This window comes from Elephas maximus, chromosome 7 (assembly GCF_024166365.1).
Source record: "Elephas maximus indicus isolate mEleMax1 chromosome 7, mEleMax1 primary haplotype, whole genome shotgun sequence".
NCBI lineage: Eukaryota > Metazoa > Chordata > Mammalia > Proboscidea > Elephantidae > Elephas > Elephas maximus.
The window spans coordinates 8,945,263-9,089,441 of record NC_064825.1 but is presented as its reverse complement, the minus strand read 5'-3'; the positions used below and the strand labels follow the sequence as shown (position 1 = coordinate 9,089,441).

The following is a 144,179-nucleotide window of genomic DNA, read 5'->3' as shown; positions in this document are numbered from 1 at the left end:
CACTTGGTCGTGGTAAATTATTTTTTTGATATGTTGTTGAATTCTATTGGCTAGAATTTTGTTGAGGATTTTTGCCTCTAAGTTCATGAGGGTATAGGTCTCTAATTTTCTTTTTTTGTGGTGTCTTTACCTGGTTTTGTTATCAGGGATATGGTGGCTTCATAGAATGAGTTTGGGAGTGTTCCGTCCTTTTCTTCCAGAGAGTTTTTAATGGCTGATCTTGCAGAAGTAGATTGCCAGACCTTTCTTCTGAGTTGCCTCTGGGTGGACCTCCACCCTTTCACTTAGCAGCCAAGCATCGTTTGCACTACCCATGGACTGATACGTGACAAATTGACAAGTCACTAAACAGGTCATAATTGCCCCATCTCTCAGGGCTGTTAAGATTAAGCAGTTCAAACACATAAAACCCTTTGAAAATGCTGATCCCTACTGTGTGTTCAATAAGTGGTAACCATCATTATTTAAATGATCCAAAAACCAAACCCATTGCCATCAAGTCGAGAGTGACTCATAGTGACCCTATAGCACAGAGTAGAACTGCCGCATAGTTTCCAAGGAGTGCCTGATGGAGTCAAACTGGGGACCTTTTGGTTAGCAGCCATAGCTCTTAACCACTGTGCCACAAGGGTTTCCATTTAAATGATAGGAGTATTTAAATATATAGGCATCATTTCTGGGCGTTCTCATCAGCACTTTCTATTAGCTATGCCATGGAAGAGCCTGAATTCTAACAATACCATTTGATACATTCAACTGCTGAGGTCTACTTTGGGATTTCAGGAGTTGCATTTTAACCTCAAAAGGCCACAAAGTCTTCAGCATTGTACAGTAGAGCAGAAGTTTAGAAGTCAGAGACCTTCCCAGCTCTGAGCACTTCTGGGAGGAACTCAGATCTGTTCCATTCTCAAGGCTGCATTCCTGGTGGCCCTGCCAAACCAAAACCAAACCCACTGCCGCTGAGCCGATAGCAACTCATAGTGACCCTGTAGGGTTGGTTTCTAAGACTGTAAATCTCTACAGAAGCAGAGTCACATCTTTCTCCTGCAGAGCCTCTGGTGGTTTTGAACTGCAGTCAGGTGCTTTAACCACTGCACCACAACGGCTCCTTCTGGTGGCCCTGAGTGGAGGGCAAATCATGAGCTCTTCCAGTTTGAATGTTGAAATACTTGCTAGAGAATCTCTGAGACTCTCTCCTGCACTCAGTAGCTTCAAACTGGAACAATGCTAACTAAGGAATTTGCTGTGCCCAGCCTTCTTTTTTCCACAGGCGGCGCTGCAGAGTAAGAGCAAGACAGAAGCCAAGCAGAAGGGGGAAAACAGTCTTGATAAGAAACCCATGGTTACTTGGCAATAAACTCACCCATGTAAAGAAGTGTTTGAGCACTTCACAAAAAAAAAAACAGCTGTGTAATATAATATGTAACCACACAAATTCCTGTTCATGGATGGCTATCATCAGCACTCCGCCCAGACCAGGATCATGTCTTAGACTTTCCCTTTCATGTTGAAGCAACAAGTTTAATGAGCATCTACTATGTCTCTAGTGTATACTAAAGACCAACTTAATATATAAATAACTACCAGATCTGGGGTCTTTAACGTTTGTTAGCTGAAACTGGAAAATTCTCACATTATCCCAAGTTTTCTCAATGGGGAGTCTTCATGTAAACCATGGAACACAAATGGTTTGAGTGACCCATTTCTCACATGTCCAAAGGAAGATACACAACTACTTCTTAGGAGAAAGTTAATGTATTACATACAGTGGGTGCCTTAGGCCATCAGTTGAGAAAGGCTGGCTGGTGAATTTACAAGTTGGAGCCTAGGTATCAAAGTGGCTGAGTTGTTACAAGCCCTTCTTTCTCCATAAACGTGGTCAAATTCTTGAACTACAGGAACATGTCAGTGCCTTGTCTTTTATCTCACTGCCGGGGGGAATGGTGTACACTCTATTGCCTGGTCAGTTAGGTCCCTTACTCAGGATTTCCTCCCTCCCTCCCTCCCTTCCTTCCTTCCTTCCCCAGAAGACTCCATTCCTGGGTCTCTGTCCACCCAGGCCTGACTAAGAAGTATAAAAGAACTTAGCACCTCATCTCCTTGCTGCCTTCAAAGTTTAGGTCCTTCTTAGCTTAAAGGTTTTTCTTTTTTATTGAACTTTAGATGAAGGTTTACAGAACAAACTAGCTTCTCATCAAACAGCACACACATTGTTGTATGACATTGGTTAACAACCCCACAACATGTCAACAGCCTCCCTTCTCAATCCTGGGTTCCCTATTACCAAGCTTTCCTGTTCCCGTCCCATGGCTGGCGTGCCCCTTTAGTCTTGTTTTGTTCCATGGGACTGTTCAATCCCTGGCTGAAGCACGAACCTCAGGAGTGGCCTCATTACTGAGCTGAGAGGGTGTCGTGGGGCCATACTCTTAGGGTTTCTCCAGTCTCTGTCAGGCCAGCAAGTCTGGTCTGTCTTTTTGAGTTAGAATATTGTTCTGCATTTTTTCCAGCTCTGTTTGTGACCCTCTGTTGTGATCCTTGTCAGAGCAGTCAGTAGTGGTAGCTGGGCACCATCTAGTTGTACTGGCTCAGCCTGGTGGAGGCTGTAGTATATGCAGTCCATTAGTCCTTTGGACTAATCTTTCCCTTATGTCGTTAGTTTTCTTCATTATTCCTTGCTCCTGAAAGGGTGAGACCAGTGGGGTATCCTAGTTGGCTGCTCACAGGCCTTTAAGACCTCATATGCTTCTCACCAAAGTAGAATGTAGAACATATTCTTTATAAACTCTGTCATTTGAGCTAGATGTTCCCTAAGACCACCGTCCTCATAGCCCTCAGCCCAGCAATTTGGTCCCTCAGGGAGTTTGGATGTGTCCATGGAGCTGCCATGGCCTTGTCTTGTACAGGCTGTGCTGGCTTCCCCAGTATTGTGTGCTGTCTTACCCTTCACCAAAGTTACCACTTATCTATTGTCTATTAAGTGTTTTTCCATCCCCACCGTTCCCCTCCCTCATAACCATCAAATATTGTTTATTTTTGTATGTAAACCTGGCTTAAAGGTTTTTCTATTATAATAGGGCAATAAATGGTATAACAAAAATAATGATTATAAATGATGATTACAGAGAAGGTAAAACATTCCAGAATCTCACAGTTAAATAGTTCACGGACTGCGTTGCTGATGCTCTTCTGAGCTCCATTTTTATTCCTGACGGTGACCCTTAGCAAATGTGTCAGCACCTCTTGTCCCCTCACCCACACAACCCTGAGGTGAGTGACGGGGGTGTCGGATCTTCCCTGTAAGAACTTGCGGAGCCCATGTGGATAGTGCAATAGATGCTCTGGGCTTGTCTCAGGTGGATGGTATACATTTCCAGGGAGATGGCAGATGAAATTGGGTGGTGGCTTTCCTCCTTGAATATTTCTTCCTTGTTTATAGCTGCTGCCCCCAAAGTGGAAGAGCTAGGTGGGCCACCTCTCCCATTTGAGGGCCCAATACCATATATTTACATAAACTAAAACTCCTATGAAATAAGCATTGTCTCTATTTTAGAAATGAGAATACCAAGACTCAAAAAGATGAAAGCATTTGCTCAAAGGGAAACCCATGCTCGGACCCCCTCTCTCCAGACTTCCAACTTTCTTGTCCAACTTCTGCTGCTGCAAGACAGCACCAGGGATGGGCCTCTGCCAATCCTTGGTGTGAGTTATTCTACACAAATATGGGTCTGAGGAATGAAAACCAGTCATACTGTAACTGGGCACCCACATGCTGGGACTTTCACTGGAGCAGGGGATAATCAGGAAGAATATGAATTAGAGCTTGTGTTTGGTCTCAGGCAGACCCACACATTCAACCCTGCTTTCGTGAATAAACAGTCATTATAAAGATGTGTTTTTTTTATAAAGATGTTACTTGCCTTGGAGGCAAAATTCTCAGGTCAGAGATCTACCTGGCCTGAGGCCCCCGATGATGGTTCTGGCCCAGGACTCAAGCCGGTTGACCAGGCTCAGTGCTCAAGACCCTGCTGCCTCTCAGATGAGAAAATCTAGAAGGTTCTGTGCAGGAAGGAGGCTATTTTGGAGTCTGGACTCCCGCCTCCCCTCCCAAGCATTCTTCATAGTCCTAGGGAGAAAAAGGCAGTACATTTATGTTATGTCTAACATTTCCAGTCATGCACGGAGTCCTTCTCAGGTGTCTTTTGAAAAGCCCCATTTAGCTTTCAGACGCTTGACAATGCCCACTGCAAACACAACACCTTTTTTGTCGAACCAGCTGCCATTTGCATTTCCCATGCTTTTCTATTTGCACAAATTGGGCATGAAATTAGAAATAGAAAAGTTTAATTAGATGGTCAAATAGATTCCCTCCCCTGTTCCCTGGGAGAATGCAATGAGGAACAGTATACTGAAGAATAGGAAATAACAATGGCTCAGTAGACTCTCATTCACCAAATCCCTAGCCTTCCATCCCCTGCTCTTGTCCAGAAGCCTGTGCAGGCGGCTGGCTGTGCACACCAGGTCATCCTCAGCACCTCAGGCTCCTGCCAGCACACAGACGCTCAAGTCTGGGCCGAGGCTTCTTCACCATCTCAGTCTTCAAAGCTCTTCTCTCCCCTCCCCACGCTGTCCAAGAATGTAATTATCATTCATTTAAATAATTGTTTCAAATATGCATGTGAAAAGATTGAGGGTGACAGCAAACACAATTTGGTAACTACATAAAAAGCTATTCAATAAACTCCGGAGATTTATGGGTTTGCCGTGCACGTTACCAAATTAAAAAGACTAGGACAAAGCGCATTGTGCTGACGTGAATGCAATGCACATTAAAACACTGCAAATTATATAGCAAGGAGCAGAGTAGAAGGCATGTTCTAGTCCAAGCTCAACTTCATTAACTCTGTGGAGCGGAAGGAGGACGGCAGCTGGGAGGGGGCTCGAGCAGGGAATGGAGGAAGGAGTCCACTGGTCCAAGGGGTGGCGGAGGAAGGTTTGGGTGCAGGAATTCCAAGAGCTCCGAAGCCTCTGCAGCCGCCATCCAGGCTGGAGCTCCCCCAGCTCATGCCTTCACATGTTCCATCCTGTCTTTCTGGTTCAGTATCATCTCAAAATGTAAGGATTCCCAGCTTTGCCCCCTCGCCCTCCTCAGCTAGAGCTCGCCTGGGGACATTGAGATCACCCAGCTGGCAGTGGTTGGGGGATGGGGGGAACGGGGAAGATGGTAACAGGCTTTGAAAGATTCTCCTCTAATGAGAATTTGATATACAGACTTCTGATACCACTTTCCAGATTGGTAACAGGAAATTCCAAATGGTACTTAAGATCTTCATTTTAGCTGGTTAAAGGGGTGGTGCAGGGACTACTTTAGCCACAAATTCTAGTTATGCTGTAGAAAAAATACAAGGATTGAGCAATACCAGGCTCTAGAACAGTCGGGCCAAAGCTTGCTCTCCCCAGACTCCTAAGAGAATCAAGAGTGAGGAGTGCTGCCCTGGCTTGTTGCCTATCTTGCGGCTCTGTTTGTTCACCTGAACAGGTAGCAATATCACCAGACTGTTTCTCTGAGTCCTCTTTCCTTACCTGAAGGAAACAGCCCAACCTCCCCACAGGAGCTGGCTCTACTCTAGCCCACCTAAGGTCAAAAAGACCTTTTGCCTCTCCTTCAACCATCCAATAAACTCTGCGGGAACAGCCCCTCTGAGAAACCCAGTTTCTGAGGCTAACTCTAACCTCCCAGAGGAAACAAAATACATTTTGAGAGACACTGGCTCTTTTAGGTTGTAAAGCAAAAAGTTGTACTCCACAGACAGAGCCTTGGGCCCAAAGCAGAAATCACTGATCAGGAGGAGTGATAAACCAAAAACCAAACCCATTGCCAACGAGTCGATCCTGACTCATAGCGACCTTAGAGGACAGAGTAGAACTGCCCCATAGGGTTTCTAAGGAGCAGCTGGTGGCTTTGAACTGTCGACCTTTTATGGTTAGCAGCCAAACTCTTAACCACTGCACCACCAGACCCCAGGAGGAGTGATGGGTAGAGGGAAATGTGAGCTCAGAGAGAAGAACTTTTTTTCCCCACCTCCGACCACTGACGGGGGCTGGTGAGGTGCCAGCGGCTCCCTGGCCTGGACAAGAGCAGTACTGGCACCTGTTGGTAGAAGGAGAGGCAGTGAGGCAGAGGGAAAAGCGTGTGAACTTTGGGGGCAGACAGACATGGTTGCTGAACCAGTGCTGCACTGAACACTGTACAACATTGAATAGGTCCTTTTGTCTTGAAGCTCAGCCACTTCTTCTATTAAAAAGGAGAATATTTTTACGCATCCTCAGGGTTGTCAATATAAGAACCGAAAACAAAAGCTAACCCATTGCCATTGAGTCAATTATGACTCATAGTGACCCAATAGGACAGAGTAGAACTACCCCATAGAGTTTCCAAAGAGTTCCTGGTGGATTTGAACTGCTGACCTTTTGGTTAGCAGCTGTAGCACTTAACCACTATGCCACCAGGGTTTCTAGTCAATATACAATATATTAAATATAATACCTGCGAAGAACATTCAGCACCAGAGCCTGGGACATTATAGGTGCTGAAAAACATAAATTACTTTTCCAACTAGCGATGTGAGCCTTGCCCCAAGTCCACTCCTCCCCTCCTGCCTCCAACCCCCCATGCACATTCAACAATTCAGCTCCAAGGGGCAGAGCCAAGATGGCAGAATAGCCAGATGCTTCTGGCAATTCCTCTTACAACAAAGACTTGAAAAAACAAGTGAAATGATTATATTTATGACAAGCTACAGGCCTGAACATCAAAGGCAAAGTTAGAAAACAGACTGAGCGGCAGGGGGAGACAGAGATGGTTCAGAAGTGGAGGCGAGTTACCGGACCTGAATCACCGGGAGCCCTCAGGCACCACTCCCAGGAGCGGCTGGTTGCAGCAGGCTGGTACTAGCATCCAGCTACACTTTCCTCAGGGAGAAGCAGAGAGCCACACAATCTGCTCACACCTCTGGAACCAGAGAAGAACAGCTAAGTACTTGCTTATATTTTACTGCACCGCCCACCCCCAAGCCGGCTTCAGCGGCTGTTGATTTCCCTGGGCCTGAGGTGGGCCCTGCTGAACAACTAGAGCCATCCTCTCAGCTTTGGAGAAGGAATAAATTGACAATTGGGGGAAAAGATAATTTGCCAGCTCCATTAACCAGGGGAGCTCAGGACAGAACTGGCTCCTGTCCAGGCATAAATGGTCCATGGACTTTGTGTACTTTGCCCCCCTGCAGGGACATGTTTGGGCCTATTTCAGGAGAATAGGCCCTTGTTGGTAGACTACAACTGTTTCAGCTGTGTGGTGCAGAGGTGGGTGTTTGTTGTTTCACACCACTTTGCCTATTAAACAGGGTCCTCACCTACCCACATCGGGGCCTAAGGGCTGGTGGCTCCACTCAGGTCACCCACCAACTGCAACAGGGGTCCAAGGATAACTGGTACCTCCCAGTCCTTACAACCAAAAGCATTGGGTGCCCATGGTCCATCTGCAGAACCCACCCCCCTGTACGCTCTAGGGAAGAGGGATGCGCTTTCCTCACAGACACTCGGGGGGTGCTTGTCAGCCCTCGGCCTTATTCAGAGCGTGACGCCGTGTGGCAACCAGATACCAGCACCTACACCAATCAATCCTGCCCCTCTAAGACTGTAGGACAGAGCCTGTGCCACACACTTGATGATCAGCTACCTGGACACCTAAGCTCAATCCATACAAGAAAAGTGAATGTACTCCTAGGCTCATATACATGATAACAGCTCTAGCCATCTGGCGACAGGACATTAGAGCTGCAAAGGTGGGAATAATCAAGCTAGCTCACTTGAGCAATCCATTTGGGCATATCAAAACAAAACAAAGCAAGAAGCTACGATACAGTAAGCAAACATAAAATAAACTAATACGATAACTTATAGATTGCTCGGAGACAATAGTCAATATCAAATCACATAAAGAAGCAGACTGTGATTGCTTCAACAAGCTCTCAGAACAAAGAATCAAGGGATCTTCTGGATGAAGGTGCCTTCTTGGAATTACCACACGCAGAATACAAAAGATTAATATACAGAACTCTTCAAGACATCAGGAATGAGATTAAGAAGGAGATCAGGCAATACACAGTACAAGCTAAATAACACACAGATAAAGCAGTCAAAGAAATTAAAAAGGTTATTCAAGAACATAATGAAAAACTTAATAAGCTGCAAGAATCCATAGAGAGACAGCAATCAAAAATTCAGAAGATTAACAATAAAATTACAGAATTAGAAACTCAATAGAAAGTCAGAGGAGCAGAATCAAGCAAGTGGAAGGCAGAATTGGTGACCTTGAAGATAAAGCACTTGGCACTAATATATCTGAAGAAAAATCAGATAAGAGAATTAAAAAAAAATGAAGAAACCTTAACAATCACGTGGGACTCTATCAACAGAAATAGCCTATGAGTGATTTCAGTACCAGAACAGGGAGGTATAACAGAAAATACAGAGAATTCTTGAAGATTTGTTGGCAGAAAACTTCCCTGATATCGTGAAAGATGAGAAGATATCTATCCAAGATGCTCATCGAACTCCACATGAGGTAGATCTCAAAAGAAAGTCACCAAAACATATTGTAATCATACTTGCCAAAACCAAAGATAAAGAGAGAATTTTAAGAGAATTAGGGATAAATGAAAACTCACTTACAAAGGAGAGTCAATAAGAATAAGCTCAGACTACTTGACAGAAACCATGGGCAAGAAGGCAACGAGATGACTTATATAAAGCATTAAAGGAAAAAAATTGCCAGCCAAGAATCATATAGCCAGCAAAACTGTCTCTCAAATATGAAGGTGAAATTAGGACATTTCCAGATAAACAGAAGTTTAGGGAATTTGTGAAAACTAAACCAAAACTACAAGAAATACTAAAGGGAGTTCTTTGGTTAGAAAGTCCACAATATCAGGTATCAACCCAAGACTAGAACACTGGACAGAGCAATCAGACGTCAACCCAGACAAGGACATAACAAAAATAAATCAAGACTTTAAAAAAAGGTTCCAAACAAGGAAACAGTGAAGTTATTATGTAAAAGAAGGCAACATTACAACAAGAAAGAGGGACTAATAAATGTAGTCATAGATCTTTCATATGGAGAGGAAGACAAGGCAATATAAAGAAATAAAAGTTAAGTTTAAACTTAGAAAAATAGGGGTAAATATTAAGGTAACCACAAAAGAGGTGAATGATCCTACTCATCAAAATAAAATAGAAGAAAAAAATAGAGACTCAGCAGGAATAAAATCAACAACAATGAATATAAGGAAAAAATATATATAAAGATAATCTACTCAGCACAAAAAATTAAGTGGGAAAAAGAAACTGTTGACAATACACAAAAAAAGACATCAAAATGATAGCACTAAATGCATAAACCTATCCATAATTACCCCGAATGTAAATGGACTAAATGTGCTGATAAAGAGACAGAGTGACAGAATGGATTAAAAACATGATCCATCTATATGCTGCCTACAACAGACATACCTTAGACTTAGAGATGCAAACTAAAACTCAAAGGATGGAAAAAAATATATCAAGCAAACAACAATTAAAAAAGAGCAGGAGTGCCAATATTAATTTCTGACAAAATAGACTTTGAAGTTAAATCCACCACAAAGGATAAGGAAGGACACTTTATAATAATTAAAGGGACAATATACCAGAAGGATATAACCATATTAAATATTTATGCACCCAATGACAGGGCTGCAAGAGGCATAAACTCTAACAGCACTGAAAAGTGAGATAGACAGCTCCACAATTATAGTAGGAGATTTCAAAACACCACTTTCGGTGAAGGACAGAACACCCAGAAAGAAGCTCAATAAAGACACAGAAGATCTAAATGCCACAATCAACCAACATGACCTTATAGACATATACACAACACTCCACCCAACAGCAACCAAGTATACTTTCTTTTCTGGTGCACATGGAACATTCTCTAGAATAGACCACATATTAGGGGATAAAGCAAGCCTTAGCAGAATCCAAAACATTGAAATATTACAAAGCATCTTCTCTGACCATAAGGCCATAAAAGCAGAAATCAGTAACAGAAAAAGGATGGAAAAGAAATCAAACACTTGGAAGCTAAACAATAGCCTGCTCAAAAACTAATGGGTTATCCAAGACATTAAGGATGGAATAAAGAAATTCATAGAATCCAATGAAAACACTTCCTATCAGAACCTTTGGGACACAGTGAAAGCAGTGCTCAGAGGTCAATTTATATCAATAAGTGCACACATACAAAAGGAAGAAAGGGCCAAAATCAAAGAATTATCCCTACAACTTGAACAAATAGAGAGCAACAAAAGAAACCCTCAGGCACCAAAAGAAAACAAATAATAAAAATTAGAGTAGAATTAAAAGAAATAGAAAACAGAAAAACAATTGAAAGAGTTAACAAGACCAAAGCTGGTTCTTTGAAAAAATTAGCAAAATTGGTAAACCACTGGCCAAACTGACAAAAGAAAAACAAGAGAGGAAGCAAATAACCTGAATAAGAAATGAGATGGGAGATCTCACAACAGACCCAACTGAAATTAAAAAATTATATTAGATTACTACAAAAAGTTGTACTCTAACAAATTTGAAAACCTAGAAGAAGTGGATGAATTCCTAGAAACACACTACCTGCCTAAACTAACACAAACAGAGGTAAAACAACTAAATAGACCCATAACAAAAGAAGAGATTGAAAAGGTAATGAAAAAACTCCCAACAAAAAAAAAGACCTGGTCCTGACGGCTTCACTTCAGAGTTCTACCAAATTTTCAGAGAAGAGTTAACACCACTACTACTAACGGTATTTCAGAGCATAGAAAAGGACAGAATACTCACAAACTCATTCTATGAAGCCACCATATCCCTGATACCAAAACCAGGTAAAGACACCACAAGAAAAGAAAATTACAGACCTGTATCCCTCATGAACTTAGATGGAAAAATCCTAAACAAAAATCTAGCCAGTAGAATTCAACAACATATCAAAAAAATAATTCACAATGACCACGTGGGATTCATACCAGGTATGCAGGGATGGTTCAACATTAGAAAAACAATTAATGGAATACATCATATAAATAAAACAAAAGACAAGAATCACATGATTTTATCAACTGATGCAGAAAAGGCATTTGACAAAGGTCAACACCCATTCATGATAAAAACTCTCAGCAAAATAGGAATGGAAAGAAAATTCCTCAACATAATAAAGGGCATTTATACCAAGCCAACAGCCAACATCATCCTAAATGGAAAGAGTCTGAAACCATTCCCCCTGAGATCGGGAACCAGACAAGGATGCCCTTTATCACCACTCTTACTTCAACATTGTGCTGGAGGTCCTATCCAGAGCAATTAGGCTAGATGAAGAAATAAAGGGCATCCAGAATGGCAAAGAAGTATCTCTATTTGCAGGTGCCATGATCTTATATACAGAAAACCCTAAAGAATCTTCAAGAAAACAATTGAAACTAACAGTTCAGCGGATTATCGCGATACAAGATAAACATACAAAAATCAGTTGGATTCCTCTACACCAACAAAAAGAACGTCGAAGAGGAAATCACAAAATCAATACCATTTACAGCAGCCCCCGTGAGGATAAAATACTTAGGGATAAATCTTGCCAGAGATGTAAAGGACCTATACAAAGAAAACTACAAAACACTACTGCAAGAAACCAAAAGAGACCTACGTAAGTGGAAAAACATACCCTGCTCAAGGATAGGAAGACTTAACATTGTAAAAATGTCTGTTCTACCAAAAGCGATCTACAGATACAAAGCAATTCCAACCCAAATTCCAATGACATTTTTTAATGAGATGGAGAAACAAATCACCAACTTCATGTGGAAGGGAAAGAGGCCCCGGATAAGTAAAGCAGTACTGAAAAAGAAGAACAAAGTGGGAGGCCTCACTCTACCTGATTTCAGAACCTATTATACCGCCACAGTAGTCAAAACAGCCTGATACTGGACAACAACAGATACATAGACCAATGGCACAGAATTGAGAATCCAGACATAAATCCATCCGCATAGGAGCAGCTGATATTTCACAAAGTCCCGAAGTCAGTTAAATGGGGAAAAGATTGCCTGTTTAACAAATAGCGCTGGCATAACTGGATATCCATCAGCAAAAAAATGAAACAAGACCCATACCTCACACCGTGCACAAAAGTAACTCAAAATGGATCAAAGACCTTAATATAAAATCTAAAATGGTAAAGATTATGGAAGAAAAAATAGGGACAATGCTAGGAGCCCTGATACTTGGCATAAACAGTATACAAAACTAGATAACTGGGAGTTCCTAAAAATCAAACACCTGTGCTCATCCAAAGACTTCACCAAAAGAGTAAAAAGATTACCTACAGACTGGGAAAAATTTTTTCGCTATGACATTTCCAATCAGCACCTGATCTCTAAAATCTACATGATACTTCAAAAACTCAACTACAAAAAGACAAATAACCCAATTAAAAAATGGACACTTCACTAAAGAAGACATTCAGGTAGCTTACAGATACATGAGGAAATGCTCACGATCATTAGCCATTAGAGAAATGCAAATCAAAACTACAATGAGATTTCATCTCACTCCAACAAGGCTGGCATTAATTCAAAAAACACAAAATAATAAATGTTGGAGAGGCTGTGGAGAGATCGGAACACTTATACACTGCTGGTGGGAATGTCAAATGGTACAACCACTTTGGAAATCGATTTGGCACTTTCTTAAAAAGCTGGAAATAGAACTACCATATGATCCAGCAATCCCACTCCTTGGGATATATCGTAGAGAAATAAGAGCCTTTATATGAACAAATTTATGCACACCCGTGCAAAAGACCGAGCAAATCTGTCTTAGAAAAAGTACAACCAGAATGCTCCTTAGAAGTGAGGATGGTGAGGCTGCATCTTACATACTTTGGACATGTTGTCAGGAGGGATCAGTTCCTGGAGAAGGACATCATGCTCGGCAGAGTACAGGGTAAGCGGAAGAGAGGAAGACCCTCAACGAGGTGGATTGACACAGTGGCTGCAACAATGAGCTCAAGCATAACAACGATTGTAAGGGTGGCTCAGGACCGGGCAGTGTTTCGTTCTGTTGCGCACAGGGTCGCTATGAGTCGGAACCGACTGGACGACACCTAACAAGAACAACAACGTTTATTGCAGCACTGTTTACAATAGCAAAAAGATGGAAGCAACCAAGGTGCCCATCAACAGATGAATGGGTAAATAAATTATCATATATTCACACACTGGAATACTATGCATCGATAAAGGAAGTGACGAATCTGTGAAACATTTCGTAACGTGGAGGAACCTGGAAGGCATTATGCTGAGTGAAATTAGTCAGTTGCAAAATGACAAATATTGTATAAGACCACTGTTATAAGAACTGGAGAAATAGTTTAAACAGAGAAGAAAATATTCTTTGATGGTTCTGAGAGAGGGGAGGGAGGGAGGGACGGGTTTTCTCACTAATTAGATAGTAGATAAGAACTATTTTAGGTGAAGGGAAAGACAACACACAGTACAGGAGAGGTCAGCACAAATGGACTAAACCAGAAGCAAAGAAGCTTCCTGAATAAACTGAATGCTTCAAAGGCCAGTGTAGCAGGGGCAGAGGTTTGGGGACCATGGTTTTGGGGACCATTTAAGACCACTGGCATAATAAAATCTATTAAGGTAACATTCTGCATCCCACTATGAAAAGTGGCTTCTGGGGTCTTAAACGCTAGCAAGTGGCCATCTAAGATGCATGAATTGGTCTCAACCCTTCTGGAGCTAAGGAGAATGAGGAACACCAAATGCACAAGGTAATTATGAGCCCAAGAGACAGAAAGGGCCACCTGAACTAGAGACTTACATCATCCTGAGACCAGAAGAACTTGATGGTGCCTGGCTACAACCGATGACTGCCCTGACAGGGAACACAACAGAGAACCCCTGAGGGAGCAGGAGAGCAGTGGGATGCAGACCCCAAATTCTCATAAAAAGACCAGACTTAATGGTCTGACTGAGGCTAGAAGGACCCCGGAGGTCATGGTCCCCAGACCTTCTGTTAGCCCAAGACAGGAACCATTCCTAAAGCCAACTCTTCAGACAGGGATTGGACTGGACTATGGGATAGAAAATGATACTGGTGAAGAGTGAGCTTCTTGGATCAAATAGACATATGAGACTATGTGGGCAGCTCCTGCCTGGAGGGGAGATGAGAGGGCAGAGGGGGCAGAAGTTGGCTGAATGGACAGGTAAAGAGAGAGTGGAGGGAGTGAGTGTGCTGTCTCATTAGGGGGAGATCAATAGCAAGGTGTATATACCTTTTTGTATGAGAGACTAACTTGATTTGTAAACTTTCACTTAAAGGAAAAAAAAGTTTTTTAAAAAAAGTATCAAGAAGAAAAAAAAAAAAAAAAAGAATTCAGCTCCATCCAGCCCTCTTAACCTTCTTAACAGATTTCACATTCACCACCAGCTTTCCACCACCATTGTTCTGGTTCAGGCCTTTGGGAGCTCGTATTACCACAACCACTTCCTTCCAGGTTTCCCTCCTGTTTCTCTGTCCTTCAAGTTCCTCCCATTTTCCAGTGACTAGAGTTAACCTCGTCATGATGCACTTCTTAGAAGCCTTTGAAGCCCCCCTCCCCCTCCCCCCCCGCCCCCCGCCACACGCACACACTGCCTGTATGTCACGGCAGACTTCATAATGTTCAAAGCACGCCCATCACGGTCAGGAGCATCACCTGCCCTCCCCGCTCACCATAGACTGGATCAAACCACTGACCCTTCCCAAGGGGTGTGCGGCATACACACATTGCTCCAGGGTTTGTCCGCCTGAGGTAACCTCTGCAGCGAAAAGTCCAAGGGAGCAGTCCCCACAAGACTGTCCTGGGCACTTCAGACCAGCTGGCCTCAAATTCACTGGTCCCCAAAAAATGACCCTCAGGTTTGATAATCTGCTAGGACAACTCACACGACTCAGGAAAGTGCTATATTTATCTATTACATTTTATTAGACTGAAAGAATACAAATTAGAACTGGCCAAAGCAAGAGATTATGGGGCAAAATGTTGGTGTCGTTAGGTGTCCTCAACAGAACGAAACGCAAGACTTAGGGTTGTTCTCTCCCACAGAGTCCCAGACGGTGTTTCCGTCTCATGGTGACAGTGTGATAATACTCAAGGAATACTGTCAGCATGGTAAGCTCTCCTGAGCCTTCGGTATCCAGAGTTTTTATTGGGGCTTGATCACATACTGTCCACGTGGCTTGTAGCCTCCTGCCCCTCCCAGAGGTTGGTCTAATACTTTTAGCCTCCAGTTACTCTAGAGATCAGACCAGATGTGACATGATCCAAAGCCCCCAGCATAAATCATATTGTTTGACTGCCCAGTGGCCAAAGCCCCCAGGCCAACAAAGACATTCATATCAGCCAGGACATTCTAGGTCTGTCCGTAGCTGAGGGCAAAGGCCGGACCTCTCTTTAACCAGTTGTCGTCAAGTCGCTCTGACTCACGGCGGCCCCACTGTGTGTCAGGGTAGAACTGTGCTCCATATTTTAATGGCTGATTTTTATTTCAGTGGTTTTCAGGGGCTTATTTTTCAGAAGTAGCTAGCCAGGCCTTTCTTCTGAGGCTCCTCTGGTTAGCTGCCAAGCTTGTTAACCATTTGCACCACCCAGGGACTCCCAGGGAGGGTCTAGACTAAAAAAAAAAGCTTAAGGTGGTGGGGGAGTCCCTGGGGGTACCGATTGCACACCGGTCCTTTCAGGCTGAAGATTCATCAAGCTGATCACTAATATGTGCACGTTTCTGTATATTATGTTCCAATGAAAAGTTTTTAAGATCCCTTAATTAGCTTCAATATTGTTGAAAAGTCCAGTTAGATGTTTATTTGTGCACAGTTGCTGTACAAGTTTCTGTCAAAAAAGAGCTGCGGGCGTTTTCCTGGAGCCTGCTTTAAGCCCGCGTTTCAGGGCTGACCGAGGCTGGCTCGTCTGTGCTCTGCTGAGAACAGCCGTGAGTGTGATCCACAGGCGCTCGTTTCTCCCCAGGGCCGTGGGCTAGAAGAGCGTATCGATTTGTAAGAGTTACTCACGCTGACCGAAGACTGTTCGCTGGCCCGGTTTGGCAAAGGGCACCCAGCTGACTCAGACAGCCTTGAGAACATTCAGTTCTTCTGGAGTTCGAGAGGGACCAGTAAACAGCACTCCTCCTCTCAGCCAAGAGCTCTGTTTATCTGCAGATGTAGTCCCCAGACTGGCAGCATCCGCCTCACCCGGGAACGTGTTAGAAATGCAAATTCTTGGGCCCCACCTCTGACCCGCTGAACTTGATACCTCGGAGGCGGAGCACAGCCATCTGCAGTGTAACAAGCCCTCCAGGTGACTCTGATGCGCATTAAAGTTTGAGAGCCACCAGGCTAAATCAGGGACCCTGGCGGCACAGTGGTTAAAAGCTTGGCTGCTAACCAAAAGGTCGGTGGTTGGAATCCACCAGCTGCTCCTTGGCAACTCTATGGGGCAGTTCTGCTCTGTCCTTGTAGGGCCACTATGAGACGGCAATGGGTTTTTTGTTGTTGGTGGTGGTGGTGGGCTAAATTACTTGAGAAATAAGGCAAAAGAATAAGCTGTTGAGGCCAAAATATCACCTTCATCACTGATAAAGCTAATGCTGGAGAATGTGCCTTATACCTGTGGCAAGTGAGCTGCCTAATAGTAAACCAAAATTAGACAGACTTACTCTTCTCGTAAGGATCCCTGTAGCACAACCATTAAGCACTCACTTGCTAACCAAAAGGTTGGTGATTTGAACTTTTTTTTAGTGGCTGAGGGAGAAAGACCAGGTGATCTGCTCCTGTAAGGATTATAGCCTTGAAAACCCTATGGAACAGTCCTACTCTGTCACATGGAGTCACTATGAGTCAAATGTCTACTCTATAGTATCCGTTGCCTTCGAACTGATTCCGATTCATAGTGACCCAATAGGACACAGTAGAACTGCCCCATAGGGTTTCCAAGGAGTGCCTGGTGGATTTGAACTACCAACCTTTTTGTTAGCAGCCATTGTTCTTAACCACCACGCCACCAGGTTTTCCATCTATTCTACGGCACCCGCCAATCCCTCCCAGGTGGGAGTCTGGGCCTGCCTCTGTAAAACTATGGAGCAGACCACAGCGCATGCTGACCACAGGCTGCCAGCTCCCATGAGGAAAACAGGAGGAAGGAACTGGGCTACACAGGCTTCTTTCGAAACTCACCAAGCAAGTAACTCATTCCATCTCCCTGGAAAAGAATAGAGTCAGATGGGAGGGCTAGAGTGTGGTGCTAATGAAGGTCTGTCCACTTGGAGGGAGCGACACCTTCCCCCACACACAGACACACAAAAAAATTGCTGTCAAGTCGATTCCAACTCATAGTGACTCTACAGGACAGAGCAGAACTGCCCCATAGGGTTTCCAAGGAGCGGCTGGTGGATTCAAACTGCCGACCTTTTGGTTAGCAGCCAAACACTTAAACTACTTCGCCACCAGGGCTCCAAGGCGTTCCTTAAATGTGGATGTAGAGTTTTAGTGATTAGACACGATTAGCATTTCTCCACTTTGGGTTGCTCCACCTGTCAGCTTTGCTCTTACACAGTTGAGGATAAAGCCTGACCAAGCCTGAAGGCAGGGGTAGATTAACCAGTAAGCAAAGTGTTTACTTACTAATCTGTAGTGCACAATTTCATAAGGCCTGTTCGAAGATGTGGTGAAAACCAGGTGAAACTGTGTACTACAGATTAGTAAGTAAGCACAAGTAAGCCCGTGCGTACCTTGCTTATTGAGTAATCCATCCCTGCCTGCAGGCTATCGGTGTACAAGGGCCAGGGGGCACTCATCAAGGCACTGCCCAGTTGGTGGGTGTTGACAGTTCACACATGAAGAAAAGTGGCTTCTTGTCCAGAGGCTTCAACTTCCCCCACTTGTAGCAATGAAAAGCATAGACTACAGTCTTTCTGCCCAGCACACGAAAGCCCAAGAAGAAATCCAGCCAACTAGATAGAAGTGAGAGCAGAATATGTTCTGTTTTCTTAGAAGGTAGGGCTTTGACGTGTCGTTATTTTGACAATGCATTTCTTAGCATCTGAAAAGAAGCAATCTTCATAACTGCCTTCTGCCTGTCAAGTAGCCATTCTTCCCACTCCTTGCCCTTCCTCTTTAGCGTTAATAGCAAACTACTCCCCAGTTTAACTTAACTAGTAAAAAAGGCCTGCCTTGGGCATTATGCTCATTTAAGAACTATCTATACAGAATCAGGAAACCCTGGTGGCATAGTAGTTAAGAGCCACGGCTGCTAACCAAAAGGTTGGCAGTTCAAATCCACCAGGTGCTCCTTGGAAACTCTATGGGGCAGTTCTACTCTGTCCTGAGGGTCACTATGAGTCAGAATTGACTTGACGGCAATGGGTTTGGTTTGGTTTGGATATGGAATCAAATTGCCAACAGCAGTTTGAAAATTAGTCAAGAATCTTAGGGGGACAGTGAGTTTATGTTAACGATGGAGGGAAAACTCATAAAAGGCAGGTGAGAATGGTTGCACAACTTAAAGCATGTAATCAATGGCATTGAATTGTGCACATGTAGAAACCGTTGAATTGGTGTATGTTTTGCTGTGTGTATTCTTAGTAATAACAACAAAATAAATAAAACTTAGGGGAAAAAAAAGGATGCCACTCCCTTCCCTTCCTCAAAAGACTTTAAGAAAGGATCTTGGAAATCATTTAGTCCAACCATGTCATTTTACAGCAGAGAAATCAGAGACTCAGGGAGCTGGAGTGACTTGCCCAAGGTCAAACCGCTAACGCATGGCACAGCCAATACCCAGGCTTAACAGCCAAACCTGAAAATCCTCAGTTCTTCACAGCCTAAGTGTGTGGCATTTTGGTTATACATCATTATCCGTAATAAAGGTTACCTCTTTTTTCTTTTTTTTCTTTCCTCACTGGAGTCCTGGTGGTGCAGTGGTTAAGGCACTTGACTGCTAACTGAAAGGTCGGCAGTTCAAACCCACCAGGTGCTCCGTGGGAGAAAGATGTGGCAGTCTGCTTCCGTAAAGATTTCCAGCCTTGGAAACCCTGTGGGACAGTTGTAGGGTCTCTAAGAGTCGGAATCAACTCGACGGTAGTGGGTTTTTTTGTTTGGTTGTTTGGTTGGTTGGTCGATTACCCAACTGTAACCGGAAGTAAAAGATAATTTGTCTTGTACCTTTTCTAATAATTGTCCCTTCTGTTCCCAGTCCTGGCCAGGAAAAGCTCTGTGGAGAAAATGTTGGCCTAGTGGTAGGGATCACACGGGGACTTGCCCTGTTCGGCGGCGGCTCACACTGTGCCTTCTTTATCTTTTGAACTTGAGCTTCAGGTTCTCTGATGGTTCTATTAAAAGGTGAAAGTAAGAATAGAGCTGGCACAAGAGTTTAGATCACTGTCTATCTGCCCAGTGGTCGAAGGGCTCAACCAGATGATTTCCTGAAGTCCTGCCAGTCTATATTTTCTTAATATTCGAAAAGTAGTCTTTCAAGTGCTGCAAACCCTGCGATAGGCTGTTCCACCTTCTGACTTCATTGCGTTCCCAGATCCTGGGGCAAAATGGTTCTAGATCACCTTCTTTTTTTTTTTTTTTTTCTGCTTTTAATCAACAAGAGGCCTGAGAAAAACAAGTGGATAAGAAACTATGACACAGCATGTAGTTAATTTTTAGTTATAAAAATGCCTGATAACCAAAGATTTCAAATAAATTATGAGACTAGTTTGGGAATACATACATATTCCTTGATTCTAGGCAAACAGCATTACATCTGTCAGGTAAAAAAGCTTATCTGCTTATGCGTCCCCTGTGAGAGGAGACTAAAACTAGATTTCCTCAGTACCCTTGAAAAGCATCAGTGGCAGATGGAGAATTCAGTATCATGTTGATATATTTTGTGTGGTTTTTCTTTAAGGGGTACCTTTATGCCTGGCAAGTACCTGTCACTTAATTGCACACAGAACATTACATTCTTGAAGGATGTGTGACTGTTTAAATAGCTGACTCACGTTGCAAACCGTCACTAAATCCGCTAAGCTACAGCTTTGGGACATTCAAGCCACCTCAGAGTGCCAGCAATGGTGCCACCTACTGAATTAATAATGCTGCCAGTTCTGCCGTCATACTCCGTAGCTTTCTCTCTTCAAACCGTGGCCAGCTCCACCCTAACATTTTGCGAAATCAGAAGATCAGAACCACAGAAGGGGCAGGCAAGCCCCTTGTTGGTAGGGTAATGGCTGAGAGCTTGATATCTGCTGCCTACTACCAGGGATGGGGAATCAGATGGAAAGTAATTGCTCAAGATGGATGTTAGAATATATTTATTGCTCATTATATACAATTATACAAACAGGCCAGACATGAAAGGGGACGTTGCAGCAATTTCTCCAGATTTGGCAGACGTGTACAAGTAAGTAGAGCTGTGGTTTTGCTCTCAATTCAAAGTCAAAAATAAGTCACATACGCTTTTTGAAACAGTGGGGAATTACTGGATGTTCTCTCCATGAGTCTCTCCTTACAAGCTAGTCATGCAGAAGGAAAGTGGGTTCTCAGAAGCTGATGTCTCCAGGCACCTGTTTGGGGCTGGTGCCTTGAAGATGAGATGCAGTAGATGCTGGCTTGGGACCGCAAGACGTAATGCAGAGTTCCGAGGCCCGGTTCATCTTTCTGAGGTCTGTCTCTAGGAAAGGCAATCCAGGGGGGTTTGGAGAGAGACAGGATAGCAAGAATGGGAAAACCAATGGTCAACGGGAACCATCAGCAAGAACCCTGGTTGAAGGAATGCACGTCCATCCAGTTACAGCTGAGATTGTGACTTTGGGGGAAGGACACATTCGGAACTCCAAGTGTGTGATGGTCTGTCCTTATCCTAAAGCTCGCCATATGTCAGATGCCAGGGACCTGCATGAAGACATGGAAAGTGAACAGGAAAGTTAGGCAAGAAGGAAGAAAAAACAAAAAATTACCATAATGGGGTTGAAAAAGACATGACTGTGAATACCTTTCCCCATTTCATAGATTAATATTTTAGTTGTGGTTGAGTTTATTTCTGAATTAAGAAGGGGAACGGAATGTTACTGAGGAAAAGCAATGATAGATTGTACAAAAAAAAAAAAAGTGGGTCTACAAACTCAACACTCCGACCTCAGCCCACCTATAATTACTTTTGGCCTCAAAAAGAATCTAACATGGTAAACCTTACAATATTCAGATCCAGAAATATGATGTAGACATAAGGTCATGGTATCATGACATAGTCATATATACCTTTGTGACATGAATCACAAAAGAAATAACGAGTTGAGCAGCCCGTGGGGCTTATGTGCCCAAGGAATGAGTTTGCCTCATTTATAGTAGCTCCATAATCTGCTCAGGCCACTTCCCACCCCAAAGATCAGGGGGTACAGCGTGGGGGGTGGAAAAGAGGTCTTCAGATCAGGGCTAACACAGCCTCCTAAACTAAAATCACTGAGAGCCTCAGGGAAGGGGCCAAGCCTGCAAGGTTAAGGGCAAGAAGCCTGTGGGTATGCACACACCATCTTGTGCCAGAGGCCTTTGTGGCCGACAAGTATTTTGGATACAGACAGGCACCTGAGGCCTAAATTCTATCCCTGACAAAACTAATCAGCTTCATCTCATCCTTGGCAATCTCTAATTCCTCACCACCATAATCCCATAGAAGTCCCTGCATGGTACAAGCTGCTAGTGTGCCTAGCTGCTAACTGAAAGGTTGGAGGATTCGAATCTACCCAGAGGCTCCTCGGAAGAAATCCTGGTGATCTGTTTTCAAAAAATCAGCCATTGAAACCCCTATGGAGCACAGTTCTACTCTGACACACATGGGCTCACCGTGAGTTAGGCACTGATGAAGAATCCCTAAGGACAGTGGGAGAAGGACTGGGGACCCACTCAGAAGTCCCTGCCCTTTCTGTTAGGTCAACAACCTTATAATCAGTTATGGAGGCCCCAGCAGTTCTTCCAAGGCTGCCAAACAAGTGGCATTTCAAGATGAAGGATGTGGCAATTGCCAGTGCCCTCGATCCCTTTAACAAATTCATCTCTGGATAGTTCAATCTTTTCTGTCACTTGATCTTGACTTTTCTGGTGAGTCATGCAGAAACTTTCTTCTTCCTTCTTATGACAACAATAGCACAAAGTCAAATTGGTTCCAAGGATTCATCTTAAAAAGCAAATGAAAATCGATGAAAAATTGTAAAACATCAGGCAAATTCTGATTTGGGAAATCTTACCAATTAGCAAACAAAATGGAAAGAATTACATAAGCGGATTCCTTTGCTGGAAAAGACAATTTAAAGATGAAGACCTCAGAAAAATACTGTTTGTGACAATATATGGGATATTAAGAACATGCTTTAACCAAGGATTTTTGCTCAAATGCCGGGAATCAGACCAGCTGGAGTCTATGAATTCGCAATCAGCTCACGGGTGTCACAGGCGCTTCAACTAGATTTGGAAACAACGAACCTGTCTTGGTGGTGGCATGGAATGTCACCATCTTGCCTGAAATTGAACTCACTTCAGAACAACCCAAAACTCAAGGCCAACCAAGGAAATCGTCTCTAAATATTCTTTACCTGAAATGAACACATATGACCACTTTTTGATGTCACAGGAAAAAATCTAAAAACAAATATTTGCTAGAATGAACATTTATTACACATGTTAAAGTATTGTCTCAGATGTATTCACATATAGCTAGAGTTATGTTTACAGAACTTTGGGAGGCTTAGTCAACAAGTCGGGGGAACTCAAACGTACATTTAAGATCTACAAGATAAACTGCATTGCTGTGGTTCTATTTAGAAATGCTGTTAGTTGCCATCAAGTCGATTCTGACTCATGGCGACCCTACGTGTGCAAAGTAGAACTGCTCCACAGGGTTTGCAGGGCTGTGACCTTTTGGAAGCCGATCATCAGGCCTGTCTTCCCAGGTGCCTCTGAGTGGGTTCGAACCGACAAACTTTCGGCTAGTAGTCCAATGTTAAATGTTTACACCACCCAGAACATCTTTTATTTAGAAATAGGATGGATCAAGCTGTGTCTGCCAAAGAAGTTAAAAACAACACATTATCATGGTGAGTCATGTTGCTCAGGGATTTTTAAATCTTACCAAATTGATGCCAATGCATACAACTATGTTAACCTGACTTATGAACCGATTCTGGAATTATTCCTCTCAATATATATGCATGGCATTTCACTGTTAAGTACATCTGAATTTGGAAACAAGAAAAGGACTTGTACTGAAATACTTTGATTCTCACTCCACATCAGCAGAGTTCTTTCACTAAGGACAGCACATTCTAAAGTGGCGGGTCCAATCAGCTCATTGAGATGAACGATAGGACCTTATTTTCATAAACTCTAACTGACCTCTAAATTATTAAATTGGAGGAAGATGCTCTTGGTTGGCAAAGAGCCCAAGAAATGCCAACTACTGAGACAGAAGCTGGGGGCAGGGGGTAGAATTAGAGGGTGTCATGGTTGGGGCTGCTCTCAGTCGGCTCCTTTGCCTCAGAATCCACTACTAGATTAAGGTTCCTGGGCTGTGGGTGGACAAATCCAGGCGTGATGTGGTCTGAGCAGCATCCTGGCAGTGGAAAGCGTGGGCAGGTCTAACACGAAGGTGAGCTGGCCCTGGCCGTGGCTGCCAGTTGTACTTACCTAGCAGTGAGGGAGGGAGCCTTCGTCCTAGCTGTCACATTTGCTTTATGCTGCTTTGGCAAGAGCGTATCTGGAACAATGCATACAGTTTTGGTCCCCACCTTTCAAAAGAGACATTCAAGAGGTTAGAACGCATTCAGCAACAGAACACAGGAAGGAGCCAAAAGGGAGAGAGGTAGGCTGCCTTCCTAGCCATTCAGCATGCCAGGAACACCTTTGTCACCCTGGATAGTGTAGGGCCTGTTGGGTGACCAAATTCCCAAACCAGTCTCCTTTAAAACTCCATTATTAGAATGTAGAAATAAGAATAACTTTAAATCTCCCTTTTAAATAAACGCTAGAATTCTAATATTTGCAGCAGCTCTGCACAAATTAATCCATTTCACAAGTCACGAAGCCAAAAGCATCAGAGCTTTGCGTCTGAATAAGCTGAAGACTAAGTTTGTACTTTATTTGAAGTACTCTCTTGATTAATCTACAAAAACAAACCAAACCTATTGCTGTCGAGTAGATTCTAACTCATAGCGACCCTGTAGGACCCAGTAGAACTGCCCCATAGGGTCTCCAGGGAGCAGCTGGTGGATTCCAACTGCCGACCCTTTGGTTAGCAGCCAAGCTCTTAACCACAGTGCCACCAGGGCTCCTTGATTAATCCAGGCTCTTTTAAATTTCTTTCAGGCACCAGCCAGATTTATGGACTCAAAATACTTTGTAATGCCTACTTGAAATCAATAGTTTCTAACTTTGAACGAGCAACTTATCAATATATTGTACCTGCCTATGAATGACTGGGGTGGGTTAAGACAAACAAACAATGAAAACTACCTCTCCTGTAACCATGTTGTCATTGTCATGGCTAAAGAGACCAATGTTAGCCCTACTTTCTCTGACCTGTTTTCTTCAGCTGACTCACCTGTCATTCTCTGAGGTAGCCCTTAGCCCCATTGCCTTCGAGTCAATTCATACTCATGGTGATCCTACAGAACAGAGTAGAACTTCCCTATAGGGTATCCAATGCTGTAGTCTTTACAGAAGCAAACTGCCACATCTTTCTCCCAAGAGTGGCTGGTGGATTAGAACCACTGACCTTTTGGTTAGAAGCCAAGCCCCTTAACCACTGTGCCACCAAAGCTCCTCGAGGTAGCCCATAAAAAAAGAGATATCAAAAACAAAGTCAGGATTAACTCAACAAAGCAATGGCTGAGGTGGCCAAGCTTATTTATGTGTCAGTTCCCTGACTGAGGGGAATACTGCCTACAGTATTTTCTATACTAGTTGGTTAAGCAATTAAGATGCAGTCACAGGCAGTCCCTAGTGTACAGACAGGTTATGCACCAAAAGAGCACCTGCAGTGGGCTGTTTCCCATAGAAACCATGTTACGGAAGGTGGTTCAGTTTCCGGGCCGTTTAGCCCATAATGAAAAATGGAGCTTTTCCAGTAAAATATAGTAGAAACCCAAAATTTGGCAAATCTAGCAATAAATGAACTCTGGAACAATGAGATTTATTAACCATTTTTTAATTTTTTGTTAGTACTTGAGCTTCACGTTAAACTGGGCAGAACGAACTAGAAGATGATTAAGTGGTACTTGAAATTTAAGAACATTTTAAAGGGAATTTCAAGTATTCTTGTCCAAGGACAAGAAAAAAATGGCACTTTATTGTATCAAATTTCATGGCCAAACCCATAGCTTTTGCTTTCCTTAGTCACCAGCACTGCTCTCACCATGCTTAATCATGATTGCAGTAGACTTACACTTGTAAAGGGACGAAGGGACAAAGAGAAAAGGAGGGAAAAGACAATGATTTTCATTAGCATACCGGGAACATTTAGAAGAGCAAGAAAAAAGATAATGGGGGAATAAAAAGGACAAATGTAAAGTACAAGGAAGAAAACATTGAAACGAGGGGTTGACGGTGATAACAGAGGAAACCACATGGATACACGTTTCTCTAAGAGGGAGGAAGATAGCAAGTCAGATTTGTCACCAGGTGGCGCTATGAGATCAGAACACTTTGAAGCCCAAAACGACAATTGAAGGGGACGGAGGGGAGAGACACTGTACATACCAGTGGGATATTCCCAGTACAGGTGGCTCAGGATTTGTGGAATGCCACGCCCTAGGTTAGGACATATATCAATTATCCCAGGAATGAAAACTTTGTTTAACATTAGAAAATTGCTTTATCTAATTCAATGTATTTACAAATTTTTTCAAAAGCACACACACGATTATTTCAATATATACAGAAAATGCATTTGATAAATTTTAAACTTTATGCATATATATTTATTAAATATATTTAACATGAAAAAGAACACATACCAAACATATTTAGTGAACCCACAGCAAACATATTTAGCGACAAAATATTAGAAGCATTCTTCTGAAATCAGAAATGTCCTTTATCACCACTTAGGTTAAACATTGCATTGAAAGTTCCAGCCAAGTCAACTAAAGAAGATAGGAAAAGGAAGAGAAACTTCGATAGATTCGGAAGAAAAACAAACTGTCATAATTTGCAGAAGATGATTATCTATGCAGAAAGCCCAAAAGATTTCACAAATTATTAGAAACAAGGGAGGAACGAATTTCTTAAGCAAGATACAAAACAAATCCACAAATAATAATGGAATAGATTTATAAATTAATCTATAATAAAATTTAACACTTCATCAAAAATCATAAAATGGGAACTGAAAGAAAATACCTGTAAAACATTTCAATGTCAAAGGAAACGGGCAAAAAATAAAACCATCATTTCAAGGAAGAGTAGGCATGAAAGGCCAATAAAACCCAGTCAAAACCGCACTAGTAGTCAAGAAAACGCAAATTGGATGCGCGATAAGATGTCATTTGAAACCTATGGAATTGGCAGGCGCTTAGAAGCCTGGTGGCATCAAGAGTGGTGAAGATGCGGGACGACAGAATCTTCGGCCTGCTGATGGGAAACGAGGACTTTGGAAAACACTCCGGTGGTTACACAGCCAAGTGGAAGATGTGTGTGCCCTGTGACTCAGCGATGCCCCCTCCCGGCAGCACCAGGTCCCTGCACTGGAGATACCACTGATCATATTCCCTGCGGGACACATAACAAGAATATTTATGGCTGTGTTGTTTGCAAATTTAAAAATACTGAAAACAATCCATCAAGACAGGATGGGTAAACAAATTACAGTGCGTTCATAAGATGGACACATTCAGAGCAGTGAAAATAAATGAACCACAGCTATATTCATCAAAACGGATGTGTGTGTGCAGGTGTGCAGGTGTGCAGGTGTGATGAAACCATTCATATAAAGTTCATATCGACACAAAGCTAAACATTCTATTGCCTAATGTATTGCCAAGGATAACACGATAGAGGAGGAATCTGGCATGTCAAAATTACCGGCAATGCAGTATTTTTTAAACCGATACGTGGGTATCTATTCTATACATACAACGAAAACAACAAACCCTTTGCCATCGAGTTGATTCCATCTCATAGCGACCCTCCAGGACGAATTTCCCCCGGGCGTATTTCCTCCCCAAACATCGCTGCAAAACAATCTCTAGTTTTCACCTGTTTAAACCAGCCAGAGTGTGAGGGGGCATAAATGCTACAGCGGATGGGGAAGGTGTAAACTTGGCTTCAATTATCTTTGCTCTTTGAACCATTATAATTTCAAAGGCGTCAAGAGAACCATCGCTGTAGAAAAGTCAACAGTTACTCTAAGGCCACTGAGTAAAAGAAGACACTGTTACTCTCACAGTGCTGGGCAGCACACCTCCCGTAATCCGTGTTACTTATTAAAATACTTGAAGAGAGAGAAGCATAATTAATAACATTTCCCAGATGTTCTGCTTGCGTTATTTACTTTGTAGAAAAAAAAAAAAAAAAAAGAATCCGATTTAACTTTCCTTAGGATTCTTTAAACTATTAGATTTTTGACTGGGGGATTAAAATGAAAATTGCCTTCTTAAGAGTAGAAAATCATAATGATTGTCTATGCTTTTGGGTTGGTAGACTCTAATTATCAAATTAAACTAGGGGTTAGCCAACCTTTTCTTTAAAGGTCCAGGTATTAAATATTTAAGGTTTCATGGGCCAAGCTGTCTGTCACAACTGCTCTGCTTTTGTAACCCAACCCAGCCACAGTCAATATATAAACTCGAGAGCGTGGCCGTGTTCTGATAATACTGTATTTATAGACACTGAATTCTGAATTTCATTTAATTTGCATGTGTCACAATTTATTATCCTTCTTCTGATTTTGTTTCAACCATTAAAAATGTAAAAACCATTCTTAGATCACAACCTGTATAAAAAAACGTGGCAAGTTGTTTTTGGTCCCAGGCTTTAGTTTGCTGACTCCTGAATTAAAGGATTTAGAGGAAAGAAAAAAAAGTCACATTCTTCCAAGGGCCGGTAGTATGATGCTGTCAGATGTCTAGAATTTTGATGTGACCATAAAAGAGTTTTTCATTTGTTGTAGTGAAGAGGTCTCCTTAAACATTTGAAAAACTTCGAGCAGTGGTTCTCCAGCTAGCGTGGATCGGGATCACATGGAGGCGCGTCCCTGAAAACACAGATTGCTGGGCTCCTCCCTGCGTTTGGTAGGTCACTGTGGGCCGAGAATTATAATGAAACATTCTAGTACATTCAATTCTGAAAACTAATTTATCCTTCTCCTCCAGAGACATTTACTCCGTGGTTAACAAATGACAAGACTGTCTTGAAGGCTGCTGTGCAACTCATTCCCAGCCCTCTCGCTGTGGCCACCCTCCTCGACCCTCCTTCCTGTTCAGGCTGAAATTCACCAAGCAAGAACCTTCTCGGATCCTCAGCGTCTCGATTTTTTGGCCAGACTGAGTTCAGTTAAGATCACTGAAGTCCTGCTCACTGAGTTCCTGAAGTGCTTTAACACCTACTCTGCGGCCCAAAGAGGCTGTTTTCTATCCACATTCACCTTCACATCTCCAATTTCATTTCCTCCCCAGATTTCTAAGATCTCGTGAGCCCAGACCCTTCTTTTGACTTCAAGGGGTTCCAATCAGTGAAAAGAAAAGGACGTGCTCTTATTCTCGCTACAGTCAGTCATGTATTTCACACTTCAGTCTTTAAGCCGTATTCGCCTCACCCTGGAAACAGGAGCGCCGCACTCTGACGGGCTGCAGCTACTGCTGTTCGCTGCTGCAGAGTTGGCTCTGACTCGTGGTGTGACCTTGTATGTAGAAACCAAACCAAACTCATTGATTCCAACTCATAGCTACTCTGTAGGAGAGTCGAACTGCCCCACAGCATTTCCATGACCTTTTGGTTAGTATCTGAGCTGTTAACCACTGTGCCACCAGGGCTCCTACTTTATGTATAAAAGTACAAAATGCTGTCCGGTCCTGCGCCAACTTCATGATCAATGGTATGTCTGAGTCCATTGTTGCAGCTATTATGCAGTGTTCAACCGACGGGGCTCATCGCCCAGCTCTACATCATAATATTCTGTTGTCATCTATAAAGCTTTCATTGGCTAAGTTTTCAAAGTAGGTTGCCAGGCCTTTCTTCCCAGTTTGTCTTCGTCTACAAACGCTGCTGAGACCTGTCCACCATCGGTGATCCTGCTGTTATTTGATGGGGGCTGGTGGAGTTACCAACTCACACAAACAAGTTGCATGAGCCTGGTCTTCAATTTGATCTCTAGTTCGCTGCCACTGCCTATTCACAACTTACATTTAATATTTAAACCATTCTTCTTTGGCCTCTAAATTCATGGATACTTTCATTTGGAGTTATGCAGACAAGAAAATCTTCCAAAGAACACAGTCACATAAAAATGTCTCACTGGCTTTAAACTGGAAAGGCAGTGGTGGTTGAAAGGCCATGTGGTGAGTGGTTGAAAGGATATGGGCTTCCAGTTCAAAGAAAGCCAAAATTCAAATGCAGATTCACCAACATGGTTGCTTTTGAGCAGGTTACTAAGCATGTTTTCTCAACTGTGAAATAGAGAATTCACCTACCTACAAGGCCACCTGCAGCCATAGACACCTTTGTGTGGGTTAGGAAAATGTGCCCCTTGCTCAGGGTAGGTGCACCCTATGTAGCACCAGGGTACACGGTTCTTTGGAATGCAAACTAAATTTCAACCGCTGCAGTGGTTAAGTGTCCAGCCACTAAACAAAAGGTTGGCAGTTCAAGCCCACCCAGCAGCTCTGCAGAAGAAAAGAACTGGCAGCCTACTTTCGTAAATATTACAACCAAGAAAACCCTAAGGGACAGTTCTGCTCTGTCATATGGGGTCACTATGAGTCGCAATCAAGAGCACCCGACGCTACCGCCACATACTCTCACGTCAACCTTCTATCCCTCAATCTTCTACTGTGTTTATCTTTTTCTAACTTAATTCTAGTGTCAATGCTTCTGTCCTCCAGGGTCAAACTTCTCCGTGGACATTTGAACTAGACCCTCCAGGCTTCTTACCACGCCTTAGGCCACCCCTTGTGATCTGGCTCCTGCAACCCTTTCCAACTTCATCTCACACATCACTCTCCTCTGAGTTCATGCAGCTCTGGACACATGGCCCTTTTTCTATTTCTTGAACAGGTTAAACCCGTTGCCACAAGGCCTTTGCATATGCTGTTCCATCTACCTGGAATACTTTAAAGCAAAGACTGTAAATTGGTAGTCAGTGGGCCATTTCTAGCCAATAGACATAATATGTTTGGCTGCATTTTCTAAAAATTATTAAATAACCAGTACGTAAAATTTGGGAGATTTCACATAAAAAATTTATTTCAACTTATCTACAGCATTATTGTGTGACTACTTTAAAAAAAAAAAAAAAAACAACCATTTGCTGGCTTATCAGATAAGATGGCAACACTAGGCCGATTGCAGCGGAGCTGGCGTCCTCTTTAGTCAAGTATGAGCTTCCCAGTCAGTTACAGACAGTGCCCGCCAGGCCCAGTGCACTCATAGGATCCCTTTGCTGTTTGCATTTACCTTCTCAATTCAAATAAAAGGGAGAGGACATAAAGGAAGCTAGCCTTCTTTTCCTTTAGGTGACAACTTATATGTTACCTTCTCAGAGGGACTTTTTCTGACCTTTATCCCCAATTATCATCCCAGTATTTTTTCCCAACTTTGTCCTTTGTTTCTTTCATATTATTAAGTTGATATGAAATGGCTAATTTTACAGGTCAAAGGTGGTTGAATTTCAACTTCACACAATTCAACCTAATACTATATAACTTTTTATCGAGTCTGTTAACTTGTATTTTGTATCTTTCCTACGGAAACTAAGTCCAGAAGGCAAGAGCCTAAATCTTGTTCACTGCTTTATTCTCAATGCCTAATACAGTGCCTGGCAGGTACTAACCAAAAAACCCCAAACTCATTGCCATCAGGTCGACTCTGACTCACAGCAACCCTATAGGACAGAGTAGAACTGCCCCGTAGGTTTTCCAAGGAGCACTTGGTGGATTCAAACTGCTGACCTCTTGGTTAGCAGCCGGCCTTCTGGTTAGAAGCCACAGCTCTTAACCACTACTCGACCAAGGATCTTGGCAGGTACTAAGCACTAAAATATTTGGATGAATAAAGGGAAGGGCTTGTCCCATCAAAAGCTCCCTTGCAGCTCCAGAACACAAACAAAATCCATCTTAACCTCTCCTGAGGCCTCTGCAAGCAGCCCAGGTTATAAGTGGACGTTCCTAGCTCACAGCCCAGGGCAGTATTGCCAGTGTGTAGCACTATCTTGTATTCAGCTCTGGAGCTGGCTTTAGTCCCAGGCTCACAGAGCTGATGCCCCAGTTTTAACATGGGAAATCACTCCCACAGTGTGAATTTTTCTGGAACCCCTGTGCAAACCAGCATTGAGACAAATAATGAGGTATTCCTTGGGCCCTAAAGATGAAAAAAAAGTTTAAGCCAGAAGGAAATCCTTTTTGTTCCTCAAGAAACTGCTGACAATTACAAAAACTTCCATAGCCTTAGAGGTTGGTTACAGCTTGGTTGCTCCCAGCTCTTTGTATGCATCTTGTTTGCTTGTTTCATTGTCATGTAGTTATTTCTTAACTCTGTTTTCCCCTCTAGACCGTAGATGATGTTTTAAACTATCTTTGAATTCTTGGAACCTCAGACACTTAATGAATGAATGGATTAAATTACTGAAGCGACACATGAAGTGTCCCTCATGGAGCTTACATTCTAGTGGGAGGACACAGCCAATAAATAACATAAATAGGTGAAACATACAGTATGTTAGATAGAGCTACAGAGAAAAACAACAAAGAGAAATTGGTAGGGAACGCCAGGGAGGGCACAGCAAGGGAAGGCCGTATTGGGGTGACATTTAAGCACAATTCTGGAGATGACAAAGGAGCGAATCATGAAAATACTTGGGGGAAAAAAACACATCCCAGGCTGAGGTAACAGCAGTAGGAATGACAGGTTTAAAGAGTAACACAGAAGCCAGGATGACTGCACTTTAGCGAGAGGAGAAAGGAGCAGATATGGTCCTACAGCTACAGGGGAACCAGACTGTCCTGGGCTCTGGGTGGGTGGGAAACCACTGGACTTTGAGCAGAAGTGACATGATCTGACTTACCTTTTTAAAGCATCACCCAGGCTGCTGTCTTAAGAACAGACTGTAGAACAGCAAGAGAGGAATCAAACTGATTGGGAGACTCTTGCAATAACCCAGGAATCCTGGTGTGTAGCCAGGGTGATAGCCAGGGAGGACGTATGAAATGGTCATGTTCTGGATATATATTTTGAGTGTTAAGCCAACATATTTATGGTTGGACTGAATGTGGGCTATGAGAGAAAAAGAGGAATCAACGTTACTGTCAAGGTTGTGGCCTGATCCCCTGGAAGAATGGAGCTGCCATTCATTACCTGACAAGAGGAAGACTGAGGCAGGTGCAAGCATGAGGGGATAAAATCTCTGACATAAGTTTGATATGCTTATTAGGTATCAACGTGGAAATGTCATGCAGACAATTAGATACATACGTCCTGAAGTTCAGGGGAGAGGTTTTGGTTGGAGATTTGAAAGTTTTCAGCATCAAGTATTTAAAGCAATGACACTAGATAAGATCACTAAAAGAGCAAGAGCAGATGGAGAAGGCCTAAGTCTTGGGACACTCCAGTTTTAAAGAGGTTGAGGAGAAAGCCTCATTTACTCATAAGACACAAACACATAAATTATTTGCCTACTGGGAGTAAACTGTAAACTATTTGCTGCTCAGGACAGACCATGTCTTCTTTTTTTTTTTTTTTTTAATCTCTATATACTTAGCACAGGGCCAGGTACACACTCAATAAACATATACTGAGCAATACCTTCTAGGAGAGTCACAAGTAAAATCCTTAAAAGGCAAACAGAAGACAATAAAAATGGATTCCAAAGGACTTGGATACATATACCAATATCCATACCTCAGACAGATGAACAAAAGTACTATGAAAAAACAAAATGGTAGGAGTTGCTATTTATTAACATCTTCAATACGCCGAGCTATAAACCAAGTATTCCATACGTACTGTTATAATCAAGATCACAAGATCAGTAGTGTTACCTCTGTTTACCAGATGAGGAAACTTGAGCTCCGAATGGCTGAGTGGCTTCCCAAGGTCACAAAGCAGTTAAGTTGGAGAGCCAGGATTCAAGCCAAATCTGGAACTCCCAGACCCATGCAATTAGCACCACGTTAGGCTGCCTCCCACATATCCAGAAGACCCTCTGAATGCCAGAGTGGCTGTGAATCTAATGCGCTCTGAATTGATAAAAGTTCTGTAAAAACCCAACATTTGCTGCAGCAGGAGGAGCATCTGGGAAAGGATCTCTATGCTCCCAGCCTGCGGAGAGCCCTGGGCCATGGAGCCTGGGATTTGACAACTGTCAGTCTCTGAGCAAGCCCAGAGTAACTATGCAGAGACACACGGCAGGGATCCGAACACAGCAGCACTGGGTAGCTGAAACACCAATGCAAAGATGGGGACCGCTAATAGGCCTGGCCCCTTCTGAGCCTCTCCGGCACACAAGCTTAGATTTTATTGTGAAACACGTGAAAGCAAGAGGGGCAGACCACCAACCACTAAGACTGACATTCCTTCTATCTGATTAACATGAAATATCATTAGCACTTTTGAAACAAATCTAGGCTATAGCCCTAAAAGTATTTGTGGTCCAAGAAAATCATTTAAGAACCAGGCCAAAGTTCATAAGCGCAAGAACAGTATTTGACCTAAGCACTAAATTCTGAAATAAAACATCTTAACATCAGAAAGTTACATTAATAATACTTTCAATTAAAATAAAAGTATGTATATATCCTAACTTTAGTTTCAGTGAAAGTAAACATTACTTGGAAGAGGCTATGTTTAAAAAAGTGTAAGTTGAACTGCCTCCTTCAAATCAAATTTACACAATCAAATTTCTTTGAAATACTGTTGCTGTTGGGTGTCTTGGTAAAGCGCCTTATATTGTTAAATTGTTCTGCAATCACCTGAGCTTGTCACTTGCCATTTTAACAAAAATAGACAAATGAAAACTAAGCACTGAGGAATTGGTGACCAAAGAAAACTAAAACCGCAAAGGACCAAATTACACTTAAAAAACCCTATCCTATTGATTTACTTCTTTTAGAAATTGCATTTTCTGATTATGGAATTTGCAAATTCTAGAAGTTTTAAACATTGGCAGATCATTTTTACTTGGGCCCTCAAAAAGGAAGAAGACTACTATAGCTACACCACCTTTTAAGTAAACCTGATGGCAATCTGATTTATAAAAAGAAGTGTCTACTTTTCTTAGAAAGGTGCTTCACAACTGGACTAAACCAAAAGCAAAGAAGTTTCCTAAATAAACCGACGCTTCGAAGGCCAGAGTAGCAAAGGTGGGGGTTTGGGGACCATGGTTTCAGGGGACATCTAGGTCAACTGGCATAATAAAATCTATTAAGAAAACATTCTGCATCCCACTTTGGTGAGTGGCATCTGGGGTCTTAAACGTGAGCAAGCAACCATCTAAAATGTGTCAATTGGTCTCAATGCACCTGGAGCAAAAGAGAATGAAGAACACCAGAGACACAAGGTAATTATGAGCCCGAGAGAGAGAAAGGGCCACATAAATCAGAGACTGCATCAGCCTGAGACCAGAACTAGATGGTGCCCGGCTACAACCGATGGCTGCCCTGACAGGCAACACAACTGAGAATCCCTGATGGAGCAGGAGAGCAGTGGGATGCAGACCCCAAATTCTCCTAAAAAGACCAGACTTAATGGTCTGAGATTGGAAGGACCCCCGCGGTCATGGTCCCCAAACCTTCTGTTGGCCCAGGACAGGAACCAATCCCAAAGCCAACTCTTCAGCTAGGATTGGACTGGGCTATAAGACAGAAAATGATACTGGTGAGAAGTGAGCTTCTTTCCTCAAGTAGACACATGAGACTATGTGGGCAGTTCCTGTCTGGAGGGGAGATGAGAAGGTAGAGGGGGACAGAATCTGACTAAATGGACACAAGAATACAGGGTGGAGAGGAGTGTGCTGTCTCATTAGGGGGAGAACAACTAGGAGTATATAAAAAAAACAAACCAAACCCATTGCCGTCGAGTCGATTCTGACTCATAGCGACCCTATAGCACAGAGTAGAACTGCCCCATAGAGTTTCCAGGGAGCGCCTGGGGGATTTGAACAGCCGATCCTTTGGTTAGCAGCCGTAGCACTTAACCACTACACCACCAGGGTTTCCAGGAGTATATAGCAAGGTGTATATAAATTTTTGTATGAGAGGCTGACTTAATTTGTAAAATTTCACTTAATGCACAAAAGCGTTTCAATAAGCATATTACTATTTAAATTAAAAAAAATATGTAAAAGGGTACACCTACATCATTTAAGTAACAAATAGTTTGGAAACCTACATAGGAAATCTTACATAAACTGAACTCATCCACTTAACTATGACACAATTTCTTAAAGAGAATAAATACAAGCAGCATTTGTACAAGAACATTCATGACAGTGTTGTTTATAGTAACAAAGCCTGATAAAACGGCAAATGTTCATCAGAAGTTACAGGGCATCCACACCATTAAGCATGAGAGTACTTTTGTACTGCTGTAGAATGATATCCAAAATATCCTACCCAGTGAAAGAAGCGAAGTGCAAAGCAGAGGATACAGAAGGCTGTAACTTATGGAAACAACACAGGTGTGCCTGTAGTGGCCGAGCTGATCTCCAGAAGGATGCGCCAGTTGAAAGCAATAGCTACCTCTAGGGAAAGCTGAATGACCAAGGAAAAAGAAGGAAGACTTACTTTTCTTAGTACTTTATTGATCTACTGAATTTTGTTCCATGTTCATGTATTACCTATTTTTAAAAGAATTTAATGGCTTAATCAAGTTTTTTAAAACGAAGCTGAACAACTGGCTGGCTCATAAAATGAAGATTACCAGTGAGTACTGTACACCTTTAAAACATCATCTATATGAGACCAAATGGTCACCAATTACTCTAAAGCAAAGATGAAAGAGTAATTTGGTAGGGAAACCGGATTACTGGAAATGAAAACATCCAGAATGGAATGAGAATGCTGACACGCTGTGAAATATATAACCAGTCACTGAACAATTTGTGTAGTAATTGTTAAACGGGAACCTAATTTGCTGTATAAACTTTCACTGAAAACACAATATTTTTAAAACAATGACGCCTGTGGCTGCTAACCAAAAGGTCGGCAGTTCAAATCCACCAGGCGCTCCTTGGAAACCCTATAGGGCAATTGTACTCTGTCCTATAGGGTAGCTATGAGTCGGAATCAGCTCAACAGCAATGGGTTTGGTTTTAGCTATAAAACAGCTAAACACAAACTAACTCATCCTTGTTTTTGTTGCTAGGTACTGTCAAGTCAGTTCTGACTCACAGCAACCCTGTATTCAACAGAATGAAACACTACCCAGTCTGGTGCCATGCTCATCGCAATTGCTATGTTTGAGCCCACTGTTGCAGCCACTGTGTCAATCCATCTCGTTAAGGGCCTTCCTTTTTCACTGACCCTCTACGTTACCAAGCATGATGTCCTTCTCCAGGGACTGGTCCCTTCTGATAACTTGTCCAAAGTGAGACGAAGTCTCGCCATCCTCGCTTCTAAGGAACATTCTGGCTGTACTTTCAAGATAGATTTGTTCGTTCTTCTGGCAATCCATGGTACAGTCAATATTCTTCGCCAACACCATAAGGCAAATGCATCAACTCTTCTTTGGTCTTCCTTACTCACTGTCCAGCTTTCACATGCATATGAGGGGACTGAAAATACTTTGGCTTGGGTCAGGCAAATCTTAGTCCTCAAGGTGACATCTTCGCTTTTTAACACTTTAAAGAGGTCTTTTGCAACAGATTTACCCAATGCAACGCGTCTTTTGATTTTTCGACTGTTACTTCTAAAAGGGCGTTGACTGTTGACCCAAGCACAATGAAATCCTTGACTACTTCAATATTTTTCCCATTTATCATAAAGTTGCTTATTGGTCCAGTTGTGAGGATTTTTATTTCCTTTATGTTGAGGTGTAATTCACATTGAAAGCTGTAGTCTTTGACCTTCACTCTCAGCAAGCAAGGCTGTGTCATCTGCGTATCTCAGGTTGTTAACGAGTCTTCCTGGAATGCCGATGCTGTGTCCAGCTCCTCAGATTGTTCGCTCAGCATACAGACCTGAATAAGTATGTTGAAAGGATGCAACCCTGACGCCCACCTTTCCTGACCTTAAACCGTGCAGTATGCACTTGTTCTGATCGCACGACTGTAGCTGGGCATTCTGCGTGCCTTCCGACCTGAGGGGCTCATCTTCCAGCACTCTATCAGACAGTGTTCTGCGGCCATTCTTAAGGTTCTCGCCAGCCAATTTTTTTAGAAGTAGATCTCCAGGTCCTTCTTCCCAGTCTTAGGCTGGAAGCTCCACTGAAACCTGTCCACCACGGGTGACACTGCCAGTAAGTGAAATACTGGTGGCAGAGCTTCCAGCATCACAGCAACACGTACACCACCACCGTACAACAAGCTGACTGATGAGTGGTGGAAATCATCCTTTGTATTTGGTAAATTCAACACATAATCCATGAATACTGGAAGTTGACAAAAAATACACTTTTCCTTAAAAATTTTATAGTACATACTTTCCCAGTTATCTAAAAAAGTATCTTCTTTAAGCATAGCTGAAGATTATTTTCTTTAAACAAAAAAAAAAAAAAAAAAAAGGAGGGGATTTGGCAGCTACTTTCTGTAATTATTTTAATGCTTAAAAAATTCCTAATAAAAAGAAAACAACAAAAATGGAATATTCCAATTTCCTGATGTGCAGCTATGATACAAGATATTCCTTATATAAATGTACAAAAATCAACACGATCAACCTTTATTTGAGATTAATTAATTAGGCACAATTAATTACTGCCTAAGGTAACAGATTTTCTGATAGGTATTTGTATCTAAAGTAGAAAAATGATTGCGGTAAAAACTGGGTAACTCAATGGCAAGTCAGATAGTTAAAAAAGGTTCAAAGAAAACTTTCATATCCAGTCACATTTCAGTACTTGCTATTCTAATATGAATCATTATTAATAAGGTGGCTTGTGTTTAACAGACTTTATTATAAGAGCATTAGACACTTACGATACTTGATATTAAAGAATATTCCTTAGGCGTAGAGAACCAAGTTAACAAATCTAAAATACTGGCTAGCCTACCTACTGACGAATATATGTAACTTTCAGGACTCCCCAGCTGCTATAATTTTACAAATCAAGCAAATATTTCCCAGTCTTATTAGTCATTATCATATTCTTGTTTGCTAAATAATAAAACCAAACCCATTGCCCTCGACTCTATTCTGACTCATAGTGACCCTATAGGATAAAACAGAGCTGCCCCACGGGATTTCCAAGGAGCAGCTGGTAGATTTGAACTGTGAACCTTTTGGTCAGCAGATGAACTCTTAACCATTGTGCCACCAGGGCTCCTGTTTGTTAAATAGCAAATACTAAACGATCTCTCCTTTCTAACTCCTGCATGTTTTATCTCTTTTTCTGGGGCTTGGTTGTGTCCATGTCTCAACTCCTTGACTTAACTACAATTTCCTTGACATAGTCAAAGGTTCTCATCTACCTCCCATAACTCTAGCAGTGCTTTGTTAATAACAGCAAACCTATTATCCATTAAGAAGCCCTGATGGTGCAGTGGTTAAGTGCTTGGGAGCTAACCAAAAGGTCAGCAGTTCAAACCCACCAGCCACTCTGCAAGATGCGGCAGTCTGTCTTGGAAACTCCGTCCTACAGGGTCGCTTAGTTGGAATCAACTAAGTAGTAAGGGTTCGGGTTTATTATCTAACGATTGCACTGTAAAACACTGAAATAGTGAATGGCTCCATGAATGCATATGTATATGCATTATACCAAACCAAACCCATTGCCATCAAGTTGATTCCAACTCATAGCGACCCTATAGGACACAGAAGAACTGCCCATAGGGTTTCCAAGGAGAGGCTGGTGGATTTGAACTGCTGACTTTTGGTTAGCAGCCAAGCTCTTAATGACTGCGCCACCAGGGCTCCATATGCATTATATATTAGTCTTATTATTTTATGGAAAGGGGAATAAAAGCCATGTCTCCTTGCCTCAGATTCCAGCACTCCTTTTGTAATATCATGAAATTGAAAGCCTTTTAAATTTCTAATGTCTAAGAACTAAAGCAGAATGGCTTAAAGAGGTGGCAAAGAATATTTTCCTACCTCTAAAAAAAAATTTTTTTTTTTTTATACATCACATGCAGACATCTAGAAGACTTACTTCTGTCTTCTGAATGTTTGAGAACATTCTAAAAAGTTTAATACCAGTAACCTCTAAAGAGATAGTTACTTTTCCAATGGGTACATTTTGTATACATTTTTTTTGGATAAAGACTTTGAGATATAGTCTACAGCTCCCAAATTCATTGTAAATATCCTTAAAATATCAGCTTACAGGAACACAATACAGCCCAATTTCAGATCTTATACCATCTTGTACTTAGGTTTTTACAAAATGGAGAAATCCTTTCAGGCTATTTTAACAATGCATATAAATTACTAGATAGCAGTGATTTTACTTTTGCATCTGCCAACGAAAACATTTTTACGTATTTATGACAAACTACTTTTTAATGAGGAGCCCTGGTGGCACAGTGGTTAAGCGCTTGGCTGCTAACCGAAAGAAGAGCAGAATGAAACCACCAGCTGCTCCACAGAAGACGTAGCAGTCTGCTTTTATAAAGATTACAGCCTTGGAAACCCTGTGGGGCAGTTCCACTCTGTCCTATAAAAAAGTCCTATATAAAAGTCCTATAGGGGCTTTTAAATGATGTTAATATTTCTTAGAAAAAAATAGTAAGTAATTTAACTTTTTTTTTTTTTTTTAAAGGCTCCTAGGTGGTGGAAATGGTTAACACACTCGGTTGATAACCAAAAGGTTGGCGGTTCGAGTCACCCAGAGGCACCCTGGAAGAAAGGCTGGGCAATCTATTTCTTAAATATCTGCCATTGAAGACCCTACGGAGCACAGTCCTACTCTGACACACATCGGGTGGCCATAAGCCAGAGCCAACTTGACGGCACCTGGTTAAAAGTTCTCAGAAATGAAAATGAGCTATTATTAAGTATTGTATGTACAAATACTCATTAAATAATTAAAAAGAAAATAAACAGACCACTGAATTATGATTTCCTTTTGCATACATTGAAAGGTTTTATGTCTTTTGGTATAAAGTGCTTTTAAAATACACAAATTAAAAAGTCACAAAATTCCATGTTTAATCACTATCCAAAAGTAAATCATATTTCAAAGTTAATGAGGAAAAATCATCAGCCTATAACTTAGATTACCAAGATATTATAACTACCTATAATTAAAAACTTCTATGGCCTAATGGCACTAGTATATATGTATATGGCCTAAAAACTGAGAACTAGATTATATTAGGAATCTGGAGAGAACTAGCAAAAATAAGGAAAAATTTCTGAGATGTCATTTGGGCATAAGCAAATGTATCAAATCACACCTCTAACAAAAGTCAAGTTGGCGCAGCATAATCACATACGGTTCTCAACTTAAAAAAAAACAACTAGGAAAGTTTCTGGTCAACATGAGTAGTTCAGAGGCGTCACAGCCAGTCAATAATTGTACGTGTTTGTCCTAAGATAATCTTCCAGTTGTGTTTTGGTGCCTATAACCCCTTCATAATGATCTGAAAGAATTCTTTTTCAGGTTTCTTCCAGTCAGTACGTTATCACCATCTGGAAGCAGAAAAGAGACTGACAGAGCTGTTGGGTAACAGCTGTCGTAACTACCACAAGTGTCGTAAGTGATACTTTTCCAACTATATACAAGCATTAATAATTCAAAAGTACATGGATATAATCCTTGGTCAGACATTACATTTTAAAAAGATAACACTTGTGGAATAACAGTATCCATATCTGGTTCTGGAAAAATGCTCTTAGACAATCTGATTCAGAACTACGAAAGCAACTATAAAAACTAGAGTACAAGACAGTTTAAGACCTGGAATTAGAACCCAGAACCTAATCGAGTTATTCTTGGATGTCTTTAATTTCCAGTTCTCTTCTTGTGACACTAAAAAACCCACTCCCAAAAGGTCACAGATAAATGGAAATGGAAGTCTTAAGCATCCCAAAAGAGGTCATTAGGAAAATAAGCAGAAGAAAAAAAAATATTGCTACATATAGCAACCATGAGAGCAAATTACATCTACACGTTTCCTTTAAATTCTCAGAAGGCAGTAATATAATTCATTCCCATGGTCCCAGACCTTCTTTTGGCTACGTTATATGTAGTGTGCTTCCTTTATCTTCTGTGCTTTCTAGTATACTTTACACACTGCTGTTGATGTTGTGTGCCACCAAGTCGATTTCCAAAACATAGTGACCCTATGTGATAGAGCTGAACTGCCCCACAGGGTTTCCTAGGTTGAAACCTTTACGGAAGCAGATCTTCAGGTCTTTTCTCCCATGGAGCCACTGGTGCATTCAGACTATTGATCTTTCGGTTAGCAGCAAGAGCTTTACCCGTTGTACCACCAGGGCTCCTTATACTTTACATAGCTACATGAAATTTTCAGGCAAGGTTTAGTTATTCTCTTTTTTAACTGTCCATTCCCAAAGCCACTGGGTGGGTTCAAAAAAAACTAAACCAACTCACGCAGAGAATTCAAGACTCCATAAACGCCTGGCCCAACTTACTCTAGCTTTACCAACTGACAGTACACAGTGACTCACACTGACTCTAACCTCAGTATGTAACAGTTCTGCTCTGCCTTTCTTTTTAGTGATACTGTCCTCATCAACAACTATTTTCCCCCTTTAAAAAAACATCAAGATTCAACTTCTAACTCCATTAAACTTTTCAACCTTTAATACCAAGAAAAATTAAACCAAACCTGCTGCTGTCGAGTCGATTCTGACTCATAGTGACCCTACAGGACAGAGGAGAACTGCCCCATAAGGTTGCCAAGGAGAGACTGGTGGATTCGATCTGCCGACCTTTTGGTTAGCAGGCGAGCTCTTAACCACTGTGCCACCAGAGCTCCATGTTTAATACAGAATTACCAATTACTATATTTGACTGGTTTGTCAGTTAGGTGTGAGTCCTTACTAAAGGTTAGAAAAACTTTTATAATTATCTTTTAGGATATCTTTAAATATTGACCAAACTTGTTGCCGCTGCGTCAGTTCCAGCTCACGGTGACCCTACAGGACAGGGTACAACTGCCCCATAGGGTTTCCAAGGGGCAGCTGGTGGATTTGAACTGCCGACATTTTGGTTAACAGCCAAGCTCTTAACCACTGGGCCACCAAGGCTCCTAAATATTGACCAGTGTTTAAAATTTGACCTATCAAATGTAAATTAATTTGGCAGAGAACAAGCATACCTGCGAAACCTATACTGAGTTTTCTTATTCCCTGTCAGTCCGTAATTTTCCTGCTATTGCTCTTCCTTGTGTTTGTCGTAGTTTCCCTTATCACACAACTCTATCTTTTGGCAAAAACAGCTGATATTTAAAAGCAAGCAAATAATTATATAACAGCAACATACAGAATTGGAAAGCTAGACTTGAAACAAAAGGAATGGGTAAAGCCTTAGGAGTCTAAGACATGCATTACTGGGTCTAGAATAGAAGATAAAACATCATATTTAAGTTGAAAAAACTAAAAGGAATATCATGGCATATACTGTAACATAGCGCAAGAAGAATTTCATATAATAAATCCCAGTTTTATCAAAAGGATTTTTTCCAGTGACAGTCAAATAATCTCAGAAACTATATAACCCCAAATACCATTAAAAGGTGGACACTTGGCTATATACTTAGTAAAGATAAAAAGCTAGAAACAGTATCACTATTTTTGGGAGCAAACTGAATGACATGCATAAATACTGAAGTGAATCCAAGTTTTAAAGACAACCACTAAATAAAAGCAAAGAACAATTACAACAGGGTAATAAAAAATGAAAAAAATGAAATTGCACAGATGGAAGCAACTGGATAGATACAAGCACGGAGGAATCTGGGCATACAAATAACATGATCATTAATACGGTGGTGCTATTTTAAAAGAATCTGATATAGCAATAGATTTATGCAAATGATCTAAGAGCTAAGATAAACTAGTATTACCATCATCAGTATTGGCAAGTCCTTCTTAAACTATCTCCATAGTTATCATAGAGCAAAACAAAGGGTCACACTTGTTCTAGTCTTGCTTCTGAGTCCTAGGACATAAAGCACTTAATAAAAAAGTACTGACTATACAAATGCCATGAAATAAGCAGCTGGAACCATTTAGTAGCTCAGGACTTCAGAACCAAACCATAAACCTGAATTTAAAGAATGTGCCCTGGGTTATGTCAGTCATGTCTTTTCCTTAAAAATATGTGGGAAACAATGACAGATCCTTCAACTCCTCAAGCAGTATGTGCAGCCCCAAATCAGAAAGCTCTTGTATCAGAGAGCTGAAGGGAGCTCAAAGTTCCTGAGAGACAAAGCAGGGAGTCATGACCTTTTCAAAGGGGAAATGGAAGCTTTAAAAATCTTGAAAGATTGGGCATAGAGAAATTAGAAGAGATACGGGTATTAAGAAGTCAGTCCATTAAGGAAAAATTGGGAATTAGGATTATTTAATTGGAAAAGCCAATGATGAAACGTAATCTTTGAACACTACTGTGAGTCAATTTTTTCTAGCTACCAGTGTAGGGCAAGGAGTCAGACTGGTTTCCTATTTTATGAAGTTATCGAACCACCTGGAGAATTCAGCAAGCTTCTGAAATGTACTAGAGATTACCGTCATTCTACATGATGGACCACATCAGAATATGATATTATTCTCTAGTTAAAAAGAATGAAGAAATAAGGTACAGAATGTTTTTCTTTCTTATTAGTCAAACTTTGGTTTATTAAACATTTCAGTAAATTAATGCTAACGGCAGTAATTATATTTTAGTTTTAACTTTTAAAAAGGCTAATTTTTTTAACCCTGAATACATGGATTTAAAAAGTTTACCTTACCATTTTCATTTCTAAAAACATCACCAATCAACAAGGTGATTAAAAGTGGGACAGAAAGTGATGGGAATTATTTTTTTAAACACAACATTAATACAGAAACACTTTTCTAAAGACAAGCAAAGTGAGTTCCAATAAAGTCTCAGATAACTGCAAATGGTAACTCTAGTCATTGAGGGGAAACCCTGATTAGAAAAGAAAACAAAATATTATTATATAAAATCCCCTTTTCTGACAGGAATAAAGAGGTTCCTACCTGGCCTTGAGAAAAGAAATAATAAAGTGAGAGTTAAACTTTATTATAAACTGAGATGATATCTGGCTTTTAAATTATTCGTAAAATAGACTTATCACTTGTTTATTTAAGAATCTTCATTTTAAAAATTAATAAAAAGCTTTTAAAAAGGCAATTAACTTTTAGATTTATGGTAACTACCCTGTAATGTTGCTTTAAAATAAAAATATGCATTTAAATAAATGCACTTAGCACAAGGTTCTTTAAAGAACATGAGCATTTTGGTAGTGAGATGAATCAATGACAATGAAATTTTAACGTCCTCGGGAAAAAGAAGCAACGAACTATACAATAAAAACAATGACTGGAAACCCTAAATTATTTTCTATTGTCAAGACAGTCTGTTTAATTTTTCCACAGAATTAGCAATCACTAGGACTCCCATGGAGCCCTGATGGCAGAGTGAAAGAGTTAAGTCTATGAAGACTGTGAAATTACTTGAAATTTTTCCGATCCACTTCTCATTTTTAAGACGTGATGATTCATGGCTCTAACAAAGACTACAATTTTCAGGAAATCTGCAAGAAATCCATGTTAAATAACAACAGTGGACCTTGAAGGCATGAGCTTTTGTCACTTTATTGTTAACCAATGACTGTTATCCAAAATTATAGATGTAATTATAATTTAATTGTACAGCACAAAATTATGCTAATGGTAAAAAGCCTGTTGGAATTTACCAAATGGTCAAGAACACATTTTTACATTGCTATATGAACATGTGCTCTCACTGCTAATGATAAAGTTATAATTGGTTTAATCACTATGAAAACTCATATTACAAATGGTTGTTCTGGTTTAGAAAAATTCACACAGGTTTAAAAATGGATTAAATCCATTTTAATTCTAATCTACAAATAAGATTATAAACAGTAAATATAACTGATAGTTTTTCAACACTGATATCAAACTGAGGTAGCAATGATGGCGCACACAATTCAAAATCAGGGAAGTTAATACAAATCCGATGGAAACCTAGGTTTTCACCTTTAATGGCAATTGCGTCAGTGCTCTGGGAAAGTGAACAGTTACGTCTCAAAGCTCAAATCACAAGGTCACCATCTAGGGTTTGAAGCATGTGCGCAACCACTGCACAACAGTTACTCAAGGTTATCTTCTGTCCTACGAAGTTCAAAAAATATATTAAACGCAACCTTTCCTTTTCATAATGTCTGCCCAGATTAATCCTTTTAAAGTAAGCAAAATAAAAAGAAGCGCAAGAAATACTTTGACATAATTTGAACCTACTGTGCATGACAATGTTTAATAAAATGGCAATTTTAATAGATAAATGTAATTTGAATGCATAATACCAAATGGAAAGTAGCTGAACCACACAGAGAAAACAAGGCTTTCCTTATCTTCAAATCTAGGTGTTTTAAAATAAAGAAAATATTAGAACATGTTAACTGGAAAGATTTTTTCAGTAAGACAGACATAATTGAAATTAACATAACCTAAAATTAAAGAATTCTAAAACAGGACTAACAAACCAAATTTAAGTATTCTTACAGACTGAAAAAAAAAATGCACAATGATTTATAAACCAAATATGCTAAAATGATTATGTAATAATTATATCAAGAAATGAAGGTACAGACATCCTTCATATGCTGCAAGGGCAACGTCTCTTTCATCCTCTCTCTCTCACACACGCTCACACACACACCCTCAGACATGCAACACCCCTCCAGGAAGACAGTATACCAGGAGAGTTTACAATTTTAGTACATATCAGAGTTCCACAATTCAACTCAACACAAAAGGGCAGTTAAAAATTTTAGCACTCTAAGATATTCTGAAGGAAAATGAAATTGCAAAAATATTCCTTCATGACAAAGTATTATTATTATGTATTATAAAACATATAGCTTACACACTCCATTGTGTTTGAACAACCAGTCATCGCAGGTGTAGTAATGAGGTAGTATACTCTGTCCCCTCCTTGGGACTACTGTTTTCATATGCTGTCCTTCCGGAAAGATCCAGGTTTTTCTTAATGATTAACATCAATTCCCAACAAATGTTTATTTTCTTTTATTAAAGCAACTGTTTTTCTGAATTAATCTGTGAAAGAACAGCACTATTCAAATCTTTCAGAGACAACTGTTATTTGCAGTAGTATTTTTATCAATAAATTTTCTCCTATGGAACTGCTACCTGCTGTCTACATCTTTTTATGAATCAGCCAAGAAAACCATCAAAAGATGGCAGGAGATGAAAGACCAAATGACCCAGCCGTCAAAGATGACTGTAGTAAAGTAAGCAAGCATCAAATTTCCAATAATATCATTGGAATTAAAAAAAAATTAACCACCAGCTGCATACTACACTATTAAAATGTTCTAATCCTTTTCATGACTCATAGCCACCTTCTACGCAATGATCAAAGACTGCCCACTCTTCCACCTACCCTTGTTTTAAACAATGCCAATGATCCGCATGATGGGCATGGCAGGATATGAGAAGGCACAGTCAGAAAATGTGGCTGAGTGAGAATACGGAAGGGGCAAGGGAAAAGAGAGTCCTCTATCTAAACACTTGTTAAGTCACCATTACCCTTCAAAAATGTTCGAAGTGCTCAAACCACACATACACAGTTGTCAGACATGATAATTAGAGTTAATATTCAACAGAAAAAAAAATGGAAAAGGAAAAATATGAAAGAAGATGATGGAACACTGTTCTCCATTCCCTGGCCCCCAAAATAAAAACAACCCAAGTATGACATCGCGTTGCCTTTATGCCGAAGAGCGCCCCTTAAATTTCTCTCTTAGCCACCACAGTCAAACTGGTGTAAGTGCTTTGGCAAGGTGGGATGCATTCCATCACATCTGCAAAGGCCTGCTTTTCTCTGTTGGTGGTTCAGCTTATGAAGAACATGTACGCAAAATAACAGCTCTCACATTGCTTCAAACTCATCAATACGCTGCTTCGTATTGCCTTGGCGAATCTGTCGCAGAGTCTTGTACTTATCACGGCCTGCTTTAACGTTCTCAGCATGAAGAACGTCATTTTGCGTTTTCTTGGTTTCATCTCTGGCTTGGGCCAATTCTGAACTTAATGCCTATATTTAAAAAATAAAAAGTACACTTATTATTTTTTTTCTTAGATTTTAAAAACTTAGAAAACCATTTAAAGACACAACAGTATATATATACCAAATCTTTGGCATACTAAAATCTACACTGTAAAATACTCTTCTTTAAAGTAAGTTTTACTTTTAGCAATGGCAGGGGTGGTGGTTGGGAAGGAATACCCATAGCCTTTCATTTCTATAATCATCAACTATGTCTGCACAGTCTTCTACACTGGTTTAATTAACTTTCTCATCCAACACTTGAAGTGATTTATAGAAGGTTTACTGTAGCCACTATACATGTACCCAGGTGGTACAAAAGCAACACTCTCGGCTGCTAACCGAAAGGTTGGAAGTTCAAGTCCACCCAGAGATGCCTCAGAAGAAAGGTCTGGCAATCTACTTCCAAAAAATCTGCCACTGAAGACCCTACAGAGCACAGCTCTACTCTGACACACGTGGGGTCGCCACGAGTCAGAATCAACTCAATGGCAACTGGAAGCCGTCCCAGAGTGATGTTACTGTAAGATCTAAAATCAATACTATGAGAGCTTTTGCCAAAAGTCTTAATATATTTACTATAATTATCACCTTATTTTTTTCTTTATTAATATTTAAAGATTTCACCAATTCAAAAATTAACTGGAGAAAAGCTCTAGCTATATTAAAATTTCCTGTTTTGATCTAATTATATAATTTAATAAACAGTCCTTTTGCCATTACAAATCTGGACAAGTAATTCAGATTATGTAACATCTTAAAGATAGTCTATTCAATATCGCTGTTCTTCCACGTACGCTTTACTGTTTAAAAACAAAGTTCATTTTTTTTTGAAACACACCACTACTTTCTACCTTTTAAAATGGGGCAAGCTATAATTAAAAAACTCGCTTGTTAAGTCCTGATTACACTGATGATAATAAACATTTGGAAGGAAGGCCTGGCAATCCACTTCTGAGAATCAGCCATTGAAAACCCTACAGAACACAGTTCTACTCTGACACACATGTAGTTGCCGTGAGTCCGAGTCGATTCAATGGCAAAAGATACCGGTAAACATTTGCTCATGTGCGAATGATAATGAGTTCAAAGAATGGATGAAATGACTGTAGGTCAAGCCCTCACAAACAGATCACATGGCCATCCAGTGTTAGTGTTAAAGGCTTTCGACTATCGTACCTCCCTTTTTAATAGGTTTGCCTGAACAGATGGAGAAGCGAAAGCTAAAATTTAAATGTGCATACGACGACAAATTTTAAGTACCTGGAGTTGTTTCTTAACACGCTCATTTTTCTGTGTTTCCGTTACACGTTCTTCCTCACTTCTATGGTTCATTACCCCTTCATTTGATAATTCGGCACTAGCCTCAGCATTGTTCTCATCATGTTCATCGTGCTCATTTTCTGTTGGAGGAATGACTGGTGGTGGTGGAGGTGGAGGGGGGGTAGACATCACAGTTTTTAACTCTTCTTTGGTCTTTTCCAAGTCTTCCTGGGCTGCAAAAGCCTGAACATTAAAAATAAATTCATGAACAACTTTCTCCGAAAATTGGTAATTAAAAGGAAAGAACCAAGCCTTTAACCTGCCTTCTAACAGGAACTGTATTTCAGGGTAATGAAAATAGGCCCTAATGATGAAAGCTATATTCTTATAGAATGATGCCAACAAGTAGAAGGAGTGACAAAACTAAAAAAACATTTTCAAATCCTGATAATTCTACCACCTGTCGGTCAGCGTATTGTACTGTGGTGGCTTGCATGCTGCTGTGATACTGGAAGCTATACCACCCTGTGTTTCAAATATCAGTAAAGTCACCCATGGTAGACAGATTTCAGCAGAGCTTCCAGACTAAGACAGTCAAGGAAGACAGGCCCGGTGATATAATTTCAAAAATTAGTCAATGGGTCACAACAGAACATTGTCCAACTAGCTTGCTTTGGACACGCCATCAGAGGGAACCATCAGTGGAGGAGGACATCGTGTCTGGGGAAGTGCAGGGCCAGCGAACAGGAGGGAGACTTAGTGCGATGGAGTAACCCCAATGGAGGACTCAAACGTGCTGGCCATCTTGAGGATGACACAGACCAGGCAGCATTTTGTTCTGTTGTACGTGAGTCAGAGTAAACTTGAAAGCAGCTATTTATTATCTACCTACCAAATAAAACTATTAGTTCTGACAAGGATTATCAATTGTTGCTAAAACTATTATGTTGGTGGGAAATAGATATTCACATAATGTCAAAGAATGCCACAGCTAATAGATTATTTTTATCCACGAGGAACAAATATAACCAGACAATGGAGAAATAAAGACTGCCATTATTCTAACCCAATGATCAGTTAAAACTCACTAATGGTGGGTTTACTAGATATGAAATGTCTTCTGATAGGATACAACATGAAGTATCCAATATCACCAATGATTTGAGTGATCACAGTGTCCTGATTTGCCTAGAGAAGTCTTGTTTTACATAATGTCCTGATGTAATTATTAGAACAACTTTTCTTGTAAAAATGTGTAGGTTTGGACAACCTACCCATGATGCATCTTAGCCAAAAACGTTTGAATTAAATGCTCATTATCTTATATGGCCCACCCTTCCAACAAATGCCTGATTTTTCATTTGTGTTCTTCAAACAATGGCAGTTTCATCTACTTAGAAACCTCTATTAGAAATCTCAGTATCATCTTCACTGCATCCCTCTAATTCAACTTCACATCCAATCATTTGGTTGCCACGCTCTTTTGAGTCTACCACAAAATATGTCTCAACACTTCCTGCTCCTCTTTATTCTCACTGCCACATCTTTTAACCAGCTGCCATTGAGTTGACTCTGACTCACAGAGACCCCATGTATATCAGAGTAGAACTGTCCTCCATAGGGTTTTCAATGGCTGTAATCCTTACGGAAGTAGGCTGCTAGTCTTTCTTCTGAGATGCGTCTGGATGGACTCGAACCTCCAACCTTTTGGTTAGCAGCCGAGTGAGTTAATCATTTGCACTACTCAGGGACTCCTACTATATCCTTAGTTTGGATCTTTATCTCTTAAGTAACCCTAACCATTATCCCAGTCCATCTTTCACACTGCTTCCTAAGTTATATTTTAAAATTCTACCTGATTATGTTACAATCCTGTTTTGAAATCTTCAGGGCCCAAAAAACCAAAAACCAAACCCGTTGCCATCGAGTCGAGTCCGACTCATAGCGACCCTATAGGACAGAGTAGAACTGCCCCACAGAGTTTCCAAAGAGCACCCGATGGGTTTGAACTGCTGAACCTTTGGTTAGCAGCCGTAGCTCTTAACCACTATACCACCAGGGTTTCCCTTCAGAGCCCAATGCCTACAAATACACCCCACTTAACCCCCTGGCTTTAGTAGGGTATTTAAAACCTTTTACAACTTAACTTCCTATGATTTAACATTGCAGCCATATTTCCCAGCATTTCTGAGCATATACTCTAAGCTTTGCTCATTTACTGGTTGTCCTCAACACGCAATGAGTGTAATTCCTATACCCATTCAGTTCCCTCTGTCTTCAGTACCTAGCCACTCCAGATCCTTCCTACCCCTGAACCTAATTTATTATCAAAATTAAAAAGGTTTCCCCAACTCTACCTCACTCCATCAGAAATTAATCACATCTCTGTGTTTCCAAAGTACTTAGCTTGTATCAATAGATTTACTACAATATACACATTTATACACACGTTTCCCTGTCTGAATTGTCATGGTATATTAGATTCATCTCTGTATATTTCGCATATTGCTGGTAGAAAACAGGTATTCAGTAAATCCCAGTGAATGAACAAAAAAAATTACTTTGTGTTGCCACTCAGTAGCTTCCTCTTCCTTTTTCTTCTTGGCTTCTTCTAGAAGTGCAATCTTGGCAGTAAATTCAGCAAGTTCTGCTGCCTAAAATAAATAATTACCAAGATTAAAAAACTTAATATATTTTCAGTATCCCTGTGACATGTTATGTCAACAAAACTTTAATGTACATGCTCAGGCTGTTTTATGTGCTTTTCTTTGATAGTCTTCCATTTTAAAAAAAAGGCAACATTTCCTTAAAATCTTACATAACTGTCCCATAGGGTTTCCAAGGAGCAGCTGGTGGATTTGAACTGTTGACCTTCCGGTTAGCAGCCATAGTACTTAACCACTAACCACCAGGGCTCCCTTATTTATAGTAGGCCCTTCAAATGAGCTAATAATAAGACAAAGTGAAAAAAAATTTATTACTCAATAACAAGTACTTAATTCTATTTCAGAAGCGGGAGCTTAAAATGAGTAATTCAGGAGTTTTTTTTTTTTTTTTTTTAAACTTTTATCAATAAACTATTTGCTAAAGACTACTAAGAAAAAAATATTTTGACAGTGCTCTATAGTTTAAAGAGCACTTTGTCAAATAATCCATGTGATCTGATTCCTCAACAATCCTATTTAAAAAAAAAAAACCCAAACCCATTGCCATGGAGTCAATTTCAACTCACAGTGACCCTATACGGACAGAACAGAACTGCCCCCATAGAGTTTTCTTGGAACAGCTGGTGGATTCAAACTGCTGACCATTTCGTTCTTTGGTTAGCAGCCAAGCTCTTAACCACTATGGCACTACAATCCTATTAGGTGGCACTATTCCTTTCTTCAAAATGAGGGAATGGAGGCTCAAAAAGATCCAAAGAGACACAGCCAAAATATGTGAACCAACATTTAAGTCCAGGATCATCTAAGGGTCATCCCTCCTCCTTATTACATGAAATTCCACTATACAAACAAAAAACTCAACCAATTATGGCCTACAGTTATAGCACCTAGAATTTTTGTTGATTTATCTAAAGCAAAATGTACCCATTAGCGTATTGAAGAACCTGGCCAAATGCTTAGTGAACCTGAATCTTTTAATGACAATAGCCTCCATTTATAAATAAATTACAAGAAAAAAATTTTTGTTTTATATACAAAAACAAAACACAAACCCACTGCCATACAGTCGATTCCGACTCATAGCAGCCCTAGGGATAGGGTAAAGCTGCCCCATAGAGTTTCCAAGGCTGTGAATCCTTATGGAAGCAGACTGCCACATCCTTTCTCCCGCAGAGCAGCTAGTAGGTTTGAACCACTCATCTTTTGGTTAGTAGCTGAGAGCTTTAACCACTGCACCACCAGGGCTCATCCTGTTTTACATAGATGGAAAAAAATTTTTTTAAAGCTCATTCCCAACACTTCATTATTAAGTTACTTTTATCTTTGATTTGCTTTCCAGAAGGTATAATATACTTAGTTTTAGAAGATTCGGTCTATGCTTTCATTTAAATTTTTCCTTCTCTAGAAGGGTGCTTACTAGCTGTTCCTGGTTCTTCATCTGGTCAGCAGCTTGTTTTTCTATAGCAGCCTTGGCCTCTTCAGCAGCTTGACGCTCCTTTTCAAGACGTTCTGCTGCTTCTTTTGCTCTTTTTCGCTCCTGGTCCAGCTCTAAAGCTCTTCTAGTCTGTTCTTCCAGTTCTGTCAAATATATGTTTATATCCCCACAAAAATGATTAGCTACACCTATTATAATTATAGAAAGTCAAAATAGTAGCAAGGAATCTCATCTCTAGTTTCTAAAATCATATATGCAAATGCACAAATACCTCACTCTTACTTTGGCAAAAGTCTAACTAACCATTTTAAAAAAATCTACTCAACTCAAAAATGAAAAAAATTCTTTGTAAGTCAAGTCAGTCAGAAAGCTAGAAGCAGTAACTTTTATTTTTAAAAATAATCTCTCCATTTAAAGTTTTGATCTGAGTAAACAACTGGCCATCTGCTCCAGATATCTGTAAGACTTAGATAAGTAAACTAAGGAAATTAAGGTTGAAAACAGTATCTACTAACCCAAAATAGGAATTTTGATATGAATTTTTGAAATTTGAATTATTGGTAAATACAGCATAGCGAAAATAATGGATATTTGGAGATGAATGACATATTTTAACCTTTAAGTGTATAGATCATAAGACTGTCTTTTCTTATCCCAGTGAACTGAACCGCAAAAGAAATATTCCCACTAATCCACTGCCATCTAGTCGATTCCAACTCATAGCAACCCTGTAGGACACAGCAGAACCGCCCCATAGCGTTTCCAAGGCTGTAAATCTTTATAGAAGCAGACTGCCACATCATTTCTCCCACGAAGCAGCTGGTGGGTTTGAACCACTGACCTTACAGTTAGCAGCCAAGTGCTTAACCACTGCGCCACCAGGCTCCTAAAGAAAATATTACTAGCACAAAACCAGAACATTATAAAATGAGAATTTAAAAGTACTAATTTTAAGCAATTCTCATTTACTATAAAGTAGGTTTTGTGTCAGCAAACAACAAAATGCAACCTACTAGTGGGTGTTATCATGTCCCACATAGAATGATGCTTCTTTATACTTTAGAAAGATAAAACCTATATGTCATGAGATTTGGAAGGTAACTATCATATAAAAGCTTCTACTCTCCATTCTTAGTTTGGCCTTACTCAGAACTAACTTAAGTAGTAACTGCAGTTAAGCCTTGGGAGGGTTTCAGAGAGCTGGGAAAGAAAAAGGACTCTTTGGTTAGGTTTTAAATTCTTGATAAGAAAACAAAGGCAAAATTCTATGTGGCCATTTGTCTATAAAGATGAAGTGTGTATAACACTAGATGTTAAAAAAAAAAAAAAAAACAAACCCACAGCTAAATTCCAGGGCTACTCATTTTAGATTTGCCTGCTAAAGTGTGGCTAATAGAGCTAGCCTAGCATTTCTTTCCACCTGGTTGTCAGCTTTTGATCATCGTTTTTCCCATCTGGTTGATTTGCATAAAAAGTAAGCCCCACAACGCTCATAGTCTTACCATTCATCTAAATAAGCAAGCAAATAAAGTTTACAAATAAAAGCAATGCTTTATTTTCTCTTGTAATAAAAATTCTTTCTGTACCATAAAATAAGAGAAATAAGTTTGGGTTACAAAGCTAAATCATGAAACAAATTAATTCCCAATATTAATAATTTTCTTATCGTCTTTTTATAATAAACATCCATTTGAAGAATTATGGTCAAGGCAATGGCTCTACTGCGGTATACTAACAATTATACAAACGTCTAAATTTTTTTAATTGTTGAAAAAGAACTCTGAAAACATCAAATTTACTCCAGTCTCTTCTAGAAAGGATAAGAATTTCCCATTTTTTTCTATTCAAATTACCTGAGTTAGAAGAGGGGTTGGCAAACTATGGCCTATGGGCCGAATGCAATCCACTGCTTTTTAAAAAGAAAAATAAGCATTTTACTGGAACACAGCCACCCTCGTTCATTTACATATTGAATATGACTGCTTTCATGCTACAAAGCTGAGTTGAGTGGGTGAGAAAGAGACTATATGGCCTGCAAAGCCTGAAACATTTACTATCTGGCCCTTTACAGAAAAAGTTTGCAAACCCATGAGTTAGAATATTTCTATGAAACAAACATGCCTCTGGACCAGTGATTCACTTATAATCCCCGCAAAGTGGGATCAGATCAGAAAGGTGAATAATATACCAGTTTTTTGCTATCTGGTTTAAAAACTCTAGGACTTGAAATTTTTGAGGTCTGGCATGTGGGAAGAGGGTACTGAGGAGTCTGGCTTACTTAGAGTATCAGCTCTTTCAGGACTAAGGTTAAAGTTTGAGAATTAACTCCTTCTCTCATTAATAGTATATTGATAAAAACGGTTATGGTGTCTAATTGGGAGTGGGTGAGAAAAGCTGCTCTAAATTCAAGCTAATAAAAATTGTAAATGCTTCCCTTTCTCAACCAAGCATTATTTGACTTTGACGGATCTAAGATTTTGTGAGCCAAATGATCTCTTAATTTGTATTTCCCCAAGTGCAAAGCTTGAAAGCTATGTAATTGTAGCAGCATTAGTGAAATATACATTAATAAACAAGATCTACCAAAAGGACTATGGATTTTTCTTCTTTCCAGTCAAAGGCAATAGTTCATTAACTGTCACCTTTTTTACCTTGGGAAAACTATTTCAAAAGAAAAGCAAATTAAAGTTCCATAATCAAAATTCTTAGAATCATGGAGTAAAGAGTATGATCACAAACTACTCATTGGAAAAGCAATTTTAAAATATTCGTACTACATCTAAACAATAAAATGGGGATTATATCACGGTAAAAAAAAAAAAAATCATCTCTATGAATGAATCTGGAGTGATTTTTCAAGGTATATTGTTAACTGAAAACAGCAAGGTGCTAAAGATATATTCAGTATGCTACTTTTTTGTGTACAAAAGTAGAAACAAGAATATGTTTGTGTGTATATTATGTATCTACTTATTTTGCATATAAAAACTGGCATTTGCCTATACCCAGCAGAGGGGAATAGATGCAGAGTAGAATACAGCAGCCTGAGACATTCAGAGTTTGGAATTACCAAGAAAGCCAAGGCTTGACAGGCTAAGATCCTGAAAAGAGTGAACAACAGAAAAGTAAGCCAAATAACTTGTGTTAGTTCTCCTCAAGATGTTTGCCAGCTCCTAAACTGCATGCATATGGGATAAGACACTATGAAAACAAGCAAAAAGCAGCTGTAATAGGCTAAAGACCTGAGTGATCAACACTCTCTTGTACCTGGGGAGTCAAGGGTTGGCGTTTAGGGCCCTCTAAGATTAAAGGGCTCTATAAGTTGTTTTTTTTTTTTTTTTTTTACTAACTACTCTAGTGGCTCAGTGGTTAAGAGCTATGGCTGCTAACCAAAAGGTCAGCAGTTCGAATCCACCAGCTGCTCCTTGGAAACCCTATGAGGCAGTTTTACTCTCTCTCATAGGTTAGCTGAGGTGGAACAACTCGATGGCAATGGGTTTTTGTTTTTTTTTTGGGGGGGGGGCGGTTAGTAACTAGTCTTTCAGATGAAACCCCCAAAGGGCTATAAAACTAGTAGTGCGGAAAAATCAGAAAGAGATCAACCTTAACAACGCCTGAAACTCAGTTCAACTCCATCGAGGTAATCTGCACATAATTTACCTGTCAAAAGAAAATTAAATCCTCTCTATAAAGGAAAACAACACTATCCAAAGTCTCTATAGCTTTTCATACACAATGCTGAGCATTCAACCAGAAATTACCACACGCGCCAGGAGTTAGGGCCTAATGACCAAAAAGCGGGGAGAGGGAGAGAGAGAGAGAACAAAAACTGGATTTAAGAAATAAAGATGTTAAAGCAACTAAAAAAAAAATAATTAAACATAACAAAGGAAAAACAAAACACTGCAAAAGAAATATAATCAATGAGAAACAAATAGAATATGAAAAGACAATAGTTAAAATTAAGAATTCAGTCAATAAGTTTAACAGCAGATTAGATACTTCAGAAGACAGAATGTATGAACTGGAAAATACTGAAAAGAGAATAAAAAGATATACAGGACAACATAGAATGATCCAACGTACATATAAGTCAGGTCCCAGAAGGAAAGGAGAGAAAAAAATCAGAGCAAAAGTAACATAAATATTCATAAAAAAGCAGCTTCATATCTTTCTGAAGCCATGATGCTGATATCATCAGAGCAGGGTCATCTATCACTGGAATTATAAATGAACAGTAACATGAAACAACTACTGCTCATCTAAACCTGTTAAAAAACTTGTTGCCATTGAGTCAATTCCGACTCATAGCAACCCTACAGAACAGAGTAGAACTACCCTTAGAGGGTTTCCAAGGAGCGCCTGGCGGATTCCAACTGCCGACCTTTTGGTTAGCAGCCATAGCTCTTAAACCAATATGCCACCAGGGTTTCCACTGCTCATCTAGGAAAGATGAAAAAGTAAAGTGTGAGAATGAAAGACTAAAGAAAAGTGACAACAGTGATTTTCAGACATTTCACAAAGACCCTCGGCAGAGGATGCCAAGGACCAGAATCTTTATTATAATTTATAAAAGTTCAATTCATCAGTCACTTCCTTACGGTTATGAATACACTCTCCTTTGCAGCCTCCTAAAATTTTGTTTTACCTTTCACATTAGGTCCACAATCCCTCCATAGAGAAACACCTACTAAAAATTAAGAGAACTTAGACAGGGGCCCAGACACTACTAATTTTATTTTCACTGAACAGTGAGCCAGTAGAACCATGCATTGGAAACAAATACCTCCCCAAAAGATAAAATATCTGTAACCACCAAAACTGCAAATATGAAGTGCATGTGGAGCTCTCCCTGTGGCTGAGAATGAAAGATTAAGAAAATCTAAAAAGCCAGACTTGGAGGCAGGAGGGAAGATCCTCAATAGAAAAGCTGAATATAAATGCCAACTTCAGAAATAAATCAGAGTTCTGAAACTTGTCACCACATTCAGAAACTGCTACCACATCCCCAATGTGCAAAAGCAAACACACTGCAAATATTATAAAGAAGCATTCCAACAGCTGACCTTCCTGCCTTTGACTTTCCATCTCCAGAACGTCCTCTCTGGGAGTTCTCTATTCAGAAAGGAATTATAAATAATCAGAATGGAGGCTACAGAAGATGGAAGGAGAAGAAACGTATAGTTAACGCGACAAAACATGAGAAACTGGAATGATCTAAGAGATGCATCACCCAGTCAAGCCCTAAGAGAAAGGGTTGTTGTTAGGTACTGTCAAGTTGGTCCCCAAATCATGGTGACCCAATGTGTTACAGAGTAGAACTCCCTGACAGGGTTTTTTGGGGGCTGTTTTTATCTTTACAGAAGCAGTTCGCCAGGGGGGAGAGAGGGTACATACTTGAAATATGCAGAACACCCAGGCTACTGACAAAGGAATCCAGCTTTGGCAGATGTTACACTCTTCTAGAGGTTCAGTTTACCCTGTTAAAAATTAAATGGCTACCTAGAGTAACTTTTTCAAGTAATTCCTTTTCTCAGCTTCACGGTTATAATTTATAAAAGCATGCTATGTGTAACAGTTAACAATTAATGTCATACCCAGTACCCAGTGCCGTCGAGTCGGTTCCGACTCATAGACTAATGCCATAAGAAAATGTAAAATCAAAGTAACGTGGAAGCTTTGAAAACTAACTATACACATTTTGTTGTATACCTATTCATCATCAGACGTCCACTTTAAACCTTTCTAGATACAACTATTAATCGAACAGTGTGACACTGGCAACAGGACAGACAGACAGATAAGTGGACCAGAGCAGGGTCTAGAAGCAGACCCAGACATATCCAGTCTTCCAGATTCGTGACAAAGGTAGTACAATGGGGAAGGGACAGTCTTCGCAATGAATGGTGCTGAGTCAACTGGATATCCATATTGGGGAAAAAAAAATCTTGACTTCTACAAGTATCTGTTACATATGGATTACGCACCTAAATAAAAGGGAAAACAAAGTTTCTAGAAGGTAGAAAAAGAGAACATATTCACAGCCGTACGGAAAAGAACGATAAATTGAACTTAAAATTAAGAACTTCTCTTCATCAAAACGACAACATCAAGAGAGTGAAAAGGTAAGCCATGGAGAGTTTTTTTTTTAAATGCATGTTGTTTAAGTCCTACAAATCTGTAAGAAAAAGAGAGATAATCCAATTTCGTACCATGGGCAGAAGACTTGAAAAGGCACTTCACAACAGCATTCGCTAAAGTGCTCAAGATCATCAGCAATCAAGGAAATGCACTGTGCTCACTAAACTCACCAGGGTGGCTCCAAAAAAAGGTTAAAAAACAAAACAAAAAAACAGTAACAAGTGGCAGACGTAGTGGAGAAACCGCACTTTCGCTGGCCGCTGGGCAGTGAAAGCCGACACAATCACGTCAGAAGACCGCGGGCACCATCTCCTAAACCACCGGGACACACGCACGGCCTGTGATCCAAAACTCTACTCGGGATACACAGCCCCCAAATCAGGACCCAAGTATAACAAACCCTATGGGAAAGAACGCTCACGGCAGCCTTATTTGTAATAGCCAAAACATGGAAATATCCCAAGTGTCCATCGTCAGCAGAATGCAGACACTGTAGAACACACACACAACAGAATGCTACGCAACGATGAAAAAACAAATTCCAGCTACATGCATAAGTATGAACAAAAAGAAGCCACAAACAAGAATACATGTTTCATTTATATGTAGTTCAAAAATAGGCACGGCTATTCTAAGGCAAGACACCAAAAGCAGAAGTGACCCAAAAAGAAAAAACACATTCAAATTACTAACTTTTAACCTTCAAAGGGTACTATCAACAAAGTGAAAAAACAACCCAGAGAATGGGAGAAAATATTTGCAGAACATGTATCTAATAAAGGACTTGTATACCCAGAAGAGATAAAGAACTCTTAGGTTATTTATCTTTTTATTGTTGACTTCTAATTGAAAAACAGGCAGAAACTTGAACTGATATTTTTTCCAAAGAAGACAGACAATGGCCATAAGCACATGAAAAGATACTCAATATCATTAGCCATTAGGAAAACACAAACCAAAATCAAAATGCGATACCACTTCACACACATCGGGATGACTACAATCAAAAAGACGAATAATAACAAGTGCTGGAAAGGATGTAGAGAAATCATAGCCTTGCAGATAGAAATGTAATGTATGGCCACTTAGAAATCAGTTGGCAGTTCCTCCAAAAGTTAAACAGAGTTATCATATGACCAATAATTCCACTCTTAGGTACACACAAAACATACATCAACACAAAAACCTATATACAGATGTTCGCTGCAGCACTATTCACAATAGCCAAAAAGTGGAAACAACCCGAACGCCCATCAGTTGATGAATGGATAAATAAAATGTAGTACAGCCATAAGATGGAATACCATTCGACAATAAAAAGGAACAAAGTCCTGATACATGCTACAACAAGGATGAACTTTGAAAACATTATGCTGTGTGTAAGAAGTCTGTCAAGATGACACATTATAGGCAAACATACAGAGACTGAAAGTGGATTAGGGGGTTGCCTAGGGCTGGAGCTGGGGGAGAAGGTTGGGGAAAGATGGGAGCAACTGTTAAAGGGTACATGGTTTCTTTTTTGAGGTGATCAAAGTGTTCTAAAACTGATTGTGTTAGTTGCACAACTCTGGATATACCAAAAACATTAAATTACACACTTCAAATGAGTGAATTATTATGGTATCTGAATTATCTCTCAATAAAGCTGTTTAAAAAAAAGACTAAACTCTATGATGATATAAGCCAGAATGCTGCCTACCTTAGGGGCAGAATAATAACCACAAAGGGACACAAAGGAGGTTTCCCTGAGTACTGGTAATGTTCTAGACCTTATAGGAGGTACTTACAGGAATAAATTCACTTTGTAAAATTCTTCGAGCCTTACACTTAAGATGTGTGCACATTATTGTATATGTGCTACTTATTCAATGAAAAAATGTTTATTTTTTTAAACACAACAATTTAAAAAAATATCACAAAGCTAAGGTAGGGATTATTACTTCCATGTAGAAATTCATAATCTGAGGAAATTTGACAAGTAAAAAATTACTGGCTTATGATCATATTCTAAATTAATGACAGAATTAAGGCTTGGCTCCTAATTGTGTAACAATGTATACCTAAATTAGATCCCCCCACACACCCACAACTACTACCCTTCACATTATGCTTACTTCCTTCATAGTACTTGCCACAAAAAAAAAAAATGATTTTGTTATTTCCTCTGTCTTACCTTAATAAAACATAAGCTCCATGAGAGCAGGGGCCTTTATTTAATACTGTAACGCCACTACCTAGGACAGTGCCTAACACATACTACATGCGTAATACACATACAGAATGAATGAAATCATTGTATCTCGACTCTTTTCTATGTCTTCTTGATGGTGGGAATTTACTTCAATATTTGTTGGAACAGCCATTGAACGTAGGCCTGACCATATTATATCTCAAATATAGTCACCAATATATCTTAAATCTGGTTAAAGGAAAAAAAGATAAATGAAATTAAATAATTTAACAATGATGTATTATGGAAACGTAAAATGGCAGATTGATTCCATTTAATGAATTGTGATTTATTTGAAATAATGATTTCAACCATAAAATTAAACAAAATGGCAATAACGAAGTACAAAAAAGTTCCTTCTACAAACAAAAAAATTACAGGTTAATCTACCCACTAAATATCACGACTTATACATGGCCACAGTTACTGCAGCTAGGTAAGAATTCAGCATAAATTAAGACAATTATACAGAAGTTAGGGCAGTCTAAGAAAGCTTTATTTGAAATTCAAAATGAAAAACAAGTTGGATGTCCTCTGCTTTAAGGTCACTGATTTGAAACTGTGTCTTGATAAACATGTTCTGTGTTCTTTCTTATGTTCTATCTTCCTTATACTCTTTAATGCTTCTTTGCTTGAGGACTTTTCTGTATGTAAACCATTAGTATTTTTATTATACATCCTAAATAAATGAGATCGAAAGGCTTAGTAAGAAGTTATTCTCTCAGAAAAGGTGTTATGTAAATGAAAAAGCACTATCATTCAATCTTTTCTTTAAAATCAGACCACTATTATAAATTCTCCTAAACTTTCTTTTTTAACATACTCTACAATAAGAGATTTTTTATTACAGCATTCTCTCCTTTGAAGTACTGCTTACACTACTCTCTGACAGAATACACTACCCCATGTTATTTATATATTTATTTATATATCATTTCTGTAGACGACATAGACTTCATATACACTCCATGTATCCTGTATGTCTGTATTACTAGAATACTGAACAAAAAAAGCACTTTATAAATGTTTATATGGATAAGATTGTTTAAAAAAAGAAACCTAAAGTGGTAGAAATAGCATCAAGCTGGATTTCAGGAAACAAGTCTGCCCCTGAGTTCTGGACTTCAAGCCAGTCTCTTAGCTACCTTAGGTCTTTGAACTAAATAGTTTCTAGGTCTTTTCTAGTTCAGAGAAGCGAGGCTTCTAATGAAGTCAGAATAAAATTCAGGATCTTCTCTTAGAAATATTATTTCCAGTCCTCTTGGAACTGAAATGGTAAACAAGTTTGTGAATTAACAGCAATCCTTGTGACTTCTCTCTCTAGCTACTCACATGGAAAATTATTCTATCCACTGCTCAAGAACATCTCCCTAGCAAGGCAGCCTGGTATAAGGAATAAAAAATAAGCTTTAAATAAAACTACCGGCTATTGCTGATAGAACCGAATGGCTGATTCTATTATTTCGTATTAAATCTAGTTTTGTAAGTAGTGAGATTTCACGTTAGCCCTTGAGATCCTACTGTGTAGGAAGAAGCAAAACATCTTACTTTCTTTGCTTAACACATTTTGACTTTTGTTCTCCCCATCTCCCCATTATTTGTTGTTTGTGAATAGTAAACACTAAAGTTACCAAATATAAACCACCCTTTATAAATCCAATGTATCTTGTATTTACATTGTAGCATCTTCATTACAAACTGCCTAGGAGGTAAGTTCTTCCAAACATGTTAAAAGAAGAACAAACAATACACAAAACACTATGTGCTGTACTATCTTCCAATATAGTGAAATCAAATCTTTTTCAAGGGTTGGGTTCCAAAGCCCATTTTTTTAAAGTTTATGTAATCATCTGAAAAACCCGCTGCCATCAAGTCAATTCTGACTTATAATGACCCTACAGGGCAGCGTAGAACTGCCCCACAGGGTTTCCAAGGAGGGGCTGGTGGATCCAAACCGCTGATCTTCTGGTTAGTAGCAGAGCTCTTAACCACTGCACCACCAGGGCTCCTTATGTAGTCACAATTAAAGTTCCTTGAAGTACTTGAATGTCCATTTATTGCAAAAATGCTTTTGTTTAAATGCTATGAAGCACTGAACATGTATTTCTGTTTCTGAAACCCTGAACAATAAAGTATAAATAAATATATACAGCCACATTATATGAAAGTACAAATGCAAAATATTTGCATGTTTAAATAAAGAAAAGAAAAAGAACACACAGGTACTGCATAGCTGAATCTGCCTTAGTCAGACATGTTTTTAATGTGATTCTGTTAAATATAAATCTGGCAAAATTAAAGGCAATTATTCTATGTAAGACAAATAAGAGTTAACAGTAATAAGGAAACATACAATATGACAGAGCAACAATTTTGAATCCACTGTCAAAAAGAGATATTTACCTTTCTGGGCTTTCATTGTCTGTTCTTCAATTTGCCTTAGACGTTCCATTAGTTCTTCCTTTTCACGTTCTATTCTTTCCTTTTCCTTTTCTGCTATTTCTCTTTTCTTCTTTTCATTCTCTAATTGTGCCCTTAAAAAGAATCACAATTGCTCTGTTACAAATTAATAAAGAGAAATATTATTCACGTAAAATCTGAGTACCGTGAATCAACTAAGAAGAAACAGTATAATATGGGTTTGTGATGGGCTGCTAACCTAAAGATCGGCAGTTTGAGCTCAGCAGCTCTGTGGAAGAAAGGCCTGGTGAACTTCTTCCATAAAGATTACAGCCAAGAAAACCCCATGGGGTTGTCATATGAGTCAGAATCGACTCAATGGCAACAGTTTTTTTTGTTTTTCATTATATTCAGTTGTGTTCAAAATATCATTTGGTTAAAAATACAGGCCTATGTTTTATATCAGAAACCCTGGTGGTGCAGTGGTTAAGTGCTATGGCTGCTAACCAAAGGGTCTGCAGTTCAAATCCGCCAGGCACTCCTTGGAAACTCTATGGGGCAGTTCTACTCTGTCCCATAGGGTTGCTATGAGTCGGAATTGACTTGACAGCACTGGGTTTGGTTTTTGGTTTTGGGTATGTTTTATATAGGAGCTCTGGTGGCGCAGTGGTTAAGCACCTGGCTGCTAACTGAAAGGTTGGCAATTAGAACTCACCCAAAGGCTCTCTGGAAGAAAAATGTGGCAGTCAGCCTCTGTAAAGATTACAGCCTTGGAAACTCTTTGGAGCAGTTCTGTTCTGTTCTATACGGTCACTATGAGTCAGAATCAACTCGATGGCAACAGGTTTGGTTTTTTTGTATGCTTAATACATATTCATATGCATATACACACAAGTGCTGGGTTATAGTGTGTTTCTTATTAAGAGGTCACAAATTTTATGCACAAAAAAGAGCTAATTGCAGTTGCCATACCAAGAAAATCCCTTCTTTAGTAGGAGCCCTCTGCTGGGAAAAAAAACAATGGCTTGATGGAGCACACAGAGGGAAGTGCCTTAAAAGTAAAAATAACCTGGAAGGGCAACAATTTTCAATCAATAAATTATTCTCAAAAAAAATTTATAAAAAGAACCTAAGTTCTGATAAATATGCAACAACACGGATGAACCCTGAAAACATTCTGCTGAGTTTAAGTCAGATAAAAAAAAGTCAGATACAAGAGGATAAATGTTGTATGATTCTACTTATATGAAATAACTAAACCCAAAAACCCAAAGAATAAAAAAAATGACAAATGCATAAATACGGAAGTTTATTAGTGGTTACCAGAGGCTGAGGAAGGGAGAATGGGGATTTATTATTTAAGGAGTACTGAGTTTCTGTTGGAGCCCTGGTGGTGCAGTGGTTAAGTGCTAGGCTGCTCACCAAAGGTCGGCAGTTTCAACCCACCAGCTGCTCCGCGGGAGAAACATATGGCATTCTGCTTCCATAAAGACTTACAGCCCTTGGAAACCCTATGGGGCCGTTCTGCTTTGTACCGTAGGGTTGCCATGAGTCGGAAGTGACTCGACAGCAATGCGTTTGGTTTGGTTGAAATGTCTGTTTGGGGTAATAGTGGTGATGGTTGCACGACATGGTGAATGCAAATATCACTGAATTGTACACTTAAAATGGCAAAATTTTACATATACATATACTACCACAATATTTATTTTTTAAAAATGAGTTATACAAGTTTAATGTCTCATTTATGCCTAGATAAAAGTTGACAAACCAGTTTTATCTCCTTTGAAAATTCTATTAGAATAACAGGTGTCTAACACTGTTTTAAGAAGATTATCATCGGAGTTCAGTGGGAAAGAGGGCCTTTATCATTTAGTTGCATCTGCCATGGCCCTGATGGGATTATTTCTTTTAAATACAGCCAAATCCATTCATTAAACATCCATCAAGAGCCTACTACAGATCAAACTCTATGTTGGGGAAGAAAAATACAAAGATAAGTAAGAAAGAAACTGTTAATCATCAAGTAATATTGTCTTAGTTAATTACATAACTATCCGTAAGTTTAATCACTGTTTAAGTCATTAATGTGAATAATTTTTTCTTTTACTAAAAAATAATCAATTGTGACTTCATCTCTGAAACTCATCTGAATATGCCTAAATGTTCCCAGAAAGACATCGCTGCCACCTGGCGTCAATTCTGGATTTTAGGCACAAAACCATGTAGTTTCTCAACCGCCACTTTCACCATAAAGCCTCTTGTGATTACGCTAAACCACTGATGTGAATACTTGTATTTAGAGTATGGGTTTGCAAACAGTCATTTTGCCCAGCTGTTCCATTTCAAAGACATAAATATTGTATCAATAAACTACAAATTTTCTGTACTAACATGCAAAAAATAAACTATTTTAGAATATCAAACTTTTTTAAAAAACTGCAAATGAGTCCAACTGCATTTTTCTTGAGTTAAAATTAAAAAGTATAATTGATATTCAGACATATTAATATCAAGTTTTTATAATAGCTAGTGTTTATTGAGCACTAGTAACTTTGCTAAATGTTACTATTTCTCACAACAACACTAACGTAGAACTATTATTTTCACATCACAGGCAAGGGAACTAAGATTTAGAAGTTCTTTGTCCAATAGTATTATTTGTCAGAAGAGGATTCAAACCCAGATTTATCTAGTTCCAAAGTGTGTGTTCTTCGTATGACATCCAGCTGTGCCCTAGAGGGACAGAGCGTCCTGAGTGATATGGGTAGACAGCCACAATACAGAAACTCTGTAACACCTATAACTGATATGTGACTATCAGACTCCAAATTGTAAACTTGAGGCTCTCAGCTTCTAAATCTGGTAACAATTTCAGCCATATGAAAATGTTCATGCATTAGAGAGTAAGTCATTATTTATGCTGGATGCAAACAACTTAAGAACAAAGACAACAGGGAAAAACAACCAATGATACATTAAGATCATACTCACTGCCAAAAGACCAGATATGAGAGCTATGGGGAGAGAATATGGTGGCCACATATACCAAGGTATTGTAGGAATGAGGCCTCCTTGTTGCCCTTTCCAACTACTGCTGTTGCCTACGAGATTCCAGCAGCACCCGCAGCATGCCTCTGCATGCCCCCCTGTATGTCTGCTGGCTACTCTGACAAGAGGCTTGACCGGAACAGTTGCCATTTTTCTCTCCCTGATCTGCAAAGCAGGGAAAAAATGAAGACTTGGCATGCCATTTCTGAAAGACTGCCAATCCCTCTGTGGCTAGAATATAAAACACCCTCTAGGCATTCAAATGAATTAAACAGTTATTGAATTCCTACAGTTAATAAATGCTTGCTAATGAAAGGCTGTAAAATTTATCCAAGAGAAGAACCAACAGATTGTTGCTGTGCCAAGAGAGAAATTTAAAGTCTTCCACTTCTGTCAAGGACTTAAGAGTAACTCAGAGTAAATACGAATGGTGCCTATTAACCCCATGCTACATGTACTAGAAACCATGCAGCAATCTTCTTTATGTGCTGGAGTGAAGAATATGATATAGGAACTGTACACAAAATAATCCCATTTAACTCATGATGGAAGGTTTTAAAGAGACAGTGGGATCTTTCAAAGGGAGGAAAAGATGACAAAAAGAGAGACTATAAAAAGTTTTGCCTCTGAGAAAGCAGATGAAAAGGCTAAGAGGCTACGATGATTAAGAATACATGAAGTTCATGCTGCATATATTCCCACACAAGTAACAAACCACATACGGGGCACAGTCACAGAGGATTCCTAGACATACCCAAACAATTTGCAGGACTGGTTTATCGGGTCAAAGGCTTGGGGCTATAGTCTTGAGGGACAACTCGGTCAATTGGTGTAACAAAGTTCACAAAGATAATGTTCCACATGCTAGTTTTCGTGATGTCTTGGTTATCTAGCGCTCCTATAACAGAAATACCACAAGTGGATGGCTTTAATAAAGGGAGGTTTATTTTCTCACAGTCCAGTAGGCTAGAAATCCGAATTCAGGGCACTGGTTCCAGAAGACTTTCTCTGTTACCTCTGGAGGAAAGTCCTTGTCATCAGTCTTCCCTTGCTTGGTCTGGGAGCATCTCAGCACAGGAACCTCAGATCAAAGGACATGCTCTGTTCTCTGGCACTGCTTTCTTGGTGGTATGAGGTCCCCATGTCTCTCCGCTTGCTTCTCTTCTTTTGTATCTCAAAAGAGATTGGCTGAAGAGACTATCTAATCTTGTAGATCTCGTCAATATAACTGCCACTTTTTTTTCTAATCTAGGTAATCCATCTCATTACATCATAGTGATAGGATTTACAACATATAGGAAAATCACATCAGGTGACAAAATGGTAGACAATCATATGATACTGGGAATCATGACCTAGCCAAGCTGGCAGATATTTTTTTGGACACAATTCAATCCATGACAGGTGAGTGGTGTCTGGGGTCTTAAAAGCTTACAAGCAGCCATCTAAGATACAACTATTGGTCTCTACTCGCAAGGAGCAAAAGAGAATGAAGGAAATCAAAGGCTCAGAGAAGAAACTAGTCCACCGGACTAACGGCTCACACAAATCACAGCCTCTTCTAAGCTGACCAGACGAACGAGGTGGTGACAGGCTACCACTACCAAACATTCTGATCAGTGACACAACAGAAGGTCCCAGACAGAATGTGAGAGAAATGTACAACAAAACTCAAATTCCTAAGAAAGGTCAGACCTACTAGACAGACCTACTAAAGGAACCCTGGAAACAATCACCCTGAAGTACACTTTGAACTTAGAATCTGCAGGTCACTTATCAGCCAAATAATAAACTGGCTTATAAAATAAACAATATCACCTGTGAGTGATGGACTCCCTTAAACAATTAACTACATGAGACCAAACGGTCAGCATTTACCCCCCAACCCCCCGAAAAAAAAGTAAAGATGAGAAGGCAAGGAAGGGAAAGGAACCTAGATCAATGGAAATAGAACAAACAGAATGTAAATAATGAGAATGCTCGCAACTGTAAAAACTGTAACCAATGGCATGGAACAATCTGTATAAAAATTGTTAAAGGGGGATCAAATTTTCTGGGTAAACTTTCACCTACAACACAGTACTATTTTTTTAAAAAGAATATATAAATATAAAGTCCAATAAAGAACTGTTTTTAAAAAGCATGTAAGACTAAAGCCAGTGTGATCCTAAGTCACATGAGAGCAGTTAAGAAAGGGCAGAGCCCAGCCAAAGTAATAATCCAACTTAACATCTTTAATGGTGAGATCAGGAATTATTACAAAGCTCCTATGCCTAAGAAAAAAATGTTCTGATTCACAGACAATTTGAAGGCAGTGATACACCTCAATTACACAAAACGTTTAAGAAAATTATGTATCATTAAACACAAACACTACAAGTGTAAGTAGCAAAATATCATCTAGCAGAGAGCCTATTTAATTACTAAATACAAATCATATTATTGTCAGTAACATTTTTTATGTATTTAAAGTTCTTTAGTTTTGGTTCTTCAGGATTTACTCTATTTCTTAGATTATTATACTGTTCTACAGAGATTTCCTTGATAAAGTTTAACTTCAGTTTGAGCTCTAAATTTTTTTCAAATAAGACATGAGGTGTAAATTAATCTAAAATCTGATTCAGGTGCTGTATTTCTGGACCCAGTAATCTGGTTCCAGGGTTGATGGGGCCTTATTAAATGTCTTTCCATTTCAAAAACTCTCAATTCAGTATATTTTTTGAAAGTCTAAAGGAACCACAGTGAAAAAGATCAGTTTTGGTAAGTTCTCCTACTCTTATCAGGTGAGTTCTACAGTATCACTGGCATTGATTCACAGGAAAATATTCAGCACATCCTTATCCTGAAAAATTAAAAAAACCTGTCCCGGCAAAACAAATAGAAAAACAGCCGACTAATACACCTCGAACCATGTCTGCCAGTGGGAAAAACAGCCGACTAATACACCTCGAACCATGAGTGTCAGTGGGAAAAACAGCCGACTAATACACCTCGAACCATGTCTGTCAGTGGAGAACAAGCATGATAACAGAAAAACACATCTGTGAAGTTATGAAAAGCTATTTCTCACAAATATGTCAAGATTTCTAACCTGAAAATTATACATCCTCATTTTAAGAGGGGATAGTGACAATACCTTCCTTCAACTTCAATACAATGAAAATAATGTAGAAACATAAATTTAGGATAATTTAAAGAAACTGAGTAGTCTTAAATTTTAGATGCCCTACTCCTATCCATCAAGAATAGAAGACTGTAAATTCCGTACCTTTCCAGCTGTTTCTGATGTTTCTCCTCCCTGGCCTGGGCCTTCATCTGCTGTACTTCAATGGTGTCAGGCTTCCTCCTTCGCATGTAGAGTTCATGGTTTCCCATACATAACGCCAAAATCCGCTTATTGATTCTTAGACGAGGTGCATAAAAAACAAAATCCTAAACATAAAGTATTCTCAATTAAAAATCTTTGTGAAGGACAGTCTCTTATACAAACTTGTACTAAGTTTCAAATGTGGTATGAATTCTAAAATCTCAATTAAAAATCTTTGTGAAGGACAGTCTCTTATAAAAACTTGTACTAAGTTTCAAATGTGGTATGAATTCTAAAATCACATTATATATAGCATAGGATGCATAAAATTTCCTAACTCCTGGGGAGTATGCCATACTTTCATATAACTGGTTCCTCACCTTTTCATGCCCCATCAGTTTTGTAAGGAGGTTAATATTCTTATCCTCTCAATCCATCACATGAAACTTATTCTTTTTTCTCCTCCAAAGGTAACTAAGAGCACCTGTTCCTAGTAAGAGGTTTGTTTTAATTTTTGCCTTTTGCCACAAATCTCAAAATTGATCTTTGCTTCATGGCTGTGGAGTTTTTTAATCTAGAAATGTTTTCCTTACCTTTTTGTCTTTTCAATAACTAACAGAGTTAAAATACTCACATACACCCGACACTAAACCAGCTGCCATCCAAGTCAATTCTGACTCATGGTAACCCCACGTGTGGTAACCCCACGTGTGGTAACCCCACACATGTCAGAGTAGCACTGTGCTCCATAGGGATATCAATGGTTGATTTTTCAGAAATAAATCAGCAGGCTTTTCTTCCTAGTCTGTCTTACTCTGATAAAACCTGTTCAGCATCAGAGCCACCCACAAGCCTCCACTGGCAAATGCGTGACAGCTGTGCTTGAGGCGCACTGGAAATCTAACCTGGGCGTCCAGCACGGAAGGCAAGAATCCTACCCCTGAACTATGACTGCCCTCATACTCGACCCTTGATGTACCAAAAAAATCTATTTAAACATACCTATCTTATATCTGAGAGCCCTAGCGGTGCAGTGGTTAAGAGATCGACTGCTAACCGAAAGGTCAGCAGTTCGAATCTACCAGCTGCTCCCTGGAAACCCTACAGTGCTGTTCTACTCTGTCCTATACGGTCACTATGACTCAGAATTGACTTGATGGCAACAAGTTTGGTTTTTCTGGCTTATCTTGTATTTTAATTTCACTTTTAGAAATTTTGAACATTAAAACAAAAGTTTAATAATTTTTATCTTGTAAAAAAAACTAACCTCAGAATAAAGGCTCAGCAATCTACTTACAAAGAAAAAAAAAAATCAGCCACTGAAAACCCTATGGAGTTGGGGCCAACTTGACGGCAACTGGTAAGCAGTTAACTGTCTTAATCATCTATTGCTTCTGTAACAGAAATACCACAAGCGTATGGCTTTAACAAAGAGAAATTTATTCTCTCACAGTCCAGGAGGCTGGAAGTCCAAATTCAGGGTGCCAGCTCCAGGGGAAGGCTTTCTCTGTCTGCTCTGGGGGAAGGTCCTTGTCATCATTCTTCCCCTGGTCTAGGAGCCTCTCAGCGCAGGGACCCGGGTCCAAAGGACATGCGTGCTCTTGCCTCTTCTTGCTTGGCGGTAACAAGGTCCCCCTGTCTCTCCACTAGCTTCTCTCTTTTATATTTCAAAAGGGATTGACTCAAGATACAATCTGATCTTGTAGATTGAGTCCTGCCTCATTAACATCACAGAGATAGGATTTACAACACACAGGTAAATCGTACCAGATCACAAAATGGTGAACAATTACATAATACTGGGAATCACGGCCTAGTCAAGTTGACACACATCTTGGGGAGACAATCCAACCTACAACAATAACCAACTAGAAAATTTTGCCAAATATCTCCTCATTAAATAGCAACAAAACTTAAAAATATCTGGAAATAAACCAAACAGTAAGAACAAACCAGCAAAGTCTTTTTGGAAAACAATTTGGTGGTATGTATCAGGCTTTTTATCAGGCTAGGTGAACCACTAGGCGAACCACAATAGGATCAGGGCTATGTACTGTTAGTCTTTTGATTCCGTTACTTTGTGACTGCAGGAGAAAAGAAGAAATATATCTAGGAATTATTTTTATACTATTTTTAACATAACTGAAAAGTAGTTATTGAGATATATGCCCCCAATCATTAATGGCTGTCAATAAATACTCCTATTGCAATAAAAGGGCAAGAGACCAGAGATTCCGTAACTTTAGAGCAGTGGGTTTTTGGTTTTTTTTTTTTTTTTTTACCTTATTTATTATGAAACATTTAATAAATGCCATGTACCTATACTTAGCTTAAAAAAAAAGTTACCTATATATTAAAAGTTCCCATATATCCCTCCTGATCCCATATTCTCCATCACATAGCCTCCACCTTGAGGTAAACACTATTCTGAATTTCATGATTATCTCCATGCATTTGTTTATATCATATATTAATCTAAGCAATATAGTATTGTTCTTCCTATTTTTTTAATTTTATAAAAGTTATTTCATACCAGAAAAAAAAACTAAAACCTTATTTCTTAAATAACCTTCATTTCATCACTGGGAAAGTTAAATTGTGGAAAGCGAATGTGCCTCAGGAACAATCCAATAAATGAACAATGTCATTTTTCAAGTAACATCACAGCAAACTGACAAATTATTTAGAGTTAATAAATTAAAACATATGGAAGATTACTTACAGGTGCCTTTTTGTCGATTGGCTTTATAACAAACTTTTTGTCATTAAATGAAATATTTCTTATTTCACTCCAAGGAAAACCAATTTTAGGTGTTAACCTTCAAAAATGAAAGCATCCCTTTATTTAAAGACAGTGAAGAATGTACAAAATTCATAACACCTTTCTGGGACCAATGTAGCTGAATGAACATTCTTAACAGTTCCAGATTCCCAAAGTGTATTCAACTTTACTCCTAATAAACATAACTCGTAACATACAGTTGGTATTATTTTTCAGGGAAAATATGAAATAAAATCACATGAAACAAAAAATAACTATTTAAAGAGTTCATAAATGTGTCATGAACCTTAAGAGCATTATAGTTATTTTCTTAAAATTACCTAGAAAAAATGAGCTGATGACCAGAGTATACAACTGGGCCTCCTGGGGTTTGTACTGGCTTTATTTAGTTTTTAGTCTAAAAATAAAGCCTTTATAACTTTTCATATGAATTACGGACATAAGTTACTGAATACAAAAAAAAAAAAATTTCCTTTCTATTTAGTTTTAAAATGTTTGGATATTTGTAAGTATAATAAAAACATTGACTTTTATATTTTAAAAGGATGAATTATATGACATGAATTATACTGCAATAAAAACATTTTTAAACACACATACACAAATGTTTGGATAAATGGAAAAGCTGGAATGAAAACTCTAAGATTATACAACAGCTGTCCTCATTTTACCACCTTATCCACAAAGATTTAAGGAATCAGACCGGAGCAAGTAATTTTGTTTTTGTTTTTCACATACTGTAGTGTTTAAGACACCCATCAAATGTATCACTCTTGTCCTAGTGACAAGAGTGACAAATGACTGAGACATCTATGCTGGCAAAAAGGTATCTTTTAATCAGGCTTCTGATAACAGCATGAATTTCTACACATTTATATTCTTATTAATTTTTAAACAGGCTAGGAACAGCAGCACAGCAAGTAATTTCTAAATAAATATTCTTTACTCAATATGCACGTTATACTGCCTTCTAATGGCCACTGGGAGAAGCCAAAGTCACACACTTCATATTATACTGCATTTATGTGCTGCTCTGAAAAACTCTACAGCAATTTCCTCACGGAATTCTCACAACGGTCTTTGGAAGTGAAGTGAGCCTGGCGGTTACACTCATTTCAGAGAGTTAGTAACTTAAGTGGGGCCACAAAGGTCATTAGTAGCAGGGCTGGTAAAAGAACCTGCGCCTTTTAAGTGGTATCCTATTTTGAGTAAAAAATAAAAAAAATTTTTTAAAAATTGGGTGAGGGGGGAATACAAGTAATAAACAGTTTTCATGTAAAAAAAAAAACTGCACAGGATAGAGAAAGCAAGTCCTCTCTGTCCACCAACCCCAACGGCATTCTGTGCTAACCCCATTTCATACTCCCCATCTTTACCTGTATTCGTATCTGTAATAGGTGCTCTAATAGAAACCAATTCAATAATTTAAAAAAGGAAAAGATTTGGTTCATGAAAATTAGTCTTGAAGACATCTTTGCTTTTCAAAATTTTCAAAATTTGAATGATATAATATTTTAACATTTTTTGTAAACTTAAAGTGTTGGGATAAAAATTAGTAAAATGCTCTCTTTTGGAGTCATTGTATATGCTGAATCACGATGCCCCTGGGGTTTCCATATATGCTTACAAATATTTATTTTATTAAATATATGTAATAATGAAAATGAAAGTCCTGGAGCCAAACCAGAAGGAGGCATTACTGGCAAACTTGGGTGACTACGTAGCACGGTAAATAAATTAAAGAAAGGTGTAAGCCAACTGTAGCTATCATTCCTGAGAAGTGCTGTAAGAGCTTGATGTGTTTTATATAAATCTAAAAATATGTAATCAATTTCAAAATATACTTACATTTTTTACCACGCATAATACAGGGATATTCTACTTTATGCATATCAATAAACAGTCAAAATAATTCCTATACATAACATAAATTTTCCAAAAAGTATTATGAAATATAATAAATAATACATCTATTATTTTCATTCTCCTGGTGCTCCTAATTTCTTATATAACTAAAATTTCAACCTATTTGCCAGGCATAACAACATTTAAGGAATCATTCTTTACCTATTGAGGGAACAAATTTTAAGCTACTGGACATAGAGGAACTCATGAAGCACACTTCAGATAAAAACGAATCATTCTATTTGATATATTTATCAAATGAGAAAACTCTGAAACTGTTAAGATGCTGAGAAAATGAAACTACGATATCTAAAAGTCTATGCAGCATTACTAATCTTTTTTCATTTTAAAAAGCAGCAGTAAGGTAATCAAGCCAAAAAACAACTTTTACAAATGAGACTGAAGATTAAAGTCATTTAGACCACTGAATAATGACTAGTTCACTATGCAATTAAGTTACTTACTTGTCATCATGCTCATAAATATTCAGACCCAAAGCATCAACACCTAGCCACAATTCAGTTCCCTTTTTATTTTTTATTTCAAAATAGTTGACTCCATACATTTCTAGATCTTGTGCAATCTTCAGGTATTCCATCATAGAATCTTCCCTGTTGAAATAAAATAATTACTCTGTATTTAAGTAAGATTATCTAATACTGAATTGAAATTTTAAAATCCCTTAGATTAAAATTTGGTGTATTTATTGTGTTTATTCACATAAATAGAATAATCTTTTGGGGATGATAGAGTGCCAAATTTTATAAAATAAAAATACTTTAATTTGAGGACATACACAAAAAAATTAGCCACTCAAATACCTTAGCATTCCTCTGTGTTCTTCATGCCAGTTCTGTATTCTTTCTTCCCACTGTTCTTTTGTCAGTTTGTGCTGTTCCAAAACACTACAAGGAAAAAAGAAAAAACCTATGAAAATGTCGCTATGATTCAGAATCAACAGTCTTTTAGAAATCCAGGAATCTTCCTGTATCCTGACTATGGTGGTTGTTGCATGAACCTATATACGATAAAATTGCACAGAACTTCATAAAAAAGAAAACTAACAAAGCAGTTCCCATCAAGTCAATTCTGACTCATGGCTCTGGGCAGGTGTGAACGACCAACCATGCAGTTAATAGTCAGCACTTAACCATTTGTACCACCTAGGGACTCAGAGAACTAAATACATATACACGAATGAGTGCATGTAAAACTCGTGAAACCTGAATAAAATGGGTAGATTGTATCTATGTCGACACGCTGGTTTTGAGACTGTACTTACATACCCATGCAAGATGTTACCACGGGGGAAGGCTGGGAGAAGAATATGTGAGATCTCTCTATTATTCCTACGAATGCATGTGAATCTGCAATTATCCCAAAATAAAAAAGATTCTAGGATTCTTAAATTATTTTAAATAATATATGCTTTAAAAAGTTATTATTATATTAAAAAAAACACACACACACACACACCAAACCCGTTGTGGCTGAGTCGATTCCGACTCACAGAGACCCTATAGGACAAAGAAGAACTACCCCCGCAGGGTTTCCAAGGAGCAGGCTGGTGGATTTGAACTCCCAACCTTTTGGTTAGCAGCCAAATGCTTAACCACTGTGCCACCAGGGCTCCTATTATTGTATGGATTATTTAAAAAAAAAAAAAAAGTTGTTATTATACAGACATTATATCAAATGTTTCAAATAAATTACTGGGCAAAAAAAAAAAAAAAAGAGGGGGCATTCATATGTTAATAGAAAATTAGAGTCCTGATTAAAAAAATCAGACTTTTGGGCTCTTCCTTTATGTATTTGCTTTTTTGCTATTAATTTTATTGCTTTATATAGGTAATACAGTGAAGTCTACAGTTAAACTTGCAAAAGCCAAAATGTGCGTAAGGCATACATTTCTCAGGGAAGGAAAGGTCAAATATTTTCCATTAAGAGAGCAATAAAAAAGTGGTTAAGACTGCACCTTGTCAAAGGTGCAAAATTAGCAAGATCCGGAAAAACAAGGCAGTCCAGTCAAGTTCGGGCTCTCCCAGGTTTCACTGTATAAACGTATGATCTTATTTTCCACAACTAATATTTTAACACCAAAGCAGTAAAGTCAGGACGCGTAAAAGTATTATTTATCTACTATGCATACTATGGAGCTGTGGAGCGGAATGGTTAAGAGCTCGACTGCTAACCAAAAGGTCGGCAGTTCGAATCCTTCAGCCGCTCTGTGGAAACTCTACGGGGTAGTTCTCCTCTATCATACAGGGTCACTGAAAGAGTGGGAACCAACTTGACGGGACCTAACAACAAGAAGCATACTATAAATTATGTACACCTGCTGCTGTTGTTAGGAGCTGTCCAATTGGTTCCAATTCATAGCAACCCTATGTTCAACAGAACAAAACACTGCCCAGTCTTGAGCCATCCTCACAATTGTTCTTATGCTTGAGCCCACTGTTGCAGCCCCTGTGTCACTCCATGTCCTTGAAGGTTTTCCTCTTTTTCATTGACCCTCTACTTTAAGAAGCATGATGTCCTTTCTCCAGGGACTGATCTCTCCTGACAACATGCCCAAAGTATGTGTGACGTAGTCTTGCCATCCTCGCTTCTAAGGAGCATTCTGGTTGTACTTCTTCCAAGACACATTTGTTCCTTCTTTTGGCAGTCCATGGTATGTTCAATGTTCTTCGCTAACACCACAATTCAAAGGCCTCAATTCTTCTGTCTTCTTATTCACTGTCCAGCTTTCACATGCATATGAGGTGACTGAAAATACCATGGCTTGGTTCAGGTGCACCTTAGTCCTCAAGGTGACATCTTTGCTTTTCCACATTTTAAAGAGGTCTTTTGCAGCCCATTTGCCCAACGCAATGCGTCTTTTGATTTCCTGACTGCTGCTTCCATGAGTGTCAATTGCGGATCCAAGTAAAATGAAATCCTTGACAACCTCAACATTTTCTCCGTTTATCATGATACTGCTTATTGCTCCACTCGTGAGGATTTTTGTTTTCGTTACGCTGAGGTGTAATCCATATTGAAGACTGTGGTCTTTGATCTTCACCAATAAGTGCTTCAAGTCCTCTTCACTTTCAGCAAGCAAGGTTGTGTCATCTGCATAACTCAAGTTGTTAATGAGTCTTACTCCAATCCTAATGCTCCGTTCTTCTTCATATAGTCCAGCTTCTCAGATTATTTGCCAGCATACAGATTGAATAGGTATGGTGAAAGGACACAACCCTGACACACACCTTTCCTGACTTTAAACAGCTTATATACATTATCATATATACTTGTGTTTCAGAGGGAAAGAAGACAAATCATTTTGTTCACAACTATATGCTCAGTGCCAGTACTAAAATGGTCTCAAAAACTTTAGAGTGAATAAATGAAGGAAAATACTGCAATTCTCCTCTATCTTATAAAACATCTTCATAAAACTTATAAAATTTTTATGAAACAGAACACAGAAAAACAATTGAAAGAATTAACAAGACCAAAAGCTGGTTCTTTGAAAAAAAATCAACAAAATTGATAAACTACTGGCCAAACTGACAAAAGAAAAACAGCAGAGGAAGCAAATAACCCGAATAAGAAATGAGATGGGCGATATTAGAACAGACCCAACTGAAATTAAAAGAATCGTATCAGATTACTATGAAAAATTGTACTCTAACAAATTTAAAACCTAGAAGAAATGGATGAATTCCTAGAAACACACTACCTACCTAAACTGACACAAACAGAGGTAGAACAACTAAATAGATCCTTAACAAAAGAAGAGATTGAAAAGGTAATCAAAAAACTCCCAAGAAAAAAAAAGCCCTGCTCCTGAAGGCTTCACTGCAGAGTTCTACCAAACTTTCAGAGAAGAGTTAACACCACAACTATTAAAGGTATTTCAGAGCATACAAAAGGGCGGAGTACTACCAAACTCATTCTATGAAGCCACCATATCCCTGATACCAAAATCGGGTAAAGACACCACAAAAAAAGAAAATTAGAGACCTATATCCCTCATGAACGTAGAAGCAAAAATCCTCAACAAAAATCTAGCCAATAGACTTCAACAACATATCGAAAACATAATTCACTATGACCAAGTGGGATTTATACCAGGTATGCAGGGATGGTTCAACATTAGAAAAACAATTAATATAATCTACCACATAAATTTTTTTTACCACACAAATAAAGCAAAAGAATCACGATTTTATCAATTAATGCATAAATGGCATTTGACAAAGTTCAACACCCATTCATGATAAAAACTCTCAGCAAAATAGGAATTGAAGGAAAATTCCTCAACATAATAAAGGGCATTTATACAAAACCAACAGCCAACATCACCCTAAATGGAGAGAGCCTGAAAGCATTCCCCATGAGATCGGGAACCAGACAAGGATGCCCTTTATCACCACTCTTATTCAACATTGTATTGGAGGTCCTAGCCAGAGCAATTAGGCTAGATAATGAAATAAAGGGCATCCAGATTGGCAAGGAAGAAGTAAAATTATCTCTATTCGCAGATGACATGATCTTATACACAGAAAACCCTAAGGAATCCTTAAGAAAACTACCGAACTAATAGAAGAGTTCAGCAGAGTATCGGGATACAAGATAAACATACAAAAATCAGCTATATTCCTCTACACCAACAAAAAGAACACCGAAGAGGAAATCACCAAATCAATGCCATTTACAGTAGCCCCCAAGAAGATAAAATACTTAGGAATAAATCTTACCAGAGATGTAAAAGACTTACACAAAGAAAACTATAATACACTTCTGCAAGAAACCAAAAGGGACTTACATAAGTGGAAAACATACCCTTGCTCATGGACAGGAAGACTTAACATTATAAAAAATGTCTATTCCACCAAAAGCGATCTCTACATTTAATGCAATTCCGATCCAAATTCCAATGACATTCTTTAATGAGATAGAGAAATAAAGCACCAATTTCATATGGAAGGGAAAGAGGCCCCAGATGAGTAAGGTATTACTGAAAAAGAACAAAGTGGGAGGCCTTACTTTACCTGATTTTAGAACCCATTATGCCGCCACAGTAGTCAAAACAGCCTGGTACTGGTACAACAACAGATACATAGACCAATGGAACAGAACTGAGAATCCAGACATGAATCCATCCACATATGAGCAGCTGATATTTGACAAAGGCCCCAAAACAGTTCAATGGGGGAAAAGACAGTCTTTCTAACAAATGGTGCTGGCATAACTGGATATCCATCTGCAAAAAAAATGAAACAAGACCCATACCTCACTCCATGCACAAAAACGAGCTCGAAATGGATCAAAGACCTAAATACAAAATCTAAAACAATAAAGATCATGGAAGAAAAAATACAGACAACGTTAGGAGCCCTAATACATGGCATGAACAGTATACAAAACACTATTAAGAACGAAGAAGAAAAACTAGGTAACTGGGAGCTCCTAAAAATCAAACACCTATGCTCATCCAAAGACCTCACCAGAAGAGTAAAAAGACTACCTACAGACTGGGAAAAAGTTTTTAGCTATGACATTTCCGATCAGCACTTGATCGCTACAATCTACATGCTACTGCAAAAACTCAACTACAAAAAGACAAATAACCCAGTTAACAAATGGGCAAAATGTATGAACAGACACTTAACTAAAGAAGACATTCAGGTAGCTAACAGATACATGAGGAAATGCTCACGATCATTAGCCATTAGAGAAATGCAAATCAAAACTACAATGACATGCCATCTCACTCCAACACACCTGGCATTAATCCAAAAAACACAAAATCATAAATGTTGGAGAGGCTGTGGAGAGACTGGAACACTTCTACACTGCTGGTGGGAATGCAAAATGGTACAACCACTTTGGAAATAGATTTGGTGCTTCCTTTAAAAGCTAGACATAGAACCACCATACCATCCAGCAATCCCACTCCTCGGAATATATCCTAGAGAAATAATAGCCTTTACACAAACAGATATATGCACAGCCATGTTCACTGCAGCACTGTTTACAATAGCAAAAAGATGGAAGCAACCAAGCTGCCCATCAACAGATGAATGGATAAATAAATTATGGTATATTCACAGAATGCAATTCTACGCATCGATAAAGAACAGTGAGGAATCTGTGAAACATTTCTTAACATGGAGGAACCTGGAAGGCATCATGGTGAGTGAAATTAGTCAGTTGCAAAAGGACAAATACTACATAAGACCACTATTATAAGATCTTGAGAAACAGTTTAAACTGAGAAAACACTCTTTTTTGGTTACAATAGGGGGGAGGGAAGAAAGGTGGGAGAGGAGCATTCACTAATTAGCCAGTAGATAAGACCTACTTTAGGTGAAGGGAAAGACAACACGCAATACAGGGGAGGTCAGCACAACGGGACTAAACCAAAAACAAAGAAGTTTCCTGAATAAACTGAATGCTTCGAAGGCCAGCATGGCAGGGGCAGGGCTTTGGGGATCATGGTTTCAGGGGGCATCTAAGTCAAACGGCATAATAAAATCTATAAAGAAAACATTCTGCATCCCACTTCTGCGCCCCACTTTGAAGAGTGGTGTCTGGGGTCTTAAACGCTAGCAAGCGGCCATCTAAGATGCATCAATGAGTCTCAACCCACCCGGATCAAAGGAGAATGAAGAACACCAAGGGCACAATGTAATTACGAGCCCAAGAGACAGAAAGGGCCACATGAACCAGAGACAGGGTGCCCGGCTACAACCGATGACTGTCCTGACAGGGAGTACAACAGAGAACCCCTGAGGGAGCAGGAGAGCAGTGGGATGCAGATCCCAAATTCTCATAAAAAGACCAGAGTTAATGGTCTGACTGAGACTAGAGGGACCCCGGTGGTCATAGCCCCCAGACCTTCTGTTGGCCCAGGCAGGACTGGAACCATTCCCGAAGCCAACTCTTCAGACATGGATTGGACTGGACAATGGGTTGGAGAGGGATGCTGGAGAGGAGTGAGCTTCTTGGATCAGGTGGACACTTGAGACAATGTTGGCATCTCCTGCCTGGAGGGGAGATGAGAGGGTAGAGGGGGTTAGGAGCTGGCAAAATGGACATGAAAAGATAGAGTGGAGGGAGGTAGCGGGCTGTATCATTAAAAAAAAATTTTTTTTTAATGATACAGCCCGCTACCTCCTAATTTGGAATATGTAGCAAGGTGTATATATATTTTTATGTAAGAGACTTATCTAGCAAGGTGTATATAGGTTTTAATGTGAGAGACTGACTTAATTTGTAAACTTTCACTTAAAGTACAATAAAAATTAAAAAAAAAAAACCTATAAAATTTTTATCTAAAAACCCATCTCCCTGCCACTAATTTTATTCTTTTTCAGGACTGAACATCTTTCAAGGACTGTCCATACTGACTCTTTCATTTCCATACCAGGCATCTAACTGCCCCAAACTGCAATCTGGCTTTAATGCCCAAAACTCTACTGAAGCTGCTGTTTAAGGTCACCAACAATGTCCTTATTGTGAAAGCCAACAGACACTTCAGTTCTTCTCCTACTCAATCTCTTTGTACCATTTGATGCTGCGGATCGATCTCTGCTTAAGTCATTCTTTCACCATGGCATAACACTCCTCCTCTAATATTCTTAACTCTCTGGTCGTTTTTGCTCAGTGCATTTTATAGACGCCTCTTCCTCTGTACTTAAAAGCTGATGTCCAAAAAGGTCTGTCCCAGGCCTTTTTCTCTTTCTGTATGTACTTTCAGGCACCCTGGTGGCACAGTGGGTAAGCGCTCGCTGCTAACCGAAAGGTTGGCAGTTAGAACCAACCAGCCGCTCCACAACAGAAAGACACAGAAGTCTGCTTCCATAAAGATTTACAGCCTTGGAAACCCTAAGGGGCAGTTCTACTCTGTCCTATAGGATTTTTAGGAGTTGAATTCGACTTGACAGCAATGGGTTTGGTTTTTTGTCGTATATGTGCTTTCAGGCCCATCTCTTTCATCCTTATGGGTTAATTAGCATCTATTTGCTGAACACTGCCCAAACTGTACCTATAGTCCAGACTGGTCTCCCAGATCCGGGCCCACATATCCAAATGAATACTAGATTCTCTCTTGGTTATACCACAAATATTTCAAACTCAAGAGGTTCAAAACTGAATCCACTCTCATGCCAAGTATATTCCTTCTCCTGTATTCTTTATCTTGGTAAAAGGTATTACCAACCACCCAGATGCCCAAGTCAGAAACGTGGCATGTAAAACTTCAGGTTTATCTAGTTCTTTTTAAAGGACAGAAATATCATCTGGTGGAACTGATTATCCCTATCACCAAAGAGCTAAACTACTGTGCGAGAATAGTCTGCTCACGTGAATTTTTCAAAGCTGGAGTTAAACATCCATCAAAATCGAATTATTTTTGTTTGATTTATGATCGAGCATCAGATAACCTTTTGATTACTGATTTTACCCCAGGTGCTGAGACACTGAGAAAGAGAATGCTATGTACCATAAATAGAAAATGCCAATCACTGTGAAGGTATTTTCTCCATTCTATACCAAAAATTAGTATTCTAACTGCAGTTAAATGAGTTCCTTTATGTGGCCTTGGTTCTTTGAAAAAATAGCTTGAGATCCTGATTTTTGCCCTAAGCCCTGAGAATTTACCTTTACCCTAATTTTCTACCCCAGAGGGGTTGTTACACTTTCTGGGAAAGGTACAAACAACTTGGTTGGATACTTTTTGTCTGGTCCGGAGAAGTTTGTGGATATATGCGGCCAACCCCACAGAGGATTTTTTCAGACAGAAAGCAGCAGGAAGAGAAGTAAAAGGAAGAAGACAGAAGAAGAGAGGGCAAGGAACCTCCTAAAAGAACTGTAACACACAGGTCAAGAACTGTAACACCAAAGATAGCAAGAGGCCCAGAAGGGGCCCTGTGGCAGAGTCAGCAGCAACAGGCCTAGAAGGGCCCTGTAGCAGAGTCGGTGGTGACAGACAGCAGGGCCAAGAGGAGCCTGTCCTGAGGTGGCTGAAAAGAGGTCTGTACGACTGAGAGGAGCTAAGACAGCTGTCTTGCAATGGAGGGAGAGGTGTGCTCTCTACTTTGGGGGAGCCTTCCAGACTCTGCCTATATGTTTCCTGATCCCGACCCTACACTGTACCTGTTGATCCTGATCCTGAGTTGTACCCTGTTACTCCCTCAATAAACCACTTAACCGTTAAGTATCATCTGTGAGTTCTGTGTAGTCGCTGCAATGGATTATTGAACCCAGAAGAGAAGTAGAGAGTGCCGTGGGAGAGATGGCTGGTGTCAGAATTGGTAAAAAGAGTTGGAGAATGGAGCTATGTTTGATCTCCACCTCACAGAGATTAGCCTCGGGCTGACGACCTTGATTCACATTATCCCCCGTGAAGTTAGATGGGTTCTGACGATGCTAACACTATCTAGATTTTACGAGTTGGAATTGACTTGATGACAATGGGTTTGGGTTTGTTTTTGTTTTTTTGTATTAATCAGTATCTTTTAAGCTTAGATAGCCTGAATCAGACTCCCCAGAGACTATCAACTCTGGAAGAACAACTGAGTTTCTGGATTTAAAAAGTGGAAGACAAAATATTGAAGACATGCATACTACCTACCATAAGACTCTAACTAAAGCAGTTCAGTTACCTCCCTTCTTTTTAAATAGCGTGGGTGAAAGAATATATGTATTTAAAATAAAGGAATTGTGTAATGAAGAAAACCAAAAACAAAAGGGAAAGATTAGTCCAAAGGACTAATGGACCGTAACTACCACAGCCTCAACCAGACTGAATCCAGTATAACTAGATGGTACCCAGCTACCACCACCAACTGCTCTGACAGGGATCACAACAGAGCGTCCCGGAGCTGGAGAACAATGGAGAACAAAATTCTAGCTCACAAAAGAAGACCAGACTTACAAGTCTGACAGAGACTGGAGAAACCCCAAGAGTATGGCCCCTAGACACCTTTTTTTAACTCAGTACTAAAGTCACTCCTGAGGTTCACCCTTCAGCCAAAGATCAGGCAGGCACACAAAATAAAACAAGACTAAATGGGCACACTGCCCAGATGCAAGGACGAGAAGGCAGGAGGAGACAGGAAAGCTGGTAATGGGGAACCCAAAGTCCAGAAGGGGAGAGTGTTGACATGTGATCGGGTTGGCAACCAATGTCACAAAATGGTATACATATTGTTTAATGAGAAACTAATTTGCTCTATAAACCTTCATTTAAAGTATGATAAAAAAATAAAAATGAAATATATAGAAAACTTCAAAAAAAAAGTATTTAAGTCTGATTCCAGTTTAAAAAGTTTTTTTTAAATCACATGACTACTGTCATCACTTCATCTAGCCTCAACAAAACCACGAATGATCTACTACTGAAAGAACAACTGTGTTGTACCCGTTGAGATAAGCATGCCTATTCTTTTATGAACAGTTAAGATATCTTTCAGGTCATTCTGATTATACATAACATTCACTTTGTGTAATGACTTTAAAATCTAACTTGCTGTGCATTTTACTGTATATAAATTATAACTCAATTAAAAATAAAAAGTAATCCTTGACCGAAATGAAATTCTACTGTTCCAGTCCATCTATTACTCAAGTCAATGCTTAAAAATCTGAGACAAAGGCGGGGCCAAGATGGCTGACTACGTAGAACTACTGCAGATCCCTCTTGCAACAGAGACTCAGAAAAACAAGTGAATCGATCACCTACATGACAATCGACGAACCCTGACCATCAAACAGAACTAAGGAGTTGACTTGAGTGACGGGAGCAAAAAACCCCGCGGTGAAGTGGTGACCGCTTCTGGAATCGGCGTCCCCCGCCACAGCCTTGAGCCCTCGTGGTTCTCTGGTGCCAGAGTGGTTGGGCTGATCACAGCTTACTGAGATGGGGCAAGCATGGGAAACAGCCCTAACCTCTAACCCCTGGAGCAACCTCAGCAGAGACTCAGAAAGTGCAAGTAGGCTGCACACTGACACGGCTGACAGGAGAACGAGAACCCACGGGGAAGCAGCGACTGTTTTCAGAGCCTGAAGCCAGTGTCCCAGTCAGAAAACCTTGGCACTGGGCTTTGGACTAAGCGCTGAGATCATCATGGCTTCCTAAGATGGCACAAGCACCGGATACAGCCCTAAACCCCTGGAGTAACCTTGGCCTGAAACCTAGCCGGCGCACGCAGGCTACACACTGACACGGCTGACAGGAGAAGGAGAAATCATGGGGGAGCAGTGACTGCTTTTGGAGCCTGAAGCACAGCGTCCCAGCCAGAAAACCTTGGTGCTGGGCTTTGGACTAGGAGAGGAGGAGCTGATCATGGCTTCCTGAGACTGCACAAGCAGGGGACGCAGGCCTGACCCTCGGGAGCAATCTTGACCCAGCCAGCACACACAGGCTAGTGCCCATCTGGAGTATCAGATAAAACAGTCATCACCAAGCAAGATAAGTAACTTTGTCTATTTTGTCTAGTTACTCTCTCCTATCTATTTGATCCCTTCCCTCCTTGCCCCAGGCGGCTTCATTAACATTGGAATTTCTTGGGCCAGGGAGTGAAGTGCTGGGCGGGGGGAGGGGGGTTCTAACCCATTCTCCTGGACTGAAAGAAGCAGCACGTAACAATCCAGGAGAGAAAAATCCTTCCCTGACCTCCCACCAGCTCCAGCCAAGCAAAAGAGATCTACAGTCTCTGGCTTTCATCCCTACAGGGAGCCAGGTGGCTATTATAATGCAAAGGCAATTCTGATAGACATCTGACTGTAACTGTTTTAGCTAAACAGTGGAAAGACAAGTTTTGGCGGTCTGATACCTGTCTATTAAACAGAGCTCTCACTGATCCACTGCAGGGAACTGAGGGCTAAAGTTCCACCCACACCACCTAGCCACCAGCTAACGGGGTCTGAGGATACTGGCGCCTACCAATCTTTAGAGGTACATGCACTGGGTGCCTAAGGTACAGCAGCAGAGCCCACTCACCAAGACGCTCTGGGAATAAGACACTCCTACCTCGCTGGCACATGGCGGAAGGCTGTCAGCATCCTGCCCTCGAAGTGTGACCTCCTGCCGCTACTAAAATCTGGTGAATACAACCATCACCATTACTCCTCTAAGTTAATAGTTGACAGCCTACACCACACACTAGGTGACCCACAATCAGCACACCGAAACTAATTCTATTCAAGAATAGTGAATGGACTCATAGGCTCATATACCAGGTAACAGCTCAAACCAGCTGGAAATAGGACATAAGTGATTCATAGGCTACAACAATCAAGACAGCACAATCTAGTAGCCCATCTGGGTATACTGAAACAAAACAAAACAAGAAGATAAGACTCAGTGAGCAAATATAAAATAAATCATTACAATACCTTATAGATGGCTCGGAGACAGCAGTCGATATCAAATCACATAAAGAAGCAGACCATGATTGCTTCTACAAATCCCCAAATTAAAGAATCAAAATCTTTCCCAAATGAAGATACAATCCTGGAATTGCCAGATGTAGAATATAAAAAACTAATATACAGAATGCTTCAAGACATGAGGGATGACCTCAGAAATGAAATAAGGCAATCTACAGAAAAGGCCAAGGAACACACTGATAAAGCAGTGGAAGAAATAAAAAAGATTATTCAAGAACACAGTGGAAAAATTAATAAGCTGCAAGAATCCACAGAGAGACAGCATTCAGATATCCAAAAGATTAACAATAAAATTACAGAATTAGACACCTCAACAGAAAGTCAGAGGAGCAGAATCAAGGGACTGGAATGCAGAGTGGGGGAGGGGGAGGATAAGGCAATTGATATCAATATAACTGAAGAAAAATCAGATAAAAGAATTGAAGAAACCTTAAGAATCATGTGAGACTCTATCAAGAAGAATAACGTGAGTGATTGAAGTTCCAGAACAGGGAGGGATAACAGAAAATACAGAGAGAACAGTTGAAAGATCTGTTGGCAGAAAACTTCCCTGGCATCGTGAAAGATTAAAGGATATCTATACAAGATGCTCACTGAACACCATACAAGACAGATCCCAAAAGAAAATCACCAAGGCATATTATCATCAAACTTGGCAAAACCAAAGATAAAGAGAATACTTAAAAAGCAGCCAGGCTGCGGAGAGATTGGAACTCTTATACACTGCTGGTGGGAATGTAAAATGGTACAACCACTTCGGAAATCTATCTGGCATTATCTTAAACAGTTAGAAATAGAACTACCATACAACCCAGAAATCCCACTCCTCGGAATATACCCTAGAGAAATAAGAGCCTTCACACAAACAGATATATGCACACCCATGTTTATTGCAGCTCTGTTTACAATAGCAAAAAGCTGGAAGCAACCAAGGTGTCCATCAATAGACGAATGGTTAAATAAACTGTGGTATATTCACACAAAGGAATACTACGCATCGATAAAGAACAGCGACGAATCTGTGAAACATTTCATAACGTGGAGGAACCTGGAAGGCATTATGCTGAGCGAAATTACTCAGAGGCAAAAGGACAAACATTGTATGAGACCACTATTATAAGATCTTGAGAAAATAACTGAGAAGAACACATTCTTTCGTGGTTATGAGAAGGGGGTGGGAGGGAGGGTGGGAGGGGTTTTTTACTGATTAGTTAGTAGATAAGAACTACTTTAGGTGAAGGGAAGGACAATACTCAATATATGGAAGGTCAGCTCAACTGGACTGGACCAAAAGCAAAGAAGTTTCCGGGATAAACTGAATGCTTTGAAGGTCAGCGGAGCAAGGGCAGGGGTTTGGGGACTATGGCTTAACGGGACTTCTAAGTCAATTGGCAAAATAATTCTATTATGAAAACATTCTGCATCCCACTTTGAAATGTGGCGTCTGGGGTCTTAAATGCTAACAAGCGGCCATCTAAGATGCATCAATTGGTCTCAACCCATCTGGATCAAAGGAGAATGAAGAACACCAAGGTCACACGATAACTATGAACCCAAGAGACAGAAAGGGCCACATGAACCAGAGACTTACATCATCCTGAGACCAGAAGAACTAGATGGTGCCTGGCCACAACCCATAACTGCCCTGACAGGGAGCACAATGGAGAGCCCCTGAGGGAGCAGGAGATCAGTGGGATGCAGACCCCAAATTCTCATAAAAAGACCATACTTAATGGTCTGACTGAGACTAGAGGAATCCCGGCGGTCACGGTCCCCAGACCTTCTGTTGGCACAGGACAGGAACCATTCCCGAAGACAACTCATCAGACATGGAAGGGACTGGACAGTGGGTAGGAGAGAGATACTGATGAAGAGTGAGCTACTTGTATCAGGTGGATACTTGAGACTGTGTTGGCATCTCCTGTCTGGAGGGGCAATGGGAGGGTAGAGAGGGTTGGAAGCTGGCAAAATTGTCATGAAAGGAGAAACTGGAAGGGCTAACTCATTAGGGGAAGAGCAAGTGGGAGTATGGAGTAAGGTGTATATAAACGTATATGTGACAGACTGACTTGATTTGTAAACGTTCACTTGAAGCTCAATAAAAATTTAAAAATAAATAAATAAATAAAAGCAGCCAGGGATGAATGAAAAGTCACCTAAAAAGAAGAATCAATAAGTTCAGACTACTCAGCAGAAATCATGCAGGCAAGAAGGCAATGGGATGACGTATATAAAGCACTGAAGGAGAAAAACTCCCAGCCAAGAATCATATATCAAGCAAAACTCTCTGCCAATACGAAGGTGAAATTAACACATTTACAGATAAACGCAAGCTTAGAGAATCTGCAAAACCAAACCAAAGCTACAAGAATTACTAAAGGAAATTCTTTGGTCAGAAAATCGATAATATCAGATACCAACACAAAACAAGGTCACAGAATAGAACGTCCTGATATCACCCCAAAAGGAAATCACAAAAACAAAATAAGATTACTTTTAAAAAGAAAAAAATGCTCAAAACAGGGAATCATTGAAGTCATTATGTAAAAGATCACAATAATCAAAAAGAGGGACTAAATACAGGAGGCTCAGATCTTCCATATGGAGAGGAAAACAAGGCAATATAGGACGATACAAGTTAGGTTTTTACTTATAAAAATAGGCGTAAATATTAAGGTAACCACAATTCCATACTTCAAAGTAAAAACCAGGATAAACATAACGAATCAGCAAAAATGAATTCAACTACTATGGAACTGAGGAACACACAATTTACAAAGAAAAACTTCTCAGCACAAAAAAGGGGAAAAATGAAATTGTCAACAACACACACAAAAAGGCATCAAAGTGACAGCACTAAACTCATACTTATCTATAATTACGCTGAATTTAAATGGCCGAAATGCACCAATAAAGAGACAGAGAGTGGCAGAATGGATTAAAAAAACACGATTTGTCTATATGCTGCCTACAAAAGATACATCTAAGACTCAGAGACACAAACTAAAACTCAAAGGATGGAAAAAATATATCAAGCAAACAACAATCAAAAAAGAGGAGTGGCAATATTAATTCCTGAGAAAATAGAGTTTAAAGTTAAATCCACCACAAAGGATAAAGAAGGGCACTAAAGAATGATTAAAGGGACAATTTACCAGGAAGATACAATCATATTAAATATTTATGCACCCAATGACAGGGCTACAAGATACATAAAACAAACTTCAACAGAACTGTAAAGTGAGATAGACAGCTCCACAATTACAGTCGGAGACTTCAACACACCACTTTCGGTGAAGGACAGGACTTCCAGTAAGAAGCTCAATAGAGACACAATATCTGATTGCTACAATCAACCAACTTGATCTCATACACTTATATAGAACACTCCACCCAACAGCTCCACATGGAACATTCTTTAGATCACATATTAGGTCATAAAACAAACCTTTGCAGAATCAAAAACATCGAAATATTACAAAGCATCTTCTCTGACCATAAGGTCATAAAAGTAGAAATCAATAACAGAAAAAGCAGGGAAAATAAATCAAGCACTTGGAAACTGAACAATACGCTGCTCAAAAAAGACTGGGTTATAGAAGACATTAAGGAGAGAATAAAGAAATTCATAGAATGTAAACAGACTGAAAACACTTCGTACCAAAACCTCTGGGACACAGCAAAAGCAGTGCTCAGAGGCCATTTTATATCGATAAATGCACACATACAAAAAGAAGAGCCAAAATCAGAGAACTGTCCCTACAACTCGAACAAACAGAAAAGAAGCAACAAACGAAACCGTCAGGCACCAGAAGAAAACAAATAATAAAAATTAGAGCAGAATTAAATGAATTAGAGAACAGAAAAACAACTGAAAGAATGAAATAAGCCAGAAGCTGGTTCTTTGAAAAAATTAACAAAATTGATAAACCATTCGCCAAACTGACTAAAGAAATACAAGAAAGGAAACAAATAACCCAAATTAGAAATGAGATGGGCCATATCACAACAGACCCAACCAAAATTAAAAGAATCGTATTAGATTACTATGAAAAACTGTACTCTAACAAATTTGAAAAACTAGAAGAAATGGATGAATTCCTAGAAGCACACTACATACCTAAAGTAACACAATCAAAAGTACAACAACTAAACAGGCCCCTAGCAAAAAAAGAGATTTAAAAGGTAATCAAAAAACTCCCAACAAAAAAAAGCCCTGGCCCGGACGGCTTTGCTGTGGAGTTCTACCAAACTTTCAGAGAAGAGTTAACACCACTACTACCAAAGGTATTTCAAAACACGGAAAAGGATGCAATACTACCTAACTCATTCTATGAAGCCAGTATAACCCCGATACCAAAACCAGGTAAAGACACCACAAAAAAAGAAAATCACAGACCTGTATCCCTCATGAACATAGATGCAAAAATCCTCAACAAAATTCTAGCCAACAGAATTCAACAACATATCAAAAAATTAATCTACCATGACCAAGTGGGATTTATGCAAGGTTGGTTCCATATTAGAAAAACAATTAATGTAATCCACCATATAAATAAAAGACAAAACCACATGATCTTATCAATTGATGCAGAAATGGCATTTGACAAAGTCCAACACCCATTCATGATAAAAACTCTCAGCAAAATAGGAATAGAAGGAAAATTCCTCAACATAATAAAGGGCACCTATACAAAGCCAACAGCCAACATCATTCTAAATGGAGAGAGCCTGAAAGCATTTCCCTTGAGATCGGGAACCAGACAAGGATGCCCTTTATCACCGCTCTTATTCAACACTGTGCTGGAAGTCCTAGCCAGAGAAATTAGGCTAGACAAAGAAATAAAGGGCATCCGGATTGGCAAGGAAGAAGTAAAATTATCTCAATTTGCAGACACTATCTTATACACAGAAAACCCTAAGGAATCCTCCAGAAAACTACTGAAACTAACAGAAGAGTTCAGCAGAGTATCAGGTTACAAGATAAACATACAAAAATCAGTTGGATTCCTCTACAGTGACAAAAAGAACGTTGACGAGGAAATCACCAAATCAATACCATTCACAGTAGCCCCCAAGGAAATAAAATACTTAGGAGTAAAATCTTACAAAAGATGTAAAAGACTTATACAAAGAACACTACAAGGTACTACTGCAAAAAACTAAAAGGGACCTAAATAAGTGGAAAAACATACCTTGCTTATGGATAGGAAGACTAAACATTATAAAAATGTTTATTCTACCAAAAGCCATCAATATATACAACGTACCTCCGATCCAAATTCCAACATTTTTTAATGTGATGGAGAAACAAATCACAAACTTCATATGGAAGGGAAAGAAGCGCCAGAGAACTAAAGCATTACTGAAAAAGAAGAAGAAAGTGGGAGGCCTCACTGTACCTGATTTCAGAACCTATTATACACCCACAGTAGTCAAAACAGCCTGGTACTGGTACAACAACAGGCACATGGACCAACGGAACAGAATTGAGAATCCAGATATAAATCCATCCATATATGAGCAGCTGATATTTGACAAAGGCCCAGTGTCAGTTAATTGGGGAAAAGATAGTCTTTTTAACAAATGGTGCTGGCATAACTGGATATCCATTTGCCAAAAAATGAAACAGGACCGATACCTCACACCATGCACAAAAACTAACTCCAAGTGGACCAAAGACCTAAACATAAAGACTAAAACGATAAAGATCATGGAAGAAAAAATAGGGACAACCTTAGGAGCCCGAATACAAGGCATAAACAGAATACAAAACATTACTAAAAATGACAAAGAGAAACCAGATAACTGGGAGCTCCTAAAAATCAAACACCTATGCTCATCTAAAGACTTCACCGAAAGACTAAAAAGACCACCTACAGTTTGGGAAAAAAATTTCAGCTATGACATCTCTGACCAGCGCCTGATCACTAGAATCTATATGATTCTGTTAAAACTCAACCACAAAAAGACAAACAACCCAATCAAAAAGTGGGCAAAGGATATGAACACGCACTTCACTAAAGAAGATATTCAGGCAGCTAACAGACACATGAGAAAATGCTCTCGATCATTAGCCATTAGAGAAATGCAAATTAAAACTACGATGAGATTCCACCTCACTCCAACAAGGCTGGCATTAATCCAAAAAACACAAAATAATAAATGTTGGAGGGGCTGCAGAGAGACTGGAACTCTTATACACTGCTGGTGGGAATGTAAAATGGTACAACCACTTCGGAAATCTATCTGGCGTTTTCTTAAAAAGTTAGAAATAGAACTACCGTACAAGCCAGAAATCCCACTTGTCGGAATATACCCTAGGGAAATAAGAGCCTTCACACGAACAGATACATGCACACCCATGTTTATTGCAGCTCCGTTGACAATAGCAAAAAGCTGGAAGCAACCAAGGTGTCCATCAATAGACGAATGGTTAAATAAATCATGGTACATTCACATAATGGTATACTACGCATCGATAAAGAACAGTGACGAATCTGTGCAACATTTCATAACATGGAGGAACCTGGAAGGCATTATGCTGAGTGAAATTAGTCATATGCAAAAGAACAAATACTGTATAAGACCACTATTATAAGTTTTTGAGAAATAGTATAAACTGAGAAGAACACATTCTTTTGTGGTTATGAGAAGGGGAGGGAGGGAGGGTGGGAGAGGGTTATTTACTGATTAGTTAGTAGATAAGAACTACTTTAGGTGAAGGGAAGGACAATACTCAATACAGCGAAGGTCAGCTCAACTGGACTGGACCAAAAGCAAAGACGTTTCCGGGATAAACTGAATGCTTTGAAGGTCAGCGGAACAAGGGCGGGGGTTTGGGGACTATGGCTAAAGGGGACTTCTAAGTCAATGGGCATAATAAACTCTATTATGATAACATTCTGCACCCCACTTTGAAATGTGGCATCTGGGGTCTTAAATGCTAACAAGCAGCCATCTAAGATGCATCAATTGGTCTCAACCCATCTGGATCAAAGGAGAATCAAGAACACCAAGGTCACACGATAACTATGAGCCCAAAAGACAGAAAAGGCCACGTTAACTAGAGACTTACATCATCCTGAGACCAGAAGAACTAGATGGTGCCTGGCCACAACCCATAACTGCCCTGACAGGGAACACAATGGAGAACCCCTGAGGGAGCAGGAGATCAGTGGGATGCAGACCCCAAATTCTCATAAAAAGACCATACTTAATGGTCTGACTGAGACTAGAGGAATCCCGGCGGTCATGGTTCCCAAACCTTCTGTTGGCCCAGGACAGGAACCATTCCCGAAGACAACTCATCAGACATGGAAGGGACAGGACAGTGGGTAGGAGAGAGATGCTGATGAAGAGTGAGCTACCTGTATCAGGTGGATACTTGAGACTGTATTGGCATCTCCTGTCTGGAGGGGAGATGGGAGGGTAGAGAGGGTTAGAAACTGGCAAAAGGGTCACGAAAGGAGAGACTGGAAGAAGAGAGCGGCTGACTCATTAGGGGGAGAGTAAATGGGAGTATGTAGTAAGGTGTATATAAGCTTACATGTGACAGACTGACTTGATTTGTAAACTTTCACTTAAAGCACAATAAAAATTATTAAAAAAAAATAAAAAGCTAGAAATAGAACTACTATACGATCCAGCAAATCCCACTCCTCGGAATATATCCTAGAGAAGTAAGAGCCTTTACATGAACAAATGTATGTACACCCATGTTTACTGCAGCACTGTTTACAACAGCAAAAAGATGGAAGCAACCAAGGTGCCCATCAAAGGATGAATGGATAAATAAATTATGGTATATTCACACAATGGAATACTACGCATCGATAAAAAACAGTGAGGAATCTGTGAAACACTTCATAACGTGGAGGAACCTGGAAGGCATTATGTTGAGTGAAACTAGTCAGCTGCAAAAGGACAAATATTTTATAAGACCACTATTGTAAGATCTTGAGCAATAGTTTAAACTGAGAACACACCCTTTTGTGGTTGTGAGGGGGGGAGGGAGGGTAGAAGAGGGTGATTTACTGATTAGATAGTAGGTAAGACCTACTTTAGGTAAAGGGAAGGACAATACTCAATACAGGGGAGGCCAACACAACTGGACTAAACCAAAAGCAAATAGGTTTCCTGAATAAACTGAATGCTTCGAAGGTCAGCAAAGCAGGGGCAGGGGTTTGGGGACTATGGCTTCAGGGGACATCTAAGTCAATTGGCAAAATAAAATCTATTAAGGAAACACTCTGCATCCCACTTTGAAATGTGGCATCTGGAGTCTTAAATGCTAGCAAGCGGCCATCTAAGATGCATCAATGAGTCTCAACCCACCTGGATCAAAGGAAAATGAAGAACACCAAGGACACAAGGCGATTATGAGCCCAGGAGACAGAAAGGGCTACATCAACTAGAGACTACATCATCCTGAGACCAGAAGAACTAGATGGTGCCCGGCCACAACCAGTGAGTGCCCTTACAGGGAACACAACAGAGAACTCCTGAGGGAGCAGGAGAGCAGTGGGATGCTGACCCCAAGTTCTCATAAAAAGACCAGACTGAATGGTCTGACTAAGACTAGAAGGACCCCGGCAGTCAGGGTCCCCAAACCCTCTGTTAGGCCAGGACAGGAACCATTCCTGAAGCCAACTCTTCAGACATGGATTGGACTGGACAATGGGTTGGAGAGAGATGCTGATGAGAAGTGAGCTACCTGCCCCATGTAGACACTTAAGACTATGTTGGCGTCTCCTGTCTGGAGGGGAGATGGGAGGGTAGAGGGGGTTAGAAACTGGCAAAATGGTCATGCGAGGACAGACTGGAAGGAGGGAGTGGGCTGACTCATTAGGGGGAGAGTTAATTGGGAGTGTGTAGTGAGGTGTATTAAGTTTATATGTGAGAGACTGACTTGATTTGTAAACTTTCACTTAAAGCACAATGAAAATAATTAAAAAAAAATCTGAGACAAAGTATCCTGAACTGGAATAGCAAGCAAAACCAGAAGAATATAAACTAACAAGTATCTCACATTCCTGATTCTCAATTCTTTTCAGAAACAATGTTTTATTCTACCTTCTTCTAAAAAAAAAAAAAATTTTTTTTCTTCTAAGGTAACTATTATTACTATATTAAAGGGCAGAGCACAATATTTAGTAATGGAACTTTAAAGCTACTATACTTAATTGCACTTTCTACAGCATTTTTTATATCAATATATAGTACAGCTTATTAGCCAAAAATAAATCTTAATGCTTATAACCAAAATAAATTAATGAAAGTGGACATGAAATAGCTTGTCTTTCTTCATACCAGAGCTTTGATTTCGCTAAGGAAGCAAAACTAGAACCAATCCGAATTTTTACAGTTTGGGTGAACTGGAACAATACCCTGAACAAGAAAAATTACAGGTTGAAGCCCTGGAACAGGAGACAGAAAAGGCGTAATGAGTCCTTTCAGGAGCCTGACGTGTGAGATTCGATTATTGGCAGGATGAGACCGGATTACTGGTAGGACTGTGGAGAGCGACATACAGCAGCATGTGTCGGCCTCCAGCTTTTAACGGAGCACTGCTGTTTCCAACTCTGCTCAAAATCCAAGAGACAAGAGATTTGGTTGCTATGGTTACATAGCATATGCTGCTCTTGTTTTGCAACACGGAGATTAGGTTGCTAACTGGGCTTCGACTTGTAATTTTTCCCGTTTCGGTTATTGTTCCAGTTCACCCAAATTTTAAAAATTCAGGTCTCTTCTGGTTTCGCTACCTTGGCCATGACTGAACTGGGACAAACCAGTTCAAAGCCCTGCTTCATATACTTAGTACTTAAGTAAAAAAAACTACAGCTAAGAGCTTAAATGCTACTAGAAAGTGGTGTAAAACTGAAATCTTAAGTTAACAGGAATATAAGTTTTGCATTTACATAGAAATTTTTTAAAAGTTCGAAAATTTGGACTAAGAATAGTTACAACCTCTTTACAGGTTCTAAAAGACAGATCATAATGTACCTGGTAATACCAGGGACATGTGTGCCACTACAATTAAGAACTGAGATATTTAGAAGTAATATTTGATTCTGTGTTTTCTAGATTTCATAAGTAACAACCAATTAACACTACATCACACTTTATAGTTAAAAGTATAAACCACAAAAGTCATGAACTATAAACTGCATGTATTTTAAAGATTTAGACCCTGAGGCTGTCAGGTTATTCACCTAAGGTTATGTAATTAGCAAAGGATAGAAACAGAACTCAAAATCTAGGTTTTCTAATGATTTTCTTCCCAAGCCATGCTATTTTAAAATAATTGTTATAGAGGCAGCAAGCTGCTGCAAATAAGAGCTGAACACTAGACTAAGAGTCTGAAAATTTCATGGAAAAAGCCTTTTAAAGAAATTAGAAACGTAATCCTTTGGAGGGAGCATAGCCTGCCAATTATTATTCTCAAAAGCATTTATAAAAGCACCTATGTGCCTGTGTTAGAATTTTTCCTAAGCAGTAACAGTGAAATCCTCCCTCAGCCCAAGTTATCACTACCTTCATTTACTGCTTATCCTACAGGAATAAGGGAAAAAGTACAAGAAAACTTAGGTAACTGTAGACTGTATATAGCTGCTGGGTCATGCTTTTAGAAAGTATGCTCTCTGGTCCAAAAATCTCCAAAAAAATTCTATTTACAAACTTCTTGAATATAATTTTTTAAAAATACAACATGAAGGCATGTTTCACTTACCGTTGGGGTAGGAGTCTATCATTAGCCAGGTAGCCTGGTTTATGAATCTCTTTGTTATAATCTCCATACTTGGCTTGGACAGCATAGGAAGCCAACAGAACTGCAGTTTCTGGTGGGCAATATATCTCATCGTTTAAAATGGCTTCTTTAACTTGCAAGAAGAAAAGTCTCTGGGTTATTTCTTGAATTAATTCCTCAGAAACATCTTCAGGAAAGAATTTAGCTCTAAACTTGAACTGTAAAGGATTCTCTTTTTTAACATCTTGCTGTGTCACCTGGAATAGTAATTTTGAGTATGATCAACAAAAATCTTAGTTTCATGATAACTGAACATATTCACCTCAAATTCTTTTTGGAAGAAAGTAGGATTTGAAATTTCTGAGTATGGTTCTAGTTGGTAAGATTCAAAATTAGTTTAAAAAAAGGGTGAGAAAAAAATTCTATGCTAAATTTCATGAATATGACCTATAATTCACAAATTATCTAATAACCAAACTGACAACTCATCTTTATATTCCTGGCAAATGTTTAACTCACGTCAAAGTACCATACAGAATACCTACTTTAAAGAAATATTTTTTAAGTGCTAAGATTTCATATAGGAAAAGTATTTTTTCTAAGATGAAAAGTTGATGTTATCTTACTGAATTAAAAGACATGACACCTCCTAATGATTAACATACAGAAAATTTCAAGAGGAGGGTTGGAATGTTTTTCTGGCAAATTAACTTAATGTCATCATATTTTACCTTTTTATTTAGTTTAAGCCAAGTAGAATAACCTTTGCTGTCCACGTACTGCAGCCCAAAAAACCAGACCTCACGCAAACCAACTGTTTTAACCACCTTAAAAAAAAAAGTCAATTTTAGTTCAATACATCATAACTAGGTGACACTGTACTTCAAAAGAGCAAAATTACACAGTTATTACAGGTATATTCCTTTGCCACAGAAATAGACCTTTCCTAAATTGAACTTATTAAACAAGGGAACATTTCTAAAAACTTATATTCCAGTTCTCTATACTCAATTTTTAGGGCCACTTCAATCCCCGTTTGATCTACTTTTTCACAGCTTCTCTTCTCCCATCATGACCTCAACAAATCACCAGAACAGTTTGGGAAACAGATACACCAAAAAACAAACCAAACCCAGTGCCACCAAGTCAATTCCGACTCACAGAGACCCTATAGTACAGCGTAGAGCTGCCCCATAGAGTTTCCAAGGAACGCCTGGTGGATTTGTACCACCAACCCTTTGGTTAGCAACCATAGCACTTAACCACTACACCACTAGGGTTTCCAATAGATACACAGTTATCATAATTTCACTTCCCTATTTTATTTCTACAACTACCTGGGGAGTATACAGGGCAAATATCATTTTGCTAATAAGGAAAGGGTCTCTGAACACATTTAAATGCCATACCCCAGGTTACCCAGCTGGTGACTACATCCTCATTTCCTTTCACTCACCGTATCTTCTGTGCTCTACTGCCACTGAGCAGGAAACCATTCTTGGAATATTCCATAAATTTTACTACTCTACACACCTCTGCTCATGCTATTCTTCTGCCTAGAATGTTTCTTCTGTATTTTTACTACCTTCTGAATAATTTATTCTTCAAAGCCCAGCTGAACCAACATGCCTTCTGTGAATGAAGCCTCCACTATCTTCTAGATATAATCAACCACTTGTTCCCTGAAGTTCCCACAATACTTTACATTTTGATTAGAACATTTATTTTATCACATCATCTTTAACTATATTTTTAGTTAAATTGACTATATACAATTTAAGGACGGAGATTATTTTCTTATTCCTCTTACTATCAATGCCATCTCACAGGATGATGAGTCTGTAGTAGGTACTCAAAAGCATTAGAGTAAAGAAAGTGGTGGAGCTGGAACACATACCCAGGATTATGCCCACACTTAGAAAAAGCGCATGTGGCGGGGCGGGGAGGGGGATCCCTATTTAAAACAAGAGAAATGACCCAGAAGAGATGAGAGTTTATTAACATTTTTAAAGCTTTACAACGATTTTGTATTAGTTCTTAAATGATAAACATTTTTTACTTAATTTTTTTTTTTTAATCCAGGTTTTTGGTTCAAGATAGCATACTGAACCATTCATTTTACTCTCTCCCTCAAAAAACTTAACTGAAATTATACATATACGCACAAGCAAAATTAAAAATAAGAAAAAACATTAAACTATACTAGGAAATATAAAAGGCTACCATCAAAAAACCAAAAAATGAGAAATTTCTAGAAAGTATGGAATATATACAGGCTCATAGTGATGGAAAAACTTCCTCTAGAAGCTGTTGCCTGCAGTCAACAGCAGATTTCGACTCAGAGCAACCCTGCTGGACGAAGTAGAACTGCCTCATGGGATTTCACAGGGCAACCCTGGTGACATAGTGGCTAAGAGCTACAGCCACTAATGCAAAGGTCAGCAGTTCGAAACCACGAGGCACTTCTTGGAAATTCCTACAGGGTTGCTATGAGTCGGAATCGACTCGATGGCAATGGGTTTTGGGTTTTTTTTTTTTGGTAATCTTTACAGGAGCATATTGCCAGGTCTTTCCTCCTGCGGAGCCACTGGTGAGTTCAAACTGCTGACGTTTTGGTTAGCAGCCAAGCGCTTAACCATTGTACCAACAGGACTCCTTTTTCCTCTGGAAGCACTCTTAAAATTTCTGATCATATACCTTTGTAAGTAAAAAATGCTTATGCATATAACTACAATAAATGTATATTTAAAAATTATTCGCATATACTATTGTTTATAAAGGATACGCTAAAAAAAATTTAGGAGAGGAGAGATAAAAATATAAACCAGCCTATTAATTTTTCTTCCTTGCATTCTAACAGATCATCTTGAGTACTCCCTGAGGTATAATCCCACAAATAGAAACTGGAAGAGGAAGAGTTAAGGAAGAGTCACTAGGGAGCAAGTCAAAGGACTTTAAGCACTCAACCAGAGGTACCCTCCAACCCCCACATACAGCAGCTGGCCTCAAGCTAAAAGGATCAGAAGTGAGGGGCTCTGCTACACATGGACTCAGATAGCTATGTACTCTCATTTGAGGGGACCCCTACTTCCAGGTCAGCTCCTGACCTGATCCTGACCCTACTTACCTGCCAGCTTGCCTCACACACTCACCAAACCCAAGATGAAGCCTGCTTTTAGATCCTTGCATTCAGGCTCAAGGAAAGTTGCTAGGAAACAGAACAATGACTAAAAAATTGTTGAGAGTCCAAACGAGCAACAATATTCATTAAGCTAAAAAGACCTTCGTTTACAATATGAAATACATATACATATAAAAAATATATACATAATCGAAGTATCAAACATTGTTTTTTACATAAGGTTTTTACATCTATGTTTTTTACATAGATTCTCATTTAATTTTCCTAACAACCCTCTGAGGGAGTAATGTTATTATCTTCCTTACTGATGAGAAAAATTAAACAAAAAGAGTAAATAATTTGTCCGAGCTCAAACTACAGGTAGAGCTCTACTGCAGGCAATGTGGTTCCAGAGCCCACACTTTTAAACCACTATAAAAAAAACTGTTTCATTTTCCCTGTTATCTAAACCATTCTATGAATATTTTATTTCTCATATCTAATACCAAAAGGACCTAATTGCTGATTAGTTTTGGCTTCCACAATTTGCTCACTATGAGTAACGCTTCAATTTGCCGTGAAGTACAATAAATGCTAACTCCGTTCATTTTTTTTCATTCTATGTTTAGAATATAGAGAGACCATATGCTAAAGCAATCAACAGAAGTGGGTATTAGTTCACAAGGTAGAATACCTATATGCAGCTGCTTATAATTTTGCTTTAAAAATTTGCACACACACCCCAACGCCCCCCCCCCAAAAAAAAGCTCTTCCAAAAAGACCTTATCAGAGCTTTAAAGTTCATTAATTACCTAATCAGGAGATTAAGTATACTATTTGTCAAGAGAAGAGACTACTTTCCAGGAAATTTATTTCATCAGGTTTTGGATCAGTAAGAAATGGAATGACATCTAATAAAACGAAAATATCTAATACATCATTTATTACTATAATGGTAAAAATTCTCTCTTTAAGATCAAGTTAATCTGACCACAGACCTTTGCTTTCCTGCTCCTATGTGAGTCTGTTCTCTTCTAAGCCTCGCGCCACACAAGATGCATCACCTTCTCCTCTCTTTTGCAATCATCCCTTCTTATTCACTTGGCCTCTGGGTACCAAGCTCTTTCCTCTTTTTCTCAGTAAAACTTTATTACTTACAACAGTGGTTCTCAACCCTGATTTAGCATTAACTGGGGAGCTTTAAAAAAATACTGACAGTCTAGAGTAGGCCCCAGACAATTAAATCAGAATCTCTGATTTCCAAAGTTTCCAAACTTTGCCCTTGTTATTTAAACTCCACAGGTGATTCTAATGTGCACTCAAGTTTGAGAAGGACAAGATCAAGAGCCCAAGTTCCTTAAGATGACATACATGAACCTACTATTCCAACCTCTGCCTAGCACACGATAAGCCTATAAGCTGCTATTAGATGTCTACCTACAGCCTACAAGTCCCCATGCCTTTGCTCCTGTCTAGGATCTCCACACATTACACTACTTCCTTACCTGCCTAATTAATGCCTCTTCATGCTTTAAAGGTTCTGCTCCAAGATCACGTCTCCAAGGACTTTCCTCATTACCCTCCACTTTCACCTAGAGGAAATAAAATTATCCCTCCTCTGTATTCCCATAAAGGAGCCCTGGTGATGTAGTGCTTAAGCACCTGGCTGCTAACCTAAAGGTTGGCAATTCAAATCTACCAGCAGCTCCACAGAAAAAGATGTGGCAGTCTGTTTCCGTTAAGATTACAGACTTGGACACCCTACAGGGCAGTTCTACTCTGTCCTATAGGGTTGCTATAAGTCGTAAATGATTTAATGGCAGTGGGTTTGGTTTTCAGTTGGGTATTGCCATAAAGATCATCACAATCACACTATTACCTATGTACGCGTCTGCCCCTCCTTCTACTTTATGAGTTCACTGCAAAGAAGACCAATGCTTCATTTATCTTTGTAACTCCACAAAGATATGCCTGTCACATAACAGACACCAAATGTTTGCTGAATTAGCAAATCATTATCTTCAAGGTGCTAGATCCAAGTTCCTATTCTACCCAAGCACTATTCCCTAAACACGCCAGCCTCCTGTGTCTGTTTTTTCTGCTACCAGCAATGACCACGTCCTAGTATTTCCAGTTATTAAAATTCTATCCATCCTTCAAGGTACAAATCAAAAAGCTCCTACCACACTGGCAGAGTGATAGTTACTGGTTCTAAATTCCTATGGCAGTTTACCTATAATCTTCCCCAGCAATGACACAGCCTGACTGGCACTGAAGTTATTTTTAATACTACCATCTTTACTAACAAGTAGATCCAAGGACGACGTAGAAGATACCTGTATCTCTTTCAGTTCCCATTACAATGACTTACATAGCAGATGTTATATAAACACCTGTTTAATAATTTTTTTTTTTAAGTTCTATCCCACAAATTTAGGAATAACAAAGAATATCCTTACAGCTGTTGAAGATATCTAAATAGGTCCTGTGAAAAATTCCCAGTGCTACACTGTGGCATTATCACAAAGGTCTAGGAAAACAGAGAAAGAAGAACACAATAGCATTCACACTCTGGTACCCTTCGTGTGGTTAAATAATACCTGGTCAAAAAGTTGTTTGCCAGTTGTATTGGGCTGAATAGCAAATTCCAGCTCAGCGTCCATTGTAGTTACTCGTACGTTGATCTGTAATAAACACAAAAGGGATTATCAGTAAGAAACAGTGTACTTAAGTATTAGGCATGAGAAAATACTTCAATCTGACTTATAAACTGGCATAATATGCAAGCCATAAAGACCAACTCCAAAATTGTATCTAATATTTTTCTTATTAAGATTGATAAGACAATGCTCCCCAGAACTTCTGATGGCACAGGACAGGAACCATCCCCGAAGACAAATCATCAGGCATGAAAAGGACTGGTCAGCGGGAGGGAGAGAGATGCTGATGAAGAGTGAGCTAATTATATCAGGTGGACACTGGAGAGTGTGTTGGCCAACTCTTGACTGGAGGGGGGATGGGAAGATAGAGAGAGAGGGAAGATGGCAAAATCGGCATGAAACGAGAGACTGTGGGGGCTGACTCAATAGGGGGAGAGCAAGTGGGAGAAGGGAGTAAGATGTATGTAAACCTACATGTGACAGACTGATTGGAATGGTAAATGTTCACTTGAAGCTTAATAAAAATTTAAAAAAAAAAAAGATTGATAAAAATTTGATTTTAATCACAGGAAATCTTAAATCTATTTGAAAAAAACAGAGGTTATGAAATTCTGTCTTGAAAAATATTTACTGACTACTTAACATACACTAGATGCTAGACCATAGGCTTTCCATGTTCTCACTTAGTCCTCGCAATTGTACTAGGAGACGTTATGCTCATTTCTAGAGAAACTGACAGAGTTTCCATTACTTTCCAAGGAACGCACAGATCCCAACGGGCAGAGCAGGTATTTGAACTGAGCTCTAACTCCAGATTCTCTGAATTCCATTCACTATCCCATGTTTTTTTGACACAAAAGACAGACACTACGTTTCACTCACACTGCAGTGAATTATTCACTTTACAAAAAACATTCAACCATAGGCCGTTATTTGCTAAACTGTTTTAAATAATTGTCCCCTGTGAACACCTCTGTAATTGGATACCTCATCAAAAACTTACCATATCTTCACCAAAATCATTTTTATCCCGGACCAGCATCTTCACCTAGAGTTCACCATGATGTGGTCCAGGGCTGTCTTTTTAACTTTAACTGTGAACTAGACTTCTCGTTCCCCATGTTTATCTCACCCATTCTAATAACTACGGCTTCTGCACATGTTGTGGCTTCTACCTAGAATACCCTAATTAAAAAAAAAAAGTGTTTATAATTTTCTCTATAAAAATCATGTTAATCATCTGTTAGACATTTCTTCCCTATATCATTGTGGTTTGTAGCTACTGTACACAGAATGAAATTTCAGTCCCCAACCCAAAATTCTGACATTCATTCTAAAAGCATTTACAACTAAAGTTTATTAGTAAATTTCAAGCAAAAACCTGACATGAAATGATGTGAGGCTATCTGAGGAAATAATTTATCCCACTCATAATTAATATTCACATATTTATCTATAAAAATATTAATATTTTTGAGGTGATGCCCCAGAACATACTATAATGGCATATACACGTAATATACTGTATAACCAAGGACCCTAGGTGGTGCAAAAAGGAGCCTTGGTGCCAAAATGGTTAAAGCGCTCGGCTACTAATCAAAAGGTTGGTGGTTTCAACTTAGCAGCCAATTCCGGGGCGGGGGCGGGGGGGGGGAATGTGGCAGTCTGCTTCTACAAAGATTTACAGCCTTGGAGACCCTATGGTGAAGTTCTACCCTGTCCTTTAGGGTCACTGTGACTCGGAATCAACTGCACAGCAGTGGGTTTGGTTTTGGTAGGTGGTGCAAATGGTTTGCACTCAGTTGTTAACCCAAAGGTCTTTCGCAGCAGTGCTATGAAAGAAAGGCCTGGCAATCTACTTCCATAAAGACTAAAAAAACGAAACCAAACCCACTGCCGTCGAATCGATTCCCCATAAAGACTACAACCACTGAAGACCCTATGGGCTGCAGTTCTGTTCTGCAACATAAGGGTTCACCATGAGTCCCAACTGACTCAATGGCAACAAGTTTGGTTTACATTGCATATTCACCTTTTTAAAATCCAAAAAATTCTTAATTTTGAAACTTATCTATCTTTAAGCATTTCAATTATAGGACTGTGAACCTGATAATGTATTTTTCTTAAATGGTTTTCTGTTTTTGCTTTTGTATACGAATGCATTGGTTTTATACTAATGCTACTACCAGCTCCTTTGCCAACTGTTACAATGGGACCATTAATATAAACCAGAAGTAGGCAGGCTTTTTTGTAGGCAGGCTTTCTGTAAATATTCAAACAGTAAATATTCTAGTCCAATAGAATTATACTTGAGCGCATGCCTACTGAGCTACAGTACATTTTTCAATCTCTCCTGCGATTAGCTATGCCCATAAGACTAATTTCTCACCAACAAAACCTGAGCAGAGGTGATATAAGGCACTTCGGGCCGAGGCATAAAATAGTGTGCTTCCCGATGCCCTATCTCCTCTTCCTGCTGGCTGGAGCTCAGACGTGGCAGTGACTCATCTTCACCTATACAAACCATAGTAATGCCCTAGGCAAGAGGTCCCCTAATTTGATGGTCTCAAGGTCCCTCTGCCCTCTTAAAAATTACTAAGCACACAAGAAATTTTTGTTCATGTGGGTTATATCTATCGATACTTACCACATCATGAATTAAAACTGAGAAAATTTAAAACGTATTTACTAATTCACTTAAATAGAATAATATACTATTTTGTTAACATAAAAGACATTATGAAAAATGCAAATATTACCCATAAATATAACGTTTAATGAAAAAGTGCTCTAAGTCAGCTTTAAGAGCCTTTTCATTTGATCCTAATAGTAATCATTTGAGGTATTCAAAACACTTTTAATCAAGTCAACTTTTTATTACAATCAAAGAAGTAGGTGTACACTTAAGGGGCAATGAGTTAACGGGGGAGGAACAATTCAGAAAAAAAAAGGGCGAGAATATAATCTATGTCACTGAATTGTACATGCAGCAACTATTGAATTAGTGTATGTTTTACTGTGTATATTCTCAACGACAAATAAAAAGTGAAAATAATAAAACTCACACACACACAAAAAAGTTTACAAAAGTTGTCATATGACCAATTTAACCATACCTACTTTTTTTTTTTTTACTGTTTTGAACTGTGTCCCCCAAAAATATGTGTTGTAAATCCTAACCCCTATATCTGTGGTTATAATTCCATTTGGGAATGGGTTGTCTTTGCTATGTTAATGAGACAGGATTAATGTAAGGTATGTCTTAAGTCAGTCTCCTTTGAAATATAAAAGAGATTAAGCAAGCAAGCAAAAGATGCTGAGATGGGGGAAGACAGATGCTGAGTCACACGAAGATTTCCCAGGAGCAGAAGTTCAAAGAGACAAGGACCTTCCCCCAGAGCCAACAGAGACAGAAAGCCTTCCTCTAGATTCAAACTTCCAGCCCCCTGAACTGTGAGAGAACAAATTTCTGTTTGTTAAAGCCACCCATTTGTGGTTATTTCTATTACAGCAGCACTAGATAACTAACACATATACTACGTATAAAGCTGGGCCAAGAGGATGTGTAAGATACACAGACCGAATTAAATTTCTTCAAGCTTAGTGTTTCGGAAAAACAGACTTCTTTTTTATTCATGGTAGCGGGATGGCTAATTACATCTTTACCCAAAAAGTATAAAGAGGAAAAACTAAGCCATATGACTGACTATAAATATTCTGAAACATTTTCTTCCAGAATTTGTAATGCATTAGCAACAAATATTACTGATATCCAATTGTTTTCGATCCTTACTCTAAGGAACGCTAAATAAACACCTGCCACTCAATTATACTGGCAAACAGGTTTCCAAAGCAATTGTAAACTTCAGGATTCCCACCAGCAATGTACAGAGTCACAGCTGCTCCACATCCTCATGGACACTTGTTATTATCAGTCTTTTTAATGTTGGTCCTTGTGAGGGATATAAAGCGGTATCTCACTATAGTTTAAATCTGTATTTCCCTGATGACTAAAAATATTAAGAATCTTTTCATGTATTTATTGGCTATTAATATAACTTCTTTTTTAATGTAACTCTTTTGTGAAGTAGCTGTTCAAAGTTTTTGTACATTTTTTAAACTGGGTTGACTTACTGAGTTGTAAGAGAACTTTATATTGCAATTATTTTCATTTTTTATTGCTGTCTTTTTCCCCCCCATTGCCATGGAGTTGATTCTGACTCATAGTGACCCTACAGGACAGAGTAGAACTGCCCCACTGCCCCACCGGGGTCCCAAGGAGCAGCTGACCTTTTGGTTAGCAGCTTAGCTCTTCCAAACACTGCTCCACCAGGGCTCTTTTCAAAGAGCGGAAGGTCTTCATTTTGATGAAGTCTCATTTTTTTCTTAATGTTCCAAACTTTCTGTGTACTAAGAAATCTTTGCCTACCCCATGGCTGCAAATTTTTTTTCTAATGTTTTCTTCTAGAAGGTTTACAATTTGGGCTTTAGCATTTAGGTCTCTGATCCATTTAGAGTTAATTTTTGTGTAAGTTATAAGAGAAGGTCCATGTTCATATTCAATGGGATAACCTGTTGTTCCAAAACCATTCGCTGAAGAGTTTAATTTCTCCATTAAACTTCAAGGCTCTCTTTTCATAAATCTAATGAATGTGTGTGTGGGTGGGTGTGTAGGTGTATTTCTGTTCCATTAATCCTTTTATCTATTCTTTCCCCAATATTACACTGTCTTATTTTTGTAACTTCACAGTAAGTATTAAAATCCAGGGGTGTTAAGTTCTCCACCTGTGTTCTTTTTAAATTTGCCTTAGCTATTCCATATAAATTTTAACATTTCCATATACATACTACAATTATCTGATCAGTTTTAATCAAAGAAGTCAGCTGAGATTCAACTGAGTGGGACGGCATTAAATCTACCAATAAATGTGGAGAGAACTGACATTTCAATATTCAATCTCTGATCTTTAAGCACTGTATATTTTTCCAAATATTTAGGTCTTTAGTTTCTCATAGCAAGTTTTCAGGGTACAGATCTTGTACAGCTTCTGCAAATTTTCTAAGTATTTTATGTTTTTGATGCTTTTACAAATGGAATTTTTCTACTTCATTTTTGAATTTTTGCTGCTAGTATATAAAGAATACAATTAATTTTTTTTTACACAGCCTGTGCCTGTTAACCTTGCTCAATTCAGTTATTAGTTCTACTACCTTGCTTTGTAGTTTCCTGAGGATTTTTGACATAATCAATCATATCACCACCCAACAGAAAATTCTACTTCTTCCTTTCTGATTTTTATTCATTTTATCCATCTCTCCAACAATGCATACTTTATTACCAGCTGAGTCTTTAAAGTAATTCCAAAGTGATATCCATGCCAGAAAATACCAGTAACTACAGCCAAATCATTTTCTTAAAAGAGGTTATTGGCCAAAAGAAACACTGAAAAAATACTCCAGTTTTGTTAGATGAAAAAAAAGAAAGGACATTTACCCTAAGGCAATGGAAGTAAACCGTAATCTGGGAGAACCATATAATTATAAAACTAAGTAAAGTCATTAAACATATATTCTTTAAAAATCTAAGATTACATATAATTTCGGCATAGATATCACCAGCATCAAAGCAAGAATTATGAGAAAATTAATAACACATTGATCCTTCTGATCTCACATTATTTCCTCCTGCTTAACAGTAACAGTTACCGTTTACTGAGCACTGAATGTTCATCTAATTCTCACCATACCACCCTGATTAAGGAGCTATATACGAGGAAATTAACAGCTGCTGAGCTTGATGTAATTTAACAAAGGTCACTTAGATTAAGTGGCAGAACCAGGATAACAACTAAGGCAGTCTGATCCCAGAACCCATGACTACAATGTGACCTTTTTTACTGGCCCACCTAATACTGTGTTCTGGCCACGTTAATCCAAAACAAAATTCAGATTATCCCAACAATTCTACCATAATATATATTTTTCTTACCATAATGTTTTGTCTTGTTTCAGAAAGAACTTTGTTGTTGCTGGGTGCCATCAAGTTGATTCCAACTCACAGCAACCCTACAGGACAGAGGAGAGCTGCCCTATAGGGTTTCCTAGGCTGTAATCTTTATGCTGGTGGGTTTGAACTACTGACTTTTTAATTAGCAGCCTAGTGCTTACCCAACGCACCGCCAGGGCTTCTTAAAAAGAACTTAGAGCTACTTTAAGTAAGTACTGTCAAAAGTAATAAATACACTTACTGGTTTCGGCATTTTGCTTCTCTTTTTGTTAACTTCTTTAAAAATTCTGCACTTTTATAAATTCTGTTGTCACCTTCTGTTAAAAGAAAAGAAAGCATACCTGGTCTATCATCTTTTTATACAACGCATTTATTTTAACTACAATTTGTATATAAGATTAAAACATTTTAAAACATACATTTAATACAGAGCACTCTTATACTACGTCAAGGTACTATAACTTTCCTTAAGAAGATTAAAATCTATGGTTTAAAATACCACGCATCTCAAATAAGATATTGTAAAGCATACTGATTACCGATTAAAAGTTTTAATGTAATTACAGACAACATGTAGCAAGGACCCATGGTTGCTATGGACTCAAATGCTGTCTCCCTCTAATTTCAGTCAGGTTCATCTTTAGACCCAGCCTGATACAGAGAGAGACAGTAAGGTGGGGATAGGTGGATTCAGATTCTAGAGAGCTGACATTAGGAAACCATTTCAACCTTTTTCTCTGCACTGCCAAGGACAAAAGGCAATTTTCATTAATGAAACATAAAAAAAAAAAATTATTTTTCTTCTTGAAAGTTTGAAGATTCAAACAGAAAAAAATGTAAGAATAGCTTATTCACCTAAAGTGTATAAAACAGTCATATTTCTGTATACTAGCGCCTTGCATGCTACTTTTCTGCATGCTAGTGGCCTTCACTGATCAATTTAGAAATTGCTCTGAAGACAAATGTTAAATTCCATCTACTCCCCAAGACAAGAGAAGTAAACTTTAGTCCAAGAGAATCATCATGCTGTCTTAGGCTAAATATTCTTAGTAAGAAATGCCTAACAAAACTGTGGAATTTTCTTTACAAACCAATCAAAAGACCTAAAATTCTTACTCATTATTAGTTGTCAAGAAGAAATGATTAACGTTCCAATTTGAAAGCTACAGTGAGAAGTACTATATTAGTTACCTGTGCATCAGTTATCTAGGTATTATCTCTGCCAATAAACTTTATTAGAGTAGAATCAAATTAACATACAATTTTGTGCTTTAAAACTATACCATCATAGAGAAAAATAAAGTCCTGATACATACTACAACATGGATGAACCTTGAAAACATTATACTAGGTGAAATCAGTCAGTCACAAAAGGACAAATATTATATGAGTCCATTTATGTGAAATATTTAAGAATAGGCAAATGAACGTACAGGGATCAAAGTCTATTAGCAGTTTACGGGGGCGGAAGGGAAGAGGGTGGGAGAGTCATTACTTGGGGGCACAGAGCTTCTGTTAAGGGTGATGGGACAATCTGGAAACAGGTACTGGTGATGGTTGCACAACATGGTGAACCTGATGTCACTGAACTGACGATATAAAAAACTGCTGAGATGGCAAATCTGTTATTATATATTCACCACAATAAAAAATTTTTATGTAGATTAAACATTTCACAAACCTACTAAAAATACAGAATCGTACATATAAAATGGGTGAAATTTTACAGGATATAAATCATACCTCAATACCAATGAATCAGAATCAACTCGACAGCAAAAGTTGTTTAAAATTTTTTAAAAAATCAATTAAAGAAGTTGTAATTAACAAAACTGAAAAGTCTCCAAATGCAAATAAAAATGATGCGTTGAAGTAAGGTTTTTTTCCCCTAAATTTTACTCTACCACATGCCAATAAGGGAACTTTCTCTTGAGATACTTATCTGACACACTCTGGGCTATAAAATTCAGTTGGAGATATTAAACACCTCATCTCTCAACTTGTTCCTAGCCTATTCCCTGTCTGTCTACACTATCTACTTTCATGAACCTAAATGTCCTTTAGTCCTATCTTCTACTTCTATCTTCTCTGCTTCATTCCGACAACGACTGTGTCAGTTAAGATTCTTATCACCTCAGGTCTTGCTTTAAACAGCCTCCAGGCTGACCTGCTTTACACATCACTTATAAGCTAATAAATCACAAATCTCTATTTCCAGACTTGCTTGGCCAAACATAACATGGTCAAAACATTTAAATCCCTTCTCCATCACCAAATGTGTTTTGGAAAGTCTTTGTAATTTATATGTTTCTAGAAAATAGTCCAATTTATGCAAATCCTCCAATTTAATAGCACGAAGTTATTCATAGTATTCTCTTATGATTTTTTAAATCTTACTACGTCTGACGTTATGATCCACCCCCTTTTCATTCCTAATACAGTTCATTTCAGCCTTTAGTTTGTCTTGGTTAATCTTGCCAAAAGTTTGCATATTTTATGTGATCTATTTATTTTCTTTTTTTATTACTTTCTGTTCTTATCCTCATTATTTCCCTTCTCCTTGCTTTGGCTTTGCTAAAGCTTTCTAATCCCTAGAACTGAAAGTTTACCTAAGTAATGTCCACTCTTTCTTCTTTTCTAATATATGCATTAAGGTCATAAGCTAAATGTGCCCAAATATAAGGCAACTCCCAATATAAAATGACCCTATTTTGTCAGAGAAATTTATTTTAAATAACCTGTTATCATTTGAATATGTAAAATAGTCAAGTGTGCATAACATTTGTTTATTAAGCATATCTGAATGTTAAAGACACACGGCCTATAAAATATCAATTCAGAAATACTGTTGGCTTTATCTCTCATTTCACAGAACACTTTTATTCAAACTCATATAAATTAGATACAAATGTCTGAATCAAATTGTAGGCCACTTTCTGAATCACAGTTTTCTAGATTGTATAAGTTACTCCTAGAATCAGATTATATTATCACTAACAATTTATCCCAAGCTACAACTAATCATTGATATAAAATATGACAACTTTTTTTCCTCCATCTGTACTACAGGAATATATTTTAACATCCACATTGTCACCACTGGACTTTTTCAGGTTTTTTTTTTTTTTTTTAAATCAGGTGAGCCCTATGAGCTTTCCAAACTTACATGAACTACAGGCATTTTAGGTCAATGTCCCTTTCTTAAACAGTACGTTTGTGCGAGAGAGAGAAATCTCCTTTTCTGGGGAATATTTTTTGAGAAAAAAACCTTGCCTTGTATTTGAAACTAAATCGTATTTCCAACTATTACTTTAATATAGTCTTACACAAGTTTTTACATGTAGTTCTTTCACTGTTGTTCAACTCTTTCAGTTTCTAGTCATGATTTCTAATCACTATTAAGAATTTTTTTAAGTTTTCTACTGAAATAGAGGCTTGGGGGGAGCAGAGTGCCGTCTTTTTATTTATTTCTTTAAGTTTAGTGTACTATAGTCAAAGAATGTGCTATAGAGGACCGCTACTCATTTAAACTTCCTTTATTTTTCATACTTGGTCAGTTTAGTTTCTTTTAAGACTGTTTCAAGTAGAGATGAAAAAATGTATCTTCTACATTTGTGAAATTAGATTAAGCTAGACCAGGTTTTTAACATTTTGTTCATAGGCTCTATCATTACTCATTTTCGTCTACTTAATCAATTTGGGAGAAGTGTATTAAATTTTCCCAATTATGAATGTGGATGTTATTTTCTTCTTGTAAATTGTCAGTTTCTTATTTATGTTTTTTAGGCTATGCTACTAAGTGAGTACTACACTGTCCTATAGGGTCGCTATGAGTCAGAATAGACGCGATGGCAGTGGGTTTGGTTTTTTTTATTAGGTGAGTACAGGTTTAGAACTGTTTTATCTTCCCAGTTTAAAGTACTGTCTTTCATTAAATAATAATCGCATACAGAATTCTAAGCTGACCATTATTCTATCAGCATTTTGAAGATATTTCATTTTCTTCTGGCACCTGTTACTGCTGATGAGAAATCTGCTGTCAACCCAACTCATTTCTTTGAGGCAATCTGCCATTTCTCTCTCATTTCCTTTAAGAATTACTTTCTCTCATGTAGTTGAGATTTGCTTTTACTTATCTTGCTCAGGATTTAGTAAGCTTCCTAAAAGACTCATGCTTTCCTTAAATTCTTAAAAAATTTTCACCACTGCCTCTTTACCATTCTAATTCAGAAATTCTTATTAGAAACATACTGGATATATTCTCTAATTCATGCCTACTTTTTCATACATTCCATCTCTTCATTTCTTTTGTGCAACATTCCTCCAATCACTAATTCCCTACAGTCATTTCTTACCTGCTGTTTACCTGTCCATTAGATGAAAATCTCAGTGATTCATTATTTCTAGAAATTCTGTTTTGGCTTTTGGGTTTTTTAAATAATGCCATGTTCTTCCATAATTTGTTCTGAATCCTCCTTTTATCCCTATATTTATTCTACAACTGTTTGAAATTATTCTATTTCCCAATTCATTATGGCTTGTTTCTTCATGGTATTTGTTATTTTAGATAGAACGCTCTTGTCCTTAACCACCCACCACTCACTCCAATGAGTCCTACAAGCCCCTAGTTGTATATGCAACCCTATGAAACATTTCAGATTTACTCCTACCAGAGTACTAGAAATTTTAATGGTTGCTAGAACAATTTTTAATTTATTGATTTAGGGTTCCCTTACCATATCAGACCCTACAGCCACACCCTTGGAGAAGTGTAGCAGATACTCATGTGAACTTCTTCATCTACTGATAATAACACTTACTAAACCACATGGCTAGTGTGCCATTCCTGCCTAACCTCTCAGCAGCAAGGAAGAAAAAAGAAGTAATTATATGCCAGATTCAACTGGCATACAAACTAAGGTAAAGCACTCAAATTATAGAAAAAGTATTTCTCAAAACATAGGCAGGTAAATATCAAGTATGTAGGCTTGCAGAATTTCTGATGTTATGTATTAATCAAATACAGAAACCAAATAAAAATAGGGTTTCTTTCTTTTCCCTTAAGAAATAATTTGTTCAAGTTTTCAATGTTAGAATTACTTCAAATTATATTCCATAGGAAAGGTTCCTTCAAGCAAAATACTCCATAAAAATTTTAACCTTAATAAAAGAGCTCTGCTAACATAAAAGAACAAATATACCAAAGGCCAGCAGATACAAAACCAGGGTGTCACACAAGCTAATTAAGCTTTCAAAATCTCCTACAAGCCTAACTGATCTACATGAATTGTTGGGAAGTGGAGGGCCTAACAAAAGTCTTAGCAAATAAGGATACGATTCACTTCTAAATAAAGATCCTAAAAAATATGTATTTTCAGATATTTTTGTCTGAAGAATAAAGTCAGTCTTCACCCTATTTTATTTCAATTAATTATAAATTATCTGAGAAGAATAATGAGGCCCTACCTCCAGACTAATACAGAACCAGGATGAAAAGCCTGGGGATCTACTTACAATGATCCATCAGTGAAAACCCTATAGCTCACAATAATCAGATCCTGTGGAGAATGGGATCTTAGAAGCCAACTCAACATGGTAGCTAACAACAACAATCTCCTTATTTACCAATCACACATAAGGCAATTACTTACAACACTACCTTGTATTGATAAGAGTATAGTTTTCAATGTTTGTTCTTATACGTTATTTAACTTTCTACTAACAATAAAAAACTGAATAGCCAAACTAACAAGTCTTTGGACTCCTAGAGTCCAGAGCTTTACCATACCAACCTGTGTTTCCCTTTTTGATATTAAAAAGTGCAAATAACTTCATTTATGGAAATTTACTCAAAGAAAATAGTAAACGTGTGCAATGAATAGTATACAAAGATTCTAAATATAGTGTTATTTATAAGTGTTTATGTAATGTTGGGAGTTGAGCTAAGTGAATCATGGCACATCCACAGGCTCTGCTAGACTATAATACAGCCAACAAAAATGTTATAGAAAAGTATTAAGACGTGGCAAAATAGTCACAAACTATTAAGTGAAAAGTCAGATTATAAAACATACATAAAGTATATTTTTTAAACAGTGTATGAAGAAACAAGGCCAGAATGATAATACTCCAAAATATTAAGTCTCAAGGAATTTGAATGACTCTGTAAATTTCTAAAATGAAAACACAGAACTCTTGTAATAAGATAAACTAATTTCTTAATAAAAAAAAATAATTTTGACTAAATAAACAGAAGTTGGAACTATACCTTCACCATACCATTTAATAAAATCTAAGTAGGTTAATCCATTTTTAAGAGACTAAAAAATAATCTTAGTTTTGGAGAAGAAACATAATATGACGAAGGATTTATAGGTTCTGATTAAAACAGATAAATGTATTTTAATCATAGGTAGAATAAAATAAATATCAAAATAAAATAGAACAGAAAAACATGCAACAGCCCTAACAAAAAGTTACTATGCAAAATAAATAATTACATAAAAGCATCGCTCAATCCCATTAAGTGGTTAAAGGAGAAACTCTGCACAAACAAATCTTATGTAAAAAATGCACACAATCACACTACTTATTAAATCTATAAATTAATATAACTTTAAGGTATAACTGATTATATACTCACTAAACTAGCAAAATAGCAATAATGGTACACATCAGTGCTGATGACACTATGTAGACAAACATTTCTGGTAGCAACATTTGGCCCCACGTTTCTAGAGAGTAAGCTGCCAACATATAACAAAAGCTACGAGGCTTTTTTAAATGAAAACTCAGCTTCTGGAATAAACCCTCAAGGAAATAAATATAAATCTGTACCAAGATATTCTCAGCAGCACTCTTTATAACAACCAATGTTTACAATCACAATTAAAGAAATGTTGAAGCTATGTGATAACGTGAAGACTATTACAGTTTTGGTTTTTTTTTTAAACAGTATGAGACAAACTGTGTCAACATTTACATTAAGAACAGGTAAAAATGCAGAATACGCAGCCACCCATTACATCCGTGTAAAAATACAGGTATAGTTACAAAGGATACTGGATATATGGAATTGAGCATTTAATATTAATCAGAGTCTTATTTTTGTTAAGTTCCTAATTTAAAAATATCAGATGACAATTTCAAAACCATATTTCACTACAAATCTTTGTTTACATATTAGTTTAGTGCCTTATATATGTAAGGACTCTGCCTTAAATTTTTTAAAAACAAAATTATATATAATTTTAATTAAAAATTAAGTTTTTTACCAATTTAGTGTTTACTAAAAAAAAAAAAAAAAAAGAACATAATTGTAACCTCAGCGGAACAATTCTAGTATAATCCTTCTATGATTGTATTAGTTTGTTTTTTTTCTTGAAACTGGCCTATGTTAGAAGCAAAATAGACAATCTAATTTTTATTAAATTGAAAATAGCTAAATTTAAAAACAAACCTAGATATATAGTTATTAGATCCACTGGTGGATGTTACTATTTAAAACGTTAATAAAGACGCATGTCCTGGGGCTTAACCTATAATTAATCCATCTTGAAAACTAACCTTTTTTTCAGTGCCTTCCTTTCTTCTCTAAAAAAATTACATATATTACACTTCTGAAAGGTCACTGCCTTGAAAACTCTGTGTTCTACTCTGCGCACGTGGGGTTGCCAGGAGTTGGAACTGACTCAACGGCCACTAACAAAGCAATGTATGTAAAACATACGTAACGATAATCGACTCTTCTTCCCTCATAATACTAAGTGTTGAGAAAAAAAAATCACTCCCTCCTTCCCTCTTCCTAAATTCCTTGAAGTGGTCTCATCTGCCTCTTTTCCATACTGACACACACAGAAGCAAAGCGCATGCACCCAACAGCGGCAGCAGCTACACACCAGCCAAGGAGTCTTGAGATGTTGCCGGTATACACGTTTCCCATTTCCAGAAAATTATGTGCATTAAATATGTGCTAGAAACAGTGCCACATTTTAAAGACAAAACATTCATACAAAACATTGTCTTCTTTGTCCATTAACTCGGAGGGTGGCCCTAAAAACATGGAAAAACAGCCTTCTGCTTAACACAGTGAGCTCTATTGAACAAACACAAGGCTCTCCTGCTGGTCAGGTGGCAAAACAGGTATTGTTAGGTCTAGTCCATACTGGACCTACACTGACTGTTCCATAATTTATACCACGTGGCCTAAGTTTTTTAAGATAATCTTTTCCCCAAACCTGTATTTTTTTTTTTTTCTTTTGAGACTTAGTACCAATCTCTGAACACAGCTGTGGTCTCCCTACAGATCAAAAATTTAGAAAAGAACTCTGCTAAACTTCTGGGGAAATGGGCAGAAGTATACCAAAGTGAAGAAGGGTAAAGCTGAGACGGTAACTCTGGCAGTCACCTCTACACAATAACAGCATCCAGCCAAAACCAAAAACCAAACCCAGTGCCACTGAGTCGATGCTGGCTCATAACGACCCCACAGAACACAGCAGAACCGCCCCACAGAGCTTCCAAGGAGCGCCTGGCGGATTCGAACTGCAGACCCTTTGGTTAGCAGCTGTAGCACTTAACCGCTCCGCCACCAGGGTTTCCGACAGCCGCCCTTCCCCCTCCATTGGTCCCTCTTGTGAAGTCTATAGATTCCTTCCTAGAAGAGTGTTTTCAAATGTTTAAAATAATGAAATTATAAAAGAAACCAATTATACTAAAACAATTATCAAAGTATAAAAACCACATTTATGATATAGTAACATACATGCTTCTTTATTAACGTTTTAAATAAAGTGGAACTGATAACTAAATACTATGTAATGATGAGTATAAATGTCATTTTGAGATCTCTGCAACAACTGTAATGTGTTATGAAAATATCTGCAATTGCTACTGGAAAGTATCTTTGGCTGTTCTAACACTACTGTGATTAGTTGGTTACACTCTTAAAGAAAGAAAATGTGTAAATAAAGACGTAATTTTTTTCTCCAACCAAGTTCACAGACCCTTTGAATTTTATCCACAGATCTAAGGGGTCTGTGGCTCTTCAGTTTAAAACCTCTGATATACAAAAACTATGCTTATTACATTTTTAGCTCAGTGTTAAATAATACTGAATACTGAATAGCCATAATACCCTTTTACCTATATACAGCATCAGGTTAAGCAAAGGGGACAGGAACTTTTAGCTCCATTCTGCAACTAAAGAAATAGGCCACATGTAAGGACCAGGCTAGTAAACGGAGGGAATATTTGCAGAATGCTCAATAGGCACTTTACCTACATTACCTCACCTTCTCAATAACTGTCCTTTCTCTCCTTGCCCGGGCATGGGAGTAGAAAAATAAATACATTTTCATTTGCAATTATAAACTTTAAAAGAATTTAGTTTTTTTTTTATAGCTTGAAATTAAATGCTAAAAGGTAAGAAAGCTAAATCCAGTCCAAACTCTTCATTAAGGAAGCATTAAAAAATTATATAAAACAAATTTAATAAATTATAAAAAATTCTATGTAATAAATGCTCAGAACTGGAAAAACAAAGATGGTTCATGTAAATCATCTCTGTGACAGGAAAGACGCGAACACTCAGCATGACGAGGAATTCTCACAAGTAACTCTATGCTATACGTGTTACAGAACACCACGTATTATGGTGGCTTATCTTCAGAACAAAACAGAGTCAATGTATTTCTTAAGTATCTTTAAAATTAGACAATAAATATTCTCATATGTAGTCAGTGAGGCTATATGGGAGCTCTCTTTTAAACATCATTAAACTTCTAATTTTCTAGACGTTCAATTCCTGTTTTGAGAAACTACAGCAGTACCCAGCTAGAAACAGGGCCTCAAATGTTTGTTGATTTTGTTGGTGAATTAAGCTTACATATAATATGAACTTGAATTTTCTTGATTTATTATTGTCAAGGGCAGTTTTCCTTATTTTTTATGCTGTAAAATGACTAAGCTAATAAGCAACAGACTATGAAGACAGCAAACATGAACATAAAAAAATTCCTCCCAACTAGTGGATAATTCAGGTCTTTATCATCTCTATCCAAGACTATTTCAAATAAATCTCATTTGTCAATCAAATTTAAAAACCAGAGATGTTAAAATATATATATATTATTCCAAATTCTCATGGAATCCAGACTTTCTGGAGCCATGAAGGCTGGATGAACTCCCAAAACTATTGTGCTGAGATAATTTAAGCCTTAGACTAAAAATACCCTGAACCCACTGCCGAAAACCAAACCCACTGCCGTCGAGTTGGTTCCGACTCATAGCAACCCCACAGGACAGAGTAGAACTGTCCAATACAGTTTCCAAGGAGCGCCTGGCGGATTCGAACTCCTGACTTCTTGGTCAGCAGCTGTAGCACTTAACCACTAGGCCACCAGGGTTTCCAAAATACCCTGAAGTCTTTTTAAAACCAAACAATAATTTAGGTTAACTAGTAAAGAATGTCTGCCTGAGCGTTATGCTCTTTTAAGATCTATCTATATGGGATTAACGAAACCCTGGTGGCATAGTAGTTAAGAGCTATGACTGCTAACCAAAAGGTTGGCAGTTCAAATCCACCATGCACTCCTTGGAAACTCTAAGAGGGCAGTTCTACTCTGTCCTATAGGGTAGCTATGACTCGGAATTGATTCAACAGCAACAGGTTTGGTTTTTTCTTTTTTAATATGGGATCAAAGTGACAAAGGCAACTCAAAACATTAGATAGGAACCTTAGGAGGCACTGAATTTGTGTTAATGAGGGAGGAACAACTCAGAAAAGGAGGATGAGAATGGCTGCACAATGTCACTCATTGTACATGCAGAAACTGTTGAAGTGGTGTATGTTTTACTGTGTATATTCTCAACAACAACAAAATAAGTGATTAAAAAAATTTTTTAACAAGATAATTTGACGGATTTATTTCTAACTCCATCACTGCATGTTGCTTGTTGATGAGGTCTGAAATAGTAAGCCCTCTGTTGTTAGCTGCCATCGAGTCAGTCCCCAAGTCACAGGGATCCTATGAGTAAGCTATTTAGATATATACGCACACTAAATTCGCTTAATAGTCAAACTAAGTTTTCATAGTTTCTCTAAGACTAGAATCTAGAAATAGCTTAAATATCAAGAGTCCTCATGATAGCTAATAGTTAGTCCATCACACATACTTAAAGGCCAACAGTACGTTCTACACTCAATTAACCACAGCTAAGATTTCCTATACCCTCTGTTCCCCTGTTATTAAGGCCCCACAGCTAAGATTTCCTATACCCTCTGTTCCCCTGTTACTAAGGCCCGCTACACTCTACATTTTGTACCCTCTGTTCCCCTGTTATTAAGGCCCGCTATACTCTACATTTTGTACCCTCTGTTCCCCTGTTATTAAGGCCCGCTACACTCTACATTTTGTACCCTCTGTTCCCATTTATTAAGGCCCGCTATACTCTACATTTTGTACCCTCTGTTCCCGTTATTAAGGCCCGCTATACTCTACATTTTGTACCCTCTGTTCCCCTGTTTATTAAGGCCCGCTACACTCTACATTTTGTACCCTCTGTTCCCCTGTTATTAAGGCCCGCTATACTCTACATTTTGTACCCTCTGTTCCCCTATTTATTAAGGCCTGCTACACTCTACATTTTGTACCCTCTGTTCCCCTGTTCATTAAGGCCCGCTATACTCTACATTTTGTACCCTCTGTTCCCCTGTTATTAAGGCCCACTACACTCTACATTTTGTACCCTCTGTTCCCCTGTTTATTAAGGACCGCTACACTCTACATTTTGTACCCTCTGTTCCCCTGTTTATTAAGGCCCGCTATACTCTACATTTTTTACCCTCTGTTCCCGTTATTAAGGCCCGCTACACTCTACATTTTGTACCCTCTGTTCCCCTGTTATTAAGGCCCGCTACACTCTACATTTTGTACCCTCTGTTCCCCTGTTATTAAGGCCCGCTATACTCTACATTTTGTACCCTCTGTTCCCGTTATTAAGGCCCACTGCACTCTACATTTTGTACCATTGTCAGAGCCAACACAATGGCAACTAACAATAAATGCCTTACTCGTGTGCTCCAATTATTCCCTGTGCTAGTAAGGATTTCTGGTTACAAGCGACACTCCGGTTCATGTACTGAGAGGATATCCGTTTACAGAAAATAAAAGACAGAACTCCCACATCACAAAAGACTCTGCTTAGAACACTGCTGCACTGAGTATTAACCTCAGTTTATACACACCACTACAGTAACACTTTACACACATTACCGTCTATAATACAGCATACCTACCTCCCCATTCGCTACAGGGTCGCTACGGGTTGGAATCGACTCGACGGCACTGGGCTTGGTTTTTGGTATCTCCCCACTACAGTGTCAATGTGAATTCCTCACTATCTTACTCATCTTTCTATCCTGAAATGCAAAGTACATGGCACACAACTGTAACTGTCTGAATGTAAGAATGATACCTTAAAGCAAGGGTCTAAAAACTTTTTCTGTAAAAGACCACAGATAGGTAGACATTTTAGGTTTTGTGCGTCATATAGTCTCTGTTGCAACTACTCTGCCGTTGCAGTAGGAAAGCAACCATAGGTAATATGTAAACAAATAAGCTGTGACGTGTTCAAATAAACCTTTATTTACAAAAACAGGTAGCAGGCTAGATTTGTTTGTCAAGCCTTAAAGTACTTAGCAGGTGTCAAAGTTTTTCATTCCATAAGTTAAACCTGATACCCAGGAAGATGTGAACTCAGGTATTCATGCTGAATTATGTGTGATTTATATCAGAACAATCTTGGATTTGATTTCGGATTGGGATAATAATGAACCCAAGGCATTTAGTATATAAGAAAAACGATCTAATGGGAACAGAGTTAAAAGGGCAATTTTATTACCTTTGCTAGTGATTAAGGTATGGGATATGCCTCAACCTTGGCCAAAGAGCCTGGAAAGACATCTGCAGGCAGGGGGCGGGGGTGTGACAGTTCTGGAAAAGAGACAGTCCCCCTTATTCCTTTAGATATTTCTGTGTTAAGATGGGATGCTAGTCCTGCTGCAGCCATATTGGGATAAGGGGAAACCAACCTTAGAGCAAGGCAAACAGGGAGGACCGTAGAGCAGAGAAAGTTAGAAAGAGTCCTTGATGCCATTATTGAGCCACTCTTGAGCCTGTGGACTTCGTTATGTAAGATGATAAATTTCATTACTGTTTAAGTCAGTCTGAGGATTTTGTTATTTGCACCCAAAAGCATCTTAAATGATCTAAGCATTCAGAAGAAATGACTGCTCATTTCACAATTTTAACTTCAAGTTTTCAAGTATCAATAAAAGGAAGTATGTGAGGTCCTGAAAGCCCTCAGGTATTACCTAAAACCGAAAGAAAAAATTGTCTAGAAGTATTCAACTTTATAAACTCTATAGTCTTGGAGAAAATAGTAAACAATGCAGTACCTACTTATTTAAAACATCCTTTCAACATTTTTTTTCTCTAAATCAGGGGTTGGCCATTTTTTTTGGTAAAGTGCCAGAGAGTAAATACTTCAGGTTTTGCAGGCTATATAGTTGCCACTCAACTCTGCCACTATGGTTGGAAAGCAGCCACAGACAAAATGTAAAGGAATGGGCATGTCTGTGTTCCAGTAAAACTTGACTTACCAAAAAGAGGCAAGCAGGCTGGGTTTGACCCATGCTCTAAACGGTTAACAGTAAAGAGAGTATCTTTCATAAACCAATTTTACTAGGGCTCAAAATAGTTTATTTCAAATGTATATGTTATGTAGAAAAAAAGAAAGTAACTAGCATTTCTTGAAGATTCTATTCATATACATCAGACCACTGGATATAAAAAAAAGTCTAGTTACCTTGTTTATACACATAACTAACCTCTATAAAATTTAGAATTATACTGTTAAAAGGTCTCTGGTAATACAGCAGGAAATAAATTCCTCATATGCAAATTTATAATATCTAACTATTAATATATCTAATCATTTTAAATTACTACATTTGCAAGGATTTCTGTTCATACTGGCTATGCGTTTTTGGGATTCAAGAAGAAGAAAAAAAAGTCCTACACAATCCCTAACCTAAATGAACCCGTCTCTCCCAAGGAGCGGAAACTAGAGTTCACTATTAGATGGAATTAAGAAACAAAGAACTAAATTATATGGACATTTTCCTTCCTAACAGTTCCCAGGTACAAAAATACTCATATGAATACTTCACTACCAAATATCATAACCCCTTTTTAAAGGACACCATTTTTCACTGTCAAATATATACTATATGCTATAAAGGAAAAAAGGTAAACTTTCAGTCATTAATCAAGAAAATCTGCATACGTGCATATACACGCTTTTGAGAATTAGTATAGAAAATTCTATTGTAATTGCATTTAAATGATGAAAATCTGAGAAATACTATTTACTTCATGTTTAAAACAACTAATAAATACTTTGAATGTTTGGTACAAAATAATCTTATTTCGGGGAGGGGGGCAGTAGTGGTTCAGTATAGAATTCTCCCCTTCCATTTGGGAGACCTGGGTTCCATTCCTACCACTTGTCTGTCAGTGGAGGTTTTCCTGTTGCTGTGATACTGAACGGGTTTCAGTACAGCTTCCAGACTAACACAAACTAGGAAGAAAGGCTTGGTGGTCTACGTCCAAAAAATCAGCCAGTGAAAACCCTATGGATCACAACGGTCCATCCCATTGTGCACGAGGTCACCGTCAGGGGCAACTCAACCACGGCTAGCAATAACAACCTTATTGTAACAGACTTTAAAACTAAAATCACATATAAGAGATACAAAGTATGATGTTTATCCTTGGGTAAGTATTGACGTTTTCTATACACAAGGAATTACTAACAGCAGTTCTCTATGGGAAACAGTACTGGGAAGGCAGTCTGGAGCGTTCTGGGCAAGGAGTGCTTTTTTCACCTTACATCCTTCTGGGTTTTTAACTTTGCCACAAAATGTATCATTTTTATTATTTTTTAAAAAACGGTTTAAAATATATATTGAATACAAATTAATATTAAATATACAAGGAGCTAATATGAATGGGTAATATGAATAGGAAAAGCAGGACGTCTCTGGAAGAGACCAGAAGTTGAGGAATGCTCTGGGGTCAACTGGCCACCTCTACCACCAAGAGGAGACCATATCCGGGCTGCAGAGTCGGGGAAGTTCTCAGACTTAAAACAGCCTTGTAAAGGTGGAGTCTAAGGCAACTCAGCCCAACTCCACTGAATCCTGTACCCCACAGGTATTATCAGGGTAGTTAAGTAGTTCTTGGTCTGCAGGGTTCCAAGTCATCCAAGAAAGGGTGACTTCCTTGACTTTCCAGATTCAGAGCAGTAACATGAAATTATACTAGCCATACATACCCTGCCAGGTATGTCCCACCAGTACAGCTCAGTTCAGTCTTCACGACTTGCACAAAACATTTTTTTAGGCTTTGGCGGCATATGGGCAAGAGTGGTAAGAACTGCCTCTACCTTTAAATGGTGTTAAGTTAAACGGTGTTAAATTAAAATGCATTATGTTAAAAGTTGCTGAAAAAACAAGATTCCTACCATCATTTCACATTTCAGACAATACATTAGACTACATAAATTATAAATATAGTGAACTGAAAATACACAAACTTTCATTATAACAGTCTGCCAAAGATAAACATAAAATTCAATTCTGCTTTTGGGAATGGTGAAGCAATAAACTAATCACCCTGATGCCCCATGCCTTGGACTACTAAGAGCTAGAGAGTGAAAGAAGAGCAAAATCTGTCATTTCTTCCTACCACAGGAAAGAGACTAATCAACTTCCAGTTAAGTACATGGACACAATTCCCAAAAGAAAGGACAGGCTCAAGGTACCTCCCACACACCTAAATTAATCACATCCATTCTACAAATACTTGAGTCTCTCCTACACGCTATTCCAAGTGTGGGGATCAAGGAGTAAACAAAACAATGTATAACCCACAAGGGCAAGAATTTAAGCGTTTTAAATGCCATGATCAAATTATGTCTCATTTAAACAAAGCTAAGGAATTACTACATACATCTATTCATTTCTTACTAATATCAACTCTTTATTAAGCTCCATCCTATATACAGAAAAAAAACTAAGAAACAAGAATCAATACAATCCTTTTTACAGCATACTGTTAACTTCAAAAGCTGTGTTCTACATTTTCATATTTGAGCTAAATTATTAGTTTCTCGAAGTTAAAGCACACCAGTGAAAGCAACGGAATCCTGGAGGTAAAAAAACCCTGCAACCCTGAATATTAATTTATCTTCTCAAATCTAATAATGCCACTTTAGCAAACAGATTAAGCCATTATTTATCCAACAAAATGAACGGGGCAATTGTTTACTCAGAGCTCTGTCAGTCGTATGAAAGAGTATTTAGTGTTCTAAAAAAAGTATGCTTCGTAAACAACAGATTGCCAAGTCTATGCCAAAATACTCGTTTATCAAATAAACCGTTATTACCTTAGACTTTTTCATGTTCATCATGCCAGTCTTAGGGCCACAGGGCTGCCACCGAGCACCTCATTAAAATGACGTCCACGAAATCTCAAGTGTATTTTAAAACATATTTTTGATGAAGCTGACTTTTAAAACATTTCCAACCTCTCCCGTTAAGGAAAGAAACACCAAACATTCGGAACGTTTCAAGTAACACGACAAACCCGTACAGGACGTGATGCATTCTACTTGAAGTAATGTAATGCCCTGAAGTTGGCCCAGGAATTGAGTTGGGGTCCCTTGAAGGGATCTGAGCTGTCAGCCCCGGGCTGGCTAAGGCTGGAAGGCTCCGAAGGGATCTGAGCTGTCAGCCCCGGGCTGGCTAAGGCTGGAAGGCTCCGAGATGGGATCTGAGCTGTCAGCCCCGGGCTGGCTAAGGCTGGAAGGCTCCGAGATGGGATCTGAGCTGTCAGCCCCGGGCTGGCTAAGGCTGGAAGGCTCCGAGATGGGATCTGAGCTGTCAGCCCCGGGCTGGCTAAGGCTGGAAGGCTCCGAAGGGATCTGAGCTGTCAGCCCCGGGCTGGCTAAGGCTGGAAGGCTCCGAGATGGGCCGCGGCCGCAGCCGCAGCCGCAGCAGCAGCAGGTAGGGCGGCGGCGGCCTGGGACGCGCGGCCTTCACAGCGCGGGAGCGCTCTGCGCCCCAAACCCTGTAACGCAACATCCCCTTCACGCTTTCTAGTAACTCTACACCCTTACTTCCACACTGGGGACCAGGGAAGAGTAAGTTCTAATAACTTCTTCCCTACACTGCAAAACGTAATCCTTCCTACACTTACTGTTTGTATTCTACAAACCAGCCTAGAGGGACATGCGAGCCCGAGGCCGACAGCCGGCGCCGGACCCCGACACTCTGGGACGGGGAGACGCACGCCGGCGCCGGAGGCCGACCCCGCGCCCGAGCAGAGAAACGCCCGGCTGCAGGCAGACTCTGGCTCGCACCCGGCACGTCTGGGACGGGGAGACGCACGCCGGCGCCGGAGGCCGACCCCGCGCCCGAGCAGAGAAACGCCCGGCTGCAGGCAGACTCTGGCTCGCACCCGGCACGTCTGGGCCGCGGCCCTGCCACGACTCGGGCAGGGCCTCGTGGCTCTCGCTGGACTCAGGAGCGGCCCGGCCCGGCCGTTACGGCCGCGGGGCCCGAGCTGACGGGGCGCGAGGCCCTCGAGGCGCCGCCGCCGCCACCGCCGGGCAGCGCGGTCCCCCGCAACTTGGGGCGGCCACCTCGGCGTCTCGGGCAGAGCCCGGGAGCGGGGAGCGGGGGAAGGGAGGGCAGCGGCGGCTTACCCCGAGACCAGGTGACACCTTCCGCCCAGGCGTGTGGCTGGGGCGCTGGGGCGCGGCACCCGGCGTCGCGGTCGCGGAGGGAGAGAGAGGCGGCGGCGGGAGCCCCGGGCCGCCGGACACGAGAAGCGCCGCCGCTACCGCAGACAGCTCCGCAATATGGCCGCCCGGCGACTCCTCGGGGGGAAGGCGGGGCTGCCCCGTGCCCCCCGCCTCCCCCTGCCGCGGCCGGAGCGCCAACGTCGCCGCCACAGCCGCCGCCACAGCCGCGGGAGCCGCCCCGCCGCGCCCGCCCGCCCCGCGCACCAGCAGCCGGCCGCCTCACGCTGGGCGTCGCCCGGGGGTCGCCGTCCCGGCGGCAGGGAAGCGCGGGGGGCGAGGCGGCGGATCCGAGAAGCCTCAAGGGAGATGGGGCGGACGGGGTGGAAGGAGAAACCCTTTCCAGAGAGGACTGGGCTGGAGAAAAGCCTGCTGTGAAGGGAAGAGGAGCCGCCTAGCCGAAAGCGCGGAGTGTATCGCCTCCCCCCACCAGTGGAAACTTAAAACGCCCGCTGGGGCCCGAAAACTCACGGAGGGTGCTTCCGCCGCCCCCGAGGAGGAGGTCTTCCCAGAGGAAATCGGGAAACAGACCGAGCGTGTGACTTGGCTGTTGAGCTTGAAAATCCTGGAGTAGAAGAGAGAAACGGGCCTACCTTAGAGGAACTTACATTTGAAACAACAAACGTTTATTTTGGCTTCTTTTACCCCACTTGAAAAACTTGGTTTTTCAGGGGTAGTATTTAAATTCCACCAAAACCACGATAGATATGGCCCCAATCGAAAGTGCAAATCTCGCGTTATGAACAATGACTTTCTTTAGCAATTGGAAGTAGAAAATGTTTAAGTGGGATTCCGAACAGCAACCAAACCTAAATTATCCTAGATTAGAGAAAGTTAGGCATTTGATCGTTAGTCTAACTTTAGCCCACTCGAGTCAGTGGTGGATACTAGATACAAAGCTGACTTTTCGGTCTGTGTCCTGTCATCTACTCCACTCCCCCCTCTTCAGTAATTTACTGGGACGCAAAAACGAAACTTTCTAAGAGTGTATAAATGTTAGTGCACAAAGTCAAATTAGCTTCGTTTGCCCTGTGTTTGCAATGCTTTCTATAGTTTATCTTTTATGAACAAACTTCAGATTCAAATAACAAAACCTCAGAAGCGTACTTAACTTTTTTATAGAACAAATAATTCATATCCTTCGGGCCTTAGCACTTGCTTGCTCTGTGACATTCAGTAGCTTTTCTAGGAACTCTTTCCCAGATCACTTTCACTAAGCTCCGTCTTCCCGGAGTTTGCCCCATTGCCCTTTGGGACCTCTCTGAACTATTAGGAAGCCCAGGAGACTCACTGGTTAAACTCAAAGGCCTTTAGATTGCAAATTCCTCAAGGATGGGAACCAGGTGTGTACTTTGTAACCAAACAAGTTTTGTGGTTCTTGTTGTTAGGTGCGATCAGGTGGGTTCCTACTCAGAGTGACCCTGTGTACAACAGACAGAAGGAAACACTGCACAGTCTTGCGCCATCCTCACAATCGCTATGCTTAAACCTATTGTTCTTGCCACCTGTCAGGCCAGCTCGTTAAGGGTCTTCCCCTTTTTTCGATGACCCTTTACCAAACAGGATGTCCTTCTCCAGGGACAGATCCCTCCTGATAACATGTCCAAAGTATGTGAGACGTAGTCCCACCATCCTTGCTTCTAAGGAGCATTCTGGTCGTACTTCTTCCAAGACAGATTTTTTCGTTCTTAGAGACCACCAAAATATTACTCCCTGGACTTCTCCTCTGGGCACAAGAATTGTCCAGATAATTCTTCAATCTTTCACATCACATTGCATGCAGAAAGTATCATGTAAATTCCTAAATAATACACTACTCAAGCAAAAGTATACAACATACTTTTACAGCTGAAAATGAAGGATTCACTGTTGTTTGCCTTGAACCAGACACTGGGGTGAAGTAATTTTACATGATTATCTCTTTTAATAATTATAACAACCCTGTGTTTGAGGTAAATGCTATTACTGACCTGTGTTTTTATTTTTTAACCAGTGAGCCTCAGAGGGATTAAGTAATTTGCCCAGTGTAACACAGCTTGGAAATGGTAGAACTAGGAAGTGGCAGAGCTCTGACCAAACCCAGTTATATTTGACTTAAGGCTAACATTTTTATCCTATATTCTGCAAAAGCAAACAGACCAGAAATCCTAACACTTCAATTGGCTATCTTAGTAGCAAGTATTTAGGTAAAAGATAAAGTTAAAAACTGGTGAGATGAAAAGGTTACTCTCAGACATTGTGAGTTGGTATGTAAACTGAAACAACCTCTTCAGAAAGCAATTTGGCACTGTAATTCAATTTCTTTAAATGTTTGTACTCATTAAACACATACTCCCATATCTGAAATTCTTTCCGAAGGAAAGAATCTGAATTAGAGAGCAAAGGCTTTACTCATAAAACCTATCTTATGATATGATTTATAAAACATGAAAACTAAAAATATGGCAACTAAATGTCTAAAAAGTAGCCAGTGTTTTATGCATCAATTTTAAACTTACATAATATATATCACAAGCAGTTTTTTTTAATAGTATCAATGAAAGAAAAAAAAATTACGAAACTGTCCATACAGCATGATTACAGGTATGATTATAAAAAACAACAACAAAAACTACTAACTGCTGGAAGAAAAAAAGATTGAAACCCATATTTGTCTCAGGATAGTGGCTCTATGGACATTAAAAAAAAATGTATTCCATTTTTCTCTGTTTTCTATATTTTAGATTTTTAAAAAAATTATTTTAAGTTGAGTTTTACTACAGTATGCCTCATCAATTATACGAAAGCAGCAAAGCCACTGTTTCCTAACTGTGAAGCTCCCCTGAAGAACTATGGTGAAATGAGTTGATAGAATTTTATGGTCAGATTGAAGTTTAATGTTGATTGCGAATGTAACATAAGCTCATGTGTGCATGTGCATGCGTACACATACACACACGCATCACTGTTTTATTTGTTCCTTACATCAAATACATACACCTTTAAATGAAACATTAGAGCTTCAATTTAAAATTTTCTTTCCCATTTTTATTCCGAGTACTTTAGGTTTGAGGAGCCCTGAGGGCACGGTGGTTAAGAGCTCAGCTGCTAACCAAAATGTTGGCAGTCTGAATCCACCAGCTGCTACTTCGAAACCCTATGGGCAGTTCTACTCTATAGGGTTGCCTTGAATTGGAACCAATGGCCACAGGTTTGGTTTTTGGTTTTCAGATTTGAAGGAGGAAAAAAAAAAAATCATGTACGTTTGCTGAAACTACGTTTTTTAAGAAAAAATTCTGAAGACATTAGTTAGCAGTTAGATTTTTTAGCACATAGCACATGATATGTAATGCAACACACACACACCCCAAAACCAACCTATTACAGTCTATTACTAAGACTTCTGTACTAAAACCTTGCTCTACTCTATCCCAATATATTGGGTATTCTGAATTCTGGAATTCCAATGATAATTGCAAAGCATTTGTCTCGCTAGCATATATAAAAAGGCCTTGAAAAATGAAGAAAATTCATTTTTGCAAGAATGCTTTATAAATGGAAGTTTTTGTTTGCGTGTTTGTTTTTTAACTAGAACAAACATTTATTGATTTCCAAGCCCCAGGCTTGTTTGCATTAGACTTGCTTCCTGCCCTCTGGGTTCACTAATGGGCAAGACAGACAGTGCTGTGCAATTCGAGCTGTAATATAGACACGTAGAGTCAGGGGAGACAGAGAAGAGGACAATTACCTCTCCCTTGAGAAGAAAAAGCCACACAGAGGAGGGGAGATAAAGGGATGAGTAGACGTTCTTCAAGAAGGGAAATAGGGAAACACAATCAGCTTTGGAGACTGAGTGGCAAGGTGGGGTTGATGTTTGGATATAAGGATGTTTGTAATCAGAGGTTTCTAAAAGATAAAAAAGTTGAGATCCATTTGGGAAGGGCAGACTTTGTCCTTCATCTTTTTTGGAGATAGGAATCTATAAGAGGTATTAAGGAGAAGAATAAGGTGATCAGATTTATATTTTAGAAAGTAACTGGCAACCATGTGGTTGACCTGCCAGAGATGTTCAGTGAAAGTGGGGGTGGATGCTAAGGTCACCAGGACACTTTAGATAGTTTGCTATAAAGGCCCTGGCAAGAGAGGATGAGGGTCTGAACTTTTGGGAGGTTGTGAGGATGAAAAAGAGAAACTAGAATCAAAAGGTATTTTAAAAGATTTGGAGGTAGACTATGAGAAGTAAAAGTAAAGGAGATGTGAAAATGATTTTGGGTTTCCAAGGAGTACCGTTAGCATACATGGAGAGTGTAAAAGGAGGACTGAGGGATCAAGATGTTAAGATAGGTTAGGAAACTGCTGAATTTTGAAGTGTCCCTGGGTGGCATAAGTGGCTAATCAGGTAACTACTAACCAAATGTTGGCTGTTTGAACCCACCCAGAGGCACCTCAGGAGAAAGGCCTGGTGATCTGCTTCTAAAAGGTCACAGTCTTGAAAACCCCACGGAGCTCAGTTCTACTCTGCCTACGTGAGGTTGTCATGAACCAGGATCTATCTGACAGCAGCTGAGATTTTTTGTTGTTGTTATGGGCAATCTAGGAACAGATGTATATTTAGTAACTGGAAATATATGAGCTATAAGAACTATGATAAATAAGACAACCAAAAATACTTGTTAAAGAAATGAACATAGGTAACATGTTAAAACAGGCCTTTCATGTCCAACTTTTTCTTTGGAAAACATAGTTTGCTTCAAATCAAGGATGTTACTATAGTATTAGATATTAAATGAATCTGAAACATCATAATATACTAAAATGTTTATCCATCAAAATGTACTCATTCACTAATTGAAAAAACTGTAGCCCTCTAACAATGCAAAATCACAACTATTTTTTAAACCTATACAGAAACACCAAAGAGACTTTTCTATTATAAACAATATTTTGTACTATGGGCACTATCTTGCATATATAACTAAATATATAATTCACAAAGCATTCACCAATATAATAGCCCTCAGTAAAAATAGACAAAGTAAATAAAACTATCTTATCATCCACTCTGTATGCTTAGCAAGGCATTCAAATTTAATTGCTGATATAAGCTATAAAATTTCAGTGCAGTCAATAGAGGTTTGATAGCTAACGTACCTAAACTAAGAGTCAGGAAGCCACAGGTCTATTCCTGCCTTTATTGTCTCTCTATCTAAAATCAAATTACATAAGTACATAATTCATAATATGTTCACAGATATGAGCATATTAGTCTTCAACAAAGAAAAGGTAAAAGTTATCACTTTATCTTCTCTGCGTATATAATAAATCCAATTTAGTTTGTGACAAATGGCAATAACATTTCAGAGGGAAGTAGCGAACACAGTGGAAGGAATCTATAACCTTGGCTTTATTCCCAATTCCTGCCGACAAGTTACTAAGTGACCTTGAAGGATTCAGTGGCCTATTCTGTAATTTACTTGTAACAATGTTAAAAGAAGAGCATGTTATACCTATTGTGCCTTTACCAGGGATTGTTTTACGACATCATAGATTTTTAGGACTAGAAGAGAACCTCGAAGAGCACTGACTATCCTCTCCAACATTATTGTTAAATGGCCATCTTATCAACAGTGGTGGGGGAAATAAGCTAATGAATGAATAAATATTCACCCTGAATTTTGGCACTAAATATATTCCAGTGGGAATATATATTGGGGTTTCAACTTGAGATGACAAAATTGTGTCCATTTTTTGACTGATTGAAATTTAACCATGCATTTATTTACTCTGTCATTCAATCACTGAACAAATATTTATTGAGCATTGACTGTGTTGCATACTCTGTGCTAGGTACAGGGAACACAAGATTAGTAAGACTATTACTCCATCAAGAAGCTCAGTCTACTGGGAGGTACAATATCTCAAGCAGAAAATTATAAAACCATCGGGAAAGTGCCCTAGCTGAGCCCTCTTTACTGAGTTCCGGACTCACATATTCATTTCCTGCTTGGCTCTCCACTTGATGTGAGTGAAAATCTCAAACTCAACATGCCCAAGACTGAACCCACCATCTTGTCCACTAAACCTGCTCCTCCTCCTCTATACTCCATCTCAGTTGATGAAACCATTGTCCAACTAGTCATCTATCGTGGAAAACTAAGCTTCAGCCCCCACTTTCCATTAGTTAGTTACCAAGTCCTAGTAATCTTACATCTTAAAAAGTTGAGTCCTCCAACGCATTTCTCCTCTTTAACTTGTTACCACCATCTTAGCCCGGTGGATGCTGGTAAGCCTTCGAACTGGAATCCCAGAACTGTGTTCTATTCCGCTTAAGTTCATCCTTCTTGGAGTGCCTATTCCTTTAGGTTGCTGGGAGACTTAACTAAAGAGCTTAGCACAAGGCCTGACCCACAATAAAAGCTATTGTTTTTATACTAGGTTTTTTGTTTACATACTAGGTTAAGAAGGAGCCCTTTGGTGGAGTGGTTAAAGTGCTCAGTTGCTAACCAAAAGGTCAAAGGTTCGAACCCACCAGCCACTCTGCAGGAGAAAGATGTGGCAGTCTGCTTCCGTAAAGATTTACGGTCTTGTAGAAATAGAAATACCATATAATCCAGCAATCCCACTCTAGGAACATATCCTAGAGAAATAAGAGCTGTCACATGACTAGACATATGCACACCCATGTTCATTGTAGCATTATTCATAGCAAAAAGATGGAAACAATCTAAGTGCCCATCAACAGATGAATGGATAAACAAACTATGGTACATACACACAATGGAATATTATACAACGACAAAGGACAAAGGTGAATCTGTGAAACATCTCACAACATGGGTGAATCTGGAGGACATTATGATGAGTGAAATAAGTCAGTCACAAAAGAACGACGTCAGAACAATAAAAGAGGGAATAAACGGTGTAGGTATAGCACTTTCTAATGAAGAGGAAGGCAAGGCGATATCAAGTAACAATAGACTGGTTCAAACCTAGGAAGATAAGGGTAAATTTCAAGGTAACCACACAGAAAGTTAACAAACCTACTCATCAAAATAAAGAAGAAAAACAAAGTCTCAGTAAAAACAAAAGAAATGAAAAAAAAAATCCAGAAACAAAAGGAATTCACAGGAGATTAAGAAGAACAAAGAACAAATATTGTATAAGAGCACTATTATAAAAACCCGTCAAAAGGTTTATACACAGAAAGAAACAATCTTTGATGGTTACGAGGGAGGGGAAGTGAGAGAAGGTAAAAACACTAACTAAACAATAGATAAGTGGTAACTTAATAAAACGGTGCACAATACTGGGGAAGCCAGCACAAATTAACCAAGGTGAAGTCACAGAAGCTTCAATATACAGTCAGACCCCCTGAGGAACTGAATTACTGGGCTGAGGGCTGGGGACCATGGTCTTGAGGGACATCTAGCTCAATGGACATAGTTTATAGAGAAAATGTTCTACATCCTACTTTGGTGAGTAGCGTCTGGGGTATTAAAAATTTGTGAGGGCCGTCTAAGATACGCTTACTGGTCCCACCCCATCTGGAGCAAGGGAGAATGAAGAAAACCCAAGACACAAGGGAAAGATTAGTTCAAAGGACTAATGGACCACAACCAGCACAGCCTCCACCAGACTGAGTCCAGCACAACTAGATGGTGCCTGGCTACTATCACCCTGATAGGGATCACAATAGAGGGTCCTGGACACAGCTGGAGAAAAATGTAGAATAAAATTCAAACTCACAAAAAAAGATCAGATTACTGGCCTGACAGAGACTGGAGAAACCCCGAGAGTTTGGTCCTCAGACACTCTTTTAACTCAGTAATGAAGCCACTCCTGAGGTTCACTCTTCAGCCAAAGATTTGATAGGCCCATAAAACAAACAGTAATACATGTACCTCAACTGTGTATATGGGACTAAATGGGCACACCAGCCCAGGGGCAAGGACGAGAAGGCAGGAGGGGAAAGCAAAGCTGGATGAATGGAAATGAGGGACCCAAGGCTGAGAAGGGGAGAGTGTTGACACATTGCAGCATTGGCAACCAATGTCACAAAACAATATGTATATTAGTTGCTTAATGAGAAACTAATTTGCTCTGTAAAGCTTCACCTAAAGCACACACACACACACACACACACACACAGAAGATTTACAGCTTTGGAAACCCTATGGGGCAGTCCCACTCTGTCCTATATGGTCACCATGAGTCAGAATCAGCTCCACAGCGCACAACAACAATAGATGATGCAAACAATTTGCACTCAACTTACTAACCTAAAAGGTTGGCAGCTCAACACAACAGTGAGTTCTGGACTTAGCGGGAGAAAAGTGTGGAGCAGAACTCAAACTCACATTAAAAAAAAACAAACAAACCAAACTTTAATGGTCTGACAGAGACTGGAGGAGCCCTGAAACTACGGCCTCCGGATGCTCTGTAATCTAGAACTGAAACCATTCCTGAAGCCCACTCTTCAGACAAAGATTAGATGGGACTATAAAACAAAAAATAATACATATGAGGTGTGTGCTTCTTAGTTTAAGCAGATACATGAGACCAAATGGGCATCTCCTGCCTGGAGGTAGGATGAGAAGGCAAGACGGAACAGGAACTGGTTGAATGGACACAAGGAACCCGGGGAGGAAAGGGGGAGTGTGCTGTCACATTGTGGGGATTGCAATTAATGTCACAAAACAACATACGTATAAATTTTCGTATGAGAAATTAACTCGAGCTGTGAACTTTCACCTAAAGCAAAAAAAAAAAAAAAAGTTGGCAGTTCAAACCCACCCAGCAGTATCACAGAAGAAAGGCCTGGCAATCTGCTTCCACTAAGATTATAGTAATGAAGGCCCTATGGAGTGGTTCTACTCTATAACACATGGGTTTGCCATGAGTCAGAATCAACTTGATGGCAATGGGCTTGGTTTTGGTTTTATTTATCAGGAAGTATAAAGCCAGGGAAACGAAAGTGAGGGAAGAAGGGAAGTGAGGCAGGGAAGGAGGGAGGGCCAATACCAGGATTCTTTATTCAGTGGGCCCTCGCTTTATATCAAGTACATCTGATTGTTTGATTTTATACAGTCATCAGAGTGAGTGTGAATAACTGCATCTCAGAACAGCCTGTCCCGATGAGAAAGTGAGAGAAATTCAACCACTGGCTCCCATCTCCTATCAACTAAAGTTTCCCCCATCAGGGATTAGATTCTTTGCAATTCCATGCGGTATATGCATGATCACTGAGCAGGGTCTGTAAAGTCTCACCCCCCCAGCATCAACAGTAGGCATGTGACATAGGAAAGAAGGGGAGTCACCATTTCATTGTATCTGGATGATGCCAGGGTACGTGCAGAGTTAATGACTGCAGCAGCAGCAGCGAGACCAGGGTCAGAGGTAGAGGCCTAGAGACAGAGGAGGCTGAAAGATCTGAAAAGATGTCTGGTGCAGTGAATATTCAGCAGTCCCTGTCACACTACTCTTAATTTGAGTACTGAGATACTTGCATACTATATTAGTAAAATAACAACAACAAACAGCAGAATAATCATAACTAGCATTTAGTAAACAAATGGCCTAGGCCAGGCAGTCTTCTAAGAGCTTTATGGGTACTGTTTTGTTTAATCCTCATAACAAACCTAGAAGGAAAGTATTTTTTTTTTCTTTTTGCATATGAGGAAACAAATGGAAGTGTTAATATAGCTGCTAAGGGGAGGCAAGGGGGTTTGGGGGAGAGGAGGGCTCAGGTAATCACCCAGAGCTTGCTTGCCGCTCTGCTGCAGAGCCTTAATAATTTCAAAACCAGTATGAGATTACAAACAGGTATTTTTGGGAAAAGAAACTTCATGGTCTTAAAGAAAATATCAATCTGACGGGAAACGCAAATGGATTTTTCTTCTCCACTGTAGAGTACAAAAATCAATTTCTACCTAGGAACTAGAAGTGCCTTTGGTGGCAAGGTTCTTCCGCCAGAGCAAATTTCTGAAGAGATCTCCTTTCCAGGCTAGTCGCCTATTTGTTGTTTTCTTCCAGAGAATCCAAATCTGACCCCCATCTGAGTTTTCTTCCTTCTTTGTGCTGAAAACCACATGCTCATTGTCTTAGTCATCTAACCCAGCCTAGTGCTGCTGTAATAGAAACACCACAAGTGTACAGCTTTAACACAGAGAAATTCATTCTCTCACAGTCTAGGAGGCTAGAAGTCTGAATTCAGGGCATCACCTCCAGGGCGAGGCTTTCTCTATCTGTCAGCTCTGGAGGAAGATCCTTGTCATCAATCTTCCCCAACTGAGGAGCTTCTCAGTGCAGGAACCCCGGGTCCAAAGGACCCACTATTCTCCTGGCTCTTGTTTCCTGATATAAGGTCTCCATGTCTCTCTCCTTGCTTTCCTCTCTTATTTCTCAAAAGAAATTGACTTAAAACACAACCTAACTTGTAAATTGAGTCCTGCCTCATTAACACAACTGCCTCTAATCCTGCTTCATTAGTATCCTAGAGGTAGGATTTACAACACATAGGAAAATCCCATCAGATGACAAAGTGGTGGACAATCACACAATACTGGGAATCATGGCCTAGCCAAGTTGACAAATTTTGGGGGGACACAATTCAAACCATGACACTCATTTTCTCCCTCCCTTCCTCGTCTCAATGTCAGAAAATAACTCTGTTTGAGCATTTCTGTTAAAATATACAGCTTACAACAGAAGAAAAGCAAATGGGAGGTTAAAATAATATCATACAAATATTTAAAACTAATAAGCAGCCTTAAAAGCTTGATAGTTATACCAATTTTTCCTTAGATGTGACTGTAATTTAGTCAGACTTTCTGAGGTTCCTTCTTCTGTTTTTCTGGTGCATTATTTTGGCTAAAGTTGGATCTAGTCAATCAAATTCCTTGGTCTCTCACCCACTCCAAGGGCTAGAGCCTCTGAGACCTCCTTTCTTAGATAAGAAGGCATCATTCCTCTTCCCATCCTACACAAAACCAAAAAAAAAAAAACAACCAAACCTGTTGCCATCAAGTCATTCTGGCCCATAGTGACGGTACAGAACAGAGTAAAGCTACCCGATAGGGTTTCCGAGGAACAGCTGGTGGATTCAAACTGCCAACGTTTTGGTTAGCAGCCAAACACTTAACTCGCTCTATAAAGCTGTGTGGGAGAGAGCAGGAATAAGGAGGACGGGAAATAGGTTAACAAAGGCTCAAATACAACTTGCGTAAATCTTTTTTTTTTTTAAATAATTTTTATTGTGCTTTAAGTGAAAGTTTACAAATCAAGTCAGTCTTTCACACAAAAACCCATATCCGCCTTGGTAAAAAAAAACAAAAATTTTTTTTTTTAACACACTCCCAATTACTCTTCCCTCCCCCCCCCTTTTTTTTTTTAATGAGGCAGCCCGCTCTCTCCCTCCACTCTCTCTTTTCATGTCCTTTTCGCCAGCCTCTAGCCCCCTCCTCCCTATCATATCTCCAGGCAAGAGGTGCCAACATAGTCTCAAGTGGCCACCTGATCCAAGAAGCTCACTCCTCACCAGCATCCCTTTCCAACCCATTGTCCAGTCCAATCCATGTCTGAAGAGTTGGATTAGGGAATGGTTCCTGTCCGGGGCCAACAGAAGACCTGGGGGTCATGACCACTGGAGTCCTTCTAGCCTCAGTCGGACCATTAAGTCTGGTCTTATGAGAATTTGGGGTCTGCATCCCACTGCTCTCCTGCTCCCTCAGGGGTTCTCTGTTGTGTTCCCTGTCAGGGCAGTCATCGGTTGTAGCCGGGCAGGATGATGTAGTCGCTGGTTCATGTGGCCCTGTCTCTTGGGCTCGTAATCACCTTGTGTCCTTGGTGTTCTTCATTCTCCTTTGATCCAGGTGGGTTGAGACTCATTGATGCATCTTAGATGGCCGCTTGCTAGCGTTTAAGACCCCAGATGCCACTCTTCAAAGTGGGATGCAGAATGTTTTCTTAACAGATTTTATTATGCCAATTGACTTAGATGTCCCCTGAAACCATGGTCCCCAGACCCCTGCCCCTCCTACGCTGGCCTTTGAAGCATTCAGTTTATTCAGGAAACTTCTTTGCTTTTGGTTTAGTCCAATTGTGCTGACCTCCCCTGTATTGTGTGCTGTCTTTCCCTTCACCTAAAGGAGATCTTATCTATTATCTAATTAGTGAATGGTCCTCTCCCACCCTCCCCCACTCATAACCAAAAAAGAATGTTTTCTTCTCAGTTTAAATTGTTTCTCAAGTTCTCATAATAGTGGTCTTATACAATATTTGTCCTTTCACAACTGACTAATTTCACTCAGCATAATGCCTTCCAGGTTCCTCCATGTTATGAAATGTTTCACAGATTCCTCACTGTTCTTTATCGATGCGTAGTATTCCATTGTGTGAATATACCATGATTTATTTACCCATTCATCCATTGATGGGCACCTTGGTTGTTTCCATCTTTCTGCTGTTGTAAACAGTGCTGCAATGAACATGGATGTGCATATATCTGTTCGTGTAAAGGCTCTTATTTCTCTAGGATATATTCCAAGGAGTGGGATTGCTGGATCCTATGGTAGTCCTATTTCTAGCTTTTTAAGGAAGCACCAAATCAATTTCCAAAGTGGTTCTACCATTTTACATTCCCACCAGCAGTGTATGTGTTCCAATCTCTCCACAGCCTCTCCAACATTTATTAGTTTATATTTTTTGGATTAATGCCAGCCTTGTTGGAGTGAGATGAAATCTCATTGTAGTTTTGATCTGCATTTTTCTAATGGCTAATGATCATGAACATTTCCTCATATATCTGTTAGCTACCTGAATGTCTTCTTTAGTGAAGTGTCTATTCATATCTTTTGCCCGTTTTTCAATTGGGTTGTCTTTTTGCAGTTGAGTTTCTGCAGTATCATGTAGATTTTAGAGATCAGGCGCTGATCAGAAATGTCATAACTAAAAACTTTTTGCCAGTCTGTAGGTAGTCTTTTTACCCTTTTGGTGAAGTCTTTGGATGAGCATAGGTGTTTGATTTTTAGGGGCTCCCAGTTACCTAGTTTTTCTTCTATATTCTTTATAATGTTTTGTATACTGTCTATGCCATGTATTACAGCTCCTAAAGTTGTCCCTACTTTTTCTTCCATGATCTTTATCACTTTAGATTTTATGTTTAGGTCTTTGATCCATTTTGAGTTAGTTTTTGTGCATGGAGTGAGGTATGGGTCTTGTTTCATTTTTTTGCAGATGGATATCCAGTTATGCCAGCACCATTTGTTAGAAAAACTGCCTTTTCCCCATTTAACTGTTTTGGGGGCTTTGTCAAATGTCACCTGCTCATATGTGGATGGATTTACGTCTGGATTCTCACTTCTGTTCCATTGGTCCATGTATCTGTTGTTGTACCAGTACCAGGCTCTGTTGACTACTGTGGCAGTATAATAGGTTCTAAAATCAGGTCAAGTAAGACCTCCCACTTTGTTCTTCTTTTTCAGTAATGCCTTATTTATCCGGGGCCTCTTCCCCTTCCATATGAAATTGGTGATTTGTTTCTCCATCTCATTAAAGAATGTCCTTGGGATTTTGATTGGAATTGCATTAAATGTATAGATAGCTTTTGGTAGAATAGACATTTTTATAATGTTAAGTCTTCCGATCCACGAGCAAGGTATGTTCTTCCACTTATGTAAGTCTCTTTTGGTTTCTTGCAGAAGTGTACTGTAGTTTTTTTTGTGTAAGTCTTTCACATCTCTGGTAAGATTAATTCCTAAGTATTTTATCTTCTTGGGGGCTACCGTAAGTGCGATTGATTTGATGATTTCCTCTTCGATGTTCTTTTTGTTGGTGTAGAGGAATCCAACTGATATTTGTATGTTTATCTTGTATCCCGATACTCTGCTGAACTCTCCTATTAGTTTCAGTAGTTTTCTGGAGGAATCCTTAGGGTTTTCTGTGTATAAGATCATGTCATCTGCAAATAGAGATACTTTTACTTCTTTCTTGCCAATCTGGATGCCCTTTATTTCTTTATCTAGCCTAATTGCTCTGGCTAGGACTTCCAGCATAATGTTGAATAAGAGTGGTGATAAAGGGCATCCTTACCTGGTTCCCGATCTCAGTGGGAATGTTTTCAGGCTCTCTCCATTTAGGGTGATGTTGGCTGTTGGCTTTATAGAGATGCCCTTTATTATGTTGAGAAATTTTCCTTCGATTCCTATTTTGCTGAGAGTTTTCTTTTTTTTAATAATTTTTATTGAGCTTTAAGTGAACATACACAAATCAACTCAGTCTGTCACATATAAGCTTATATATACCCTACTCCACACTCCCCCTTACTCTCCCCCAATGAGTCAGCTCTTCCAGTCTCTCCTTTCGTGACAATTTTGCCAGTTTCTAACCCTCTCTATCCTCCCATCTCCCCTCCAGACAGGAGATGCAACACGGTCTCAAGTGTCCATCTGACACAAGTAGCTCACTCTTCATCAGCATCTCTCTGCTGCGCATTGTCCTGTCCCTTCCATGTCTGATGAGTTGTCTTCAGGAATGGTTCCTGTCCTGGGCCAACAGAAGGTTTGGGGACCATGACCGCCGGGGTTCCTCTAGTCTCAGTCAGACCATTAAGTCTGGTCTTTTTATGAGAACTTGGGTATGCATCCCACTGATCTCCTGCTCCCTCGGGGGTTCTCCATTGTGCTCCCTCTCAGGGCAGTCATGGGTTGTAGCCGGGCACCATCTAGTTCTTCTGGTCTCAGAATGATGTAAGTCTCTGGTTCATGTGGCCCTTTCTGTCTCTTGGGCTCATAGTTGTTATCGTGTGGCGTTGGTGTTCTTCATTCTCCTTTGATCCAGGTGGGTTGAGACCAATTGATGCATCTCAGATGGCCGCTTGTTAGCATTTAAGACCCCAGACGCCACATTTCAAAGTGGGATGCAGAATGTTTCCATAATCGAATTATTTTGCCAATTGACTTAAAAGTCCCCTTAAGCCATAGTCCCCAAATCCCCGCCCTTGCTCCGCTGACCTGTGAAGCATTCAGTTTATCCCGGAAACTTCTTTGCTTTTGGTTCCGTGTATTGAGTATTGTCCTTCCCTTCACCTAAAGTAGTTCTTATCTACTAACTAATCAGTAAATTACCCTCTCCCACCCTCCCTCCGTCCCCGCCTCGTAACCACAAAAGTATGTGTTCTTCTCAATTTATACTATTTCTCAAGATCTTATAATAGTGGTCTTAAACAATATTTGTCCTTTTGCATCTGACTAATTTCGCTCAGCATAATGCCTTCCAGGTTCCTCCATGTTATGAAGTGTTTCACAGATTCCTCACTGTTCTTTATCGATGCGTAGTATTCCATTGTGTGAATATACCACAATTTATTTATCCATTCATCCGTTGACGGACACCTTGGTTGCTTCCAGCTTTTTGCTATTGTAAACAGAGCTGCAGTAAACATGGGTGTGCATATATCTGTTTGTGTGAAGGCTTTTATTTCTCTGGGGTATTATCCAAGAAGTGGGATTTCTGGGTTGTATGGTAGTTCTATTTCTAACTGTTTAAGAAAACTCCAGATAGATTTCCAAAGTGGTTGTACCATTTTACATTCCCACCAGCAGTGTATAAGAGTTCCAATCTCTCCGCAGCCTCTCCAACATTTATTATTTTGTGTGTTTTGGATTAATGCCAGCCTTGTTGGAGTGAGATAGAATCTCATCGTAGTTTTAATTCGCATTTCTCTAATGGCTAATGATCGAGAGCATTTTCTCATGTATCTGTTAGCTGCCTGAATATCTTCTTTAGTGAAGTGCATGTTCATATCCTTTGCCCACTTCTTGATTGGGCTGTTTGTCTTTTTGTGGTTGAGTTTTAAAAGAATCATATAGATTTTAGAGATCAGGTGCTGGTCGGAGATGTCATAGCTGAAAATTCTTTCCCAGTCTGTAGGTGGTCTTTTCTTTTGGTGAAGTCTTTAGATGAGCATAGGTGTTTGATTTTTAGGAGCTCCCAGTTATCTGGTTTCTCTTTGTCATTTTTAGTAATGTTTTATATTGTTTATGCCTTGTATTCGGGCTCCTAAGGTTGTCCCTATTTTTTCTTCCATGATCTTTATCGTTTTAGTCTTTATGTTTAGGTCTTTGATCCACTTGGAGTTAGTTTTTGTGCATGGTGTGAGGTATGGGTCCTGTTTCATTTTTTTGCAAATGGATATCCAGTTATGCCAGCACCATTTGTTAAAAAGACTATCTTTTCCCCAATTAACGGACACTGGGCCTTTGCCAAATACCAGCTGCTCATATATGGATGGATTTATAT

At 39.3% G+C, this 144,179-nt stretch overlaps 1 protein-coding gene across 4 annotated transcripts; it reads right to left on the bottom strand.

The window, feature by feature from the left end:
* Window positions 1–23,869: 23,869 nt before the first annotated feature.
* Window positions 23,870–128,458, bottom strand: RDX (radixin). Of its 4 annotated transcripts, XM_049889346.1 has the most exons (15): window positions 127,809–128,054; window positions 110,218–110,293; window positions 103,910–103,993; window positions 98,920–99,015; window positions 98,171–98,445; window positions 75,819–75,902; window positions 75,462–75,608; window positions 73,033–73,129; window positions 70,272–70,435; window positions 63,956–64,086; window positions 53,164–53,324; window positions 51,642–51,734; window positions 49,081–49,323; window positions 47,645–47,805; window positions 23,870–23,951 (listed from the first exon to the last, which is right to left on the bottom strand). In XM_049889346.1, the coding sequence occupies exons 2-15, from the start codon at window positions 110,227–110,229 to the stop codon at window positions 23,885–23,887; spliced, it is 1,815 nt and encodes a 604-aa protein (XP_049745303.1). In that variant the 5' UTR covers window positions 110,230–110,293; window positions 127,809–128,054; the 3' UTR covers window positions 23,870–23,884. The 4 variants fall into 4 exon arrangements, with proteins under 4 accessions (XP_049745303.1, XP_049745301.1, XP_049745299.1 ...); XM_049889344.1 differs by lacking the exons at window positions 23,870–23,951; window positions 127,809–128,054 and adding an exon at window positions 128,376–128,458 and having other exon boundaries at window positions 44,934–47,805; XM_049889342.1 differs by lacking the exon at window positions 23,870–23,951 and having other exon boundaries at window positions 44,934–47,805; window positions 127,809–128,053.
* Between the last annotated feature and the right edge of the window lie 15,721 nt (window positions 128,459–144,179).

Bases quoted from the DNA above. Each gene is read 5' to 3' on its own strand.
- RDX (XM_049889346.1), bottom strand. The intron at 73,130-75,461 runs GTAAGTAACTTA...TCATTTTTGAAG, and splicing joins ATTTATGAGCATGATGACAA to GTTAACACCTAAAATTGGTT. The intron at 53,325-63,955 runs GTAAATATCTCT...TATATTTGACAG, and splicing joins GACAATGAAAGCCCAGAAAG to AACTGGAAGAACAGACTAGA.